General features: G+C 45.6%; 6 protein-coding genes across 14 annotated transcripts in view; 2 read left to right on the forward strand and 4 right to left on the reverse strand.

Moving 5' to 3' along the window:
• Positions 1–9,763, reverse strand: part of LOC146182234 (alpha-scruin-like) — a 138,851-nt gene extending 129,088 nt beyond the window's left edge. For both annotated transcript variants that reach the window (XM_084575983.1, XM_084575982.1), the window contains exon 1: positions 9,425–9,763. The gene's annotated coding sequence lies outside the window, so the exon portion shown is untranslated. The remainder of the gene's footprint in view (positions 1–9,424) is intronic.
• A 2,013-nt stretch (positions 9,764–11,776) lies between these two features.
• Positions 11,777–46,826, reverse strand: LOC146182236 (uncharacterized). The gene is made up of 4 exons (XM_084577286.1): positions 46,635–46,826; positions 31,665–32,153; positions 29,126–29,450; positions 11,777–21,089 (listed from the first exon to the last, which is right to left on the reverse strand). Exons 1-4 carry the CDS (start codon positions 46,711–46,713, stop codon positions 21,044–21,046), a joined length of 939 nt encoding a protein of 312 aa, XP_084433412.1. The 5' UTR covers positions 46,714–46,826; the 3' UTR covers positions 11,777–21,043.
• A 6,685-nt stretch (positions 46,827–53,511) lies between these two features.
• On the forward strand, positions 53,512–55,809 carry LOC146182237 (U3 small nucleolar RNA-associated protein 15 homolog). Its single transcript, XM_084577287.1, has one exon. The coding sequence runs from the start codon at positions 53,977–53,979 to the stop codon at positions 55,513–55,515; it is 1,539 nt and encodes a 512-aa protein (XP_084433413.1). The 5' UTR covers positions 53,512–53,976; the 3' UTR covers positions 55,516–55,809.
• A 2,467-nt stretch (positions 55,810–58,276) lies between these two features.
• On the forward strand, positions 58,277–60,648 carry ATPsyndelta (ATP synthase, delta subunit). Its single transcript, XM_084577288.1, has 4 exons — positions 58,277–58,497; positions 58,718–58,875; positions 59,668–59,752; positions 60,427–60,648. The coding sequence occupies exons 1-4, from the start codon at positions 58,363–58,365 to the stop codon at positions 60,547–60,549; spliced, it is 501 nt and encodes a 166-aa protein (XP_084433414.1). The 5' UTR covers positions 58,277–58,362; the 3' UTR covers positions 60,550–60,648.
• A 563-nt stretch (positions 60,649–61,211) lies between these two features.
• Positions 61,212–115,538, reverse strand: rictor (rapamycin-insensitive companion of Tor). Its single transcript, XM_084577289.1, has 27 exons — positions 115,383–115,538; positions 115,253–115,300; positions 114,553–114,709; positions 113,510–113,832; positions 111,954–112,123; positions 111,599–111,666; positions 109,797–109,864; positions 109,497–109,579; positions 108,613–108,700; positions 107,871–107,961; positions 106,000–106,066; positions 102,554–102,634; positions 102,057–102,157; positions 97,840–98,653; positions 97,313–97,477; positions 90,730–90,885; positions 85,402–85,511; positions 83,622–83,802; positions 79,005–79,111; positions 75,291–75,807; positions 73,834–74,468; positions 72,116–72,269; positions 68,825–69,011; positions 67,852–67,959; positions 66,892–67,015; positions 66,192–66,330; positions 61,212–63,094 (listed from the first exon to the last, which is right to left on the reverse strand). The coding sequence occupies exons 1-27, from the start codon at positions 115,435–115,437 to the stop codon at positions 63,014–63,016; spliced, it is 4,878 nt and encodes a 1,625-aa protein (XP_084433415.1). The 5' UTR covers positions 115,438–115,538; the 3' UTR covers positions 61,212–63,013.
• Positions 115,539–126,681: 11,143 nt separating this feature from the next.
• The window catches only part of dnc (phosphodiesterase dunce), a 526,810-nt gene continuing 509,312 nt past the window's right edge, over positions 126,682–144,179 (reverse strand). For all 8 annotated transcript variants that reach the window (XM_084577296.1, XM_084577295.1, XM_084577294.1 and 5 more), the window contains 9 exons: positions 136,528–136,629; positions 135,839–135,894; positions 135,626–135,738; positions 134,719–134,809; positions 132,998–133,341; positions 131,618–131,879; positions 129,977–130,254; positions 129,399–129,581; positions 126,682–127,787 (listed from right to left, as the gene is read on the reverse strand). In XM_084577296.1, coding sequence (XP_084433422.1) covers positions 127,470–127,787; positions 129,399–129,581; positions 129,977–130,254; positions 131,618–131,879; positions 132,998–133,341; positions 134,719–134,809; positions 135,626–135,738; positions 135,839–135,894; positions 136,528–136,629 — 1,747 coding nt within the window. In that variant the 3' untranslated portion in view covers positions 126,682–127,469. The remainder of the gene's footprint in view (positions 127,788–129,398; positions 129,582–129,976; positions 130,255–131,617; positions 131,880–132,997; positions 133,342–134,718; positions 134,810–135,625; positions 135,739–135,838; positions 135,895–136,527; positions 136,630–144,179) is intronic.

Below are 144,179 nucleotides of genomic sequence, written 5' to 3' on the forward strand. Positions count from 1 at the left end.
GAAGCGGGCAGTGGCACAGGCAGGAGCGCTCGCGCTAGGCCCGCGAACATTAATTAAACGTCATCTACCATCGTCATCGGTCATGTTCTGTCTCCTGTCTTCATCGGCTTGCCGCTTCGTAACATTTGGTTGGAGGTGCGGCGTATGGCATCCCCATCCTCGCCTTGGAGCATCGACGCCATCTTCAAGCAGGGACCATCACCGAGGGCCCAGGGACATCGCCGAGCAGCTTCGCCCCAGCCATTCAAGCCCAGACCTGAACAATACCACCGCCCAGCCCCCAGCCCGGACCTGAAGACAAGGAGACAGACATACCGATCAGAACCGAGATGAAGGACCCGAAAGACCCGACTGACCCGAAGGAACAGATGGACACGAACACGCAACCCCCGCCCAAGCTGCCCGACGTGACCTCGAGCCATCGGTCCCATGGACTCTGGTGACGGATGGTTGACAGCTCCAAGGGAGGCGGATCACCCACGCATCAGACATCGTACCGGCAAGCCGTTCTATTCTTCCTTCTTCCTCTTCTTCTTCAAGCATCCAAACACGCCCATCATCATGCCATAAAATGATTAACATCGCTAAACTTCCTCGTCCACGATCGGGACGATCGCTCGGTGGCCCCGGGTCATGTTACGGACTACAAGGAAGAAGAAGCGGGCAGTGGCGCGGGCAGGAGCGCTCGCGCTAGGCCCGCGAACATTCATTAAACGTCATCTACCATCGTCATCGGTCATGTTCTGTCTCCTGTCTTCATCGGCTTGCCGCTTCGTAACACTATACAGACGAACGACATGTGGGAGGAGGTGAATGGTGGCTGTTCCTGACCCTACGGGGCTGTGACGGTAGGTCAACGCCACTTGCGGCGGGGGCTAGCTAGCCACCGAATTTTTATCTGTTGTAGGCCGTCATTTCACCCGCCACCGCTTAGGTGGTCGACGACGGCTGTTGCGGCAAACGTCTTTATCTCCCTCTTCTTTTTCTTTTCTTCTCTACTTTCTCTCTTCTGTCCGCACAAGGCAGCGGAGGTGGCTCAGCTACAGAGCCAGTAGCAGGCCTGTGCGTTTTATCTTCCTTCTTCCTACAGCCACAACAACGACGACATGTGTAGGACTACTTGAAGTGACAGGGCCTCAATCGCGGATAGGTCTCGATGCATCCAAGTGATGCATCGTGGGTGAACGGCTTGCTGTATGCGTCATACAGCCACTTGTTGACGTCATCGAATTTTCTTGCTCCGTACCTTCCAATGAAAAATTTTCTATAGCCACCTGTCAGATACGAACGTCACTGTCCTTTCGCGCAATGGGAGAAGTAATGCTTTCGCAGGCCTGCATAATGTGTTGCGTCTGCGGTTGTCAGCACGCCCTCAAAGGCATAGCGACCGACATGTGCAAACACCGAAGAATCTGCCTACTCCCCGTTACTCCCATGCATGGCCATGAGCTTTCCTAGCCAATAAAGGACACTGAACTCAACTCTCCACCATTCGTTTACTGACCCCCCATACAGACACGATACGACGTCCTTAAATGCTGTTCCATACGGTTATTTCCTCTCTCCCAAAATGTGCTTCTTGAGCCCACTGTTATTCCATTATGTGTGGTAGAGTGAGATCAAGCCTCGCTACGACGGATAGGAAATGTGTACCATGTCACCACAATAGATCTTAACACATGTCCTAATATCCCACGGCCACCGCTGACATGTATGTCCGCCACCTGCTGTGAACGTGTCCTGGAACCGGGGCTTCAGTTAGAGGACGACTACGAGAAGTTCGAATAACGGTTACTTTTCCATCGCATTCAATACTTGGGTACAGTTTGCAATAAATCACGTGCCGTGTCCCCATTGTCTTTCCTCCACTTAATTTCCCATCCCACCTTGTGCAATACCTGCAATCACTGTTTTGAATACTGCAATATGTGGCCACTATACCCTTTGTTTATCCGACATTCGTTTGCGGATTCCGACTCTACCTGTACCGTGCGAACATTACTTGGAGACGTTTCAATTAACGATCGTGTACTCTTCTTCGACAACAACTGTGTAACAATCTTCAAGGAACCGCTAAAGAGATGAAGACGGCACTGTTAAGGCTCATAATCTACTTAGCTTTTAATGCCACCTCCACGGCCATGAATGATTGACTGCCAGCCTGAGCAGGTAATCTTACACTGTGGCTAACTTAGAAAAACTGATCCGTGCAGTCTTTTCAGAAAGTCGTGCAAAGCGCACATTGGATTAGGAGAATGCATGAAGAACGGCCTATGTACAGCGGGACGCGGACTTGCACTTCGGAATCGCGCAATTTTCCGGGTGCCAAATTGAGTAAAACGCAGAAGGAAATAAAGTACGAAACGTAACATGCTTCGAGGACGAGAAAAAAAATGGTATGAAAGAAAGTTGGGGAAAGCTTTTTCTGCTTTCATCGCGGAGGTAAGTTACCGAGCTCATCAAGCGAGCCAAACGCAATTAGGGCGGCGCCGGCGGCGCGTTCGACGCGCATCGCACGGTCCGCTAAGCTCGCGCTCAGGATGACCCCTCGCGGACAGGTTATTACGGGAAGTACGAACTGGGCCGCAGCGCTGCCCAGGTGTACCAGTAATAAAGCCCACCCCATCCGACACTGCTCGCGGGACCACGACGGAGAATATTCATCACGTCAAAAAACCTTCCGCTCAAAATCCAACTTGCAGCCCATCGCCGAGTATGGCGTTAAAAGCAAGAAATCATCCGCTGTTTTGCCTGTTTACTTTCTGCCCTTGTGTATAGTTTTGACGCCCCAAGCAGTGGGTCTCAGTTATGGGACAAAATGTGTTCTTACAACGGGAAAGTGTTATCATTAACAGCAACTTTCTGGCAGCTTTTATCGTGTCCTAAATTGGCCCCGACTAATTGGTGCACTGTTAATTTCGCTCGAGTGAATACTCAAAAAGAATTGCAAAACGTTTAGTGAACGTTTCGTAAACCAGTGGGATCAACCGCTGGCCGCTTTAAAAACATTAATGCTCTTATGAGATTTATCGTCGCAAAGCGACTCCAGCGATGAATAGCACGAACTTCCGGGCTAGTTGGTACCGTGGTGCGATCCATTTGTATCAGCAACGCGCACACAATCAGGACAGAAGAGAAGGAGGTTAGAGAGAAGGAGAGGAGCAGGAAAGGAGAAAGAGACGAGAGAGGAAGAGGAAGAAATAGCAGCACTCTGTCCTATCTCCTGCTATTCTTTCCAGATTGTGTACGCGCTGCTAATACAAATGGATCCGGAGATGAAGGACGTCTAGTGGACGTCTCCGGATAACTTCAACCACCTATGGTTATTGAATATCACTGGCATAGCACATCATTTGAGCAATTTTGTCTCGACCGAAAGCTTAAATGGAAGCTTAAGCTTCCGTTTAAAAAGGCATTTATGTTGGCTATTCTAAGCAAACGAGTTTACTTAGGGGATCCAGTAGTCTCGTACAAGCAATCAGTAGCAGGAACCAGCACACGGCTGAAAATGGCGGTAATCAAACAGATTAGGGGGCTGCCTGAAAGCCACTAATTCCACCTGATATTAACTTTAGTTGACAAGGCACCGCCATTACGAGTCTATGAGTGTTTCATTAAATAACTAAAACACGTGACACGTCTGCTCTAGTTAAGCTTTACTCAAGCCTCATTTAAAATTAGGAGGCTTAAGCTTCATTTAAGAGTAGACGTGATAGCGCCTTAAATCCTGATTTTTTTTTTTTCATTCCGCAACTTTTTTTTTTTTTTTTTTTTTGCATTGAGAAACTGGCACAGAGTTTGGCAATAAGCGTTAAACCTCTTTAGTTCGTTTGGTATTTAGGGGGAAACGAAGGCGCAGTATCTGTCTAACTTCACGGATCGGGATACTTACAATGGACGGCGTACAAATGAAGGCGCATATGTCATCGGTTCAAATCCCTCTCGCAAACTAGTTTCCGACGTGACTATCATGTGGATGCTAAATAGGATGTGAAATGGTACGACACCATCCTGGACGCTATGCAACAAACGGTTGCTTTCCAAGTTTCATCCAATTTCACGTGCGTATTTTGCAACCCGTTTTTTTTTTTTTTATTACTTAATTCTGAGTTACGACGACGATACCTTTTCGACCAAACAAGCTGTAAACGCTTCACATAGTAGTGTACGAAATGTCTGTATAAATATATCAAATAAGTTAGTTATGAAAGACATTTACTCTGACGAGTGCCGCAGATTGTGTTGACAGATGTAGCTCTGTATCTGAAAAGAAACGTCGCCTAGATGTGACCCATGTCCAGTACACCTAACATTTAGACCACTGCAAGATCAGGTAAACGTTGAGAGGGGGCGAGGGCGGGTCGAAATATTTCATTATGGAGCGACCCAATGACAAGGAATGGCAGCATGCGTGCAATGACAATAGATTCTTTAGACTTTTCTGCGTCGTACCGGATCTGCACTTTAGCTGGAACCAGTCGAGAGTTTCGTAACAACATAAAAATAAAAGGTTTTCAAAATGTCCACCCAACAGTCCAGCAGTGGCATGTGCTGGTTAAATTTTAAAGCTGCTCGTGTGCTAAGCAAGACGTCGTAGTGGAGGACTCGGGTTAAACTTTGATCGTCTCGAGCTCGTCAGGGTACACCAACATCGCACAGCACACATATTTTTCATGTCTCCATTTCAGCTGCTAAGGCCAGGAGCAATCACGCAACCTTTCGGGTCTGCAACCTAATGAATAGGCAATGATCCACCGTGGCTGGTACCAGAGCAAAATAGCATGCACCATTCCTTATAGACAGCAAAAAGCGCATGTTTCAGCTCTCCACCGTGCATGCTAAGTGTTCAATAATGAGCACAGGCACTCGTGACTTTTTTTGTTGTTGTTTTTTCAGGATTAGGGGGCCCAGTGACAACGCTGATATTACAAGACTCGCAACGTCATTTCGAACCGAACTTTACCCTGAATGACAGCATGAAGTACCCGGTCCGACAAGGGCGGTAAGCCGCCCTGGTCTCTCTATACTTTCGAAAGCAACGCTAAAAATTTTAATACATGGCAACGACCCCCATAAGCCGCTGCGTGCGACGCAGTTATTGCCCCTACGACGATCGCTGTGACAAAGTCACCAAATAAGGTTTCGATCACCGTGTGGGTTAGTATAAGCACATCGACAGCATTTCTTCAACAACAAAAAAATGTACTAGCGACACACCTTTCGCTATACTTCTTCTCCGGGGGTAAGCGGCGTTGACGTCGTAACCAAGACCTATCGCCTTCAGACAGGACCCCTTTTCTAGGGTCAATACTTCGAGGGATTGGTCTCTCGAAGCGCTTGCTGACTGGCTGGAGAAATGAAAGCGTATGTGACGTTCAGCTAGCTCGGTTGCAAAGCGGCTTTAGACCAACTGTGAAAAGAGGGAGGAAGGCGTTTCTACCTAAACGGGCTTGATTTGGCATTTATTTTTTCTGTTGTATAGCCTCTTCCACTGTCACTGAGCGAAGCTAGCAACAAAAAAAAAAAAAAGAAAAAAAAAAGCTCTATAGCGAGCCGCCGATCCTTTCCCTTTTTATCTGGGCGCACCAGTGTCAATCCGACGCGGAGGCCAAGACTCCGCTCCGGAAATAGGGCGTGACGTGAACCGTGTGACTTAATTGTTCATCGATATCGCTTACACAGGCATATTCTTGGGCATTCCCAGTGTGCAACGGCTGCATCACTGGAAGTGGGAATAATAAAAATAAAATCAATAATACCTTCGTTTCCCTTGTTATTTAAAAACCGGGGATCATGCCTAACAATGACGGAATGCAAAAGATAGAGCGCGCCTGGAGAACGGTAAAACAAGTTCGAACGTTTCCTTGCATTTGAAACGAGAGCACATTCATTAAACCACTTCAACTAAACAGATAAAAAACTCAGAGAGCATGGAAGGTTTGGTAGTTACGCCCAAACCTAGCCCGAACAAGCTGTGCCTTATTTTGCAGTGGCTGCGCGATGTTATAGTTAGACGAACCATATTCGCCAATGGCCGTGTTGAAGTATTTTATGAGTTGCACATAACGTGCCGGCTTTGTCAAACGTAGCCAGTAAACGGGATTCAGTCAAACAGCGAAACCTTTACGGCGTCCCTAAAGACCGAAAAGGTCTCGACAGAGCTTAAGGTCTTCTATAAGTGCACTCTACTATACAGCTAGTAAACAAACCCAGTTGCACCAACATTTTAGCGATATTCGGCGGTTGCTGCTTACTTCGCGGCTACGCGCGTCCGCACACACAGACAAATTTTGTGCTTTGAAGCCCATGGCTGCCAGCGCTTACGGACCGTAACTTGGTAGCCTGGTTGTAGGCCAGTTGTTCGGACATAATAATGAGCAGCACCACAGAAAGGACAGGTCAAAGGCAAGGAGACAACACAAGGCGGTACCGCCTTGTTTTGTCTCCTTGACTCTGTTCTGTCTTTTCCGCGCTGTTGTTCCTCACCTTACGGACCACGTAGACTTTGCAGCCACTAATGAGGGGCCGCTTCGATTTTATAACTTCACGGGACACAACGGGCGCGGCATACAATTTCGGTGCAAGCTCACAAAAGTCATCTTTCTGCGCTCAGTCACTTCTCTCATACAGCACATGAAATCGTACAAAACGTTCTTCACGCACTTCGACCCCTTAAGAGCGATAATGCGAAAGCCGTTGGGGCCGGTTCTACAGTACTGTTTATTTGACAGAACACCGCCGATCACACAGTGCAGGACAGCGGCTTCCGGATTCCAGGTGAGTAGCTCCACTCGGCGGTGATGGCGCGTGTGTTGTATTATATACAGTTGGTTTATGAGGTTTAACGTTCTAATGCACTGTAGTAGAAGACTACGGATACCATTAAGAAGATTCCTCTTACACCGCAAGGTATCAGGTTCTTGTCAGTTCACGACCATACGATGCCATATTCTTCTTGGGACCGCACGCTATGTGGCGCAATGCTGTAGATTATCGACATTGTGACACTGGAGCGAGATCTGCGTATGAATACTTTGTTGAGAGTACTGTAAAAATCCACGATGTTTTGAAAGATGCAGACTGTGGTGCTGAAACAGAGTTGGTGTTTAGGAAGCTAGCACAAATGAAAGAACTCCATTTTTCACGGCCGGCAAACGGCCTAGCGAACTTGTAAATATATATGTGATGCAAATTTTGTAATTATGTACATATAGCAATAAAAAAAAAATCATGGTGTTACGTAGTATAGGTTAACACGCTCGGCCGGTGATCGGAGGGGTAGGAGCTCAATTCCAGGAGGAGGATTTTTTTTTTAACCCTTCCGATATACCCCGGAATCTCGCGGACACATCTCGCGAACACATATTGCGGACAGATCTCGCCCACGCAAAATTTTTACGGGTCAAGTAAGGCCTTCAAAAAAAGGGGGAAAAAGGAAGAAAACAAAAAACAAAATAACATTGTTAACTGGCGCGTAAACAGGGGTTGGTAATTGATAAGAGCATCAGTGAGGTGGCGGCTGTCTATGCAAATCCTGCGCAGAGTTCGCTTGGTTCGTTCTGTGGGAATTCACAACCATGCCTAAGTATCATAAGCTGAGAAATGGAGTATGACTTTTTTTTACGCGGGTTCGGGGAAGCGGTGTAACAATTGACATTACAACGCGCAACTCCCGCTGATGGCCGAATACGCAGAGGCATAGCAGTACCACCCACGTGGTAAGCTACGCAGAAAGCGTAGCACGTCGCTTACGCAAGTTGCGCATACGGCGTGACACCCTCATCCATCGCGCTACGACGACTGTACCGACGTGGCGTTAATAGGTTGATTCTAACGGCCGCATGGCACACGGCCGTCCTTATCGCGGTACACCGTCTAGCTGTCTAGCTCCGTTTTCAAGCGGAGTGGAACTGCCCGTGACCTTTCCCTTTTCGTAGCCCGACTCCCGCCGCTACGTCATCACACGCTACTGAGATAAGCCGCAAAGTAAGCGCTTCGCTCCGCTCATAAGTAGACACGCACAAAAATAACCGCAAAGGAAAAGCATCCACCTGCATGCACCATGCGCCGAAAATTAGGGCGAGGCTTGTCAGGGACGTTTCGCCGAGAAAAAAAAAAAAAAAAAAGACGCATTTAACGAGCAGACAATCGCCGGTACGTGCCTCGGGGACGGATGCATGGCAGCCATGCTGGGCACGGAAGGGGGCCATTCTGGAAAATGGCGTAGGCACCTTAGCTCCAACAGTGGGGAGCCATGTGCGGGCCGTGAAAGCTGCTCTACGTCTGTTATCTGATTTTACTTTGCACAGTTCAGACGTGAAGAAAGATGTCACGGGAGAGCAGTTGCTCGTCCTGTTTTCCGCGAGAAGACTAAGGCTTATTGCCTGCTTATTAAGCTCCTAGGAGTTCTTTTCCTCCAAATGTACCGAGAAATATTAGCGCAAAGCGGATCGACCTTGTTCTAAAAAGCTTGCAGAAGTAGCATTGCCAGTAAAAATCTAAACGGCGTGCGCGTATCTTAAAAACAAACATTAAGAGATCGACAGCTTCTGAAAAGCGCGTATCGCTGGCGGCTCCCGCGAAAAGGGCTTAGCGTTTTCAATATTCTGAAGTGTGTTGTGGAGGAAGGTGTTGACGTATCGTTAGAAATAGGGCCAGCGAAGAAGAGAATAAATAGCGTCCCACTTTCTGGAGGCCCTAAACAATACTTAATTTCTTAGCCCACAACCTAAGATATATCGCATATGTCTATATATAGCCGAATAAAACTCGTCTGCCGTAACCGCCCCACACAATTCCTCCGTGGCAAAGGGTTCCGGTGTTAAAGCATTTTCGACAACTTAAATAAAAAGCTAAACACCAGACCAAATGATAAGCTCAACGATTTCGACGCCTGCAGCCTGTTTGGTATGGTAAAGTTTAAAACACTGATTTCGTAAACTGTTAAGTGGAGCACAATACACACGCTGCGTACCATGACCCATTGGTTGCTCACTTTCAAAACTAATTTCTTTCGCGGCTCATATGACGGCCGTTGTTTGCATTACGCGTTAAAATATTCAGCTTCAAAAAAGGCATCCTCTGGAAGTTTCTTCGTTACAAAAATCTAGCAAGTAAAATGTACCTTCTTACACCAAGAAATGCTTTCACAAACTGGCCTCCCAGTGCACCTCGTGTTCCAATGCGCCACTTTTGAAAAGCGCATGTTTATCAAACCACCAAGGCTGACAGGCATAAGCGCCATACGCCACCGCTTGTGGGAAGGGGGGGGGGGGGGGGGGGGGACATAATATTCAGTACGTTAAACTCGGCTATTTACGGTAACCTTTATCAATACTGTGGTATAGGCTCTGCGATTCCGTCGCGTGCGGCGATTCCCCTGTAGATGTGTCCTTATGACTAATAAGAATTTAGTGCCACTCACGGTTTCAGGTCCAGTCGCTGCGGTCGCCAACCAGGTGTTATTACTTCAACCATCCAAACTGCTGTTCCCTTTCACGTAGTCCATGCAACCTATTAGACCTTCCAGTGCATTCTCAGTAGCATTTTTCGGCACAGGCGCAGACGCGCGACCCGTCTGACGACGAAGCGAATACATCTGCGCATAGGCGAGCACCCCGGAAAATGCCACGGTGACGTCACGTGGGCCACAGAACGACCACCAATTTGATAAGACTTTCGACCCGCCGATGCGAATCATGCTGCGTGTCGCACATTTCTTCGTGCTTTTAGTTTTTGTTTTTCTTTCTTTCCTTTTTTTTTTTTTTTTTATTTTCTTTTTTTTTTTTTTTTTTTTGCACCTGTAGCGACGAAGCTGCGTGATATGAACTAGAAGTGAACAGCGAAGAATCCTAGAACATCCAACCGGATGCTTTAATCGGAGCTGCTCGAACAGATAAGCAAAGTGAGGTGGGAAAAACAAGTTGACGCATCCTTTCCCTATAGGCAACCTGCAATGAAGTTTGCTGTGTCGATAACCGCGCCGTAACACATATCCTAGCGAGAAGAGCAAATACTTCTGAGGCCGCTTTTTAGGACGTTTTCACGACACCTGCATGAGCTGATAGAAATCATATCGCACGCTCTGTCGAAGCTTCTCGTGGCGTGTGTCAAATGACTAGGCTACATCGAGCGCCTGGGCAAGGACGTTATCTGTCACACGCGTATCTATAGTGGTGCTGAAAATGCCCAGTCGTTTATCGCGAACCAAGCGGCTAACAGCAGCATTTTTGAGTCACGCTGCGGGACAATTTCAGGGCTACCTAAGCAGTTCCGGTTCCCTATGGTTGACGTGACAGGAATGCCAGCGGCACTTTTAAGGACCATAGAATTAAGTGACGTTGCCAGGAATGGGCGAAGCTGCATAGAGGTAGTCGCACGTTACCTTGGCAATTGCGACGTGTCTGGAACCGTTTCTGAATTGCGTATGCACGCACGCACGCACGTACTATTTCCAGAGCGAGGACCCCAAGCAGAAGGGTTGCGATGCCCCTTTTCACAACCTAATTGAGTGGGCAGAATTATACGTCAGGAGACCCTTTTGAGCATGGGGGGGAATAAGCTCAGCAAACGTGTCCGTCTAAAAACTTTTACTGTAAATCTAAAAACTGAAGCATGCCATTATTAGGTAGTTCAAAAGTAAAAGTTAGCCCACTCAAAGGTTGTGAAAAGGGGCGTCGCAACCCTCTGCTTGGGATCCTCGCTCCGAAAATCGTGCGTGCATGAGATACAAGCTAGCTTTAATAATCAATTGGACAGGATTGTTGAAGCCGGTTTTCCCGAGTCGGTCTTGCTCCCTGTGGCGGAAATGCTCCTGAAGAAGTTGAAGGCTGGCGCTTGCAGAAATGAACCGGCGGGAAATGAGAGGCCTGTAGTGGTACCTTACATCCACAAAGTTACTCACGGCGTGAAGTGGCAAACCGGTTTAAAGTAGCAGTTGTATTCTCAGCCGTTGTAGCAGTTGTAGCTCAGCCGTCGCATAACTAGCGAAAGCCAAAAGATCGGCTGCCAGAAGAGACATGGCCAGCATTTTGTGAAGCGTTCCCCAATCGCTGTCTACGAAATTCCGTTGTCCTGCGGAAAATCCTATATTAGACAGATGTGTGAATGACCGACTTAGGGAACACGCAAGAGATATTGAAAATATTCATGGTGAACGACTTGTTGAGCACTGTAGAGCTTGCACCAATTGTAAAAACCACAGTTCTGCGAAGTTGGGATTCTGGACAGTGGTAGACAACAGACGGGTCGTGAAATTCCGGTTTCTCAAAATAACGGCGCCACATTTCTAAATAGTAAATTCCGGTTTCATACCAAACTCAAGCTTTCATACCAAACATGCGGGCCCGAGCTGTGTTAGTGACACTTCTGTTTTTCTATATGAAGCTGAGCGAAAATTTCTGTGGTGCCTACTGTGATAAGATTGATGCATGGTGTATATTCTTGCCTTGTACGCGTGCGCATCAGCTGGGTGGGCTATATATTTCGTATGCTGTCTTAAACAAATGGAGTAAGCGCGTGTTGTCCTCTTTCTTGTGTTTTGTCCCCGTTGCGCTAAAAATCATTTATTATGTCTGAAAACCAATTAGCTCAACAGTTAACCCTCTTAAAATATATAACACACTTTTTTTTTATTTGTGCAATTTACAGGGCTAGTAATAAAAAAATCACGAAGTTCAGAACTTTTATCGTATCTTTCTCAATGTCTGTGAGCATTGCAAAATCTGACAAGTGCATGCGAACATTTCCTTGCGTAGTGACAGCATCAGAGTCGGAGTCTGTTCTGAATTCACTTTATTTGTACAAATTAGTGCATGCCCACGAAAACAGCGCAGACGTGAAAGCGGATACAAATTCTTCACCGCCATAAATCTTTGTGCGCTGCTGAAAGGCGCCACAGCGGTCACTCTTTTAAGCGGCTTTCAAAGCGCACTGCTCCGAGATCTCAAAATCGAACGGCTTCGAAAGCAACACTTTGTGCGACGCACTTTTTCACAGCGTAACTATAACGAGATGGGATAGCTAAAACTTTAAACTGCGATTAACAGTCACGTAGGTATTGCTGCATTGGTTATAAGGTATAAACAGGTTCTCTAGATTTTGAGATAAACACTCTTCGTCCCTAAATACACACAAGTCAAGCTGACGGCAACACACTTCCTGGTTTTAAAGCGAAATGACAAACCCTTCTGACGCTACGTGGACTGATCTACCCGCAGTGACTACAAACAAATGTAATACACTAAACGCGGGGTTAGACATTTTCCTTGTTTGGAAGGTAGTGCGTGCATAAATGTTCACAGTCCAACGAGTCCCACACATGCGGTCAGAAGAACGAAGTGCTATGGCTCACACACACACAGTTCATGATTAAGCATTACACTCAAAGAAAGTCGCAAATGATAAAACTCATTCTTTTTCCATATCTCGTTTTCGTGTCTTGCGCCTTTCCACCAGATATCAGAGTTAAAACAAAGCGCGATCCATTGCCGTGATCCGCCACAGCGCTTTCCACTGCGCATGCTCAGGTTGCCTTGAAGGCACCAGATGGCGCCACGTGCCTGACGTCGGCACGCAGGCCTGTCGCGTTGACATCAACTCGTAAGCACTGGCGGCGAGCGATAGTACGTAACGATGGCGAATCACTGATCGCGTTATGCTACAATTCTCTGTAAAACCAGGCCAGCGCGTGAAGTCTAATTGTATGGTTGACAACATCGAGATCGTAGCTAAAACGAGTAAAACACCATAGGTGCTGCTACGCTCGCTAACTTTATATGCATGAGTAAAGAAAAAAAAAACACGGCAGCAGGCAAGACAATGATGATCCTCGCTACAAAGAAACACGCATTACTACGCTAAACTAAAACTATTAGAAGATAATAAGAACTACTACACTACATGTTCTCGAGATATGTACCGTGTGCATAAAAGAACATCAGACTACGATCTGCAGTCATGGTTACAGGTCGTAAACGTCTCCTTGAAGGACATTAAAGCGGGAATGCGGCTAAGATATGCCGCTAACGGAACGCAGTCCTACGCGAGTTCCGGTAGTGCACATTCACGCAACGTCACGTGACGCATCGGTGCCATGCGAATTCACCTTTAACCTTGCGAAGAAGGAAACATGCGCTATATGCAATGCAGTTTGATAGGGTGCTTTCGTTACTTGAAAACATCGTGCACACCACAGACAGACGAGGCACAAGTGACGACACACAGTGACAGCCAGAACGAGGAGAATTGGGCGTCATACAAGTAGAGTACTGCAAAACGAATACAGACTTATGGTCCCCGGACACTCAGCATCGATCGAGGTAAACATTTAAGGATATCTAGCAAAGTGCATCATTAAACGATTAATTCAAGAAATCTACACGGCACGAGAAATGCGAGAAGTGGCGAGATGCAAGCGCACATTGACAAATGTCTCATCCTTGCTGTGGATGCAGCGCGCGACGTTTCCTCTGGGTTGTGTCTTTTCGTGCACGGTGAAATTCGGAGTGCTTTCTGTAGCCAAGATAAATCAACCGGTGCAAAGTAAAAATCTTATACACTTCGCAAAATGTTCTGAATATGGGCAGGTTCATCTTCTTCCGCGTTGCGGTGTCACTCTCTAAAGTATACCCGACCAACCAAAATCACGCCACTGACAAAGTCAGCTATCTTTACTTTCCTGCTATTATGAGGGCAATAAATTTTTATAAAGCGAATGCATAGAAATGCTTCCACCATAGTGGCACAAAATGGCACTGTGAATACTACGGTAAAAAAAAATCAGGTAGTGTTACGCATATACTGCTCTTTAGATCCGATACCAAGTCCATGTCTTCTCTACATCACTAACCCTATTTTTCGTTAAGCTTCGCGGTCTGAAGACTGCATGACACCAAGTGAAGTACTGGTAGTACTCTAGAAAAGTACCTGTGATTGTAAATGAAGAGGGTGCTAACGAACTGGAAACATTAACTGGCTAGAAATAATGGCTGACTCGAGAGAAGGGAGCAGGCTACCACACAATTTAAGACACTTAATTCAGTTGAAACTGCACACACTTCGACCACACTAACATTGTCATGCGCTGACTTTGAGAAAAGAAGGTGGCCAACGACAAAACAAAAGTCGTCGCGGGCACTAGAGCATGACTAAGAGAAGAATGTCCCGAGGTGACGAAAATAAATGAAAGTAAACATCTCGACGATATATTTTCACGGCACACCATAAGAAACGCATATTAAAGCTCAGACTGGCTGCAATGCAAGGCCATATAACTGTAAGAGTGTCTCGGCATCTTAGTTCCATATACTACCATTCTGTTACGGTCTATTGTAATCGTTTTGCACAGAGTACACAATTTTTTTTTTCTAAATTTTCCAGGGTACACTTCAAAACGTTTTGTGCGAAGGGGTCCCAGGAGATTAAAAACCAGTACTTTCATACGGATATACCTTGCCTTAATGCGGCTGTACCAGCGTACAGTCACAGGTGCTTTTAGCAACGAATTCGTGACCAGTTCACGGTCGCTAATGAAGCGGCCAGATGCAAGTTTCATCGATTACCTAATACGAAACTTTCTGGTAGTACTAACGCTATAGTAGTAGTTGTTTTTGTCGCCTGTGACCACCAAAGATCTTGCTGCCAATACGATGTCTAAGCCGACAAGCTGTAGCCAGTCCAGAAGCTTTTATAAGGCATGCAAAACTAACAGTGAAGACAAGTATAGAGATGAAAAGTCCTCTACACACAACGCAAGTGACGACACACATGATTATTCGTCAAATGCGAAACACCGGTGATGCATTCTTCCTTGCATATATTTGAATGTTGGACCACTTCGTACGAAAAGGTATACGAGGCATGCAATCACCGGAGAAGTGGCTCGCAACACGGTGCCAATTTCTTCGAGAACGAGGTGAAGGGGGTTACACACAAGCAGCGTATTTACAAAAAGTGGGCGGTAGAGCGCCTTATGACCGCAACGCCATCAATGATTAAAAGGAAGTCATGATCTAACGTTCTTACTAGCATTGCACAGCAGGGGTTCCTCCAAATGCCTGTTGCCAAAGCTGTTTATTCTGTTTAATCATTACAATATTTCCCAATAACTTATTAACTTATAATGCCTACAGGCTTCCACATAAGAGCATCGTGAGAGGCTTCGTGTACAGGAAAGAAATAAACATGACCAGCTCTTGCATGATCATACAGCAGCTCACTTTGAGGCCAGATAAGAAATGAGAAATTCTAATAAGCCAAAATAAGATAATGCTTATGACATCACTCGAGAAATATTTCTTAATATTTAATGTAGCAAATTTCGAAGTTCTCCACATGGGTGACCCCCATTCTAACGCGCGCGAGGTAGAAAGAGAAAAGCTGTTACTCAAAAGTAATTTTGTCAGCGGAATCTTTAGTGCAGGGTTTCACCCCCAAAGCTGCTCTTCAACCAGATCCCGAAAACATGCACTAATCTGCACATGTCTGAAAGTATGTCATTAATGCAACACGTTTTGTAAATTCGACAAAGGTTACCAAGAAGAAAATGTCATGGAAGAAGTGGGAAAAGTAAGGCTCAAACGCTTCGCAAAGCATGTATAGGTCGAAAAGAGACGGGACCAAAAGTGCGCTCCGAATGACGCGAAGGACGACGCGCAAAGAGACGACACAGTTGTGAGACGTCACGCAAAAACTACAAAGATGGACACGACACTGATGCGAGCACGGAACAGGCGCGCGAGGACTTCCCGGAAAGTATCCAGTACTGACCCGATATGTCAGTGGAGCACTGCGACCCCTCATACCACAGCAGCCAGTCTACAGTGTAAACGATATTCTTTCTAAGTACCCACTTCTGATGTTTCAGAAGTGGGTACTTAGAAGAACATCACACGCTTATCCCAGCAACGTTCGCAGTTCCAAAAATAATGCACGTCTTTCTGGAACCTCGATGAACACGGATGTCCTGGTGGACAGTAGATAACAGCGCTCAAAAGAAAAAAAAAAAAAGGACATCAGAAAAAACTTCAGCTGCGAAAACTAACGATTTATCATTAATTGTTACGAGCCATATCAACATTGTGGGCAATGATGCGCGTTCTAGTGAACGATCCGCTTGAAGGTTCTTTAAGTGAGCCGATATCGCACAGAGCACGGGCGTCTTTTGCGTTTCGTGCCATCATGATACGGCAGGTTCGAAACAGCTAACTCTCGCAGCCGAACAGATGAAGCAACTGCGGCGCGATGTTCTGCAGAGACGCCAAGCGTCACACGTAGAGAACATTGTGCTAACGCCAGGGGGCGCTGCGAACGCCACTTCTTGAATCCTTACTGGTAAACGCTTGTGCTGACGTCACTAGCAGGACTACCACTCTGAAGCATACACATGCGACTGCTCACGAGGCATGCGCATCGGGTTCCCTTTAATTGCTTGGCCGCCATGTTATATCAACGCTACGCGACCAGCGGTCGACATCTGTGAAATGTTCGGATAGTTTCCGAAGAGTAATACGATAGTCGGTCGAATCTCAACGCACTATGGTTCTCCCACTTCATGAGTGCCCGTACGCCACGCTCCTGTTACGAACTTCGATAATCAACTATGCGCTAAAAAACACACAAGCGAAGAGAATGTGAACAAAGTTTGCAGAGTCCACTCCACAGGCTGAAGATTTACTTTGAGCACGCGCATAGATAGCCGTGTTTAGAAACGTAAGCTCTGTATGCCCTTGATGAATTCCACTGTTAACGAGGAAGAGTAGATGAAGAGAAAAACTGTGCAATACTTTCTCCGCGACATTAAATATGACACCAGTTGACGTATCGGCGCGCGCATTCGTGGAATGTCACCACGCCGTGATATGTTTGGCAAGCTTATACACGTGAATGATAAATACGTGATCTAAGACGATACTGCGATATCGAAGGAGTTCTTTGTGGCGTCGCACACAGCCTTCATATCCATTGCGGTAACATAATATAACGTAGACGAGCATTAGGAAAGCGGAAAAAATGCTAGCGTTCCGTGTTGAATCGAGGGGCATGTCGCATAACCAATGTGACCTTCAATGGCGCCACCAGCAACAATGCTGCAGCCATTTTGTTGACGCTATGATGCATTCGGCAACAGGAATGATTTACTTTGCCGTGGTACTGCGAGTACTGCGTTTTATCGCCGACACGCGTGAGAGTGCAAGTGGTGAGAGTATACGGCGAAAAGCTACGGTGCGCGATTTTTTTTTTTTTTTCGTTACAATCGAATCGACTGCACCTATCAGTGGCAAACCTTAAAGTAACAAAAATGTATAAAGCATAAAAGGACCATTTCCTTTCAGACTTCTGACTTGACGCCAGAACGGCAGTTATTGAAACTATAAAGGAGCATTTCAAGGCCAGCAGCAGGCTACAGTGCCCCCTTACTGCCGTATGAGTCTCGTGCGACACAGAAGGGTTGGTTACGAATCTCACAGGACTAAATCCAGCAAGTCTAGGTCTCGCCAATCAAAGTCTAGCCAAAGTCCACGGGAGTTCATAAAACAACTCATGTGGGCCTCCTCTTGCTTTGATTTTACCGCCAACCTCGGAATCAGCGCGCGGTTTGTTGTGGCGTCAATTAAATTAAAATTACGAGAGGAAAGTCAAATTCGAAGTGGTGAAGAAAGTACGTCTTGTAAGACTTTCTAGACTATATTTCAAGCAATCCCTTCTTTGACTGTTACACTGACGTCAGGTTGCTTCGTTAGTGACATTTAAATTAGTAAACACGAGCTCCCCTGTCTCACGTCCACCCCCTATCTCGCTGTTGTGTAGCTAGCGCGGAGTTTAGCGAACAAAAAGAAAAGAGTTACGCTAGATTATACCGTTCACTCATAGGTTTGGTCCCTGAACAAGTGCGCGAAAGGATAAACTGAGAAGTTTAAGCATTCGTGGGCTACGAGTCCTTCGGCTTAGGGAGTTCAACGACGAGTGAGTCAAACAGCAACGAGTGAAGTGACAGCACAAAGTGCTGAAACGCTACAACGGGATGTCACGCGAGCACGTGACACTAACAACGAGATCATCTACATCATAGCTGCAGAAACAACAGAGTACGCTTCGAGAAGACCACAAATAGGCAGATATTAAGTAGACATATATGAGTACACTGAATTGGCAGAAGTTGTGTGTTAGATGTATAAAAACGAGGAAAGCAAAAAAAGACGCTTTCGAACACGATTATAAGCTCGATGAGAGTTGACAGATAAGAAAAGAAACTTTCAAAAACGAGATGAGGATTACGAAGTCCTTAAGAATATTCGCAGTGTATAAAGAGACACTGACGACTGTGTAACCCCTCTTCCTTGCTTTCTCTTCTGTGACAATATGACGTCACTATAGCTAGATGTGACCACTTTTAGAAACGCTTCCATACACCATGAGAGAACTATCGCAATTAAAATGCATGACTGCGCGACAATGAAGACTACATATAGTTCCTTACGCAGCGGCGGGCTTGGCAGCGTCTACGCACATTGGCTGGTCAACTATGCGAGTATATACCCTAGTTAATAAAGACTATTATAGAAACTTTGTAACGACTAGGTACTCAGTTGGATAAAGGTCTGATAAAGCAAGTTTTCCGTTTTTTTTTCTTTTTTGAGGAATTCCAGGTTTATAACGACATCACTTTTCGTGTTTCTTTGGCAAACGAATGGTTCATGCTTCTAGAGTACACTGACACATGATACAGCCAAAGATACAACAAAAATTACGAGGGATCACGTAAAACGAACTACCTTGATGTGCCAATTTATGATTACTGGTAGCCACCCTTCATCCCCCCACTCTATAATCACTGCTGACATAAAACACAAGTTCCGCTTAAATGCAAGTAATAACTGGCCGACGCGGAACGGTATTTAGAGCTCCGTTCAGCAGACAACAAAGCGACATATGTAAGGCAACCGTCTATACTCAACCCAAAGGTTAACAAGATGTGTCTTGCATATGTTCATAAATTCCAAAAGATTTTGTGTCTACCTCGCTGCTGGAGTCAAACTCGCGGCAACGCTCGGAAAGCGTAGGCTCTACTTTTAGGTGTGCTCTTTATTCCGTCCAAGTTATCCTCTGTTGTGCGCAGACGTGAGTTACGCATAGGAAACAATAAATCCCTCATCGACGCTAATATGGCACTGGCAATGCTCATTAAAATTAACTCTCAATGCAGGCTTATATAACGCGCGAGACCTAGGTATGAAGACGCAAAAACCTAAAGACGTAACGCGACATCAATAGCTAAGGTGCGGACACACACCAACGCGTTAAAAACAAAGAAAAAAAAATGCTGCCTTTCCAGCACAAACCTTGCTGTTTCACCTTATCGACCTACTTATCCTCTAAGCGCTACGAAACATTGATAGCATCCGACACGCAACTTCTCTTACACGTGTTTGCGTACCTGATGGCTACGCAAGCACCAGTTGTACTACACTATTACCCCCCCATCCCCCCCCCCCCCCCCCTCCGTTTTCTCTTACCAGTGTAAAGACACAAATCGATGACTTATCGTGCGCGCTTGCAAGCGGTGGCGAAAACAGCGCGGCGGGACTGCACAACCATGCATAACAGTCTCATTAAACTGTGATCTCAGCAACAAACTACTTCTGAAAACTAATCACAGTATTGGACAAGACGACAAGCGATCAGAAAGACTACGCGATGAGCGACGCAGCGAAGCCGCGCGCATTAACAGTCCTCCTGAATGCAGGCAAAGTAAACTAACCAGGTGAGGAGCGAAGACCTGCGAAACAGTCCCGCCTGAGAAATCTAAGAGCTGCACACGAAGTATTAAGAAGCACTGCAAATTTTCTCAAGGATTCTTCCTTCAAACATTATGCTAGGCCGGGAGAACAATGACTGTATTCTGAGTTTAAACAATATTTTTTTTTAGTTGTCACGTTTTCTCGCACTATGTACAAATGCGGTACGTCAGAAGAATCGGATCAATCAAATCAAAATAATCGTTCAGACAAGAAAGCAAATGAGACATCCCCCCAAAAGAAGTACCAAACTTTTGTAGCTGAAGAGAACGCTAGATTTATATTTTTAAGTTATCCCCCTACCTTAATTTTGCTCTACGTTACTAAATTCCCGTAAAAAAGATGGATTCAAGAACCCCAGCCACGGTATCAAACCTATTCATAAATCCGCAACGCTATTAAAGATTAGATGCGCAGCTTAAAAATTCTGAAGAGAACTTGTTTCAACATACCATCGGCTTACGGCATGTCGGAAGCGGTCGCTGGACTAATTCACACTTACCCCAAGTAAAAGCGGTCGGTACAGTCACTATAGAAAACCGAACACAAGTCGTACCTAGTCCAGGAAGCCAGCGCACGCAGTAAAAGCTTTGAACATAACTCATTCGCTACATAAATAAATAAAAAGAAAATTCTGAATGCCTAAACAACGTACCAGGCGGGTGACTTTTGCGGCCCCAGTCCTCTCGACCAAGCCATTTACAAAACTCAGTTTATCAAAGGCCATTTGCTGCGGACAGTTTTCTGAAGCCAGCACACGGGGTTGCCCCCTGAGTACTCCAGCACAACCTGTGGGATGCGCACCGTAATTACTCGCCGTCATGACAGTTCACTGTCAAACGGATGGCACAACAATCTGTTGGCGCACACATTTTGGACAAATCAGCAAACCAGAATTGAAAACACGGGATGAAATGAGGGAGCTTTGGAGCTGACATGACGATGTCGTACACCAGGAGGTGCTGTCTCTCCCTCTAAATCTGCCACAGGCAGCACATCACGACACAAAAAAAAATTACGCCGTCCGTACAAACAGCCAGAGACGAGGCGGTGCATAGGGCTTGTGTCAAGGAGACAAATGTGGGTAGCTAACGAGTTGCGGACGTCTCTGGGACGTCCTGGAGTTGTCGATATAGATGCTTGATTCTCATCCGTCGCCGAACACATGAGTCCCTCGAAGACGGTCGCCACTGAACACGGCTCGAAGACAGCGAAGACGGCCGAAGACTTTCACGCGTACACAAACCTTAGTCCAAAGGTCGAAGATACGGGAAGTCTTCATTGTCCCGGTCCCTGAAAGGATACAAGAAAGATGAAGGGAAAATTAAAACATTGTTCAGCCTCTCTACGAGCGTAGGTGTCTAGGCCCGATTAATTAATTTTAATTAATTAATCGGGCCTAGACACCTACGATTAATTATTTTTAATTACGCAACCTAAAGCCTCAACTTTCTTAAATATGCGAGTAGTAAAGGGCAGACCTTGGACAATTGAATCCTTTATTACTTTTGAAGTGGTCTTGCAGACGGCAGACTCTGAAACATACGCATGAAGAACCCAATCAGAAGTGCTAATGGGAGGAGGGTATACAGTATAAACCCCGTGATGTATGACGCCGTTTTTAAAGACATGCGCGCGGAGCGCTGCATATTTTTAACAACGCTTACCGCTACCCTTATCTCACGTCGTCAGTAGGCATTCGCAGATCACCTTGAGGGCGCCTGATGGGGCCACATGCTCATCATATGTCAACAAAGTAACCTCAGCTGATCCTCATTCGAGGCATGGAGAAGTTTGCATACGAAGGCCGCCTGCGGACTACGCCTGACAGCAGGTTGGCACGCCGAATGTTCCGATACCTGTTCCTCAAAAGAATCGGACAGCATGGACCTGTTCGCTTCAATATGTTGAGCTGCAATATTTGGCCTGCTGAAGTCATCAGTACGGGAGGGGAGTGGTCCTGAGTGCTACAGGAGCGCCCGCGGGACGCGGAGACGAATCAATGGTACGCAAGCAATGTGCTCAGAGTCAACCCTGCTTCTGTACAGCATCCCCAAGACCGCCCCAGCGTCAAAAACTCTGTACGACAATTACAGTGGGAGTGCGGTCGTCCCTGTGGCGCGTGCCAGAGCGCTGCGCACTCTGCTCTACGGACAGCGTTTCGACACTTCTACGGCGATTCAGGCAGCGCTCTACCCATAGTGCGGTGGAGAGCAGAAGAGTACTGAACATTTGTTTACTGTCCGCAGTTGGCGCAGCAACGCCCAGAGGGTACTACTCTACCTCAGGCATTGGGGTTCGCTAGGATTGCTGCCCCTGACAGAGCCGTACCGCATACGGCGGTGGCGACAAAGCTCGAATCCGCCACTGGTGATGGCTAACTCAGCAAACGTGGCTCGGCAAACCCCAGGACAGAGTGATTGATACGAACTGAAGGATAGTTCAGTCATTCACGCGCGCTCTCCATTTCTTTTCATTTATTTGATCTAAACAGCCAGTGCACACAGCGTGCGCCCCCAATGCAAAGAAACAGTCACACGGTTATCAACATTATCACCATCATGCCGGCGCGCGGGGCTCATTTTCTCCTTCCTCCATGCCGGGGCCAACCAGCACGTGCGCCGCTGACAATGCGCGGTGGCGAAAAACGGTATCGGTAAGCGGTAGCTCAATACTAAATTGCCTACTGAACTCGGCAGAACGGTACGAGAAACCACGGTCGAACTAGAGGCGGCAGTCGCTTCCATCGATTCCAGCCGTGGTTTCACATCGAAGGCGATAGTGACGCCACTCGCGTCGTCTCTAGACTTCGCAATTCTTAGGCTGCGACACCCAAGCAAAAAGTGTCGGCTGTGGAACTCCGGTAGCATTCTCGACAAGCCTCACGTGGCACGCCATGGGTCAACCGCAAAACTCCGCACTGAGCGAAGAACCGGAAGTAGCAGGCGACTTGGCAGACATAGCCTGAAGGAAGCCAAAGGAAAATCGGAATTTCCTCACCGCCTGAACTGACTGATTGATCTAGAAACCTTTATCGCTCTAAAGGAACGTGAAAGTTCTGGTAGTTTTGACAGTTGGTATTTAGCCCAGGCAGCAGCGGCTTCTGGTACCAGGCGAACCCGTGTAACCAGCTAGAGCTGCAACCTGGCTCTGACCGTTGCTGTTTACATGTCTTAAAGGAAAGTGCAAAGCCCGCCATGCAGTTAAGTGATTTCATGGTTTTAGTGTCCCGAAAACTTTTGTGGTCACCTGTGCAGTCTGCCTGTTTTTGAGTGTACATTACACCTTCACAAAAGTGTAGTTCAAGAAGACAACCATGCGACGTAAACAGGAGAAGGCGAAGAAAGCCAAGATTGGCTGCCCGCCGACATCATGCACTGTTCGAACTCGCTATCATACGCAAGTAGTGCGGCCTTGCGCAAACCTGCCTTGGTCGTGCACTTTTTCTATATCATTACTTCTTCATGCCCTCATTTTATCGCACCGAAAACTTGAAAAGACCTCGAACATTCACCGCTAGAGCCCCCCGAAGGAAAGGAACCAAAGCCTCTCCCCAATGAAGATCGAGGGATGCAGAAACAAATGACGATGGAAAAAAGAAAAAGCTAAAATAAACCTTTGGAGAATGCACAGAGCATTGCTCATAGTACAGAAAAAGAAGAAGAAAAAATCTCAACAAAGCAACGAGAGGCGCCAACCAGAACGCGGAAAACGAACCTGCGAAAATCCGAAGAAATCGAGGACCCAAGAAGCTAAAGATGCTCCCCGTCGGACCCGCACTGAAACGAAAGGCTGGAATAAGACAAACCGGAGGGTAAGACTCGTACCAGCCAAAAAACCCACCGGGACGTTGAGGAATCGTCCACCGCGCGGAATTCGGCGAAGAAACGATGTTACGAGGAAATGCAAATCGCCGGAAATAATCACCGCCATTTTTATTTTTTCACTTTTCGTCGCTTTCCCGCGGCAAAGCGAAAAGGTAGCTGAAGACGGTCATGGGAGACGAGTACGCGTCAATGAATGAATAGCACAAAAAATGAAAAAGCAAAAAAAAAAAAAAACACGCACTCGATCGACTACCGACGACAGACGGGAAGAAAATAAAGAGAGAAAGAGCATTCGCGAGAAATCACGGCGAAGCCGGACCTTCGCGCTTTCTGGGAAGATTTCGAAAGGACCCAGCAAGCAAGCGAAAGGAGTAGGCGAGAAGTGAAAACAACTCTGGAGATTGGTCGGAAACAAACACCTCTGACCATTTCCTTTCTTTCTTTTTTTTTTTATTTTTCATCCTATCGCTTTTCCGGGGCAAGATTTGTAGATTTCTCGTTTTGAGACAGTAAAAGCGCATGCAGGCCGAACAAAGTATCAAAAAAAAAACATAAATGTTACCATCTCTCACACACAAACGAAGAAGCCAATGAATAAACAGAACAACAACTATCGTACGCACTAAAAGGCAGTGGATTAACAAGACGAACAAAAAAATTGATTAGACTGATTAATCAATCATCGTACGTAGTTCAAACAAGTTCAGAAAAAAAAACGAACTTACGTAAATTTACGACTAAAACGGTGCTGGGGCTGACGTGAACGCGGCAAAAACGTCGCGTTAATTTTTCGCTCTTCGCAGTTCGTTTTCTAAATTTCATGTATGTCATTTTCTTTTTTTTTTTTGTCATAACGGTACGGCTTGGAACGGCGCAACTAGGAAACGGCAGAACGGTAGAAAGGCGCAGCTAGGTATAAGAAATGGTAGAATTGGAAACGATATAGAGAGGAACCGTAGAACACGAGGGGAGGGGAGGCGAAAATTCAGCAGGGCTGAGTACGGTATAGCAAGACACGGCGGAACTGCACGGTAAGGCTTGAATCTGTAACGTCAGAGGTGACCATGTTCGATAAAAGGACGGCAAAACTGTACAAGATAGGGCCAAGAAGTTAGAGCGGGAAATGAAGAGCTGGGAACGGCAGGACGGAGATGGCAGGGCGGGACCTCAGCGCAAGTAAGACATCAGCGGTAAACGCGGAGCAGTAAAAGCTGAGCAAAAAAGGCAGCGAGAGAATGGCGGAGCGGAAATGCAGAACGCAGAATGGTAATGCTAGAAAACGGTAGAGCAGTCAGAGGCCGAAATAACAAAACTGTCTCGAGCGAAAATAGTAATAGCGCCAATGATATGACATGCAAGGCGCGAATGTCAAAAATAGCCTTCATACGAGTGCAACAAGCTTCCCGAAAGTGCCTTTCATTCAATCGCAGCTACGGCAGGGTGCGTGTAGCTCCAACAATGATGTGCCGGGAGAAACTGCGCATTATCGCTACCTACGTCAAACGTGATCGCTACGCCGAATTTCGAATGATCAACAACAAGCTCACTGCCAAAATATAATGCGCACCTATCTCAGGCAAAAACGCTCACACACTTTCGAGCGAGATTCCTCGGATTCCCGGAGCTCGGAAGAATTTGAGCTGCCTTCAGTCAAAAAAAAAAAAAAAAAAAAAAAAAGGAAGAAAAGAATGAACTGGAACGAGGTTCACCTCGCTCGCTGCTCGCGAAGATCTTGAGACACGCGTACTGTTCCATCAGGACAACCGTGATGCACGGCCTCACCTTTTCCCATACCAGCGCGTCCCAAACAAGATTTCCCCGAACCGTGTTCGCGTTAAAAACCTCGGGGCGGTGGTGTTTTCCAAGACTCCTCACCGCAAGTGCACGTGACCAGTGTGATATATCTGCTAGAGGCAGCGCTTGATGGTCCTCCAGCAGCGACCGCGGGCAATTAATCATAAGTGCAAGCTGTCGCAACCAGCTTCTGGATGCGACAGGCTCGGTAATGGCGTCGCCTCGGGGCACGACGCCACAATTGCCCTAGAATTCCACGGAGCGCACCCACCTTCGTTTTTTAAACATGCCGCTTTTACAGCGACAGTTTGTACAAGACATTCTGCCGGATAAATTCAGCCTGGGTCGTAATATGTCGTAAGAGAAAACTATCCATGCCCAACCGGCGACCAATCAGAATGCGCCGTACATAATTATACAATCAAGGTCAGTATAACCACATCACTCTCCCTCCTCCTCGATGGGAGAGAAGGCAAGGGGGCAAATGGACGGCACCGAGTGCTATGGCCGGAATTTCTTTGTTGTTGTTGTTGTTTTTTTTTTCTTTATCTCCACACCCTGAGATCCGTTTTCTGTACGGGGAAAGGAAAACAACTCTGCTACGTGTTCCGCATAACTTCAGTCCAACATCGCCATCTTACAAGGTTTAGGAGAATCTCGATTCTAGTTACCAATGTTGCGAGGGTTCCACTGACTTGACGACCCGAAAGCTACACACTGCATGCTGTAGTAAGCTGTGATTAGGTCACCTTAGGGTCTTATTTTTTTTTTATTTATTTTTTTTAAGTGAGCGGAAATCAACGAAGGAGCAATTCAAAAACTGTCGTGTGCTGAGCACGTTGGTCACAGCCGATGGCAGTTGAAACCGGGAACACTGTGCTTCGAGCGCCAGGAAATTCGGAACTTCAAGCTCCCCTCTTGGCCGCCACCGGTAGGGAGGGCGCACCCTAGCACACGTGACTCACAATCAACAAGTACATTCATTCGTTCAGTTTAGCCTACAGACACCCACACACTTGATATGGATGACGGAAAGCGTGGCTTCTATACTGAATCGGACTGCCATCAGCGCCGTGAGGCGATAGTCATCGTGTGAAATACTCTCTCTGCGTTTACAGCAGTTTACGGCGCCTGACTATAGCTGGTGCGCAACTCGCTTTGACGGGCTTGGGTGAAGTAGCGAGGGGACTCCACGTGACTCGAGAAGATTTGCGCTCGCAGATTCATTTGCTGGCCCTTTATCGCCCACACTAACGCAGGTTTTCCTCTACGCCAGAAAGGGACGCACCCTTGACCACGAAAAAAAAAAAATGGCCGTGGATTAGCTCTGCTAGGCCTGGATATTGGTTTTGAAAGCATATAGGCCGGGCGCTGGGCTGGTACGCCTCTTCGTTTCGCCTCCACAGAAACGCAGCCGCCGAAGTCGAACCCGACCTCGGCGGCTGCGTTTCTATGGAGGCGAAACGAAGAGGCGTCCGTGTGCTGTGCGATGTCAGCGCACGTTAAAGATCCCCAGGTGGTCGAAATTACTCCGTAGCCCTCCGCTACGGATCCTCTTTCTCTCTTTTCATTTTCACTCCCACCTTCCTCTCTTCCCTTACGGCGCGGTTGAGGTGTCCGCAGAGAACAAGTGAGACAGTTACCGTGCCTTTCCCTTCCTATTAATCAATCATCCGTAGTCGTGATATAGGCTGCTGGAGTGCGCTGGCCTTGTTAAGATCTCGGTTGTGACGGCTAGGTAGAAAAAGTAGCCAAGCCGAGCTTTACACCAGCTAACGTCAGCAGCCGTAAACGCAACGCACCGAAAGCATTACCTCGAGCCCAACGACTATCGTTTCGCAGCGCTGGCAAGGTCAATGGCGCTGGCGCCACACTAAGCCACAATTTTCCTCATTCTTGTTGTCTGTGGGCAGATGTCGTCAGCAGCCGCAGGGATATGAGTGCGAATTTTCTTTAAAAGAGACGTAAGCGAAATTCCGCGCCAACCGCGGAAAAAAAAAGAAAAAGCAATACTTTGAGGGTTCTACGCCTAACCGCTAAGATCTTACAAAAGCGAACTAGGATCGTCAGACGGACGCCACACAGCAACGGACCCACGAGGCACCGAATATGTTCGCGTGTTCCTTGCTGTATGGTGTCCGTTTGTCGATTCTAATTATCTCGTATCATATCGTAACGAACTGTTCTCTCACACCAGTGATAACGAAGTTCTTGATTCTTCAACGAATATTCATGCCGGCTAAAGTCCTTATTTCATTAAAGAGCTCTCCCTCTCTCTCTACACCGCATAACCCCGTGTGATTGTCTGCATGCTCGTCGAACGCGCCGTGAGCCTTTCTTCCTTTTTTTTTTCTTTCTTTTTGTGCCATGTACTAAACTCTGCCCGCGTGCTCCAGGATTTTATACCGATTTCCGCATTGATGGAAGTTGACGAAGCCGACGACATCCGAGGCACAACTAGCGCGAAAGAAGCGCAGTGGTCCAGTGCAGAGGCCACCAAAACTGGTCTGTGCCTACCGGCCACCGAAACTGGGACGTAATACTTCCTTTTGTTACGTTCGTATGCAATACGGCTGTACAGCAGACCACAGGTTACACTCCGTTTTTCCTTGTTTACGGCCGTTCTCGCGCTAATCTTCTTGATGCCTCTTTCCTTTCTGCACATGCCAGTTCCTCATCATCTCTTCCTGACCAGTTATTTCCCGAGTGGCCAAATCTCGCCGACTTGCTCGCTTTAACACTGAAGCCAGCCAGGAAGGCCCCAAGTGCCGCTATGATGCGACCCACCACCAAGTTTCGTTCTGTTCCGGGGACGAGGTGTTACTTTGGACACCATTGCGCACTCCTGGCCTTTGTGACGAGTTCCAGCGTCGTTACATTGGTCCTTACTCAGTTCTTGTAAAAACCTTCCCGGTCAACTATCGCGTCTCTCCTGTTTACCCTCCCCCGGACAGTCGCTACCGTGGCACTGAAGTTGTCCACGTTTCACGCATGAAGCCTTTTATTCGGCGCAATGCTGCGGACTAATTGCGGCCAGGCTGGCCGCTTCAACTGCGCGGGCGAAATAGTGCGAGCACTGTATGGCGCTTCATCGTTCACACGGGATGAACGTGCAGCTTCATCTTCATCCCGCTCTCTCTTGTAGATGCCCATCGTCATCGCTGATACCCGTTTCCATTGGGCGAACAGGAGCAAGAGCAACGAGCAGCCAGAGCAGCGCACGAGAGCACGCGCATTCTCGTCTCACCAACAGAACATTCACGCTGCTCGGAGAGGGAGGGGGAGTGCGTGACGTCAGACGTCATGTGATCAAACTTTTTCCGCGGTCGCGTTGCCCGTATCCGCTGGCCGAACGCCACCGCTAAAGTGAGCTAGAATTCTAGCTTTCGGTGCTCCGCCGCTGGCGACCGAGCACCGAGGACTGCTCTCGGCTGCTCTAGGGACCCCAAAAGCACTCCTCCCCTGCCAATAGAACACAACGCTACTGCTCCTGTTCGACCACTGGTAGGTGCCGAAATTCGCGAGAGCACCTTTAGTGCAGCTGAAAGTGCTCCTGTTCGCCCAATGGAAACCGGTATGAGTGGTTCGCTACAGTGTGCGACCAGGGCTTCAGGTCTGCAATAAACATGCTGCTGCCTTAACAGCCACCGCAGACGTACATTCTAGTTCACTCTGCCAGGGGAGGAGCAGAAGGGAGCCGCTACTCACTCGAGCACGAGTATCCTCCGTCTGCGCATGCGCCTGTGCGAGCAGCGCCGGACGGCGATCACCACGGTGACGTTTATGATGAGGAAGCCGACAATGCCGGTGAGCGCGCCCAGCAGCACATTGAAAGAAGGCACGGCGCGGCTGCTGCTGTCTTCGTCGCGCAGGATGGTCTGCTTGTACACCGAATGGTACGAGCCCTGGTACGGGTCCCGCTGGCGCCACTCGCTGCCGCTGCTGCTGCGAGAGTCCGACGACTGGTCCTGCTGCTGCTGTGTGGACCAGGGGCGCTGGTACGTGGCAGAGTGGTGGTCGCCAACGTTGACACCTGAGAAAGCACAAAGCAAAAGTAGGCAGGAGGAGGTGATCAACTAGGTAAAGCTTGCTACAACTAACTCTTGGATCTTAGGTTAGTGGTTGAAGGAAACAGACACCCGCCAAAGAATTGCACTAACTCTAGGATCTTAGGTTAGTGGTTGAAGGAAACAGACACCCGCCAAAGAATTGCAATATTAGGGGTTCCGAAATGTCATGTCCAAACCATGACATTTTAAAATCGAAAGCTTTTACTACTCCCCTCCGTAGCTACTCCTTCGCGTGCGCAACGTTGACATTGAACCGAGGAGAAACCACGTGACAGCTTTGAAGTCGCCGCTACCGGACCAAGCGCTCGCCTCTGCCCAGTCACGTGACAGTCATAGCGTCACTCAACTGCAGCTACGCCGGAGCAGCGCGCTCGCTGTCTAGATAGCCCCCGCTGCCTCTCAGCCGGTGCTCACGCACTGCAACAGCTCTCGACAATTTAACGGCAGCAGCCATCCCGGATGATCCCGGCGAAACGCCTCGTGGATTGCCTGCGACTGAGAAGTGGAGAAAACGACAGGCTGAATCCGACCACCTAGTGGACGTAGCTCGCAGAGAGGCCGCTGCGTAGAGACGGAGAAAGGCGGGTCGAGCGAAACATCCGTTTTCGTTTTAGTTACTTAGTTTTAACTGGGTTAAACATCTGTCGAATTATTTCATTATTTTTTTAGTGTTCAACATTTTTCAACAAGCGTTTTCTTTTCCTTTTCATTCTTTGGCGAGTGCATGTTTTCTTAGACAGCTACGCTTCCCCAATCGTCGAACAGGATTCTGTCGAACCCTTGGTTATGAGATCCTAGGTCAAGGCATATCTGTAACGAAGGTGCAGGTTCAAGTAGGGAGACAAGCGGGGTACTGAAATGAGGACATTCTTGATCAGGTTCCGCGAAAGTTCCAGTTACAAATGGACATTTTTTTTAGAAATGTCTGCTTAATTCCATTTATACTTGAAACCAATGTGGAGCCAGATTAAGACAGTTCTAAACCTTCAATGAAAACATCAAGCGGATGTATGAATTCACCTTTATGCGCGTCCCGCCATTATGGCTCAGTGGTTAGGGAGATCGACTAGTGCGCTGGATTCGATCCCGACCGCGTTTCAATAAAGGAGAAACGCAAGGTTCCCGCGTACTGTGCGATGCGGACGATCGAAACTATCCGGAGCCCTACACTACTGAGTCTCTCATAGCCTGAGACACTTGGAATGTTAAACCGCACTAAGCCAACCGACTATGAATTTCGTGCGCACGTTCTTGGCCGCCTTCAACTGAAGCTTTATCGGTACGCAGCGGAAATAAGACACCCGCCACAGCTACTGCAACTACCTGCAGAACCGAAAACTGGGCGAGTTGGTGAACGCATCGCGTCCACTATATCAGATGGGCCACTCTTAAATACACCAAACCAACACTTTTTCCTTTGTCTGCACTTTCTAATTAAAATCATTATCTTTATTTTCTTCATGGATTTTTCTTTAAGTGTGAAGACATGAGAATACTGAAAAGTTATTTATGTGTAGACGCAAGTGGCTGCGCATAGGTTGGCGTTACTACAAATTTTTGAAGTGAAAGCTTCACTATACGGCAAGTAGTTCATGCCTTCAGCGTGGCGCCGGTTTTCGCCTTCAAGTGACCTTGACAGATACTGCGTCCTTTCTTTCTTATTAACCAATAAACAATGGAAGCGAAACCTTCACTGCCTAGGTATAGCAGGTATTCATGTGACAGTGAATTTGCCCTTCAAAAGACCTTGACCAACTTAAGTTTTGGTGTCCACGATTTCGTGTTCTCCCTCCAGACCCTAACCTAAACGGAGATGCCCGACTACTGTGCCGGAGTACCCGGGTTCGATCCCGACCGTCGGCGGCTACGTTTCGATGGAGGCAAAACAGAGGCGTTTTTGCACTACAATTACTGATGCACCGCCAAGTTTCTGCGGAGGTGACGTAACAGGAAGGACAGGCCAGCTGTCGTCAAGCAAAAGGGGTCTCTAGCCAATCTACGTGGACAGAAGTGTGCACGTCCACTTAGTCGTCACTTACAAGAATATAGGTTCAAGCAGGATTGGAAGTGCCCGAGTAAAAGCCGATATCCTTGAGTTTGGTGAATAAGTGTCTCCCTTGGAGTTGGCGCTGTGCCATCTACGTCCCTCAACTCCAACTACCACCACTATTACTGACCTGTTGTGAACTTGAGCACGTTCGAGGTCAGCTTGGACTCCGTGCCCGCAGTGCCATTATTCCCACCGGAGTCAGAAGAGGAGGATGAGGGAGACGCCGCGGCAGGCGGCAGGAGACAGCAGTAACAGACCATGTGGAAGTGGTACGTCGTGTTCTGTTTGAGGCCCCCCACGACGAAGGTGGGGCCACGGGGCATGAAGTTGGACATGACTTCCACCTGGTACGGGTCCTCTATCGGACCGTAGGCCAGCTCGCAGGCCGAAAGCCGAGACGCCAGGTCGTGGTCTTCCTCTTCCTCGTCCTTGGCACCGTTCTTGTTGTGCGGAAGGGGCGGCAGCTCGAGGCGCCAGGCGATCTCGGCGTAGCTCTCGCTGGCGCGGCTTAGGCCGACCACGAGGGATCCGCCCCTTAGGGCCGACGAGGAAGACGACGCTTGAGAACCGCCACTGGCCGCGGCCTGTTGGGCGGCCTCGCTTCCATTGGTTTTCACTGCGCGAGAATGAAAAACGGAGGAGGGAAAAATGAGGCAAAAGTCTGGATTCGTTAACACGGATGCGTAATTCTGTTCCCTCATGAACACAGCCCCCACCTTCTGATATCGCCTCCTGGCTACACTTGAATATTTAAAAAAGAAAACTGCAATTTTTGGCCCGAAAGCAGGAGCGACGCCAAATTTTCATTGTGCATTCCGCCTACGAAATGGTGCGCCGCACATTACCGAGCACGACTGTTCACGCGGTTAAAGCTGCATTTTTTTTCTCCCATGCATTCGGTTTCGGTTTCCAGTGCCAATGTTGATGTACATGCTACCACAAGCTCTTAGATAGATAGATGGATTTATTGAAAGGAAAAGGCAGAGAGGTTGGCCCGAATAATTCAAATCTGGCCTGCTACTCTGCACTGGGGAAGGGGAAGGAGAGAAGAAAGAAGGTCATGATGGGTGACGATGTGGGAGAAGGCATATGAAATATATATACAGACACAGCAGCTTGCTTTACAAGCGCGAATCAAGTCCGCTGGCGCTCAAATAACGGCAAAGAGCACGCACTGCCTGGACGCCCTTCCCCTTGTCTTGCCAAGCGCCCAGCAGCAGTACCTCCGACAGAGGCCTCTTGTCTAAACGCTTCAAGGAAGCAGCTAGCACATTTCTTTCGTTCGCATACTCTGGGCACACCAATAATACATGGTCCACAGTCTCTGGGATGCCACAAGTTGAACATTCCGGTGAGTCCATCTGTCCAATTAAATGTAAGTACTTGCGCGTGAAAGCCACGTTTAAACGAAGTCTATGTATCAAGCATGCCTGATGACGCGGAATATCACCACAAGCTCTTAATTCCTCTGTTAACAAGTCCAGCTAATCTATACAACAGTATATGTCCTCAAATCAAAATATTGTTAATACATGCAGTTCTGTACCATCCAATATTAGTCCTATCCTCTAAATGTACTTTGTAATACATAAAGCCATCGTTATGTTTATAATGGCTTTTTCTTTTTTTGTTGAGTTTTGTCCGCTGCTGTATTGCACTGTAAGCGGGGTGCTAGCCTTTGTCAAGCCATCGCAGGCTTTTTGCTAGCACCCTGCAGCATCACGAGTACTGTATAATCAGTGTTGATGCTAAATAAAATTATTTATATTTGTATTTGTATAATAGACTGCTGTGACGTCATAGACGCGATGAGGTCATGTGAAGCGTACAAAAACTGCAGTATTTATCGCTTTCTTCTTTTTAATGCGCATGAATGCGTGCGTAGGCTTGCCAAAAAATTGAGTACGTTTTATTTGAAAGGAAGAGACGGCTTCTGGCGGCTGTTTGGGGAATTAGGGAATTAGGAGGAATGGACGTTCTTCCCTCTTCTCGCTTCGCCCCATACACACAGACCTGCGCGTTGTGAGTCGACCTCTCCCCCACTATCCGAAGCAGGCCACGCTTACTGCTGTATGCCGCAATGGCGTGCTGTATTGCGGTCCTCACAAATCGATCCGTACACTACAGCGTATAAAATCATTAAAAAAAAAATGAACAAGCAACGATTATATCTCAGTTTTCATCACTCACAAGAACAAGGCGCGTTTATATGTCACAGCTGTCGCTCAGGGGCTGAAAGCAAAACTGCACAAGAAAAAAAAAATCAACCATAATTACTTAGCCGGAGTAAGCGAATGTAATCTTGCGCACTATTCCGAAGAAGTGTCGAAAATTGTGGCGTCTCTGCCCCTTTATATACTAGGCTACACACAAGGACGATAGTCACAATCACTGTCACAATATGTGAGACTGTGGAGAAAGGTGGAAATCTGGACCAGTTGGTACATTATGAATATGAGTGGACGAGAGGCAAGGACATATACACCACGACGACTGGCATACGTCTCTCCTGTGCCTCGGAAAAGAACGGATCCGTACAACAAGCACAGCTGCCGCAAATCCTGTCCCATGACACTTACCAGGAACAGAGCAAAATGCAAAGGCTGAATTGCTCTGTCCTTCTTCAATTACTATAGCTAGCCACGATACATCGTTTAACGATCCCCTGTCACTTGCAATGAATGACCAGGGACCTGGCCGCAGCTTAGAAGCGCTATAGTACAATCACCGCACAACAATGAAACGACACCACCGGAGAACCCAATGAGTGTTACACCCGGCCCGTGTCGTTAAAAAAGCCGCAGCCACAAACACGACCAGGCATCGGACGCTCTTAAGAGGCGGGTAAATTGAGTTATCCAAAGCCGTGGGTATTTAGGGACGCGAGTTGCCCTCCGTGAATATTTTACACCACGACTCTTCTCTGATCCGCCCTCGTTTTGCACACACACGACCCGAAGCACGCAGGCAACACCAGCCAGGTCTGACACGTACTCGCCTCCGTCTCCGGATGTTTTAGTATATATTGTATACACATTGTATTGTATTGTATTGTATTGTATTGTGTTGTATTGTATATTGTAGTATTGTATTGTATGCTTGGCAAGCCCTATCCGCCGTCATCGAACACAAAGTTTAGCGGAACCCAATGGTTCCGCTAATGGTTCCTCACCCTTCCTTTTCTATAATCAGCACTCAATAAATATACCATCTCTTATCACTCAAGACACGTTCGCTAACTATATATATATATATATATATATATATATACAACTTCTGATACACGGTTCGTATTTGTTTTTCGCTATTCCGTCCCGCATTTTCCCTTGGTAATTACCATTCTCGCATTTTACTCACTTGAATAAAAGTGAAACAATTGTTACGGTGGGTTCGACAGGAAATTAACAGTAAAGGCCATAATGCGCCAAACAATAAGTTCCTCTTGAAACATGGATAATATATTCTCGGAGCTTTAAAAGCTTTGTATAGCGAGCGCGAACAATCCCGCTCTTATAACTGAAAACACCCGAAACAAGCGAGTAATTTAAACGTGCACGATCTCCAACGCCGCAGAATGACTGGTTTTGTTCACAAAGACTTCGCATATTATTTTCCGTCAGCAACTGAAGGTTTGTTGTTGTTGTTGTTCTTCTTCTTCTCCAAAAGGGAGGTGAGGGTTAAAAGAAAACACGACGTTATGAGCAAAATGTGTGCGTGACGAATATGAATGTGGCGCCAAGTCTCCTGAACGACATAATGCAAACTGCGTAAAACGATTTCAGGATACAGACCTTTTCACTGTTCACAGCTTGATTGAGCGCGCGCGCGCTTTGAACTGTGCAATGCTTCTGCAGAAACAAATGCATCTTTGAAATCCGCCGATCAGAAAGCTGAAGAAACATGGCGGTGTCCAGGCGGGTAAATTGAAAAAGTCTACAGGTTCGGTAATATAGTCACGGAACATAAACGCGTAGTGCATCCGGTTAACTCTAACAATGAACTTCGCAGTAACTCGTAAACAATGTACAAGATATGCCGGTCCCACATTCGTACAAGCACTATAGAAATGGATTATATGCAGCACTAACTTGATGTTATGCAGCTTTGCGTACGTTCTTGAAGTAAAAAATTTTTAAGAGAGCTACCAGATTAGCTGTTAAATTTCTTGCAAGCACCCACGCTTCAAAAGTTATTTCGTGGGCCCAAGACGACTACCCACCTGGCGGCCCCACAGGACCGACCTGCCCTAATTCCCGACGCCTGTGCAAAATAAAGTCTCTCTCTCTCTCTCTCTCTCTCTCTCTCTCTCTCTCTCTCTCTCTCTCTCTCTCTCTCTCTCTCTCTCTCTCTCTCTCTCTCTCTCTCTCTCTCTCTCTCTCTCTCTCTCTCTCTCTCTCTCTCTCTCTCTCTCCCTCTTTCTAAAAATTTGATCGGCGAGCACAGCATCAGTTAAACGTAACAGCAAACGTAGGCGAGCACCCTGCATCGCGTTCGAGGAAATGCGAGAGCTATAGGGAAGGCAGGCATCATTTTCTTTGACAATCGCACGACAGGAGTCATACCATGACGAGAGCGCAGCTCTCAGTGCGCATGCTTCGACATACGCCTGACTAACTTTCACACAGGCTATCCTGTTCGCAAAAACGCTACGTCATGCTTCGCATATGCGCTGCTTGTCCGGCTCAAAATCGCTATTTGAATCGCGTTCGACTCGGCGCTTTAGTTACACTGGTTGTATTCGATTCGGTAGTGAAACTGCCCTATTTGCATTTGAGTTGATTTCCAAAGAATACTATTCACACTGCCCTAATCACGAGATGCGGCGTCCTCTGGAGGCGACGCTGGCGCGATTCGGTTCTACAAGGCGCCAACTAGATGGTTCTACATAACATCACCCAAAAGGCGGCCCGCAGTCCACTTCAATTTACTTAATACTTTTGTAATAACGGATTGATTACCCGCTGACATTTGCCCAAGCGCACCCATACGGGCAGTCGCTGGATAGCAATTGAACTATCCAGGGAGGCTAGCAGACAGGGCGAATTGATCAATAACTCGAAGCGGGAAATGTGCTAGTCCTATAAGTTTAGAGGAATCCCCCCAAGGTGGAGTAAAAAAGAAAACTGTATACCTTTCCCTAGTAGCCGTATGGGTGTGCTTTATGGCTACAAGGGAAAGGTACAGTTTTCCTTTTCGGACAGGGGCGAACCCCAGACCACGACTAATTTTACTTAGTGCGAGGTTTTAGAGCGGTGTATAGATTTCCCTTGTAACCGTGCGGTTGTGATTGTGTGGATTCCAATAAGTAGGCTAATCACTTCCTCATTACAAATGCTATTCTACCTCGGCGAATTCCCCTAAACTTCGGACTACACCATGTTTTTATATGCCGTTGAATGGTTTTTTAGCGCCCTTAAGTTTTCAGCTAGCACAAAACCGGGTTAATTGGAGAAATATGGGAGAGGCCTTCGCCCTGCAGTGGGTATAGTCAGGCTGATGATGATGATAGTGTTGTTATGATGAAATTAAAATATAGTAAAAATATGCACCTGATTGTTTTTTTTTTTTTTTGTTTTCTTTCAAAGGTTTAGATTTTGCAAAGGCTTTCAAGTTTTACCCAATGCGACATTATTCGCCACCTCCAAAAAGAAGCCAAACAGAGCTTTTATAGTTGTGCATTCTGTTTCTACACAAAACTTTGTATCAAACTGCTGAAGTTCAGTCGATGTGTATAGTGCAAACTTAACAAAACAAAAAAAAAAGAAAGAAAAACGTTTGATCAGACGATTAAAAACCTGTCTGATAGATTTTAAACTTTGTCCACACATTCTTCTGTATACCACGCGGCCGGATCGTAGAGACCATATTTCGAAATATGGAGGAGAGATAAAAACGTGTGTGACGTGCGATGATAATGCAAAACCCCGTAGCTTAAATTTATACAAAATTCATGAAAACAGCGTCCTGTCCAGCCCTTGCGTCACTTTGGGACCACACAAAATACAAGCAACGCTTCAACAACATCAACGTTCAGAAGCGACAATAACATGTTGGATCCCTTTGACGCCGTGGTAGTCACAGGCAAGGCCGATATGAGATCTTATAGCGCAAGGCTCGGCACGCCACATTTACCTGTGAGCAAAGCATGTTTTAAATGCGGACAAAATTTTTTTCTTGGTATGTATAATATGGTCCGTGGTGCACACGGGCTGTGGGAGCACAGTAGTGGTGCACTCCGGATTAAATCCCGAGGTTCCTTAACGTGCATTGACATCGCACAGCACACGAGCGTCTTTTGCATTGCGCCTCCACCAAAATGCGGTCAGGATTCCATTCCGCGAGTTTCATTATTCAAACGAAGATTAAAGCAAGGTAAACAAACAACAAATTCTAAATTCGAGGAGAATGGACTGATTGAAGAAAAAAAAAATCGTCGAAAACTGGTTCATTAGAAATTTTTCATTTTAGGGCTCCAAGAGTGCATTAGACTAACTTGACAACGCAGGTTACGTATACATTCCTTACCTTTAGTGTCCTGCATTCGGACCCGGCTGTGCGTACTACGTTGCTATTCGCAAGATGTGTTAGTGACATGGACAACTTACACGCATGCCAAAGTTGCACATCGTGGAATGCGCACGCTGTCATTTACTGCTCGTTTTGAATGCCGCGAAATTTACAACTTCATTGACTATTACGACACTCCTCCTTTCCGAGCCCGCTTAGATGGAACCTGTATTTGCAAATGTGTGTGTACATTTCAGTCCAAAAGCACTACTTTGCGGCCTAAATCGGAAAACCGCGAGGCATCTGGGAATACTCGACCTTAAACCTCCCCAGAAAAAAAAAAAAAAAAAAAAATGAAAAGGCCGTAAGAGCAGAACCAACCTGCATGTTTCACAACTCTCGCGCTGAGCATCCCAATAGCCGTCTTCGTCAACTTCCACACGTGCGCAATGGATTCAAACCCACGGCTATTCCTCATTTTCCGCAATGATAGTCCCGGCCCGAAAACAAAATGAAATTTTCGTGCTTTCGCACACACATCGCATATGGCTAACTTCGTTAAATCGACATGCAATATATTTAGTGCATTTGGCAAGCACTCGCAGATTATGACTAGCAGCTTACCGGTATCGCTCAAGAGGAAACTATACAACAGTTGCATTTTGCCTGTACTCACCTATGGGGCTGAAACGTGGAGGCTAACCAAGAGAGTTCTACTTAAGTTGAGGACAACCCAGAGGGCTATGGAACGAAAAATGGTAGGGGTAACATTAAGAGATAGAAAGCGTGCAGAGTGGGTCAGAGAAATAACTCACGTTACCGACATTCTAGTAGAAATTAAGAGGAAGAAATGGACATGGGCAGGACATGTAATGCGAAGAATAACCGATGGTCGCTGAGGGTAACAAACTGCATTCCAAGAGAAGGAAAGCGTAGCAGGGGGCGGCAGAAAGTTAGGTGGGCGGATGAGATTAAGAAGTTCGCAGGGGTCAAGTGGATGCAGCTAGCACAGGTTAATTGGAGAAATATGGGAGAGGCCTTCGCCCTGCAGTGGGTATAATCAGGCCGATGATGATGATGATGATATTTACGCCGTATCCATAGATGTGAACGTCATTGCTTTTTTCCGTGCCAGCGGTAGGCCTGATACTCGTCGCGAAGCGCTATATGTTTGGGTTTTTGCGAAGTCGAAGTGGAATACAGTGCCCGCGCGCTGTACGCGTTGCTCTTGCTCGTATAGAGTTATCCTGGTGTCTTCTCTGGACCCAGCCTACGAAGCTGGGATCTAGCGTTGCGCGTCGAAGAAGGAAGGAAGAATGGATGAAGGCCGAACCCATTAAATCAAGTGGCGGAGTCATGGATAGTTTTCTGTTGCCTTTATTTTAGCCACCAATCATCTAAACTCCGTACGGTTATTTCTACCCATTCAAAGCCTAGTTTTCCTCCCCTATCATTAAACTCCCCAAGGTTTGCCTAAATACGCCCCTTTGCCTCCTCCTTGTCGCATGTTGTGCTGAGCCGTGCGCAAAGGTTTCTTTAGACGGGGCTGTAAGAATTAACAGAGTCAGCATAAATGCAACACGTCTTCAAAGCTTCCGAAAGTGCATATACAGTCAGGTTCTTTATTTGCTTGTGCGTCTATGTATCCTTATCCCTTAATTAATGAATTATTTAGTTAAAAGCAGTCTAACAGATTTTATGCGTATAACACAATGTAGAATTATGGCAGCTCTGGCACGCTCATTTGTACATAGAAAAAAAGAGACCTGCATATCAGATAACAAAACGTTCCTCGGTCCTAATTTGATACAAAAAGAAACAACTTTTGAAACAGCTAGAAATAACAAGCCGCAAAACCTACACCATACTTAGTTTAAAAACATATTCTTATGTAATTTCATTTTATCGATAACCAAAGTTGGTCAAAATGGTCTACTAAAACGAATATACGAATATGCGCGCTGTCCAAAGTTTTTCTGTACTTTGCGAAACATATTTGAGGCGGGGGAGGGGGGCATAACCAATTGAAAATTCTTTATTTTAGTCATTAGACAATGACATACAAAAACGTATTCACCTTTTGATTCAGTTCACCTCGTGTGGAACAAAACCAAAATGCGACAGCGAAGTCGCGAGACATGAACTGCGCGTGCGCACGTCGTCGGCAGCTTGTCTTCAGCCAATGGAAATCAAGGACAGGCGCACATGCGCTGAGAAGTCGTCTAAGAAAGAAAGAAAGAAAGAAAGAAAGAAAGAAAGCAAAGAAAGAAAGAAAGAAAGAAAGAAAGAAAGAAAGAAAGAAAGAAAGAAAGAAAGAAAGAAAGAAAGAAAGAAAGAAAGAAAGAAAGAAAGAAAGAAAGAAAGAAAGAAAGAAAGAAAGAAAAAAACAGACTCCAGACTCTCAGATACAAATAAGCTTATCTCACCATCAGTCGCCACCATACTCTCCTCCATCACGCTGTCGTCGAAGCCGCCCTTAATGCGATCTCGAAAACGGGCACATTGATCACTCACATCAAGGTCCCTCCAATTATACGTGGTCGCCCCGGGCCGCTGCCTCGAAGCGTTATTTTTGTTCTCGTGTCCCTTTTACGAATTAGCAAAACAGGCTAGACGATAGGTCTGAGTGGGCAGGCATTGACTCCGACGAGGACTTCGGAGAAATTTTTGAGGCAACGTTGGAGGCAGATGCTCAGAAAAATAAAAAATAAACGTTTCAGGGCTAACGACAGCTGCGGAGCGGACAGAGCGCTGTTACCCTGCTTAACAGGAGGTTGCGGGTTCGTTACCCAGTGGCCCAAAAATCCTGCGAACAACGATGCGGGCTGTATATAAAGCCTTGTTTCTCAAGAAAAAAAAAAGAGCAAAATGGTCTGTAGGAAAGGAAGTGCGCAGTACCTGTCACACTTCTCGGTGGATACCTGAACCAGACCGTAAGGGAATGGAGGAAGGTGAAAGTGAAAGAAAGAGATGGCCGTAGTGTATAGGGCTCCAGAATAATTTTGACCGGGGAATCTTTAACGTGCACTGAAATCGCACAAAACACGGATGCTTTTGCGTTTCGCCTCTATCGAAACGCGGTTGCCGCGGTCGGGTTCGAATCCGGATACTCCGAGAGAGCATCTTAACAGCCACCTAGACGGGTATAACGCCTTGTCTATAGCACCATTTCGGGGAGCGCTTCACAGGACACCAAGTGGTAACGACGAGTATGTATGCTTCCACATACCGACGTCACTGGGAAGCGACCGTTCATGTTGTGGCGTCATCATGAGAAGCATTGTGCGCGCCCGTCCTTTGCCTTTCCTCTCCCTCACCCAGCTCTCCCGGAAGTCATGTGACCGTTATGGCTGTATATATATGTATGATGGCTAATGGTACGTGCCTTAGAACCCTGCTCTCCCCTGACGGGGCTGGCACAGGTGGGTTACCGCCGCTTGCGGCGGGGGCTAGCATGGCACCGAATTTTTTATCTGTTGTAGGCCGTCATTGCACACGCCACCGCTGGTGGCGGACGACGGCTGTTGTTGCGGCGCGCGTCTTTCTCTCCCTCTCTCTTTCTTTCTTCTATATTTTCTTTTCTGTCTGCACAAGGTAGCGGAGGTGGCTCGGCTACAGAGCCAGTAGCAGGCCCGTGCATTTTCTTTTCCTTCTTCCTACAGCCACAACAACAACAACATTAAAGAGAGTCATTCTTGGTCAGGATACAACGAGCGTCTGTCTGCTTATCTGACACATGCAAGCCGAAACGCTGATGGTTGGAATCTCTACATACGGCTACATAGATGTGGTTCTACCTGAAATACGGGCACCGGAAGAATGCTGCAATAATTTAGAACGTACATCGAATGCAGTCGACTTTCGAGAGACTCAAAGGTAACCTCAGATCGTTCTCGATTTTTGCGGAATCGATTTGGCGCTGGTTCTATTAAACCGGACATTCGCATTAAGCGAATTTCAGATCAGCGACATTCGTTTTTTTTTTGTTTGTTTGTTTTTGAATAAAACGTTCGAAAGCGCGCTTTCGTGTCTTGTGTTCTGTCCTCGTCCGTTTCCTACTTGTTTCGCGCTAAAAGTATTCCTTTTCAGTATATTTGTACGAGGCGAAAAAATGCACGATTTCAGACAATTTAACCCGGACGACGGGAAGTACGTGCATCGTCGCTTCGCCGTCAAATTAACGAACCCGCACAAATAGTTTACAAGTAGTAGTAGTAGTAGTAGTAGTAGTAGCCGCGGTGGGTTTTTATAAAGGCACAGCACCTAATATATCGATGGCCCGCTAGAAGAGCAGGCGTGTTGTTCTTCCTCACCCTCAGCTTGGACAAGTACACATACCATTACTAGGAAATTCTTCTGTGGTAAAACGTGCGAAAACAGAAGAGATGCTCGGCATAAATAAATTACCATTGCAGCGTCGTTTTCCTCCATGTGGTACGTCTTGTGCTTTCAGCCGACCTAATCCAAGCAGAAATGTCTTTACTTTCCTTGAATGGATTTTGGCTGTCTTCGTACACACCTCATAACGGGCCACTCATTTCCTTATATTCGTTCACGTCCAGGTATATATATATATATATATATATATATATATATATATATATATATATATATATATATATATATATATATATATATATATATATATTCCTCAGCCCGTCTCGTGCCAGAAGCACAGCTTAGAAACGCACGTCTGCATCGCAAATTGCGTAACCTAACGAGATTAAAAGAGAGAGTGAAAAAAAAAAAAAAAGAGCTGAAATGACGTCTTAACGTCAGCGCCAACACAGCATACGAAGGTCTTTCTAAGCCGCGCGACTCATAACAAGTTCTTAACATAACGCGGTCAAGCAGTTCTCGCAAGCATTTTGCAGGCACTGGTTGCGGACGTCTGCGGCCCTGCTGACTTAAATTTTTTTTGTTGGTTTTGTTGATTATGGTTGGTTTGTTTCTGGGGTTTAACGTCCCAAAGCAACTCAGGCTATGAGAGACGCCGTAGTGGAGGACTCCGGAAATTTCGACCACCTGGGGTTCTTTAACGTGCACTTCATCACACAGCACACGGGCGCCTTGCTTTTCGCCTCCATCGAAAAGCTGTCCTTTTTTCTTCTTTTTTTTTTATACTCCGCGCCTGCACGTGCAATACGTCGGCGGATGCTTTCGATCATGAGTTCTAGACGAGCGAGGAATTCTCATTCTGCATACCAGTCAGAACGCTCACACCTAGACAGGAGCGTATGCGTTAAACTGGGGTGTAAGATTTCTTTCTGATCCTGCATTCCTGAAAGCACCTATTTTTCTATTCACTTTTCTATTCCTTTCCCTTCATACACATGCCACAAATACGCTCATTTGATTCCTTTTACCAAGTCTTTTTTTTTTTTCTGTTTCTTTGCGCATACGATCCAACCATTCGCAAATCCGTCCATCGCTGAGCTGAAGCGCGTGGATTCTGGCGGAAGTAATTACATACCGCCCGCACAATAAAACTTTATTGCGCCGGAAACCGCAAAATAGTTCCGGAACCTTGATCGTCGAATAACGGGAACAATTTGTTATACATGCTTTTTGTTCACGCCGCGATCTTTGATGGCCAAACGCTCTGTGGCTACCACCCAGATAAGAATCAAACGCCTCTCAGGCTCCCGCGACTGACTGATTGATTTGCTTATTTCAGAGCTAAAGCTGTTATGACGGAGCTCCGGCTGGTTCACAGCTCGCAGAGCGTCAACATCCGGTCATGTGACCAGCACCAGCAAGAAGTAGATTGCCAAGAAGGCGGAGCTAAAACTGTCCGAATGTGCAGATAAAGAAGAAAAAAAAAGCGCTTGTTTGAAGCGTTCCTTGACGACCTTTTTTTCTTTGCATAATGACTTCGACATAGCGCGCATCCCCCTTCAGAGCTGGGACAGATGGCGTGGTAAAGCACTTTCCTAGTGTATTTACCCACTGTGGTCTTTACTACAGGCACTAGATGTGCGCCATAAACTGCTTGCTGCTCTTGCTAGGCTGTGTTACAACGCTGCAATCGACATCATTATAGGGTGCCTCGATGCCTCATCATTAGCAAAAAAATCAGCCGCAGCACAGCGATAGCTTTTGCCGACTTTAGCGTGCAACGCATCAGAGCGCAAATACTTGGCCATTGTGTATTCATTCATTTATTTTCAACCGCCAGCACAAACACTGCCAGCTATCAAGCACGGGAGCCGCCACGATAATGTCGATCACCGGCGGTTCTTCAAAGTGCACTTAAATGTAATCCGAAGTTATTGCATTTAGTTCCAGAGAAATGCGGCCGGCGTTCGAAGCTTCTTTCACTCAGGAGCGGAATGCGTTGAGTTTGGCACATCTGACAGCGCAACCCAACAAGGCTTGAAAAGTGGTTAGTATCGTGGACGACTGACTATAAGGACGAAAAAAAAAAAAGGGTGTTCGTGAGCGTGTTACTTTTCTTTTTTCCCAGGTCCAGGTAATTGAACAAAGGTGAGAAAGCATGGACGACAAAAGAACGACATACATGACACACGTTTTTTTAGTGGATACAATGAAAAACGCATCACAAGTGAATTCTGCCCATGAAATAGTTTAGCAATCAGTATCTCCCGACTAACAGATGCGGTTAACAGATGGTTTGGTGACGCCGTAGTGGAGGATTCCGGAAATTTAGACCACCCTGGGGTTCTTTAACGCGCACTGACATTGCAATGCACAAGGACGCCACTTCGTTTCGCCTCCATCGAAAGCCGCCGGTGGTCGGGATTGAACCCGGGTACTCCGGCACACTAGTCGAGCACCACTGCACCACCGCAGCAGGGCAGAGCCCTCCATGGTCGACAAAAGAAAAACATAAATGAAACTTGACTGCGTACACAGGCTATCTTTTCCCAGTTCTTTTGTCTTTGTTTTCTTCTTATTCCATCAATCAATCAGTTTATTTCCAGTTTTCTTTACAAAAAAGAACTGAGGGCGGCAAGATAAAAGCAGTCGTTACGACCGCTTGACAAGCCTCGCCACCCCTACACCCTTATCATACATTCCCCGAAAAACAACTCGCAAACTACTTCGACAGCAAGCTTTCACGAAAATGCACTACCGAACAAGGTTACACAAAAAGTTAATGGGCAGCAGCTCTGAAGCTGGCTTCAAGACGAACAGGCACAACGTCCGTTGTTTCAAACACGTTAAGCGCTATGATAATCTTTATAAAATAGAGAGCAAGCGCCCGCCTCTTCCACTCCATAGTCTATCCCATCCAATTTTTTATAATATATAAATACGATACCATACAACAGAAAGCGCGGGCCCTAGGAAAGTCAAGGTGTAAGTACTCACACCCTGGCAGAAATTTAAGATCCCTGCCTGGCATTGAAGCGGGGAGGAAAAAGAGCAACAAATAATAGCCGGGGTGAGGAAATCAAGCAACAACCGAGCTCCAATCGCGGCGACACGTCGTTCACGGTACGTTTCCTCCATCTCTGAAAACAGCAAGACTCAATATTGGCTTTACTTGTTGATGGCACAACGGTTGCTAGGGTGACAGTAAAGCAGCACACAAGGGTCCCGAGAGCCGCATGTGCGCCAAGATCGAAGACGACACCGAAAATGAAACAAAACGTTTGTTATAGACATCGCCTCCACTCTTCCAGCGATGCAATAGTTTGTTTTTCTTTTTAAACCTTCAGTTTACGGCCAAAAGAGAAATCAAGATGCGAAATCGAACAAGAAGTATCTTGTGACGACGGCAGAGGATCACCTCACCCGTCAATCTACACAGGCGATCGAGTTCACAGTTCAGCGTTTGCAATTCCCTTATCAAAGTTCAGCGCCTTCACTATGACATAAACTTCTGGTTGGGAACACTGACACGGCTCGGGCAGTGAAGTGCGACAGATGGAATTCGCCAAACACGCACCCCTCCCCCTTAAACTTCCACTCGTAGCATAAAACAAAAAAAGTAACGAAGTTCTCAGCCACAAATGCTTGAGTCTTGTAGCTCCACCCGTGTTGGCTGACAGCACGAACATTTACGACTTTTGGGGTGACAAGCTACGAAAATATATCTCTAGCTATATGTATATTCCACAGTCCTTACGATTCTCTTTATAGGTTGTTTTCGAAAAGTTCATGCACATTCAGTACGGCAGACTGTCAAGCCGCACGGTGCGCATCACGGCAAGGCCAACGAAGTAAGTCACCGCAGTGCCCAGGCGATGAATAAAGCTTATCTGATCAGAAAACAAGTTTGCAATAAAACGAAATTTGATAACGCGAGCGCGCCCGTCACGTGTCGACGCGTGCGACCCAACCTCTGGCCATCCGTAAATAAAGGAGCACCCCGCGCGCAGCTGACAGGCGAGAGCTGACGCGCCGTGTTCTCCCCTTGGCGAACTTCATAATTTGTATAAGGGACGAATGACATGCGATCAAGATCGCCAATACATTTTCTGTCCAAAATTCAAGGCTGATGACTCGTGGAACTGGCGCCGACGCGCCGCCGGCACGGAGGTCAGCTGCCCACGCAGCCGAGGTTAAAGAAAAGAAAAAGCGAGAAAGTTTAACGGGACGGGACGGGCTCCCCGATACTCACCAAGTGCGTTTGTCCAAGTTGAGAAGCAAAGAAGAAGGAGTAATCCCGCCGACCGCCTAAACTCCGAAACGCGAGCCATGCCGATAGTTGAACCCAAGTTCCGACCGATCGCATTTCGGTTTCCCCGGCGATGCGACGCGGATATTCTTCGAGCCCGTTCTGGGAGGTTGCGAGCAGACTTGTATCACCTCGTTGCCATGTTGGTTTCGCGACTGCCAGCCAGCGCTTGCGAGCGCGCAGTTTAGTATCTGCGCGGGTTGCCAACTTTCTGAGAGTTGCCTCTGGATTTTGGTTTTGTTTTTAGGCGCTCGCGACTGCGCCTGCGCGCTAGCCGCCCGCTGTTCGATTTTTTTTTTTCTCGCTCCGCGCGAAACGGTGCTGTTATTGGTTCCTAGAACCCACCTTCAATTCTCTTTCGGCGATGGCGCGTTCCTCGAACTGCTGTTTGATAACTTTGATCACGAAATGCATTCCCTTCTTGGTTCCTACAGTTAGAAGGCCCGGGATATAGTATGTGCCTACGATTAGTTCCATCACCCATCTATCTCCATCTCTGCGCTCATGCGTTCAGCTACAGCGAGACACTTGCCGCGCTTGCCTGCTCTTTACCCAAAGACTCCTTCAATTCTCTCGCTTCTAGGAAGTTTTCATTACCAAGATCGAGCTGCGCATATATATGTTCTGACCTAAAAACTAATTCGCTTTGATAATTCAGCTTCAACTATCACACAACCGCTGTGTATGACCAGATTTATTTATTTATTTATTTATTTATTTATTTATTTATTTATTTATTTATTTATTTATTTATTTATTTATTTATTTATTTATTTATTTATTTATTTATTTATTTATACCTTCAGGGCCGAAGCATTATAGAGGGGAGTGGGTGAATAGAATACAATACAATATATCAGGACAAATGATTAATTATACAATAAGCTACATATTACTGTCTAAATTGAATAAGCTAAATGTATAGATGTCTATTAGAAAACATGCGTAAGTGTTAGAGCAAGAAAATATTACAGAATGCAAAAATGTCAGATAGTCAGATGCTCTGGCCGGTCACTCATATCCTTCCTTGCTAGCGTATACAGCAATTGTATACAGTGACCATTCAGAAGAATATATTCTAGTTCCAACTGAGCTGATCTCTTCCAAGCTCACAGCCAACTTTTCGGGTTAAATTCGACACTTCTTTGCTGCTTGGAAATTTCTTTTTCCCGGCACCATCAAGGTGCTATCACTCTTTACAAATGCAAGGAAGTCAACCAATATATGTTTACTATCACAAACTAGAAGTGCACTTCATAATATTCACAAATATCTAAACTAAACAACAAAGATACATTTCTGCTCATAAGAACTTGCATCACAGCTGGTGAATGGTTTGACAAAAGGATATTAGCATAGAAAGAACAAGTGTATACAGACCGTTGGTCAGCCCTTGCCCTCTTTTCTGTTTTCTACATCCGTCTTATCCTCTGTGTCATCTCACAGATGTAAGATACTGCGCTCAGTTTATACTAAGCAATCGTGAAGAAAATCAGTACACAAAACCCACAAGGTCCGTCAACAATTGCCATTGTTTATAAGCAATGTAAGCTCAATAAACCAGACTCAAAGGTCTAAGAGCTGAAAAGAGAGATGAAAACACTAAGACGTGCAACTGTGTATCAAAACTTGGTAATCCATCTAAAAAGTTGCTTCAAACATTGGAGGTACAAAGAGTCACGATACAAATTCTGCCCAAAATAAATGCATTCAAAAAATTTTGCTAGTTAGGTGAATACAATGAGTGCAACTCTATAAGACTGAAATAATTCTAGACTTGATTCATCAACGTGCCTGCCGTCCGCAACAAACAAATTTTTCTTCTTCTTTATTGTTCATGTTAATTACATTTGCAGTCACCTTTTGTCAGTACACCACAAAACTGTATTTTTAATTTCTTACAACTCGTGAGTGGATCAGATTTCTGAAAAATTGTGCCTAGTACTGATAACCAAACTCGGAGCAATTCTTTAACTAGCTCAATCTGTGCAAGGAACAGAAGCTACCTGTAAAAATTTTTGCTGCGCTTTTGTTATATGCCATAATGACTACCTCCAAAAAAGGTTTTGGCCACAAATTAAGGTATATGAACAAAATCAAGATGCAAAGTACAAATATGAATCTCTGAAGCATTCGGCGAAAGCTCTGCAGGACTATAAATAAAGTTGTTACCAACCAACTAAGTTACAAGCTCTTGTGCTTTATATAACTGTAAAGTACAAAGACATATGCACATTACTTGTTTTTTTTTAGTACAACCTCAGTCGAATTGGCATTAAACAAATAAAAATAAAGTACAAATAGATATACAAAATGGTTATGCAAATTCAACCAATTAACAGGAATCAAAGGTGTACAAGATAAATCACAGGCCAAACTGAATTCGAATGTGTACTGATTACTGAACAGTATAGTAGTACTGTATGTATAGCAGCCCCATTCAACAAACAGTGGCTACTGTACACAAAGGATGACAAGTTGCCACTGTGGCTTGATGATGATGATTGCTTTTCGAAGTATGATCATTACTTTATTATCCCTACTGCAGGTTTGCAAATACCTGCTGTTGTTATTTTAATGTGGCTAGAGGCACCCCCCAAGGTCATAGATTTCATGAACAATTGCTCGAGAGAGTAATTATTCAATCTCCCTTTAAGAATTAGTCATATGATTATATACTAATGTTGATCCTAATTAGTAGTAAATCATTTCAGTGAACCCAAAAGCATGCTTGCCTTTTCCTTCTGTGTACTGACAAATGCAGTGCATTATAAAATTATTGAGGTTTTATAATGATAGCTGAAATAGTCAACTCAATAATAGATCTACCAACCCCCTATCCCTTACTTTATTTAGATTAACAGTTAATTACAACCTTAGATTACCAATTTATTTAATTTACCACCTTGTTATATGTTTGGCCAGAGACTCCTACAATGTAACGGAACCCATGGGTGGAGTTCAGTTCAGTTCAGGCGTTCAGTCGTGTCCGACTCTTCGTGACCCCATGGACCATGTCACGCCACGCTTTCCGGTCTCTCACTATCTTCTTAACATCACATAGCTTCATCTGCAATGCCTCGAGAATGCCATCTAACCATCGCGTTCGCTGCCTACCCCTTCTCCGGCGACCCTCAACCTTTCCCAACATCAAATCTTTCTCCAGCGACTCCTCTCTTCTCATCAGATGACCAAAGTAGCTGAGCTTTAACTTTAGAATTTGACCCTCCAATGAGCAGTCAGGGTTTATGGTCGACAATATCGACTGATTTGATCTTCTGGCAGTCCAAGGAACTCTTAAGAGTCTTCGCCAGCACCACAATTCAAACGCGTCAATTCTTCGGCGGTCAGCCTTTTTCACAGTCCAACTCTCGCATCCATACATCACAACTGGAAAGACCATAGCACGGGTTATACGGATCTTGGTTGGCAGACTAATGTCTCTGCTCTTTACTAGGCGGTCAAGGCTAACCATTGCTCTCTTTCCCAGAAGCAGGCGTCTCCTAATTTCATGGCTGCAGTCTCCTTCCGAGGTAATCTTGGCGCCCAAGAACAGAAAATCTGTCACAGCTTCCACTTCTTGTCCATTGATGCTCCAGGACTTGATAGGGCAAGACGCCATGATCTTCGTCTTTTTAATGTTCAGTTTAAGCCCAAACTTCTCACTCTCTTCTTGTACGCGCATCAGAAGTCTCTTGAGTTCCACTTCACTTTCTGCCATTAAAGTGGTATCATCCGCATATCTAAGGTTGTTGATACGTTTTCCAGCAATCTTCACTCCAGCTGAAGACTCGTCCAGACCGGCCTTCCTCATGATGCACTCTGCATATAGGTTAAATAGGCAGGGCGATAGTATGCAGCCTTGCCTCACCCCTTTCTCAATCGGAAACCAATCAGTAAGACCATGCCCAGTTCTGACTGTGGCCTCTTGCCCTTCATACAGGTTCCTGAGGAGACAGATGAGGTGAATTGGAACTCCCATCTCTCGGAGAGCTTGCCACAATCTGCTGTGATCTACGCAGTCAAACGCTTTCGCATAATCAATAAAGCAGAAGTAAATGGGTTTCTGGAACTCTCTTCCAGTCCCAAATGAAGTAAGATAAAAAAATAATTTTTGGCATCTTTAAAATGTGTTCTACTAATTTCTATGAAAATATGGGAATGAAAAGGTTTGTGAGAGCTAATTTAGAGTTTTTTTCTTAGGACTCATTGTGTTGTGATCAAACCAAACATGCCCCATGGATGTATAGTTCAGCTTTCCTCCCTCTTCTGTGCATTAGTGAAGTGTGCTGTGATTATGTGTTGTCATGATACAGTCTGCCATTATTATTGTGCTTGTTTAGCACTTGGACCCATCAAAGGCTATGGGTCCAACCATCTGTGCATGTACTGTATCTTTGAATTAAATTAAGAAATGTGAAAAAGTACAAATGAGATAAAATCTGGCACACAATTCAATAAGAAAACAACGGCCTCCATCTTTTTTTACATCCTTTTGATTTGTGTGTTTGTGATATTTTTTGTTTATATAAAAATAGAGAAATATATATTTTTCTTTAGTGTGATTAAAGTAATTCAAGAAAGAATCTGAATTACTTGAATTTCTGTGGCAGTGATTTTTCTGATCAGAACTTGCAAACCTCCGTGCACCTGTACTAAACCACTCTTGCTCTATTTCAGAATAGAGGTGGTTTAGTACATCTAGATGCAATAAATCAAGATAATAATATGGTTGTTTATGATTTATGGGGTTTAATGTCTCAAAGTGACTCAGGCTATGAGAGATGCTGAAGTGAAGGGCTCCAGAAATTCCGACCACCTGGGGTTCTTTAACACGCAATGCTGTCGCACACCACATGGGTGCCTTGCTTTTCGCCGCTATCAAAAAGCAACCGCCACAGCGGGGATTCAATCCCATGCTCTCAGGTTCAGCAGTCAAGCACCATAAAAACTGAGCCACCTCAACGGTACCAGAACCAAAATGAATACGAAGAATGTCACACTTGAATGCATGAATGGGTATTCTTTTAACCAGCAGACAATACAGACAATTCTTTGCAATCCAATTTTTCCATCATACTATTCCTATAAGCATGCAATTTAAATGCAGGAACTTTTCAAATTTTATTTTGTTCACCAAGGGCTCACAGGTGCTACTAAGCGAACTGGTACAAGTGACCAGTACAAGCACTCAGATTTTTTTCTTCAAGAAAAATGTTTGGCGTGTATGCGTCTATGTACAAATTCCCACACTGAGTTTTTTTTTTTTGCAGAATGCAATAAAAGACTTTTGATGTGATATTCAATGCTGATTCTGTAGGAGTGTTAATGAAAGATATGAGAAGTATAAAAGATAGGGAGCGTGCAGATAGGGTCACTGATATTCTAGTGGAAAGTGAGAATAAATGGGAATGGGCAGTGCGAGAGATGATAACCAATGGTCGCTGCGGGTAACAGATTGGATTCCAAGGGGAGGAAAGCATAGCAGGGAGCAGCAGAAAGTTAGGTGGGCGGATGAGATTTCAAAAGTTTGCAGGGGTGAAGTAGATGCAATTTTCACAGGACCGGGTTAATTGGATGAATATGGGAGAGGCATTTGATTATGAGAAGTAATCAGAAAGCTTTATGAAACAAGAGGTGCGTGCTATTCTAAAAAAATCCACAAGTTCAGTCAGAACACTAAAGTTTTTATTTATTTTTTTCATCAAATCTCTTTGGTGAACCTTTTCTACACGTCACACTACCTGCAATGCAGGACTCTACCAACTCACATACCCTATTTTGGGGAGCTAATCCTCCCGCTGCACTCTGTTGATTACTGTGACCACTGATGTCGTCCATGTGTCCATATCGTCCATGTGATACAGGCCTCAACTAATCAACTTGAGATGCTGACAAAGACCAAGGTCAATTAAGCACACTAACACGTAACTGAAGCCTGCATCCTATAGTGGCTCCAATTGCATAACTACATTTACCTCCCAACCTTCAGTAATTTACCTTTCTTCATTCAATCCAAGCTCACAAGGTGTTTCTACTCTAGGGCTTTGCAAACTCAGCAACAGAATACAGATATTTGATGACGTTGCAACAGACATGTTGACCAGGTTGTCAAGGCCAACAATATTTTGACCATTTCTCAAACACACTCAACGTACAATGACACAAACAGCAAAAACTAATGATATGCCAGTATTAGCGACACGGTTTCATATGCGGAGTTGAGATAGAAATGAAGTTAATGTGGCTGTATTCCACGTTCTGCAAAAATATGTGAAGGAGTTTTATACCCAAAGTTTCATCCATATATATTATAAACAAACCGGAGCTTGTGTCAAAAAACTGTTCAAGTATTTTCTCAGTGCAAAAGTAAATGTCAGTCTAGCAATTATTGTTGACTTTTTAATCTACCACTGCACACACAAAATAAGATTGGTGGAGGCAGATGGAACAGAACTCACGACAAAGCGCTGCCGCCTATATTATTTTTTCTTTCTTTTTGGTTTGTGCACCATGTTGAAGTTGGACGTGTGCAACTATAACTAGCCGAGCAGTTCATCATTCACTCCACTGCAGTGAACTATACGTAAGTGTACAGCACTGAATAGTGAACGTAAGTGCACAGCAGACATGGCAGTAGTTGAACTGCGGTAATGAAATTACTGTAATTTAATTACTTTTATCGGTAATTTGTGATGCAATGAATTACTTTTTGACAGTAATTTCGCAGCAAAAGTAATTAATTCCTTTTGAAACTACTTTTACTTAAATGCACCAAGAGTGTAAGCAGGAACGACGTGCGGCAAGCCGAAGCCATCGTAACGGATCGGCGAAAGGAGACAGAGTTGAGTAGAACAGTGCTATCCCATGGCAACCTTTCTCCAAGCAGCAGGAAACAAGGCGTCAAGGGAATGCCGAAGGGACGACAGATGGTGCAAGAAGGCCGCAGTTGAAAACTAGTTGGAAGCGCGGCGAAGTGGCACTCCCTGAAAGAAAATACAAGGCAGCAGTGACAGTGAATGCACTCTAGAACATGAACCACCAAACGCTAACAGAAACTGCTGGCATCGCTTAGCCTGGGTGCGAAATAAGCAGCAAAAGCTAAAGCTAAAGGGCTAAAGTGCGACGGGCCTTGGCTGCACTGTACCTTGGCTGAAGCAGCAAAAGCGGAACCAGTGGATTAAATTGACAGGATTGACAGTGCGAGAACGGATGGCCATTATTTGATACTAGTGATACCGCACGACCGAAATCCAAATCCAGACAAATCCAAATTGCATTCAAAATGGCGGATTTCAAAGCGGTGCGTGTGTATTCGTACCCACGTGCGGGCGTTAAAGTAACTGAAGATACTGTTTACTGGAAACGACTGTCTCTGCCAGTGACTATCAAGGACATAGCAGCCATCAACAATGTTGACATAGCGCCCGAAGAGCCGCATTCGTTCGCGATCACCTGCTCGTCGAGAGTGCAAGTGTTCAACCCGGTCAGCCGAGAGATCACCAGCCGCTTCGCCAAGTTCTCCAAGGCGGCATGCGGCGGAATATTTCGCGCCGACGGCAAGCTGATCGCCGCCGGGGGTGAGGACGGTGCAGTGAAGCTCTTCGACGTCAAGACAAGGTCCCTGCTAAGGCAGTTCACCGGTCACAGGGGCCCCACACAGCGTGTCGCCTTCGCCCGCGGCGGCACGCAGCTTCTGAGTTTCTCCGACGACTCTACCGTTGCGCTGTGGGATATCCCTGGCCAGGCGAAATTATTCTCAATCGACGCTCACGACGACTATGTGCGCTCTGGCTCTGTCTGTAAGGCAAATCCGGACATCGTCCTCTCCGGTTCGTATGACCATCACGCGAAAGTGTTCGACCTGAGGACCGCCGACAGGGTCGTCGACGTTAATCACGGCGCTCCCGTTGAGTCTGTGCTCATGTTCCCCACAGGCGGCGTCTTCCTCACAGCCGGAGGGCCCTACATTCGGGTGTGGGACGTGGTGGCGGGTCGAATGCTCGCCCAGATGACGCAGCATCACAAGACCGTGACATGCCTGAAGCTCACCAGCGATGGACAGCGGTTGCTTTCGGGCTCACTCGACCGACACGTCAAGGTGTTCGACGTGGCCACGTACCAGGTGGTTCACACGCTCGACTACCCTTCCCCCATCCTTTCCATGGACATCTCGCCCCAGGACAAGATCCTCGTGGTCGGAATGACGTCAGGTCTCATATCAGTGCAAAGGAGGAAAAGCGAAATTGCCAAAGAAGCCGCCCCGAAACGCAGGCGCGTGTCTTCTTTCTTTCAGGCGGCTCACAGCGACCCGGGCTTCGTGCCGCGCGATGGCGACGCCGTCGTTCCCGAGAGAACGATGCAAAAAATGGCCAAGTACAACACCTATCTGAGGAAGTTCGAGGTCTCGAAGGCGCTCACCTGTGCCCTACGAGACGCTAAGTTTACAAGGGAGCCGCAGATCGCCGTTGCTGTGATGCAGGAGCTGATCCGGAGGCGAGCCCTTAAGTCGGCCATGGCGGGAAGGTCAGGAAAAGAGTTGGACGACCTCATGCTCTTCGTCACGAAGAACCTTACAGACCCCCGTTTCGCCAGGATACTGTTGGACGTTGCCACGTTGATGGTTGAAGTGTACTATCCAGAGGTAACGATGTGTGAAGCAACACATCGTAGATTTAAGATATTGCAGAAAGTAATGGAGCAAGAAGCAAAACACATGCAAGCAATGATGGAACTGAAAGGAACTATTGAAATGCTTTTGGCCAACTCCAGCAGTAACATGCAGAGTGAAGCAGTGACCAGCCAAAAGGAATTGAAGTTGTGAAAGAGCACTTTTGTGATTTAAATCCTCATCCTCATGTATATATAAATGCATATGAGTTCCAGTCAATGCATTTTGAGCATCTGTGTGTTTTTAATATAAAATATTCACTTGGGGGGGAAGTTGCAAAGCTAGCACGGTGACTGGTGAACTAGAAAACCTGCAATATTCAGAAAAATTGTGTGTGCATAGAGAAAGCAGGGCACTGTTTAAGGACACCATTAAAAAGTTATCCAAGTCAAGGAAAGACAAAATGTTATTATCATGACAATCTGCATTAAATCATTTATGACAGTACTAAGAGTGCCCAGCATGCAGTTTATTTGCACGCTCATAAGGCGTGAATTATCAGCCATCTAGCTCTATTTTATGTTTTTCTCAGCACTGCATATGCTGGTTGTTAGCTGCATTTTCTGCTAAGTTTGGGCAGCTGCTGATCAAAAAATAAGGCTGCACTGCCAAGTGCTTAATACGAAAGAAGCAGGAACCAGTAGTGAGAAGAACTGTGTATTATATCCTCAATGCAAATGGTAAGCAGAAAAATAATGTTGCTTGCTGTTAAGGAGGCGTTTAAATTTTTGTTTTGAGTTACACATGTATTTAACTTGTTACCAAGTTTGGCTGTTATCTGCATAGTAAAAAATTTTGAATTAAATTTTTTTTTTAGAGGTGGGGTGCACTCATCACCGAAAGCGCCTATAAATGCTGGTTTCAAGAGGCTACTGCATAGCGGGCAAAAAACAACGCAGAGTGTATCCCCGAGTTGGAATGCTTGTCTTTTTGTGCTCTCTAGCCAAAAAAAAAAACCAGATTGAGAGCATAGGAGATAGCTAAACAAAAAAAAAAGCAAAGACAAGGCAAATTTCAGGCCATGGAAACAGCGGATTGGCTTGCAAGCTTGGGTTGACTAAAATGCAGCATGTAACATTCGAACACTGTTCTTGCACCACTTGGAGCCTGGTTAACTAAAGTGCTCGAGAAGCTGGACACAGAATATGGAGCCTAACGAAGGGCATGCCCAGTAAGCAACGAAGGAAAGCATTTCACGAGCGCAGATAAGGGCGCTGGACAGCTGTAAAGCTGAAAAAAAGCATCTCGATGCAATCACCACAAAGTAGTCTCATGTTGAGAAGGACAGCTCAATGCATGCATCAATCCACTTTGATTTATTAATTTAGGCCCTAAACTTGAATAGCATGTTCTGAAATCTTTGAACTAATTTTTCTCACCTTGCACTCTTTGCAGGAGCATCACCATTAGGAAAACTACCAGTTCCAAACTTTATTGATAAAGGCTGCTTTCAAGGTGGTTTCTAGACTAAAATTTTGGTTGTAACAAGATAAGGTACTTTTTAGATTCCCGAAGAAAAGAAAGTATCAAATATGTGGCATATAATGACTAAAGAAAGAATGAGGTTTGTTTTTAATGTGCTCAAATGTTTGTAAAAATGCCATAAAGAACCCGAAATTGGCCTTATCCTGCACAATGAACTACTTAGCTGTTATCATAGCACAAACAGTTAGTATCCATGATTTTTGAAATGATGGTTTTCCTAAGCTGACACACTTAATTGCTCATTATGAGAGCTATAGCATTTTCTATTTGTGCCAAAGAGATGAAACTTAGAATATATTGTACTGAGAAGATGGTAAGCAATTACTAAAAATTGTATCGAAATTGGTGCAAGTTGAATGTTTAGCCCCGCATCCCCCTCAACAAAAGAAAACTGAGACTAACTCCATCCAGTTCTTGCTCTTGTAAAATTCTTTCTGGCTATATGATGGTTTCCAGTAGCAAAAGGGTTGTTTGCTGCCAACAAATTTCGATTTAGGGGGAATGTTTTTCAACCCCATTTGATTAAAACGTGTGACTTCTGTCCTAAAAGGACACCACAGTAGCCATTTGAAAGTAATTGCCAGTGTAGTTCACTTGGTTCTATCTCAAGGAGCTATGTGCTAAAAACTGTCTTGACAGGGACCATAATCGTAGGTCGCTTGCAAAAATGCCCACTGGTGCCAATACCTGTGCTTCATTTTTAGCTTTGTTTTCAGTGTAAGTAGTGCTTCTTTGTCAATAGCATAATATTGTTACGCGAAGACAATATATACACCGATATAAGTTAAATTAAATTTGTCACAATGTGCCTTTAAAATGCTGGAAGAGAAACTCCTGTTGCTTTATGAGCTGCACTTAGAAGATAGGCAATTGTTTTTAATGCGGCGTTTACTGTTTCAGTCAGTATTTTTTTTTTTTTGCCGTAAATGGTTCTTTTATGCCGTCCTGTACAATATGGGACATTAAAGAGGATAACTTGCTAGACACTGCTAACTTTAACACTGCGGTTAAGTGGTTGCGGATTGTGGTGTACCACCCATGGGCACCTAAACATAATCCTCCTTAATCTTGTTAAAATGTTTTGTTAGCAAAATCATTTTAATTTTTCATGCCTGTGAAGGCTCCGCTGCATTCTGTATTTCGAAGGATATTGCTCGCACGCAAAATTCGGCAAATCATCAAAATATTTACGCGCTGTATCCATGCATGACAACCATTGATACTTCAGTACATGTTATCTCGATTCCTAATGCAACGTCTAGTTTTCTTTACCTTGGATCGCTTCTTTAAACATTGACAAGTAATGTTCGTGAATGGCTACCTGTGAAAGCAATGAAAGTGAATTGGTTGTATTAACTCAATGGCACCGATACCGCGGCTTATACAAAGAGCATTTTATAAAACTGCGGAACCTCTTGAGAACAGCACAAACAGAAATCTCAGGGGGCGCTCCGGTCGGGTCACCATTCCGGCACGAAGGTTATTGGAGTGAGCAAGTCACATTAAACAACCAAAATGTCCCTCTTTAGAGCAACATTAGGAGCTTGCCGTTATGTTATGCCAAGGACCAGGCTACTGGCATCGCAGACAGTGCTGTCAAGAACGTACGCCGACGGTCAGATGCCACTCACGTTCGCATCGCCGGTAGAGGTGAGTGCAGCCACATTGCTCCAGCGTACTACAGAACGCGTTTGTTATTTGCAAATATTTGCTAATGAAAGTGTAAGCATTAATACGCAAAAATTATAAACGCTAGTTCTGAACTCCACGCATGCCTTTGGAAATTAAAACTGTCCGCATTCTACTAGACAGGCAGAAAGCGGCCTATGCCGCTGCAATGTGCGGTGCCTTCGTACTTGCCTCGTTCCAGACTTTCTACGACAAAGTGGACGTAAAACAAGTGGACGTGCCGTCGTACAGCGGGAGCTTTGGTATACTGCCGAACCATGTGCCTGCATTGGCCGTGATCAAGCCCGGGGTGGTCACAGTGTTTCACAAGGAAGGAGAGGCCAAGAAGTATTTCGGCAAGTAGCTCGCCACACTGTTGAGTGAAGTAGTGATTTGAGCACAGAAGGAGAGGGAAATAGAGACAGCGGCTAGTGGCCTGCTTTATACGACGTCATTTTATGCAAAGAGGATCGATTATCTTTCACGTCTCGTGCTTTAAAAAAATATGTTTATTCTTTTTAAAACTCACTGTGAAATTGTCGAAACGATAGATAATGCATGTTCTGACAACCTGACAGGACTGACATTACCTACTTCGTATTCATGCAGTCCTTATACATTCGGACACGGGAGGTGTCAGACCCCTCCAATAGTAAGACAGGGGGAGGGGAGCGGGGGTGGAGGAGGACCGAGACCCCCCGTGACCCTGGCCACACGCGTTTCGCCCTGGGGCGGTCGCTCAGCCGCAGTGCGCCCTATTCCGGCAACTTTTTCTGCTCCACTTGTTCAGTATAGTTTTAAGCTTTAAAAAACTGCTGCACGCAGAACAAACTCTTTGTGGGCAGTCAAACGCTTGTTGATGAATAAAGTTCACATGCAAGTGAGCCCACTGTACGGGTTCAATGATTTAAGGACAAGTTGCCTCTGTCTAGCCCTGTATATACAGTAGGTATAGTTAAATACATAACGAGGTCCAAGCTCATTAAACATTAACTTATTTTCTTTTTTCAAAGAAAGCAGCACTATACGCAATTTTTAAAGTCTGTAAAATGGCTCTTTCAATGCTGAGAAACTACTGTAACCTCAGTAGACATCAGCGTGGAATATGTGTACTGAAAATAGGCTCTGAGTGCTATGTTATTTTGCAGTGAGTAGTGGGACGATCTCCATCAATGAGGACTCCTCTGTGCAAGTGCTGGCAGAGGCGGCTGTTCCAGTAGACCGCCTTGATCCCCAGGTAAGCTGTGCTTATTTGAATTCAGTTAAATGCACGTTTCCGCAGCTGGATAGCAAAATTTGCACGCACTCACGGCAGATTTTTGCTGTGTATGCCACGTCAGACAAAACGACACTAGTGTTCAGGTATATGGTCAGAACAGGATGAAAAACTACTCAGTATTACACGCACCAATCTCTCCAACATATTACTCAAACCAAAATGTCAGCCACCTCTGAGAGGTTCAGAAATCCTGATTGGAATGCCAATCACTGAATAAAATCTCAAAGGCCGTTTTGGTGCATCAGCTGATGATGGGGTGATTTTGTTGTAGAGCATCGCAGAAATTGGCATCATTTTGAAACTCCATTTATACAGTAATCATATTTTTGTCAATAAATCCAGCAGCATTCTAGATTTGTGCCATTTTGGGGCCGTGAATCTTGAAGTGCTAGAACTGCCGTTGTCATTCCTGAGCGACTCATTGAGATGACCTTGACTTGAGACTGCCGTTGTCATTCCCGAGCTATGAGATGACCTTGAGATGAGTGCGAGTACAACCACGGCATTCATTTTTGTCAACCTTGTTCTTAAATGCAGTTCTGCCTTTATAATGTAACACTTACTAGGCCTAGAAAGCACGCTTCTGGAATTGTCTACCATTCAAAATGTGGTTTGCGTGTTTTCCTTCACAGTCTTGCAGAGATGGCCTTGCCAAGGCACAGCAGGCTCTCAATTCGGCATCCAGCGACATCGCTCGGGCAGAGGCACAAATTGAAGTTGAGGTGCACGAGGCATTGGTAAAGGCTTTGGAGTAATGTTCTGCCATATGTATGCCACTGTAGCAACTACACCAGCTGAAAGTTTACAGATATACCAATAAACTGAATTGTTCCATCTTGTGAATAATTATTTCATTTCAGTGTATTGTGTGGATGCAATCTCCTTAGTGGAAAAGGTTTCGGTCAAGAATGCAGTTATTCAGTATCCACCCAAGCACAGCAGTATGAGTAATCAAGGAAAGCTGTGCAGCTAGAAACTGAAAAGGGCTTAGGGCTTAGTAAAATTATCTGTGCAAGCCATCCTGGTTAGCGTGGTTTGTGGAGTGACTGCCCCAAACAGTCAGTGATCCCTGTGTTGACTACCAAACTTCACCAGCAAGAATATAGTATCTGGCCAGCCTACTATGTTTTGGCATTCAGTGTATGACATCAGAAAGCTCAGTGTACTTCACAGTATCCACTGATGTCATTTGTCATGCAAGCGGTAAATGAAGCTGTCAAATTAAAGGGCCCCTCAAACAACACTTGCATAGTATTCTGATGTAAGAAATCCTAGAGGTATTGCAAGTAGGATATTGCAACCAAAATCTAATACTGCAAGTAGGATATTGCAACCAAAATCTCATTTCATTCATTACTTACGGATCTGAACACCATGAAACTGTTTTGGAGCACCTCTGATCACACAGTACAAAAGCTTTGTTCACTAAAATGAAGGTTTTAATATTTACACTGTGGCTTTACAAACAAGACTACTGTTTTGATATGTTTTGGCAAAACCATAAATCTGTACTTCTCCACAAAGGGAAAGCTACCTATGTGCAAGTATCCGTCCACATAGGAAAATAGAAGAATTATGTACAGCTTTTTGTCCTGGAAGTCGGACAGCAGGGAAGGCACATTTCCGTTTGGGAACAGGATTAAATATACATAGTACAGTGTCCCAGTTTGCTACACAAGCATATCACATTGAGAGATAAAGCGCAAAAAATTTGGTTACCTACAAGGATAAATGTTCTATGAACTAAACAGCAGCAAATGGGAATATATTTTTAGTACCTGTATTAAATTAAGTATTTCGTTCAATTTCATTTTTCTCCACTCCAAAAGTTGCAAAAAGCGATCTTACACTTTCCTCTTCCCACTCAAGTTATGGTGAGTTCAAAACATTTCATACTTATTTGTCGAAGCGCATGATCAATTGATTCACTCGATTGGGAAAACGCTAAAATGTGGGGTAGTTGGCATAGTTAAGGAGAATGCATCCGTTCCACTGTGTGCAGGCAACAAGTCAGTCACACTGAAGCAACCAGAAATTTACAAATCTATAAACAGTAAGCTCTCTCACAAGCCTTGCATAATACTGTATCCTCACACTTACCCTGATGTGTATAGTACTGGACAGAAAATGACATGCCATGGTTAACAAATCCAATGCACAGATCCGGAAGCAACTTCCAAGGGCTGCTTTCTTTTTGGCAATGTGTAAACCATAAGCATGCACATTTTTATGCCACAGAAATTATTTGTGCACAATTGTAAATGACTGCTCTCAATGCAGTTAAAATACTGCTCATTCTTTTGATTTCATTTTCCACAGTTGTTCAGGCTCTCCTCAAGCTAATTAAACGTTATTCCATTTGACACAATAGATGTCTCTGCAAGGCAACGTCGAAACATACAAAAAGTTCGTTTGTAGGCATAAGTAGAAATATGCAACAAAATAGCCTCTGAAACGCAATGATTAAAACGGTACCAAAACAATATTGTCATACAAGGGAAACAAATTATAAATACACGAAAGCTCAATCACACTTGCCAATGTACCAGTAAAAGGCACGCCTAGCTATGTACACACATGTACACAGCAAAACCTTGTACATATTTACAAGCATCGTACTTAGAAAACAAAACATGAAAGAGCTGGAAGTGGAGTGATAAACCTGAGAAGAATTCACAAAGCTACTTGGCACATCGATTCTGGATTCTTGCTTATGCTACGACAAAAAGCAAATGCGGAAAGCCACAATTATACATTATTTCTCTTTTTTTCAGCATTTGTGCGTTCCTGCTACTCTCACACGTTAATAGTTTACGTGCATACAGCGAAGCAAAAAAGTTAAGTTCATCGCCTCCCCAGCACTCAAAGCAAGATTGCGACTCGAGTGCGGGGCTCTGTATAAAGTCTTCAAGAAAGAAAAGCAAACAATGTTCCAGGTCAACATCCACATAGGCCATCACATAATACTCGACCTTCACAAAACAAAACCACGCACAAACTTCTGAACACCGTTTTCCTTGCTGCACCACAATCGACAATCAAGTGACAGCAGCACGGACTTTGAAACACAATCCTTTGGCTTGTGCCAGCATAGCCTCGGCTGCAACTTTTGCCGATACACTGCAGGACAAAGTGGAACGAGTGGTGGCCATCTTGAGAGGGCACGCTGGCGCAAAGTGCCACGAACTGCACCTCGATTTCTTTGGCCAGCAAGCACACCTAGGCCTCCGATTCTTCTTTAGGGGGCATCACCATCACGCGTGGTATCCTCAAGATGCACTCAGCCTCCTCGAAAAATTGCTGCAAAGAGAAAACAATGGAGGCGAAAGGATTGTACAAATTCAAAACACATCCTGCACCAGATCCGAATTTCGAACCTCTGAACTCTTGAACAGATGCACAATGCCACATGGTGAGGCACTACCTTCACACCACCTAACTGCAGCCAACACGCAGTAATACTCTCCAGGTGACAGAGAAGGAGGTCATGATCACCAGTGCTCTATACAGGTTTTTTCACCTAACTTGAGCCAAGGATTAGAAGCAAGTGGTTAATCGCAGCTAGGTGGACTCAACGACATATGGTCTGCCATCCCATGGGACTCCTCAGAATATTTTTTACATCCAACTTAAATACATAAGATCAATTATTCAAAATTTTTAATATTCAATTTAAGGCAAAGTGCGCTTCATTATGTAGTAGATGGTGTCTGGAAATGACGGAACAAGTTTTCTGTGGCAACATACATGCTGCGTGATGATTTTTTTCAGTGTTTAAGAAAGGCCTGCAAAATATGAAATAAAATGTGACTGCGCTCATGCATTATCATACTGCAGTGCTCATAACCATTCTTCGGGCGAATGAACCGTGCGTGCAGACCACGGCAAAGTGAGTGGCCGCGGCTATAGGCGTCAGCTTCACAGCACATCGGTGCCTTTTCACAGTACCAGAGTCGTCGTTCAACATGCAGAGCAGGATTAAAAAAAAAAAAACTTGCGGAATCAGCACAGTGGGGCTCCTGCTTACTACAGAGCTGCAGCCAAGCAAGAACACGGCTTGGTCTTTCCATTCTGGACTGATGAACTGGTCACCACAGGCCTGCTCTATCCCATAACTAGGCTCCTTTGCATTTTTTTTCTTATGGGGTACATCAAGGATAATGCGTAATGTTATATGCCCTGGAGACGAAGATCACGCAAGTTAAATTCCCAAAAGCGTGCTGAGGGCTACATGCACATAAGTGAGCTACATAGCTGTTGATGGGTTCAGGTGCACAGTTTGTTCGCTTGAAACACGGCTGAGAGAAGCGTAATTTTATGTCATATTTTGTGGGCAAAATCACCGTACAGCATGTATATCGTCACAAAGAAACTGCATCGGTCATTTAAAATTTGGCATAGTTGACTTTACTAATTATTGTATTTACACAATTGTAAGTCGATTAGAATGTAAGTCGACAAATCGCATGTCACAAAAAACACCGATGGATGCTTTCAACAGCGAAAATTTATTGCCTGGCTGTACTATTCGTCTCCACTTCAAATCACATATTTTGGAGATAAAATCGAACCTGGATATATCGAACTTGAAGGGGATTGCGAAATAATTCGATATATAGAAATCGCCTTGTGACGGCACTTACGATGCGAAAAAACGATACCGTATTTGTTGCGTAATCAACCCACTCCCATAATGAACTCACCTTCCACTTTTGTACCCGAGAATTTGAAAAAAAAAAAAAAGCATTAAGGCCAGCTCGCTCACATGCAAGCGTTTGAGCGATCTCGGTGACGAGTGGCAGCAACAGAGCGAAAAATTTCTAACTTGTTGGAACTTCGTCCCTCACTCTCGCCGCTCGAGCCACCGCGACAGCTCAAAACAAGGCTTCCGTGTCGCAGCCAGCGGCAGAAGTCGCGAGCGTTCTCGCTTGCATGTCGATGGTGCGCGCCACTCAATTTCTGTTGTCTCATCCACAGCTCATTTCTTGGCAGCGTGCCAAGATGCTGTGCAGCGATAACGTCCCAGCGTGTTTATCTTTTGATAGCTCCTGCTGGTGGGGGGGAGCGAACTTGGCAGAGTGCACGTGATGGCTTGATTGCACAAACCTGGTTCGATTTATCATGCCGCAGTCCACTGCCACAAAATCATTGGAAAGCGTGATAGCTGCAAATGCCGTTTGAAGCGAACAATACTAACAGCCGGTGTCATGATCACAGCTGACCGCATGCTTTCGTTGATTCATACATGCAAGGATAAACAACTCCCGCAAAAAAAAAAAAAAAAAAAAGAACCTGCTGCTTCTTAGCGTCCGCAGTCGCCATATCTTACGCTACGCCGCGGGTACAGAACAATAAAAATGGACTGTCGAAAAAAAAAAAAAAAAAGAAGGGACAGAGAGAGAGAGATCTGCCGCTTCTTACGTCCGCAGGCGCCCGCGCCATAGCCACGTCAGCCGCCGCGCGCAGAGGGTTTGCAGCACACGCTGGAGAAAGAGTCCGACGTTCTGTCTGAAAACGGGCTGAGCTGGCTTGGCGCATGCTATTGCGAGCGAAGGCCAGGAGAGAGGAAGGAGAGAATGGGCACACCCTTGGCAAAAAAATGGGCACACCCTAGCGCTTCACTCTATCGCGTTTTTCCCTCTCGTTTCCACCGGTTCTCTTTGGTTCATACACGCACATGGCTTGCAAACGTCACGTGCTGGCACGCGGGAAACAATAACCGCAGATGTGCGCGCCTTTGGGGAATGGGCGCGGCGCTGCCCTAGACCAGCCGTCGCCGAACTGTCCCCTCTCATTCCTTCTGCGCGTGGCTTGAAAACGTCACGCGGCAAACGGCCGAGGATGATGCGATCGTCTTTGGGGAAGGCACACTTTCCAGTGCGTGGTGCGCAGTTCGATATATCGAACGACCGGGGAAATTGAGTTCGATATATAAAGCGGCTTTCCTATGCTTTTACATTGGTCATGGTTTGATTTCAATTATAATTAGACCCCCCCTCCTCCCCCTCCCACTTTGAATAAAGGGGTTGACTTACAATCGTGTAAATGCAGAACATAAGAAAAGTATTCTGAGGAGTGCTACATGACAGCAAACCACATGCGCATGGTTTAAACCAGGTGCAGTTAAATCACCTTTTAAAATCATCAGTCCAAGTTACGTGTAACACCTTATATTCTGAAGGTCTTAATGGGTTACCACTGGGAAACTACACAAGAACCTTCAGTACGTACGGCCAACTAGCCTGAACTGCCTCCTTGAGTGTGCTTTATGTCTTAAAGCTACAGACCGCAAGAACATAAGATAAGCTGTTTGTTGCAAGAGCCACAGATTACCTTTCTCCTTGTCATGAGATCCACAATGTAAATCTAACACTGGTTGGCATTTCACATGACCGACCTTTTCGAGGCTGAGATCAATGAAGAGCTCCTGGAGCAGGGTTCGAGCCCCTAGCCTGTACCGGTACCGTGACATGAGAAGGCAGACCTCGGAGTAAAGGCATACATCCTGAAAGGCGCTGGGGTACTTCTGCTTCAGCCTGGGAGAGAAAGAAAAGAAGAAAATAACCCATTCAAAACCCAAACTCTCACCACCACCACCACAAATGATGCAACGAAGCATTAAGCTAGGTCGAACACTAGTAGTGTCCCGAAAAAAAGTTTTTAAATGAGTCGCTTTCACCGAGGACAGAGCAAAACACTGCCCACTCATGCACATACATTCAAGATTGCTGCTCAGTCTATATCACTTCCACCATAAAATAAAAAAGACTCGTCACAACTTCTAAAAAGCTAGCATGGCGGACTTGCACACTACTGACAACGACGAAGTCGAGAGATCTAGTGAAAGCCATGCTGGCTTTGCATTCTGCCGACCACCCTCTGCCTGTTTCCATAGCAACCACTTTTCTTTGTTATGCATACATCCACTCTCACCATCCCCCCATACATACACACATCCATATATACATACATTCATTCCTCCTCTTTCCAATGTAATGCGCTGCTGCAGCTGCTGCTGCTATCACTGTGATGCTAAATTCCAGAAATGAGCCTTTAACAGTTTTTGTTGCAAAAAAAAAAAAAGACCTAATGCTCACATAAGTAGAGCCTGTTCAGAGCCCTTCATGATGACTGAGCTGTTGAGGTTCGTGATGTACTTGAGCATCTCACGCCGGACGGCGATTGGGTCGTAGTCATTGTCACTGGACCTCCTGTTCTTCCCTGCATGGAGGTGCCCAAGATAAGGAAAGGCACGATGAAAGCTGACAGCAAAAACAAAGAAAAGGCAATGCACCCTAACACACATTAGCAGCACTTGTGATCAATGTAGTAATTCACAAGTTGCAATACCTCCGATAAGAAAATATGTCACTGTACGCAACAAACTAAGAGGCATTTCAGTTAGATAAGTCTTGATGTATGTATATTAGTGAGCCAATTTACGGGTTACCAAAACCCGTATTCCGAGTTTGCGCCGTTGTCGAAGTGTCGCTATCTCACGTGACTTCGAGTCATTTGATTGGTCGAAACGCCGGGACCGGGTGTTGCCGCTTCGCAGCTGGATGAGGTGACAACATGATGTTCAGGCATTTCCACTAATCAGGTGACTCGACGTCACGCGAGATGGCGGCACTTCCATAACGCGAATACTTGAATTCTCCAGCTGTTTCGGATGCAGCAAAACTGAAACAACCAAGTCATAGCATAAAAGGGAGGAGTTTTCTACACTGAAATTTCCACACGAAGTACACTTAGCTGCTGACCTACAAGCAAGGCGCGACGAGCAGCCAGCCAGCACCTGATCACAAACAGCAATAAAGATGCAATGGATAAGATGCCACGAGCACAGTTCACATTTCTTTTTTAGTTACCATGAGTAGGAAGCGCTCTCTGGCTTCTCTTTCACTGGCTTCCTGAAGCATAAGCACAACCCCAAATTTCAGCTTCTAATAGAGCCTGTTTGCTGGACACGAATGCTTGGACAAGACAACAGCACAGCGCCTGCCAACATGTTCAGCGAACAGCCCTCGAGCTGTTACTTGGCAAACAATACTCACTGGTTTGACTAGAACGAGAGAACGGGAAGGCTTCGACAACGGCATCAGTGTTCTCCCCACCGCTGCCATTTTCGTCTATTGTCGGACTGACTGCGCTAACCGGACTCACTGAAAAGGAGAAGGCCAACGCAAGGTGGTTAGCTATACCTCTTTTCAGCCAAACAATGGCTAAATCCAAGAGCTCTAAGTTGTACAAGGTCAAAAACAACCCTACATCATCATATTTTTTAAACAATACCCAAGTAGAGAATTACTCATCATTCTACCTCACAGCAGCATTAGTATGTCATTGAGGTGATTGTGTGAATATAAAAAAAATAACCTAGTTAAGATTTTCCCCAAGAAATTCTAGAGCAATGCTCAATTGCTTTTACATACTGTAGGCTTGGCTATAATGGGATAGCTATGCTGGACTATTGCTAAACAAAGCAAAATCTCGTTGATACATATATTTTCAAATGTGCAGAAAAGAGAACCTGTGATCCAAAAACACCTACGTAATTTTAAAAAGTTTATTTATTGAGCGTCGTTCACTTTTGAACTGACAATTTTACTTTGTGAAAATGTTCACTAGCATTTTTTGATGCAAAGTATAGTCAAGCCTCTGCTGATATTACACTTTTAACGCATTCGATAAGAAAGTTAAGAATCGCACTTGGCACTTTGCTCACATTCTGAAACACAACCAGCTAAACCACTTGAATCAAAATAAATGCAACCTGCTGCCTGATGAGACTAAAGAAATCCTTCAGTTTAGCAAGCCCACTGTGTCTTGAGTGTATGAGTCAAGGTGGGTGAGACCGAACGGGCGAGCCCAGATGAGCTGAGTCGAAATGAGTGGCCCCAGAGGAGCCGGCATTCGAAACGAATTGCAAGTTCCAAAGAGCAGTTGACTCCGGCTCAGTAAAATCTCTTTGGAGGCACTTAGGTAACTCAAACAGCCTGATCAATGAGCAGTGTCCAAATATCAAACCTGAATTGCTGCTGCTGTCCGCATGCTTCTCCTTCATCTTGGCAACTCGGTTGACACTGCAGCACAGCAAACAGTCCTGCGGGGTGTGCAGCTCAAAGCCATCGTCCCGCTTTGCAACATTCTCAACAAGGCTCGCTCCCTCGTCTTCTCCGTTGGTACTCGAGGGCATTTGCGCCGGGTCTTGGACCTACAGAGAAAGCAATGTCTAAGGGGGTGCTCATGTAACGTGACACAAGTCTCAGCACTGTTGTCCAGCACGTCTGAGGGGGCTCGAAGCAATAGTGAACAAAAAATTTGCCTCGGGGATTTCTGGTTCAAACGATAGCTGCAGAACTAGCAACAACCAAAACAAAGCTCATCAAAAATGAAATAAACAAAAAGTAATTATTTTGGGAGGATATTCTTGAGGCCCCGCACCTAGCAGCCACCAGTGAAATCTCCGGCAATCCAGCATGCGATATCAACCCTACCCATCACAAGCCATCACCCGCATGGATTGCATGGAGGGATGCATGTCACATGCTGTAGCTTCATCACACAGATTGCTTCATGCGGCTTCCTCATGTACAGCCTTTCGAAATTCTCTTGCTGCCTCTCGTGGTAATATACATTGGATGGGATATTTGTTTGACTCGCTCACAGTTAATCAGGAATCCCTATCACCTGCGGTGAGGATGAACAAAAACAACATAAGTTCACAAAGGTGGTACCGGTAGCACTATCATGTGGCGCCCACCAGAAGAAAAACTGGTCTTATTCTAGGTAGAAGTGAACCTGTAATTCTTCTGCAAGTTTTGCAATGGTGGTTTCACATACGATACCGCGGCAGAGTACTGTTTGATCTCTAGAGAGTCACCAAGTATTCATGACCAGTTCAGTATAAAACCATACTACTGGTTCCAGCTCATTCCTCCAGCACAATGCATGGGGACCGCAGCAGTGAACGCATGCTGTTGCTATGGCGCAGATGAATGACTACGTAAATCTTTCCCTACCGTGGCCACTTAGCATAGTTAGCCTTCTTACGATGACTTGGCGTGCCTCATTTTGAAACCTTCCACACTGCTTAAGTACATGCGTCATCTGGCATATAATTCAACAACTGAAGTTTCGTTTTCAGTGTACTTTTCTTTCTTCTTTCAATAATAATAATAACAATAGTTCATAGGAAAGGAAAGCCACAGTATCTGTCATACTTGCTCTGTGGACACCTGAACCCTGCCATAGGGGAAGGGAGGAAGGTAGGAGTGGAAGAGTAAAGAGAGAAAGGGGTGCCATAGTGGAGGGCTCCGGAGCAATTTCGACCACCTGGGGATCTTTAACATGCACCGACATCGCACTGCACACGGACGCCTCTTCATTTCGCCTCCATCGAAACGCAGCCTCGAGCGTTCGGGATCGAACCCGGGAACTTCGGCATATTTCTTCTTTCAATATGTCATTTTTTTGAACTCATCCCAGGAAACGGTACATTGTTAGCCCATTGACGATGACTTCACACCATTTTGGAGCCTTCTTTGTTTCTAATAGACATGTTGCACCATCTGGCTTATAGAGTAGAACGAGAGAAAGGAGATGGCTACACAGTATATAAGAGCATTTCGTCTGGGCGAAGACAAGTCCACCAGTCGAAACGTTGGCTCTACTTGCGAACAGAGGCCCTCCCCCCTCTGCCCTTGTCCAGTGCTCTTTCATCTGGCTTATAATTAGGCAACTGAAGTTTCATTTTCATTGCACTTTTCTCTTCTTTCTTCTCTGGAGGTGCCTTTTTTTTTTTTTACGCGCTCTGAAGACTCTGTATCATAAAAGTAAAAAAAAAAAAAAAAAAAAAGAATGTCCCACTCATAAACTTAGCACAACTTGTGACTCTGCTTTGTCTGCGGTTGATTTCATCAGCAACCTAGGCAGCAGCGCATCTGGACTTAGTTCTAACAGCGACGACGGCAGAAACTAGCTTGGAAGACCTGCGTCCGCACGCCAGTTAGTTCCGTATTTGTCATTGGCCTCATTTTATATGTCCAGTTATTATTTTGTACCTAGAAAACTATTCAAGCCAGAACGTCCTTTCTTCATGGACAGAACCCGATAAAAGGCCACACCCTTTTATATTCCAGGAAAATTAACGTTTTTTTCGCTCTTCACGCAGGAGTGCATTTCTACAAGTTCTCGCTCATTTTTTCTAAAATCTTGTTTTTGGCAATTAAAGCTTCATTTTGCATTGGCAATGCAAATTTTTTTCTCAAACTTACATGCCTAAGAAGTAAATATATTTAGCTTTCTTCTCGCATTTCACATAAAATTTAAAATCTAGAAGCCTGTGCACAAAAAATAAATAAAAGCCCGTTACCTCCCTCGATAGGGAAAAAGTTAAACCTGTATCGTGACGCCTGCTCGGTTAGATGGTCACTCATCAGAGCTGTAAACCTTTGTTCTCCCTTATTTTGCTCAAAAGCATGGCCAAACACTGAGACTCTCTAAAAGTTCACTGTCCTTCTAAAAGTATACGTCCCTTCTGTGAACAGCCATGGCGTCATTCACACTGGTTCATAGCCTCGAGCATGCTGGATGTGGCCTGGTGGCCGCTCACAAAACCTTATGGATACAGCCACCCGCTAAAATACAACTCAAATGATGAGAGTATGCTTGGGTAACTGTAGCTTAAGAATGCAATTGTGATGCTTTGTTAATATTTTTATACTTTTATTCAGCATCCATTTAATGCATTGTGATCAGACCCATGGCCATGAATACGATAATAAGTCAAAAGGTCATGCAACCAGACAATATTGGGAAGGGAGTTCTCAGGCTGCATCAGCAAAGGCCATAAAAAAAAGAAAAAAAAGAAAAGAAGCAAATCTGCTGCCTAGAAAATTACCATAGTCTTCCACTTACTCCCCAACAAAAACTGGTTTGTTTTGGTTTATAGGGTATATAGAGGTTTATAGGGATTTTATAGGGTTTATAGGGGACTCAGGCTAGGAGGAATGCCTCAATGAAGGATATTCCAGAAAATTCGGCCGGCTGGGTTTCTTTAACCTGCTTTCACTATTCTCTCAAGACACGGCAGCTTCAATGTTTCGGAAGATTGGGTCTTCAATTCATTATTGCAAAAATATTGCATCTCTATTCAAGAACCTGACAAATGAACATAGTACAACCAGCAGTTAGCCAAAAATAACACAACCTAAAGAACAGCAGAAGTCCAAGACATAGTCATGGAAAAAAATTAAAATAAAAAAATGCTCGCAGCAATCACTAGGTCACAAAAGCGTTCTTGCCAAATCAACTCACTGAAAAAATGAGTGCAGTGTCGACAGGTAGACAGAGCCCCATGAACCGCTCCTCAGACCTCTTCGCCGAGGATCTTGCTGTAGCTGCAGAAGCAGTGCTCGACATGGACATTGTACGAACGCTGGTCGCATCATCAGGATATGGTTCTTCACCTCTGTAAGCACAGACAACAGAAATCACTAGCTATTCTTCAAGTCGCTACGACTGATAAGATGACCACCTTTATCTGCATAAACAGACCTACACAATGATGAATTTATCTCAGCAAAGTCTCCAGTCCTTCGTCAAGCGTAAGGTAGCCTACTTCAAAACCTAACAGAGCGCTGAATGAAGGTGAAGTACCATACTTACTCAATTTTAATACTATGCTCCTTTTTCTGGAAAAAAGTAACCTCAAAATAGCATGCACGTTTGAATCGACTACAAAATGAAACTACGCTAACAACACCTACTGTCAGGACTCCAGAAATTTCTACCACCTGGGGTTATTTAACGTGCATTGACATCGCACAGCACACGGGCGGCTGGCTTTTCGTCTGCATCGAAAAGTAGCTGCCGCAGCCAAGGTTCAGTCCTACCGTGGCGGATGTACCAAAAGTAATAATTAGTTCAGACTAGTTAGATATTTTAATTATTTTAATTAAGAAAGGCCAGTTTTAAGAACCAGAAGAAGAGCTTGCCAACTTCATGCAATAACAGTGAGCTGATCACAGGCCTGTGACTACGAAGGTCTTGGAAGTTAGGGCTATCCAGTTGGTGAGGCAGAAAGCTCTAATGTGGAAAAAGTTCATAGCCAGCAGCTGCTGATTATGAAACTTTATGAAAAGCCAATTTCCACTTCAGACACGAGCAAGCATTGGCCAGAGTAGTGACTGAGGTAGTAGCGCAGTTTGCATCGTCATGACATTACAGCAAATAAGGGCTGATTGTTCCAAGCGAGAAGGAGATTAATTTCGCTAAAGTATGAAATGTTATGCAAGTTACAATCGAGGGCACGCCAAGATAAAGTAAATACGGTACCTGTGAGTGAAGAAAGCATTGCCGACCTATACCAGTACAATGAAAGAAAAAGACAGCAAAAGCAGCAAACTTGACTGCCGAGCTTCTAGCTTAATCTGCACTTGACTACATTCTTGCAACATAGTGGGAAACATTCTTCAATATTAAGCAATGTTGCTGCACTGTTTGCACACAACACTACAAGCAACATTGTCGATATAAGTTGTTTTAATGTCGAATGAAAAGCACTGTAACATTTTAACAGTGTCTCTCCAATGCTGTGGCCATACTCTAGCAATAAAATGTGCTACAAGGATTGGTTGGTTAGTTTGTTGGGTTTAACGTCCCAAAGCAACTCAGGCTATGAGAGACGCCGTAGTGAAGGACTCCGGAAATTTCGACTACCTGGGGTTCTTTAACATGCACTGACAACGCCTCCATCGAAAAGTGACCGCCGAGGCCTGGATTCGATCCCGCTTCTTTGGGAACAGTAGTCGAACGACTAGACCTCAAATGTGACAAAGGCTTGGAACACCTCACAACAAACAAACATGCATACAGGCTTTTAAGTGTTGGAGTGTCAATGACACATGGAGCGGTTATCAATGCTCTGCATACTTCTGTATCGGTTACGACGAACCAAACTTGAAAAAAAATCACGTCTTTAAAAGCTGATTTCACAGATATGCAACATACACATATCACAAGGCACCACTCACATGTAGAAGCCGCTGCGGTCTAGACTCCAGCTGGCAAAGGAAGATGGAAAGAGGTCACCGTGCTGCTCCGCTCCATCACAGCCCACCGAGCAGATGCGCTTCCGCCGCCGCCGCATCGACGACGCCTCACGCACTGCTCGCAGGGTCGCATACCCTGCCACGTCACGCGCACTTGTGTACATGAACACCGGGGAGTCGGGAGACATGGGACTCGTTGACGTGCTGCTCCGAGAGAGTGTCCGCACGCCACCAACGAACCCCCGAGGCCTTCGGGGCATCACCACACCATCGCGCTGGTGATTTCCACCCAAAGTGCTCAGGGAAGTGGAGCTCGCGATTGGGCTCAGCGTCTGCACTGTCCTCGTCGCTGGTGCATTCTCGTCGCATGAACTCACACCACTTGTTGTCGAATCGGTGCAGCTGTCTGACCTGCTCTTACTGGTGCCGGCGGTGACGGCACTTTCGTTGCTGTCGCTCCTTTCTCCCTTTACCTCAGGGTTACTCGAGCTCTTTTCCGTGAACGAGGTCTCGGTGCCGGAGTCGCGGCTGCCACTGAACGAACCGGAACGATCCTTCGAGGAGTCGGGTACAGACAGGAGGCGGCACTCAGTGATGGACGGGTGGACGGCACTTTTCTGAAATAAAAATTTGCTCCTATGTTACCAGATTTTTCCCTCAGAGAACAGAGCAATAACATGCCTTCAACAATACAGTGGGATTCCTGCAATCCAAACACCTACTTTACTTGAACTGAGAATAGTGCTGCCTCATCAACATCAGCCATTTTAATTCGAACAAACTTTGAAGGCAACAGCCATTAATTTGAGTCCACCGTGATCCATCACGTAGTTCAATTCTTTGCAGTTCCCGCAGAAGTCTGCAAGCCAAGGCAAGCCCAGCCAAGAAAGTAGAAAAGAGAAAGAAGAACCCAAGCCAAGAGAAAAGAAGACAGAAAGAGTAATAAATAAAAGAAGAGAAACTCAAGGGACACGACGACTCTCACTGAATGTTTAAACTAAAGTGCAGAGTAGTTTAGCCAGTAATTTTTTATTCCTTGTTGTGAATTATGGTGAGTAGTCAATATGTGAATAAGTTACAGTCAGTGGCAATCCGCTGATGGCTACAGACGATGCCGGTATGCACAAAATGGTTGTTGGCTCTTCGGCACCTACAGAAATATATTTCCCGCACAAGCGCGTATACCGCACAACTCAGAATCGAGAGGATACCACACAACCAATCAAGCACGTGGGAGGGCCGATAGGCCTTAGCTCCAAGAGCTTTTTGTTTAGACCCATGCAGTTCACATTTCTCACAGCACAATGAATGCAGTAGCTCTCTCTCATAACATGACGATCTGAGAACATGAATCTGCAATGTGGGAGCCGTAAAATGCACCCCACAATAAAACAATGCACATTATTAGCAGCAAGAAAACTCTAAAGCAACCAACGCACCTGCGGCGTCTGGTATGCCTGCACCTGTGGTGCCTCCACTTCCGCATCGTGCCTAGCATCGCCCGGCCTGCAGTCCGACGATGACCGGGGTCTCCGAGACGAGGTGACCAGAGCGTCGTGCCGTGGGGACAGCGTCACATTCCGTGGCAATGTCTGCGATTGGCGCATGCCATTGTTTTCTGGCTGAGATTTCACCTGCTCCGACACAAAATTGAGCGTCCTCCTCAGCGGCGTCTCACTGGCGTCGACGCAACTCAGGGACGACGCGGCTGAACCGTAGAAGCGACGGTGAAGTGCGCTGGCAGTAAGCATCTCGCTCTGCTGGCTTCCTGTGCTGCTGATGGACCATGCGTGTGCCCGCAGTGGTGCTGGCGATGTCTGCACTGCCTGAAGGGCATCCAAGGCCACGGGCCAGACCTCGTTGAGCTTGTGCTGGACGCAGTCCCAGCCAAGACCACTCAGGTACTCGACCGACTCCGAAGTGCTGGCCAGTAGGCACAGCACATAGAAGCATACCCTGGACGAGAGAGGACAGCACTGAGAGGAACACTCTTTCTTTTTTCACATTCTCAGTGGCAAGGGGGGGAGGGGTGTTCACTGTGTGAGGGGGTCGTTACGCGAGCAAATTCGCCGTAATACAAACGATTCTTGTCAGTTTTTTCGACGCCGTTCGATAATTCGCACTTTTTTCCCATCCCGTGAAGTTCGTATTAACGAGCTTTTACTGCAAATGCAAGCAGTGCCATCTCGGTATCTACGGAGTGTGCGGCACTTGGTACGATGTGATGTTGCCTCTTAAAACTGCAGTTCCACACTTAACTTTCAAAGCTTGAGAGATTTGGAACCAATTTTCTCTGTCCAAAAACAATTCAATTAAGTTGAGAAAGAACATATACAGTCGTGCCTCATTAATATGGACACTTTGGTTTCCGACCAAAACTGTCCATAAAGCGAGTCATCCATAATAACGAGTCATGAATAAAAACAAAAAGGATTTTATTAACAGAGAAAAGAGAATTGTAATTAACGACTGCTTTTGTACATAACGGTGTGCACTGGACTCAAAATTTCACAGAACACCGGCAATTTTGAGTGCATTATCCTTGTCATTGTTGTCTTCGAAAAATTGTAGTGCAGTCTGAAGCGACTCGCTTACCATAACACCTGTGATGTTGGGCTTTGTGTTGGTCGAACTTTCGAGCACGAACTCCTCACTGGCCGATGAATCAGCGTCTGATTCTCTACTCACCGCCACTTCCAAAATGGCCTCTTCACTGAGCAAAGTAGCCGCTAAGTAGCTGCTTGACTCCTGAGGCGAGGAAACAGCTGAGCTGTCTATACTAGTCCCTCGCAGCTTGGATTGACTGAGATGGCTTTTGCCGCTTGTATTCACAGATTTCTTCGCGTCTACGTTCAGCTCTGTTCTTTTGCGTTTAACTCCCGCCTTGCCAAAAGCCAGACTCGAGTTGGGGGCTACTGTGCTGTGCACTTTTTGCCTAGTTAACCTTTCTGCCTTTCCGTTCCGATTCTCTTTTTTTGCTTTGTACTGTTTCTGTAAGGAAGCAAGGGAGTCAAGTTGGCGAGCTGCTATGCAGAGGGCTATCGAACATCCCATCTTCTTGGTGCCGTTTTTATGTGTTCCCATAAAACAAACACTGCAAGCTGAAGTACAGTTTAGAACGATGGCTAGCCAACTACGACGGGCTCAGACCTTGTCAAGGCCGCATCGTTGACTCAAAGCGAAGCCGACATACGGACCGCCTAGTGTGCAAAGTTTGTCATTTCGGCAGCGCAACAGGGACGAAAACCAGGAGCATGAGAGGGAAGCGCGTCCAGCACGGGACGCCCGGTCCCGGTTGCGTGTTCGTACGTCGCCTTTCTTTTGTCGCTCTACTTTGTGAGTGTGTCTTAACTCTCACCGAAAAGCGTTAACGGCTTCATGGAACACGCATTGCGCTTTGGGAAAGAAAACTTCAGTTCCCACCGCCACTGTAGGCACTTGTCTTTCTTCCTGTCATTTCTTTCTTACACTTTTACCGGCCTCTCTGTTCACGTTCAGCAGAATTTATTGCAACCACATGTTGCTGTTTTCCAGACTGCGGCGGCACTTCCGCTGCACCCAGAAATCTCCTGGTTCCCCCCTTTCGGGGTCTTTCTTACGCTAACCCTCGGTTTTCTGTGTACGTTCCGCTCCGCTCTTGCGCTCCCCTCCCCCTCCCCCTCCCCCCTCCCTTAGTACGGCGACACGCAGGCTTTGGTTCTTTCCAACCCCACAGGACTCGTTCAGGCATCCCGCCGTATCGGCTGTCGCGTAGGTTCGCGGGCGGCGCGCCCTTCTTTAACTTGCGTTCGGACTACTCTGCTTTTTTTCAAGCACTGTACATATTAACGAGACAAAAATACATGGGCCCAAGTGGGGCGCGTGCATTCTTCCCCTGTCCATTGTCCGAACAGCGAGTTTCCATATTAACGAGGCATAAATACATTGAAAAGGTTTCGTCCCCAGAAAAACTGTCCATAATTCGGGTCGTCCATATTAACGGGGGTCATATTAACGGAGCACGACTGTAGATATATGACTGATTGCGGCAAGTTTGTGATTTGTTATGGCTCAGCTTAGTTTCATTTCTGAAAGAGCCAAATCACTGAGATGCCTAACATAGAAGCAGTGTCCAAGTGAGCCTGTCAGATGGCCAACTAGTCACCATATGTGGCACTCTGATGGGCCAACTGCACCATGCAGTTGATCATGTAGCACATGAGGTGCACCACAGGCTACAAGGGGCTTTGTCTGAAAAGATTTCTGTAAAAGCTTCCAGCCTTTTTGCTTTCCTCAGCTGCCTGGATACAATGCTTTTCTCCAAAATAAAGCAAGTGAGCGCTTTAGTTCTTAGATGCTAGATATAAATTGCCTACTCATTCCAATCACTCACTCACTCACTCACTCACAAAGATACCTACTGCATCCATCACTGGGGAATTTTGTAGGAGGGATGCAGGGGGACATTGCAATAACCAAACAAAAGCAGGTTACATTAAATCAGGAATACACAATGCAAGCCACTCATAACAATGCCAGATACAACAATATATGGCCTATAACGATCCAATTCTTTGAATTTATCAATTTTCCCACTGCCCCTATTAAAGTAAGCAATATATAATGATCGATTATCAGCGGCACATCGGATACGATAGCTTTTTGTGTGCACGTAAAAAGGACCTGCGGCAGCATGCACGCTACAGGAAGCCACAGAGGTTGTCAAGCTCCAGCTGCCGCTCACGCAAGCACAAATTTCCAAATATTTTAAGCATGCTTAAATTATTTCAGGCTATTTATGTACCCTCTAATAAAGTGTTTAGCGCTGTTCAGCCCGATTCACTCATCGCTTGTAATTAGGCAAGCCTACGTGCATGGGAAGATATGTGGCTATGTTCTTTGTTTTTATCTGCCAATCCAGATATAACAACAATCAGTTACAACAATCGAATTTTCAGGTTTTCTCAATATCGTTATGAGTGGACTGCACTGTATTATAAAGCAATGCAGCTATTACACATAGCGTTCAGAAAAAAAAAGAAAAGCCAATGCATTCTGCACGATCAAGAATGGGGCCGAAACCAGGAAGTTAAGCAACCAGTGCAAAGACTCAACGAAACTGCAAAATGTTCTTCTTAGACTGTTTCATGACATCAATCCTTGGCCATGCTCACCCTCGGATTGAATATATTGGAGACTCCTGAGCCATCCTGACAATGGCCGGCAGTACATCGGTGTCGGCCACAAGTGAGAAGCCCTCTGGGGATGTTCCGACGTGGCCCTGTGGCATCAAAAAACTCATTTTATTGTTTTCAGACATGTACAGGGTAGGCTAATGTTCATCCTGAACTAAGACTCAATGTTTCACTTGCAGGCACGAAATTTTCTTTCCAATAAAACACTTTCGAAAGCAGGGTACAGACTAACCATACCCAATTTTACAACTAAATGTGCACCCTGCAGCTCTTTTGTGTTGAAATAAATTAAAAAAGAAACGTGCACTTCCAAGCCACAAATTATCAGGAAATTATTAAAAAACTCGATTAAGGCCCTCACAGCAGCTATAAGAGATGCCCCAACTCATTGCCAAGTGTGTAAGGCATCAAACAGTGATGTCCGCGATCTGGCTCGTGCAAGTCGCTTTTTTTTTTTTTTTTTTTTTTTTTATCCCCAGGGCTAGCTTCATTGCTTCACACACCCAGGAAGTATAATAAAATAAATTTTCACATCCCCAACAGAGAGCTCCCATTGGACCCTTATAAGTAGAATCTCGATGATACGATTACGGCTGGTACGAATTTCGGGATAATACGAATTTTAAGAATGCTTTAAACGGACTATATTGTATAGAATACGTTAAGATTCGGGGTGATACGAAGAGTTTCTGAACCCGCCGCGGTTGATACGAACGTGCAAACCAGTCGCGCATGCGAGCGGGCCGGCGCGACTGACCTCAAGAGGGTAACATAACCGACGCGGCCACCGCTAACTCCTCTCCACCTTCCCGCCGCAAATGATACGAACGAACATTGTACAAACGCACAAAGCCACCGAGCAGCTCAGCGTAAGAGCTCACAGGAGGACAGGGTACCCACCGCGGCAGCTGCCTCTCCTCTCCAACCCCCCTCACCCCACTAGCACCCTACCCCCACCTCCATTTCGTAGCAAACCGACGAGCACTAGACAAGGACGGCCCAGGCGAGGCACGTGCCCAGTCGTGTACGTCACTCATTCGCTAGCAGCTCATTGGTCTATCGAAAAGTTGTCTCGCCGGCTGTTCCCACGAGGCCTGTGACGCTGGCTGCCGCTGCAGTAGTTCTCCGTTCGCCGCTTCTTTCTGTCATTCATTGTGACATGAACTGCCAATTAGAAAGACGCATGCGTTCGCTGCTGCCGAAATGTCGCGGAAGCGTAAAGCCCTTTTTTCTTTAAGGAAAAGCTTGAAGTGCTAAAGAGGGTTGACGAAAACCCTGACGAAAACCGTGCCGACTTAGCAAAAGAGCTAGGGTTAGCACCGTCGACGCTCTGCACCATTGTCGGGCAGCGAGATGTTATCTTGAAGAATGTGCAGCACTTCGGTGCGAACGTGAAGCAGGCTAAAACAGCGACCCATGTCAAGCTGGACGAGGTTCTGCTGACTTGGTTCCGCGAAGTGACAGCGGCCGGCGTCAACGTAGACGGCAAGGTGCTACGTGAAAAAGCCGACACCATCGCGTTTTCGCTTGGAATTGAAAATTTCCAAGCGTCTGGGGGATGCCTGCACCGGTTTAAGGAGCGGCACGGACTTGTCTACCGGGTCGTCTCAGGTGAAGGCAAGAAAGTGGACAAGTCGGCTTAGACGAGTGGCTGAACACGCTGCCAGCGCTGGTTTCGAAGTACGCGCCACGTGACATATTTAAAGCCGACGAGGCGGGCCTCTTTTTCAACCTTCAAACGAAAAGAAGTTTGTGCGTAAAAGGCCAGGCATGCCAGGGCGGCCAGAAAAGCAAGGAGAGAGTAACAGTACTCTTTTGCTGCAACTCGGATAGATCCGAGAAACTCCAGCTTACCGTCATCGGTAAGTCGAAGAAATCGAGGTGTTTCCGATTGGCGGAGCGTTTGCTGTCTGTTACAAAGGTAACCGAAAGGTGTGGATGACTGGAGATTTTTTCCACGAGTTCTTGACAAGCCTTGATCGGAAAATGCTGTCAAGAAACCGGAAAATTTTGCTTTTCGTGGACCAGTGCTTTGCCCACCCAAAGGAAATGACATTCAATAACGTGAAAGTCAGGTTCCTGCCAGCGAACACTACCAGCCATCTTCAGCCACTGGACGCTGGGATAATTAGAAATGTGAAACATCATTTCAAAGGACTTCTAGTGAGGCATCTGCTGGCAAAAATTGACCGTAAAGAAGCAAACTTGCAGATCAGTCTCTTAGATGTTTTGCACTTTCTAGCCATGTCGTGAGATAGTGTATTCAGACACAATCTCGAACTGTTTTAGAAAGTGCGGATTTGCCATCGGACCTGATGCGGCTTCAGCAGGAGATTGTCAAGAGCCAGATGAAGACCTCACGATTGATGGCTGGGACAATCTGGAAACTGAAGCTTCGGCTCAAGACTTCATTACCGCAGACAACAACGTCGCGACCTGTGGGCTGAGGTCTATTGAAGACTTGGTCAACGAAGCGAATGAATGCAAAAATGAGCCTGACAGCAATAGTGACGCTGACGACGAGTGTGATCAGCCGCCGTCAATGGCAGATACTCTTCACACTTTGAACGTTCTGCGCCGCACCGTGAGTGCCGGCAGCGTGAGCGACGAAACTGCGGCACGGTTTTATGCCTTTCAGGAGGAGCTTGTCCGCGACATCAACAGCAAAAAAGTGCAGACAAGTATTACGGACTTTTTCAGCCGCAAGTAGTTCGCCATAATAAAGTTTGGTTCATTTTCAATTCATTCCCATGTGGAAGTTGACTTGTTTTCGATCATACGAATTCGGGATAATACGAATATTTTGCATGCTCCCTTGGAATTCGTATCATCGAGATTCTACTGTACAACTTTAAACTATGCTTTTTCTTAACTTCTAATTCTGGGCCAAACGTGGCTTTCGTCCAAATTTCACGCACTATTAAAGTCCCATCAAGACGATATTTGGCATGTACGATTTTCTTGGGGTGTAGAAAGCAGATGTTTAGGCTTTAATGAAACTGGTAATATTTTTGCCACTGAAAACGTTTCAATATTCAGGCACCAGCCATTGAAAAAACATGCACCTGATGCAAAAATTGTCGCAAAAAGACTCATGCTGAGGGAATAACATTATTTTGCCGATTTGCACTCAAGAGAGAAAGAAAACCATTGTTCACTGCTCTGTCACACTTACTGCTATGTCTAGCAGCTGCACAAACATTCTCTGTTTTTTACGTATTTGTGGAAAGCATCAAACTATCTCTGAAGCAAAACTAGATTTGAAGGGAGGAATCAAGCTCTACAAGTGGCATGAATTTCATTCACATAGCATTAGTATTATGAAGGAAAAAAAGCTTTATCGTAAGGAACACACATGGTGATGTCAAGGAAAAAACAAAAAAAAACCAAAATGCTATTACACGCGAGAACGGACCACCGCAAAACAGCTTTCGCACATCGTTGCGCAATAATCTAGGGAAGCCGCCTTATTTATTTATTTAAATACTGCAGGCCTTTACGGCCCAAGCAGGAGGGGCATACAAATAACATCAGTGTACAGAACGAAGGTAGCAAATAATAATTTCAAAACACTTGCTCTTTAGGCAATAGAATATGAGCAAAACAAGGACTAAACGAAATGCAAACCGAGCTCTTCATATGGGAAAGTCATGAACATAAACAGAAGTAAGCCAATTAATGAAATGTCCAAAAATGAAATGTCAAACATGCAGCAAGAAAAAAAAAAAGCAGTTACACAACAGTTTGGGCAACCAAAAAGCAAACAAGAAAAACATTTGAGATCAGCAATTCAAGGTTTCAATTGAATCAATGTTGGTAGAAGAAGCAGAGGTAAGTCATTCCGATCTGTTATTGTGTGAGGAAAAAAGAATATTTAAATACATTAGATCTGGTGCTCAAAGTTGATCTGCGCAAAGTGGATCTGCTCGTTGATTTGGGGTTTAAAATGTCTGGGACCACATTTTCGATTGACATAGTGTCACAACATGAATTAAATAGTATATGTTACATTTGCAATCACCCACTCTGTTAAGATGAACTTCTCATTAACAAAATTTCTAGTCCATTCGAGTTCTGCTCATGGCAGTCTGCCACAGTATCATCCTGAAATCGCATCAACTGCATTCATATCATCGAAAACCTACTCAACATCAAGAACCTAGGAATTCAAGAGCTCCAAAACACAGCCTAAAAGTGCGCGCCGCATGCGCTCTTCATCCAATTAGGCTTACCGCCGCACAGTTGAGATGAGCTCACACCACTGTGCTAATTAACTCAAGCTCGAATTACAATCATACCGGAGAACCCGGGTTCGATCCCGACTGCCAGCGGCTGCATTTCGATGGAGGCGAAACGAAGTAGTGTCCATGTGCTGTGCGATGTCAGCACAAGTTAAAGATCCCCAGGTGGTCAAAATTTCTCCAGAGCCCTCCACTACGGCACCCCTTTCTTTCCATCCACTTTCACTCCCACCTTCCTCCCTTCCCTTCAGCACGGTTCAGGTGTCCACAAAGCAAGTGTCACAGATACTGTGCCTTTCCTTTTCTGTAAACCAATTCATTATTTATTTAGTTACAATTCAGTAGGAGTGCTCACCACTGTCCAGAGAGAAGCCTTGAGCCGTAGCAGCGACTCCTCCGTCGACATGTCCCCGGTCAGGACGGTCTCCCAGTGATGCTCGAGGCAGCCGTGTTTCTGCAGGTAGTCAAGGCCTTCTTTGTGCTGCACGAGCTGACCGTAGAGGTGTGCCGGAGCAAACACGTCCTTCACCCTGAGCCTGCGCAAGCCAAATGTGATCAGTCGTCTCACAGTGGAGAACACCGGGAAGGAGTAAAAAGGGAAGGTCCATGGTGTCAAACAACACCACGAATCAGGCGTGGGTCTTTCTCTCCTCGTGAAAAATTCTTTCTAGTTGTGTTCTACACTCTGCCCACATGCAAACACTAATTCACTCCATCCAGGTGGTGGTCGCAGTGGCCGTCGTTTGAGGCAGATTGTGGTCGAACTAAGCGCTACGGTTCATTTTTGTCTGCCAAACTAGAAACAAAAGCTTCACTGCTGAAAAAGACCGACTTCAATCTCAACATTTTGAGTATGAATGAAAAGCGCCTTACTGTAAAAGCCCATGTGCAATACCAACCTGCACATAATACGAGATTTCATTTGAAGATGGCGAAAACAGAAAAATTTTTATTAACGTATAAGCGAGAAAAGTTCATTTTAAATGAAATTCACGCCTTGGAGAACACTGTTGGATGAACTGTCTCTCTTTGAGAGTCCTTTGTTTTGTCAGAGACACTGTTCCATAGAAACTAGACTTCAGTACTGCTGAGTGCAATCAACATCCCACGACCTCACCGAGTGTGTGATATAAGCATGGTCGTGCAAAACATTTCTCCATGCTTACGGACGACGAGGATTTGCTGTGAACATTTTGAAGTGATTTCATTTGCATTTTTTACTTTAGTTTCTATTTTACACCATCCTTTCGAGCCTTCAAGTGAAAACTTATGAAAACCCGATTTTAACAAAAAATTATGGACATTTTTATATTTTTTTTATATTCAGGTTTAACTGTACGGCTTTTGTGAATCCGACACTGCGAGGTGCAATCATCACGCTTCCAATAATGTGGGCATCAAGAAGGCAGCGTGATGAAATTGCATCAAAAACATAATGCCCACAGATGACAATGCTAGAAAGTGTGCCTCCTCTGTCAAGAAGCCTGTGGGCAATAGAACTGAATATTAGCAAAACACTAACCATGAATCTGGGCTGACAATTACTTGGATGTGTATGCAAGATAGAAATTTGACATACCATAAAAACCAAAATATAATATCAACCAGCTTATAATATGAGGTGTAATCTAGGGATAACAAAAACGGGGGAAAAAAAAATTTCATGCACCGATAATACGAGCAAGAAAACTCGCCAAAAGCATTCATTTGCACTGAATTTTGCGGTCGCCCTGCTTCCAACATTGTGTGAGGTGCGTCCTTCCTCCAGTTGCGTGCGAGTCACGAGCACCGTGGCCGCGATGGTCACAAACCAAAACCATCGAAATAGTCAAATGAATCCATTTCTAGATAGCCCCCCGTCTCGCTGGAAGCCTAGTGCTGATGATGCTGATTAACAACGAGACAGGAACTGCAAAATTCGGTGAAAACAGTTCGTATCTGCATATTAAGCGAAAATGTAACATAACGAAATTAAAAAAAAAAAGCTTGCATTATACGAGCGTTTTTACAGTACCAAAATCTAGATAAAAAAATTCAGATCTTCTAGTACATTTTACTCAAAAGGCAGCTGCGAAATTATCTGGCTACACAGGGACAGCATACATTTCTTCAGGTGAAAAGAACGAGACCCGGACCTGGTGTTGCTGCTCCGTCTCCCGTAAGTTCCATCTTCGCCCCGCTGGTGCCATGTGACAGCCTGGCTGATAGCATCCTCGACGATTTTCACATAGCGAAGATTATCCACCTGCACATAAATCACACATTTCCAATAAGGAACAATCTGAGATGCAAAAAAAAAAAGGACACGTAATTAAACTGTAAAGCAACGGTCAAAACGATTTCGTTATTCCCAGCTCGTATTCACTAGCTGAGCCAAGAAAAGCTGAACAATAATACATCATTAGCTCATTCTTCATCTCATACCCTACTCATGCCCTGAGGCAATAAACATCGTAAAAAAGCTGCTAGACTGCTAGACGAGGTTGCTGAACCCAGCGCCGAGGACGCAGTCTCAAAAGTTCCGTCTCATATACCTCGTTACCTGGCTCCCGATTCCGGGAGACAGTGGTTCCTGCAATGAAAGTGCCTGTGAGGCCAGCCGGCAGCTCAGGGGGCAAGACGTTTCATCGGAGAAGTTTACATTTCACTGCAGCCGCTGATTTGTCCGTCCAGGGCCCCGGGCTGCCTGGAGACGGCAGAGTGCACGCACGTACACGCTAGAGGCATATGGTGCAATGCGTCTGGTCGGACTTCATTTAAGATATAGGATTTGGGAGCAGCCATGGTGCGTTCGCTAACCTCGCGTGTAGGTAGTGTGTCAGAAAAGAGGAGTCAGCTTGTCGCAAGTTGTCTGGCCCAAGGAGGAATCAGTCAGACAAGCAGACATTGACGGCCCAATGCCAGCCTCGAACCCTACCACCCCGAAAAGCCAAGCACCCGCTACATGCAAGTCTTCTGAGCTCTTTCCTTGATTCCTCCATTCCCAAGGTGTGGTCGCTAACAGTACGTGCGGGTAGTGTGTCAGCCAGGAGGCATTGGCTCATCGCAAATTGTCCGGCCTAGGGAGGAATCACTCAGGCGAGCAGACATAGACAGCCCAACGCTCACCTAGGATCGAACCCTACCGCCCCGAACAGCTAAGCACCCGTCCCACTCGTCTTCTTGCGCTCGGTAACTGCGCTTGCGTGTAGTATGACAGCCAGGGAGGATCTGCCTAAGAGGGAGGTCTCGTGTTTGCGTGTATGGTTTTGTTGGCTCGCTTGTGGAAGTCAGGATTTAGTGTGCTGTCTTAGATATCTTGCCCCGCTGAAAATTTCTGCATGTGGATTGAAAATCCGACAGTATCGACAGACTCTCCCCCATTTCTCTTCCGTGCCTAATGGCCAGTGCAGTAGCCACTTCTACCTCGGTGATCATACAGTTTTGGATCCAGGCGCTAACTACCTCGCAGCCCTCGCAGTACCGTGGCTTTGCATTGGTTTCATATAAAGCTGCGTTGGTGAAGCTTGACGTGACTTGTTGGCCAAATGTTTTCTCATAATACTGTGCCTTCGCCTGCCTCCTTTCTGGGTGTAGGTGGGGGTCCATGTTTCTTGGTATGGGGTGAACTCGGTACCAATTTCTGACTTCCCGCTGTACCTCTGTTGTCCTGTTATAAGCCTGTAGGTGTGTGCTGTACCGCAGCCTTTCCAGCACCTGTCTTCCTGTCCTCGTTTGCAGAAGTCTGTTCAGCGACTTGAAAAAAAAAACACTATTTGTCCTACGCTGGCTGCTCCGCCAGATCAAGCTAAAATATATAGAGTACAGAGAGCTATGTGTGCGTGTTTATTTGTGATCGCGAGAGAGACCGTCCGTTATGCTACCGTTTTCGGCAGCTGCACAAGTATAAAAACTGCATGTACGTCAAGCAATAAAAGGTGAGGACGGCAACTAGAGCTAACTTAAAACGTTTACTATCTCAATGAAAACAGCCATTCACTTTTAAGAGGAAACAGCAATAGATGGCATTCGACTCATACTAATAATTACAAAGAAGCTGACAACAGCATTTTGATCACTATGCAACATGCGTTCCTGAGCTGATAGTGCGCCTCAAATGTGCGATGTCCCCACTGCCCCAACAGGCAAAAGCTCTGGCTCAAGAGCTGCAAGCATATAAGTTAAAGGAGATTAGCAATTGAGCAGTGGAACCCAAGGTCAGCGTGCCTTCACTGATATCTGTACCTAACGACAAACATCGAAACTCCTGCCGCAGCAAAATTCTAACGTTTCTGCAGACCCAGCTTCAGCTTTCTATGTGACTTTCCAGTATATGGACTCTGTATTTCTATACATTACGAGCGCGGCATATAAGCTAAATGGGGAGCAAAGAGCAAAAATTATAGAGCACTGCAGAATCTGCATTGGAGTATAATGAAAAAGCTCGGGTGCTGCTGTTGGTTGCTTCTGGTTGCTTCTATTTGCTTAATTCACTTCTTGTTTACCCATTTTAGTCTTTGGTACTTTCAAATTGCACGCCAATCCCTTCCTATGACCTTTTCCGGCTCTACTTCCGGTTGCGTGACGTCACATCCTTTACATTACATTAATTCACTTCTTGCTTATCCATTTTAGCGTTTGATACTTTCAAATTGCAGGCTAATCCGTTTCTATGCCCTTTTTCGGCTCTACTTCTGATTGCGTGACGTCACACCTGTCACACCGACAGTAGCGCCACTGGTGAGCGGGGCGCGTGTCCACCGCCGTGTTCTCCGAAGAGCCGAGCTGGGGCCCCTTTTCTCTGCACCTGGTATGACGTCACTTCACCAAACGTGTCCACAGCCGTGTTACACGAAGGGCTTGAAAATGTATGTAGTATTACTTTCGGAATAAAAACCAGCGCAAGGTCAACTTACAAGTTCAGGGACAAACATGCATTGAACGCAATCCTCAGCGGCCCATGCACGGCCCGCGCAAGGCGCCTATCGGAAAGACTGTGCCTCAGAAGGGTTATTTACTCTGCCTGTCCCTGTTACTGTTTCGTGTATTCACATGCTTAAGCTTAGTTGCATGTAAAGCTTTCGAAGACTGCCATGAATTCGAGCGACATCCGCCGGGCTATATCGACTGGCAGCGTGCCGAGTCTTCATCTCCGATTTCTGCACGTCGTATAATGCCCGACATTGGTTTATTTATTGCCCTTTTCACATCATGACAACCATGAAAACATTTTCAGCGCCTTAAATTCTTTGTAATTTGTACATCACAGAAATTAATGCGGTGGATCTATACCGAATGCATGCATTCGGATGCAGACGCCTAAAGAGCACATTTTACCACCGTTTTCGTGGCGCCCCCTGGGCAGCGCAAGTCTCCCATGGCAGCTGCGGATGTTAACGAAAGATTTGTTTTTTCTTTTTTTTTTTTTCCTTTTTGCCAGAGTCGTCGTGCTGAACGTGCGGCGTAGCATAAACATTTTACTACCGTTTTGGTGGCACCCCCTGGGCAGCGCAAGTCTCCCATGACAGCTGCGGATGTTAACGAAAGATTTGTTTTTTCTTTTTTTTTCCTTTCTGCCAGAGTCGTCATCCTTGTCGTCGTGCTGAACGTGCGGCGTAGCATAAGCTACAGCGGCTGCGGACGTTAAGAAATGGCAAATTTTTTTATTTTCTGAGAGTCATCCATCCTTGCATCTATGAATCAACCTCTTTCCCAATCTTCGTTCGCAGCAGCACGCACTACGCATTTGTTTGCGGTCAGCTGCAATCATGACACCGACCTTTAGCATTGCTCACTTCAAATGGCATTTGCTGCTATCATGCTTTCCAATCATTTTGTGGCAATGGACTCTGCCCGCCCCAAGCGCAACGCGATAAATCGAGCCAGGCTTGGGCAGTCAAGCCATCACATGCACTCTGCCAGTTTGCTTCCCGCCACCACAGGAGCTAACATCAAAAATATGTATACCGTATTTACTCGCACAATGCTCGCACTTTTTTTCGCGGGAAATTGCTGCTAAGTTGGGAGGTGCGATAATTATGCGGGGAAAAGTTTCGAGCAAATGTTTTAGAGCGCTAAAAGCAAATTTAAATAAGTGTGAATTGGGATTCTTAGGTCAGCTTTTGTAAATATAACCAACACATTACTTTCAAGCAGAGCTTACCCTTGTTATAAAAGTACAGGGTCACCAAAAGCACTTTATTTACCGCACGAAGCCTCATCATCACTCCCCGCGTTCCGTGGTATAATGTTCACAGCAGACCATATATTTCTACTCTTGATCAGAGACTTGATCAGAGTTCGTGTCGACACTGCAATCACTTTCTCCAGTAGAGTACTACACAGAACTCGTTGACGCCGAAGTGCCTGCTGGCAGCGCGGTTGCCATGCTGTAGCCCATACTCGAAAGTTTTCAGCATAAAAGCAGCTGTATAACTTGCATACCGCCCCACCGCGATGCGGCACTAAAAACACGGTAGACGGTGGAACAAAGCAAGCAACACGGACGGAACAAAGGAACAACGAGACGCGGAGACATTTCGCAAAATGGAGACGACTGCAAGCATAATGGAGGTAAAAAGATAAAAGAGGAGGAGGAGCATAACCGATGATGATCTACCCAAGGACACTATCGCCGCCTAGTAGCGTGTGCACACAACGAAGCCAGCTAGGTTTAGTAGCACTCCAAAGATGGCGCTTCTTACTACTAGCAGATGACTCTCGCGGTGGTAATATTGGTGGTGCGATGATTATACGAGGAAAAAAAAATTCCAATTTTTGAAGCCCAATGTTAGGGGTGCGAGCATTATGTGAGTAAATACGGTAGTCAAAGGTAAACACTTCGTAACGCTATCGCTGTGCAGCATCTTGGCGCGCTGCCATTAAATAAGCTGTGGATGCGACGGCTGAAACGGAGAGATGCGCCACTGACGCCGATTTCCATATATCGAATTATCAATATACCGAACTATTTCACGATTCCCTTCAAGTTCGATATATCCAGGTTTGACTGTATATGATTGAAGTTTTTATTCATAATCTTACTGCAGAACTTTGCCAGAGCTCCATAGACACATTTAATATTACGAGCATCTCCAACCTTGACAGGAGCAGTGAAATGCTTCAACTTGATCAAAGTAAAAATGGAGACATGTAGCTGGCATAAGAACTTCTCCATTTGGTCTACAACAGGAGCAACTACGCTGATTTCATCGGAATTAGAGCACTGGAAATACAGACTGAAGCAAGATTTCACTCTTTAGCATCCCCTAACCATTTGAACTCTTCCAGCAAATGCATCAGGCCTGCGCCACGTTGCAACCACTTCCAAAGAACAAGTTGTATTTGTAGTGAATATACTAAGAATCAGTCTTTCCCAGGGCCAACCACATTGCAGGAACATGTATGCACGATGAGGAGGAAAGTCTTTCCACAACACCTTTGCAAAGAGAAAAGAGGGGAGGGGAGAGGAGAGGAAAGCATACCTCGTCCCACTTCCGAAGCTGGCTCTCCAGCAGCTCGGCCTCCAGCAAGTACTTGAAGCCGCTGGGCAGGGAGAGGAAGCGCACGTGCAGCAGCAGGCCCCAGTCACCAAAGGACAGCAACACGGGACGCAGCGCAATCAGTGCCTCCAGGTTCTCCTGGGTAGAAAAGAAGGAGAGGACAGAGAGACATTCCCCACATCACGCTACAAGAACACGGCGGCTTGCCAGGGGTACCTCACAGGGCCACCAACAAGGTCTTCAAAAGGAGACGTGATGGGACCACGGAAAAACCATGTCGAGAGATTACGCCGAAAATCAAAAGACCTTGCCTTATTTTGATAGGTCTTGCATTCTAACCTCGATGAACTAAGAGCTAATACAGTCAAACCCCGCAATAACGAAACCGCGGGGAAAGGAAAACTTTTTCATTCTCGCGAGAATTTCGCAAAATGGACAAGTAGGTGCACACACTACTTTCCAGAACGAAAATTTAATGAAAAAAGTCGCTTATTTTGCTCTGCTTCACACTGCTATGAAGGATCTTCACAACTCGGGCTTCACAGTTAGATAAGCTATGCATAGCTTCGTTGCCGTCGTGGTTGTCGAGGAAAGTGCAGATAGCATCAAAAGCATCAAGCACATCACACAAACTTCCTTGCTTTCCTTGTGCTTCGTTTTCACCATCCTCGTCGTCACTCTCCTCATTTCGTTTGCGCACACTGTCGATAATAGCGAGGCCGCGCTTTGAATCTGCTTATCCATCCGGTGCTCGCCTTAAAGTTGTCGTGCCCCGGAATTCATGCGAAGTCGATCTCCTTCTGCTGGAGAAGGCTTCCAGGCAAAGGCATCTTGTTCGCTCTCTTGTCAAGGAACCAATAATATACAGTTTTGTCGACGTCTTCGTAGAATGGCGTTGCCACAGTCTTGTTCTGTGCACGCGCGCCATTCTGAAGTGCCGCCATGATGCTGTTCTTAGCTTTCAGAATCATAGAAAGTGGGCTGCACAGGATACTGAATTCCTCCGCAATGTCTGACTTCTATCTGCCTTTTGCAACTTCGGCGATGATTGCAGACATTTCTTGCAAAAACTTTCGCTTTTAGACAGGAGGCGTATGTTATCGCCAAGCAAGAAAATTAAACAAAAAAAAAAAAAAAACACTGGACACACGCAAGTCACGGGCGAAATGATATGCATGAGGCAGACAGCACGATAACGTGGTCGGCGTGGCAGTGAAAAGAAAAAGAAGGCCTCGTTGCTCTGGTGGCGGTGTCGTAAAAAAGGTTACGTGCATGCATAGTTACCAAGACGGGCTAGCAAAATCCCGCTTTCACTGCACACACACACACACACACACACACACACACACACACACACACACACACACACACACACACACACACACACACACACACACACACACACACACACACACACACACACAAATCTCGTTGCTATCATCATCATCATTTCTGACCTGACAGAAAGTAAACAGCAATGGCCGCGCCGGTGGTTGTTGACAGAAATGAACAGGCCTGACTTGTCAGATAAGTGTGCTGCTGCAGTTTTGCCACTTTACTGTTTCCAACTGGCTAACGTGCCGAAAAAATGTTGCAGATCACTACCTCAAACTTTCATTAATGCGGGACTGCTTTTAAAAAACTGCTGTTATGAGGGGGAAAATGTATTGAACTCTATGGAAGCTCGCCGGGGCCTCAAGAATTGTTTGTTGCCGCGAGAATTTCGTTTTTGAGAGCTTTTATTATTGAGGGATTCGACTGTACCTTTTATTTCACCCTGAAATTCATGCAAAACCAGAAGCAGCAGTGACATCATCAAATCTATCACATGACCACATCATGCACTGGGTGATATGTTCCTACAATTGTTTGTTATATGCCTTATTATGGATTCTGGTTTCCTCAATGCATTTTAAGGGGGGACACCCCTCTTAAAACTTTTTTCCTTATTTATGGGTGGATCTGACTGAAACTCGCACCATTAATGTACCTTTGCATGCTGATTTCAAATATCTGATTAGTTTTCTTGTAGATGAAATAGCTTTCAAAATAATCCCTAATTCATGTTCTTCGTTTGGAGGTGAGTTAATTACTAAACACTTTATGGCATGAGGAGAATAGCCCTGCCAGAGTGATCTAGAAGGATCATAGAGTGCCGCTAGTCATGAATTAACGTGGTAGAAGAATTTGAACCCAAGTTACAATAAGTCAAACTTTTATGAATAAAAGCCCAGGTTGGCACCTAAGATTGATAATTAATTCTGTAAATGTTGCCGCATAATAACTGTACATATTTATGTCCTACGGCACTGTCGAAGGTTTTCTCTTTCTAACAAGACAAGAATGAGAGCTATAGCACAAATAGACTAAGAGATATCTCTCCTCCAAAATTGCAGCACCCTCAAAATTGCAGTTTTGAGAAAACGAGGAAAAACACTTCACAGCATGTAGGTGTAAATTATGTCAATGATTGATATGTCAACAAGATCAGAAACAGGTGGAAAGTGATCTGAAGCGAAAATTAATGGCCTATGCCAATTTGAGCCAAAGTTACGCAATAGGAAACGCTTGAAAGGAAAATTCCATTTGGGTACCGAAGACAACATAACCTTCTCAGCAAATTTTCTTTTGTCGTCACTGCATTTACCTTGGTTTCATGAGACTCGCAGGATTCCCTTTCTAGAAAAAAATTTTTTAAAGCAATAGCAAGAACAGGACCAGAGATATTGATCTTTAAAAAATGCAACACTACCAAAATTGGGGGATTGTCGGAAGCACTCAAGCCTCACGGCATTTAATCAGGAAGGGCAACCCCAAAGACCTCATGCTATTAAAATGCACCAGGAGCATAGTCGGGGTGCATGCTGTCGCGGTGTTTTCTTTTTTCTGTTTTAGCAACGCCAAGCGAAGCCGCCCGCTTCTTTGCAGAATGTATGCTACGGTGCAAGTCCTTTTCTTCAGCTCTCCTGGACCCAGTTGCTGTCACATTTGTACTGCATTCTTGCAGAATTGCTGCTGCTGTATGCTTGCAGCCGGCATTGAAGCGCAGCACAGCTTCTGCTGTGGCTGCTTCCACAGCAAACAGTGATGAGTGCCGCTCTTTGTGGATCAAGGTCCAGATGACCGAGTGGAAGCTTTCGTTCTAGTTCTGGGTCTTCCCCCGAGTGCACCTCTGCAGCAGGCTCTTCTCTGATAAACGACTATAAACAGGCAAAAGAGCATCAGCCACATCTCTTGGCAGACTGTAATTGTGCTTTGGTGCAGGCTCCTCTTTTGCCTTTGCAGCGTTGTGGCGGCACCATGACTTCTCACCGGTAGGACACAAACTGTGTTTGGGGCAGTCATCAGTAGATGTGGTGTGGTAATATGTCGCCATCACAGCTCGCTGCATGGCATCCACATCACCTACATTTGATCGAAGCGCTCGGCCATAATATATTGCCAGCTTGTCAACTAGATCAGCTGTCAGCCTTCCTCTGCCGCCAAGACTTTGCTTCCCTGCACCCTTGTGTCTCTGCAAGAGGTTGCGCAAAGCTGCTCCCATACGCTTGTGCACGTGATTTATGCAGTCCTCTTTGACTATTTCAATGTAGCCATAGATTGCAGCATCTTTAAGAGCACTGAACGTGCGACTGTCCCCATCGCATAGCATGGTTGTGTAGCGCATGTTGTGGCGCTGCAGAGATCTTTCAAACAGAATTTTGCCAGCCTCTACTTCCATTTGACCAGCCTTGGAGTTGGTGTTTTTTTGGCACTGGTGGCGTGATTTCCAAAGTTCGTAGCCGTCAGTGTTTGGCTTGGGACCAATTTCGCAGCCCAGACAAAAGTTTGACAACACCACATAATCAAGCACGTAACCAGTGAAGAGTTCCACCACGGCACCGACGCCTATATGTGATGAGTGTCCGCGCGTCATCCATGTGCCGTCGTAGCACACGGCAATGTTCCCCCTATGCCCAAAACACAAGTCATCGTAGACCTTTGCCACTGCCTGCGCGGCTTGTGCCATAGCGGTCGTGGCGGCTCGGGTAGCAGCGGGTTGCAGTGTGTTCTTCAGATGCCGTTGAAACGTCTTGTTGTGCATCCCGCGCCGCGACAACCCCATCGCCGAAAAGATATCGTTCATTGCTGTCTGGCCGTTACCGGTCGACAGCATTGCTCGACTAGCCAGAATATTCAGCTCAAAAGGATTGCACCTTTTCTCGCCGTCAACCCTCCGCGAGTTCCACTCGGCCGCAATCTCACCGCAGTTGTCGCACAGCACGATCAGTTTTACGGCGAGGCCATAGCTCCGGTCGCTGGTAATTAAACGCACGCATCCACGACACGTTTTGCACCGCACGGCATCCAGAAGGATATTCACAATGCTGAGGTCAATTACCGCATAGGAGGCTGTTCCGTCCGCATCTGACTCTGCGGACGCACCACTTGCATCGGCGAACAGCGCGGTCTTTCCTGCCGTCGCCGGCGTCGATACCAGTCTATCAAGCGTAGCCTGCTCACGGGCACTCACTTGAGTTATGTCACTGTTAGTGACAGGCGCGGTATCAATACGTACACGACTGCAGTCGGCACGAAGAACGGCGCCGTTGTCCAGCGGAATCGGAGAAGCGTCGCCGCCCGCAACGTGATCGTCACACAATCCCGCAGCACTGGCACTTGCTTCTTGCACAGTATGCAACGAAGTCGCATTCTTAACGCGTTTCTTTGGTTGCTTTCGCCCGAACTTGTGCAAAGAGCGGTACTTCTTCACGCCTGGCATGACTCTCGCGTTGCACTAGCGTGGTCGGCAGAAAGACAAAATGGCGTCACTGGGAGTCCGCATTTCAGGGCTAGCTTGCTGGAACCAACCAAACGACGCCATTTTGATCACGTGCCTTAACCGGCCAATAGTAGCGTGCGCTGCATGCTATCTTTTTGCTTGTTTTTTATGGGGAAGGCGGAGCGCACAGGGTTGCTTTCCGAAAGAAAAAATAAGCCGAAAGCGCGCGCTTTCGAACGAGACCAAAATCGCCGCGGTGGAGCGCGTAGTTCTCATGCGCCGGGCGATCGAAATTGGGTGTCGTTTGTCCACAATTTAAAGGGCAGTGGGTGTGGTACTGCATTTTTTAATCGCTATAACTTCATAAATAAGCGGGGTATAAGGATGAAAATTTGCGTGCAGATGCGGAATGGTGCGAGGAATACGAAAATGAAAAAATTGAAAATCCGATTTTCAAGCCGATTTTCGGTGCCAAAGAGCCGTGTCCCCCCTTAAGAGGGGGGATGGGCAAGGCAAGCAGTCTCAAAAGCACAGCTCCCTTTGTATCACAGAGTTAAGTGTTTTGAGTTGCTCTTAAATAGATGGTGCTACGGTGTTCTGCGTTTACAGTAGAACCTTGTTGATATGATCCCGGTTCATGTACTCAAAATCGCAGGCAGTAAAACGTCCCCCATAGGGTTATACTATTTTTCTCCTGGTAAATACATTCCCAGATAGCATGATTTCCTGATTACTTCGACAAATTGTGTTCGTATCATACGTTTTGAGATCAACTGAACGAGCGGTCGCGACATGAACTCATAAGCGGCGCTCACGAGCCACAGTTGCTTTCCTGCAGTGCCTCGGTGCGAAGGGGTGAAGCATCAAAGAGAGCAAACGAGTAGCCATACGAGGTGTACATTCCCCCGGAAACACGGCTCCGTAAGGGAAAACGCGCTGGCTTCTTTGCGGTGCCTTGGGGTCATAGGAGTGACCCATTAGATAAAGACAACTATATTCACTTCTATATGAGCGGGCCGGATCTGGGGGTCACAGCATGGGCAAAAAATGCGACTGGAAGCCATTGCGATGATTTTTAAGGCGAAAGCCTTTAAGCTCTCATCGTTGTCAGCAGGAGCTGTTGACAGAGGGTGTCACACTTTCCAGTTAACAGGTAGGCTGTACCAAGCAACACACCTTCACTAGTACTAAAGACTAATGGCTAACTAGTTACTAACCAGTACATACTGAGGCAGTCAGCAGAAGGTGTCACACTTTCTAGTTAACAGGTAAGCTGTACCAAGCACCACGATTGTCACACCTTCACTAGTACTAATGACTAATGGCTAACTAGTCACTAACCCGTACTAAATAATGGCTAACTAGTCATCAACCAGTACTAATGATTAACTAGTCACTAACTGGTTCTAATTAGTCGTGACTAAATAGCCATGAGTAATCCGGCTCATCATTACCTTCTAGTAACTGGATTTCTTACTAAATCTCTTCCGTGCTTAGAAAAATGAAAATACAACTGAATTCTGCAAGAGATAAAAAAGGAGTTGTGTATACTGGATGCCTACAAATGCCAATCTAAACTTTCATGCAGTTAAAGTCAATTCTCATTGCCTTTGTACCTCATTCAGCAGTCAAATGATTCAAAATCAGGCAGTTTGAATCCTATGTTTTCCCAGACAATACGATTTTTTCCTCCACATGTATTCCATCAGCAAAGTGCTAGAAGTGGTACAATAAAACTGTCGTCTTAAGAGGTGCACATCAGCGTGCCATATACTGGCTTGGCACCAGGATAGAAATGAGCACCTTGACATCGCAGGCCTCATCCAAGATGGAGGCAGCTGTCAGCATCACTGCACGGTTGGGGTCACACAACTGTGTCACAAGAAGTTCCATGACCCACTTCCTGAAGTCCAGAAGCTCCAGGCGTAGCAGGACTCTCAGGAATTTTGTCGCATAGAGCCTAGACTCCTGCACAGAGCACCACAGAGATGGGACATTTACTACAGCTGTCGCAGAATACCTGGCTGCACTCGACTTTGTTAGCACTTATTCCAGTAGAGCACCTAAATCGCTACCTGCCACAAAATTTTTCTAAAGGTTGTCGCTGAAACGCACGCACAGCTCTGCAAGTTAACAAAGAAACAAGAAGAAACACATTAGGGTTAGATTTGGAGCAGGCTTCTATTTTAACTCCTGAGCACACTTTGACGAAGAAGTATCACCAGAAAGCTAGTAACCTGACTCTAGATTCTAGGCATGCAATTGCTTCATTAACATTAAACGTTGGCAGTACCCCGTTTTGGCCACACGTGTTCCTGAACCTAACCCACCTCACACTTTGCTGTCAGGGCTGTGGTCAGGAGCGACCTGGCAAAACCCGGCTTCGTGTAGTCAAGCGACGCCAGCGCCAGCTTCAGGTAGACGTCGTGGCCCTCCAGCATGACCAGGCGGACGACGTGCTGGTACACCCCTAGCCTCTCGAGGAGCCGTGAGCCCCGGCTCGAACTGGCAAGCCGGCCAACAAACAGAAAGTAGCTGTGCGAGACCATAGCCAGCATCCGTGACGGGCCGAGCAACGCCGACATGGCCGCCCCCGGCAGCTGTGCCTCGTGCAGGCAGTTACACAGGTCAATAAGGAAGTCCTCAATGAACTCCGTGGCACGGCCTTCGTCCGCCTCGAGCAGGAACTCAAACAGCTGGCAGCCAACAGTGACAATCTGGCGCGCGCCTTCCCGCTTGGCCTCCATGAGGGAGAACTGGCGGCTGCTGGGTTTGAAGAAAAAGACCAGCCGGCGCACGAACGAGCGGTTGGTGCTGTCCCCGAGAGCCCGCAGCGAGTCGCTCGGCCACTTGAGCAGGGAGCTGACCAGGTACCAGTCCCAAGAGTTATACTCCTTGACGAGCACCAGGGAGTCCTGCATGGTGCGCTGGGAGCTCTCATCCGTCTCCCGGCGCAGGCAAGCGTTGAGCCGGGCCTTGCCCGCTGCCTCGCAAAAGTCCTCGGAACCGGCCCGCCCGTGCCGGTGCTTGCTCGTGGGGCCACAGAACTGCAGCAGTTGGTCAAGGAACAGGCTGTGGGGCACGACGCCCTTCCGCCGTAGCGCGTGGAGGCGCGACAAGCGGGCCACAGCCGTGCTGGCGCGGCTGCGGAGATGCGTGGTTTTTGTTAAAACACGATCAGGCCTAGCTGAATGGGCTAAAACAGGCACAAAATCAGACAGCTGAACAAACAAACCAGGGGCGGTGCCAAACAGGCAAAAACACACCGTGGCTTAAGTGTTGTCTTTCTGAGCAGTTCCTCACGTCCACTTATCCTGACCAGCTCACCTTAATAGGATTAACTTCAAATCTTCTGCCGTATTTTTTATCTACTAGTTTCCTTTCACAATGTGCATGCAATGTTGTTTCAATGCTGTTATCTGACTTCATTTCATCCTGACTCACATGCTCAACCTAAGAGTGAACGACCCTGTACTTGGCATGGCTCTTGGCTGCGAGTATAATTATGTGACAGGGATAAAGACTGGAACTACCTTGTGCTCCATATTATGAATGGTAGGCAAAACACTTCTAGAAAAAGAAAGAGAAAACAAAAAAAAAAAAATTCATCACAATATTAAAAAAAAAAAAAAAAAAAAAAAAAAGAGCGCCTAACTAAACTGCACTGAGGCAAGGAGAGAGAGATGGAAATAAATTTTGACAACAACCTTCTCTTGCAACCTAGGAGCACAATTTTTATCATGACACTTCGTGTGAGTGCATGTCAAAGCAACGCACACAAAATGCACACGCATACGGAGGCCTCTAAATCTGCATGTGAAATGTGCAAGTCTTTAGTAGAAGTAGGTGCTTTTCTTTAAAATAAAAACAGTCTGAGCTAATCATTTGCTCAGATTCTGTCAAAGCATCAGCATACACAAATCTCATGAGCTCCGAATGTGCCTGTACAGTGCTAATACACAGAACACAAATACTATTCTGCTAGGTAAAAATGTCCCATGTAGCCATACTCCAGCCTTCGCAAAGGAATCAACATCTGAGGTGTTTCAATAAAACAGGCTGATGTAACCACCCTTGACAATTATGAGCAACAAACTTTAGGCAAGGGTAGAACGAGAAAAAGAAGATGGCTACACAGTACAAAAGAGCACTGAACAAAGGTTGAAGGGGTGCTTCAGTTTGACAAGGGGATTAGTCTTCGTCTGGGCAGCGCCGTCATCACTAGTGGGGGCTTAAATACACTTTTCCTTCCGAAGAAGAGAAGCCAGAGAGGGGGGAGAAAAAAGCAGTGTTTCCTTGCGTATGAACTTTTAAGCCAAAAATCGGTGATCCCATGGCCTGAAAAAAAAAAGAAAAAAAAATGCGGCAGCAGCAGAAAAAACCTAGGATGCTGGCTGGATGATGAGTCAGCGCCTAAAGCAGGCTCGATGCTGACATGCCTTTTTTGAAATGGGACAGGCATTCCAAAGGGTCCTGATAAGAAATGTAGTTATCAAGAGAGCTTCCCGCAAGGAGGAGGACAGGACAAAGAAACAGAATAGCAAATCAAAGTAAATCACACACGTAAAGCATGACATGATATGAAGAAAAGGATTCAAGGAGAAACTAAAGGTGGGATTAGAAGTGATAAGAAGGGAACTTGCTTAAAAAAACGCATGCAGCTTATGCTGCGGCGTGGATCAGGGGTGGGATAGTATACACATGCACTGAACTGTACAGTTAACACCATATAGGATTGTTTTCCCAACTAGTTATGGCGCAGAGGGAATACATTTAAGGGATTCTGATGTTCCTTTCGAGACATTTATTCCTGTTGGCTCCAATGTTCTAAATTTATGGATTAGATATGCTTCCCTATATTTCCTGTCTCTAGAAGATTCGAAGCCTGAATGGAGAATAAATACCGTATTTACACGATTCTAAGCCAACCCCTTTTTTTTTTAGAAATCGAAAATCAGAAGTGAGGGTAGACTTAAAATCGAAACCAAAGCATGGCACACTTAATAAAAGCAAGATAAAAGCCATATCAGGGAGGATACAGCAAATTTATTTGCTCTACAGCTTCAAGTGCAAAGTTAAGTTAGTGTTTGTACTTCTCAGGGAGAATTTTTCTTTTCTAACTTTTAGTGCGCAGCACAAACTGCACCTGCGGGAGTGTCTATTGTTTACGAAAGAGCCACTTTTCAAATCACGGCTACGCTCGCTTTTTGCCCGTCAGTCGCGTTGGGTCACGTGACGCGGCGGCATTTCCAGGAAGTGCTGATGATCGATGGAAGAGCCAACACCGATCGTTCGCTGGGTTCGTGAGAGGTTCACGTGCTTGCAATTTTGACTTTACGACCGGTCACATGCTTTGTCATGAGCTCTTCAGTCCAAAAAGCATTCTCCACTTGTTCCGCGCAGCGTTCAAGGAGGCGGCTATCATTTATGCCGAAGAAAGAACTGCGCTGTGGGCCACAAGTTCAAAGGTTCTAAACAGGTTATGCGGGAATTGCGGTGGCAGTGAGACAATTTTTAACGCCAAGTGAACAGGCTTCCGAGGAATACACTTGGTATGCTATCCAGAGCTTGCAGCGTATATCACCGAAATACGTGAAGTGGAGGTGAGCAGTATAGCCAGGCAATATATTTTTCCGGAGTGGCATGTTGGGCGAGTTGAATATATGTTAAAACAGTGCTAGAACAAAGACAAATTAAAAAAAATTGTTTTTCTCTTTATATCTGTCCTTGTTCTAGCGCTGTTTTCGAGACATGCGATTTGGGGGGTGGTGGGATGAGGGGGTCGACTTACATTTGAGTCGACTTACAATCGTGTAAATACGGTATATATTTAATTTCATCAAACAGTCTTTCTGACTGAAATGCTGAGCAATTGCTTTCAGGAGGGTCTTGCTTGTGTATGCCCAATGACCATTTAGCCAGGTATGTTGCTGGGCGAGCTGGTTAATCATTGTCAGAGGAAGAGCGCTATGTGTGTATAAGAGTGGATGTGTGTGTCCGCCTCTTCCTTGTCCGTCATCTGCTAGCGCTCTTCCTCTGAAGATGACCATTTAGCCTTATGTTTATTGATTCCACTGTCTCTCCAATGTACAGGAAATATAGGGAGGCATATCCAATCCATAAATTTAGAACATTCAAACCAATAGGAATAAATATCTCGAAAGGAACATTACAATCCCTTAAATATATTCCCTCTGTACCATAACTAGTCAGGAAAACAACATCATATATTGTTAATTGTACAGTTTGTTCAGTGTATTTGTATGCTCCCCTACCCTTCTCCCTCCTGTCTTCCTGGATTTTCTTCTTCAGAAGCAAAAGAAGCAGAAGCACCCTTGCCAGTGATGATGCCAAATGCTTATTCACATTATGAACATGTCCTACAACCATTTCGTGAGTTAGCAGAGAGAAAAGAGCTTGACGAATGAGACACAGGGGCTCTGCTCCTTTTGCCCACATACTATATACAGAGGGGGCTCGATATAAGCATAATCCACACTCAAATACTTGACACTTAAGTGAAAAGGAAAGAACCTCTATGGCTTACATGCGCTTTTCCTGAGGTGAGCCAAAGGCTGCCGCCTGTGACATGAGCGTTGGCAGCCAATGACAATGTCGACTAGACTCCGAGGGAAGATGCACACTGGCCTGCCAGGATGGAAACAAAAAAAAAAAAGAAACAAGGAATCAAGCGCGTCACCATGAAAAATTCATTCATATTTCACTTCGCTCACGTAACATATATGCCCATATTTTCATGCTTAACGTAGACATTTTGGCAAACTTATACTACCTCCTATACTGCAAATGGCTTACAAATAGTACAATGATTTCTTCAACGGTTGCAGTCAAACGAGACACAGATCACCCAAGCTTAATGTGTTAGGTATGCAGTAATATTACGAGTGCTATCTGAGACCACCGAAAAATCATTGACGACACTTCATTTCGACCAGGTGTTCTCTTTTTAAGAGACCTTGGGGAATCCCGGCAGTTATTGAAGGGTGCTCGCAAGGGTGAAAGGAAAGAAAAAGTGAAACACACCATGTACAGCAGTTCCGCCAGCAGTATTGTTGCTTGGATGGCCAGGGCATCCTCGCTGGACACAATCACTTCAACTAGTGCCTATGGGCCACGAAAAAAAAGCGCAAGTGCAAATGAGGATCACAAGAAGAAAAGTAACGCTGTATCGCATAATACCTAAAGAAATCCTGGAAGAAACTTAATATGCACTTGTTCTAGATATATAAAGATGACGAAAACTAAGACACATGTTGCAAACAGTAAACAGAGCATGCAAAAATAGGCAAAAGAGTTTAATATTAATTTATTGCAATGACCACAGCGCCACAAGCGGCATTACAGTGGTGGGGGGGGACAGAAAATTTATAACAAAACATGTAGCAAACAAAAAACAAACAAGCAATACAAACGTGACAAGCCAGTACATAATATCAAGAATAGAATATTTAAAAAGTAGCCGTAAAAGATTCTCTGACGTAACTGTTCACTACCTCTTCGAGCAGCCTATTTCAGTCTCTAATCGATCTTGGAAGAAATGAGAACTTTTAGGTGTCGGATTTACAGTTGATTTCCTTCATATTTAATGGATGGTCAAACCGTAATGAAACATAGTTAGGAGCATGAATATACAAGTCACGGTTTACGTCACCCTTCCTGTGACAAATACGACAAAAAAATTTTAGGAGTTAGTGAAAACATTTCGGAGATTAACGCGAACACATTTTTTAATATATAACCACATCAGAGTTCAAAAGAGTTCTATGTAAAAGTGAGTTTATATATAGTACAATCTTTTTCTGACAATGTCAGTCACATCAGCAAAAATATTCACTGCATCAGCATGCTTACTTTGTCAACTGTCTGGGATGGTATGGGCCTGAGGATGCTGTCAGGTAATCACCTGGCTCGTTATTAAACATAAGTAATGTTTGATTATAGAAGAACCTCTCAAAAACACTTTCCACCCTGCTCTTATCATTCCTTTATCTGATAATTATTAAACCACATCTATGTGTTATCACATTTTCAATTCCATCTACATCTTGTAAAAGAACCGCATTTACAGAAACAAAAACACAATGCGGCTAAGTATATAATGCAAGTCCGATTCCGTGTGAAAGACGAAGGCTTGCGTGAACACGATATTTTCTTTGGTAACCTCGTTGTTATTTAGGGGACAATAATTAAGTGTTGCGACAAAACTGAGCCCAACAAAACAGCCAAACATTCGCCCTTTTCTTTCCCTCCCTACTCCTCACTGCACTTTTACTGTTTGTACTTTCACAATGGCCCGCACCACCTTCTTTTCGTATTTGTGTTTGCGGCCAATTTTATATTTATGCACACTGCGCGCTCTGCCGCTTAGCCCCAATGCTTCTGAGAAATTGGCTTCTCCTCGCAGCCGTCGAGGTTGACGGTGAAGCCATCCCCTAGAAAGCTACGTTTTAATGTCTGCCATTTTTCTGCCTTAAAATATTGGCCTCGCAATTACAGCATTACATGTGCAAGTCTCTGAGATGTCCTAGAATGCATGCATTTTGCGATGTCATCATATGACTAAAACAGTTAGTTTAGTTTATTTGGTTTAATATCCCAAAGCGACTGAGGCTATGAGAGATGCCATATTGGAGGACTCCATTCCAGGAATTTCGATGACCTGGGGTTCTTTAAAGTGCACTGAAATCGCACAGCACAGACGCGCCCAGCATTTCGCTTCCATCGAAAAGCGGCTGCAGAGGCCGGGATTCGATCCCGCATTCTTGGGAAAAGTAGTCGAGTGCACTAACAACTGCGCCTCATGGCAGGTATTTGACTAAAATATGTTGTCGAAGTAAAAAGAATGTGTGCCTATCGAAGACAAAGGCCACAGTCTAGCTTGATTATATTGGAGTTTTCACTACACCTTAGCTTTCTTTAGCGGGGTTACTACTGCACATAATGATCTGAGTAACAACCCAGTTGACCCCGAGCTACAAAACTGACTGCCACGAAACAGCAGCAGCAATACAAGCAACTTCACCTTAATGTGATGTTTTGAGACCATACATACAAAGCCAAGCTATGGTTTAATATTCAGCCTGAAAGGCATGTTAAGTTACCGAAGCACCAAGTGGAATTACGAGAACTATTTAACTGCTAACCTGCCACGTCGGGACCGATTAGCACATGCAAAATGATAATGCAAAAAACCAAATCACGGTATCGGGTAGTGGATCACACTACACTAGTCTCTTAAAGAATGTGGGGAGCAGATAAGTTGCTATTTTTAAAGCTAATTTTGTGGCCTAAATTGTTTTCTTTAGTTCAGGGACTTTTTGATCTGTTCAATTATTGAGACTATTGTATTTACTCGAACGTAATGCGACCACGAATGTAACACGTGGGGCGACTTCCATACTGCCCAGTGAAAAAAATAAAACCAAGAATGTAACGCGAGATAAGAGCTTGAAAAAGCACCTTTAATAGACATTATGGCCATTGCAGTCTAATCAAAAACGCTCATTATCATCAGAGACCGAATTCTCGGAAACCCAGTCTTCCTTTTCACTCTCGCCCTCCCAGACTCATTGAAAGCCTTTGCGGCCAGGCCTACATTTAAAACACCTCCCGCTACACCCGCCACCCACGTAAGGTAGATTAGTAATGTCTAGCCATCGAGCTGCCACAGGATTTTCGATTCCTTCTGCTATCTTAATAGCCTTTTTGAGGTGAGCGTCATACCGTGCACAGTGCGTTGCCATCGTGTGAAATGCAATTCAACAGAAGTAACCACGCTAATCTACTGCGAAAGACGTAACAACCGTGTGATCAAGGGGACTACATGAATTGAGCCCACGAGAAAAAGCGCAAAGTTTTAATTTTGGATGGATTGGGATTTGGCTGATTTGGCTTCCCTGGTACCCATGTTGCCAACATAACATCGTAAAACCGCAGAAACCGAAACCGAGTGGTGGCAGATTCAATATACAACTGAATCGCAGTATTCGATTATAATGCGAGGGTGGACTTTAAGTGCCAAAAATCATGAAAAAAAATGCGTTATATTCGAGAAAATACAGTATTTTCTAGGTCCCGTGCAGTCTGAAAAATCATAGGGCAAACGAAACAGTCACCATGAAGCAATAAAACACAATGAACCACGCTCCAATTTTCCAGGCATTAAAAAAAAAAAAGCTAACCTACCAACAATGAACACCTGGATAGACAACCCTTTGCAAACTCATACCTTAATCATTGAAATTTTGAGCAATGATACATACCTTAAGTGTTTATATATCTTTAATTGGGTCACTTTCACTACTGGTAAAAAGTACTTGGTGAGCAATCAGTAACAGGCCCTGAAGGGTAAAGCATTTGATCTAGCTAAAGAATGGTTTACAAATGGGCAACATCATGACACTCTCTAGCAGCGAGAAAAATATATATATACATGACAAGATCCAATACAAAGAATGCCCTGTGCTCACCTCTAGAATTCCAGCTTGTACAAAGGCTAGTAAAAGAAGAGCCAAGTAGTTTGATACTAAATTTGACCTGGAAGCGGACAGAGAAAGACAGTTAGGGGAGACCGCCGATTAACTTCGCCCTTTCGAGTCGAGGATACATAGTGGCAGAAAAAATAGTTAAAAGGAAAAACCATAAACAACAGAAAGATGTGTGGAAAAGAAAAACTGCACAGTCGTAAACCTAACCACTGAAGAAATCTCATCTGACCGATTCCACAGTTACGAAGAGTTGCACAATGCATTTGTTACCTTCTAAACGACAAAAAATTTTGTCTATGTCTCACTCCGAAGTCGCATATTCAGAGACAAGTTCTTAGTACTTCTGTCTCTCAAGGAACAAACATCATCAAGACAGTTAATATTAAAAATGTAGGAAGCTAGTGAAACGAACACAACCTTGTTCATCCCCGTTCTGCTTCAAGTCTAATACCTCTGTCACACGGTCACTTTCTATCCTCATTGAACTCGATCTGCACTAAGGTTTTCAAGAAGGATTGAAGCGTTTCGTGCTACACGGGCATTTTCAATGAGCATTGAGAAATTTTCATCGTGTGCGCTTTAGAGCTCGCCGATGACAAGGGTATCGACGACCGCTTTCAAGTCTGCTCGAAATCTCAAGAGCACTTGAGGAAGCAGCTTGAAGTCACGCAGGATCGAGCTCGATTGCACTTGAAAGTTGCCGTGTGACAATCTCGATCTGCATTGAGTTGAATTCAGATCGAGTTCAATGATGATCGAAACTGACCGTGTGACAAGGGTATAATACTAGACCACATAAGTAGGTTTGTGCAAATAGTGGTTTGTGGTCCAAACACAGTTGAGACCATTTACAAAATAACCGCTTGTAGTGCGGGACCGGTTATAATTCAGTCTTCGCAGGCCACCGGTCTGCCTCCCATAGGACTCAATGTAAAGTCACCTCGCTTAAAATGCGGTTGCGGGAAGCGTAATACCGGTTAGCTTTTCAAATCTGCTCGGCGACAGTGCGGTGGCACGGGGCTTCTCTGCATCGCACAGCCCATCTCGCCACTTGTTTAGGGCGCGACACAAGTGCATGGTCTGCGCGCACCACTCATTTTTCTCTCCTTCAGTCTGCAAGCGTTGCTCGTGATTGCCCGAAATGTCGGTGCACCGCTGAAACAGATGCTAGACTAGACGTCTATGACGTGTGTCGAACAATTGCACGAGGCGGTATTTTCGTGATGACAGAACAGTCCCGCCGAAGCAAAGCCGAGGTACGATGTCACGGGCTGCCACAACTGAGCACAACACTAAATGAAGATTGCTCTGTCAACCTCACTGTAAGACTGGTTTTCCAACCAAAATGTCTCGTTACGAGATGCCTCACATTCTTTGTGGGAACGAAAAGCAACAAGTCATGCTTTAGCATACCACGTACAGAACGACTGCAAAGGTCAGCGTGCCCGCCTTCACAGGACTGGGCATGCACTGATAACAAACGCATACGCATTTCTGCGGCAGTAGTCGCAGTAACCTGATCTAAGCGTGCAGCTACTTAGTGGGTTGCTTTTTGTTCACTGATTAATAAGGCATTTTTGAAAAGAAAGCTACCCATCTGAAAAAAAAAAAAAATAAAAAATCATGTTTTGGCTATAAGGTAGTACCGCTTATATAGTGCGGAGTTATGCAGCGTCCCCGACCTATGTTACAAACTGTCTACACTGTAGTAATTTTCTATCAACAATTTCAAGGCGAATAGTCTGAATACTTTTCGGGCATATAACAAGAAGAATCTTTAACACCATCTGATTTCCCCACACCAAAGGCCATCACATGAAGAAATTCATGAAAAGAATAAACGCAATAATCACCTAAGTTTACAAGGCGGTGGTAAAAGATCACAAGCTTCAGCGACAATGAAGCCCTCATACAGCTTCCATGACTCTCGCATGGCTGTGCGATCTGCGAGAAGAGAACACAAATCAAGTGATGCCGTCACTGTATGTCACAATGAGCTCATTGTATTCGATAGCAGTCACACGCAACACTTACTGCTGAGTACTTACAGTGCTTAATGACCGTTAAAATTCTGCACACCGCAATCAATACTTATCACCTGGGCCTTATTATTCAAGACTTATCAATGACGTCAAACGCTTGCAGACAAGGTTTGTCTGTAATACTATAACACAGGGCCCTCAGGAGCTATTTGAATAAGCAAATAAGACCAGACAACATTCCACAACTGCAGTGAGCCAAAAAAAAAAGGGTTTTAAAAGAAAAAGCCCAAGCCATTTTTTTTTTCATTCTAATTATCAGAACAAAGGAATTAAACTAGGCTGCAGCTTAGTCAAAACATCCAATAGAAGTAATCTGCCTTTTCTCCCTTTTCTCTCTTTCATTCGGCTCGGGGCTTGCTTTGGTTCAGTGTTGATCTGTTTTGGTGCCAAGGTAAGGCAAGCCAAACCAAAGGAAGAACTCAAGGTGAGCTACAATTAGCGACTCACGGTGTAAATGCATTAGAGCTGCAGTTTACTCACTGGTAGAAATGCAGAGTAAAATGTGAGAGCAGCAAAGGGCGTGTGGAAGAGTAGCAGTACAAGAGAGACTCACCAGCCGACCTCATTGCCGATTCAAAATCACTCGTCCACTCCGGAGCGTGCAGGCAGAAGACGTCGAACAGCAGCTCGAGAATATTTTTCTGCACGGGTCACGAAACAGATCTGCGTTCAGCTCATCTGCTCAATAATCCAAGCACGCCTGTACAGCAAATTGTTTGAGAGTGAATTTCCTTCGCTTTCAAACAATATTTACATCAGTGTTTGCACGAAAGGAGTCAACAGCCGAAGACACAAAGGAAAGCATCAGGGATTTGTTTCTGAATGTGAAGTAATAACTAAATCATGGAGAAACCTAGTTACAAAGTAGAAGAAACGACATACCGCTGGTGGGGATTTGCATACCTCATTATCCCTGCACATGTTTGCTGATTATCTTAACGAGGGCTTCGAATCTGGGGGCGTCAGCATCATATGGGTAGCGTAAGAGGGTTATCAATAAGCTCCTTCTCTCTCCATTCAATCACATTCTATGTGGCACTCATGATTTCGCACGACGTTTCTGACCAATCACCTCCACAATTAGTTATTACATCACATTCATAAAAAAAAAAGTCCTTGTGCTTTCTTTTGTGTCACACAGCCCGTTGACTCCTTTTGTATCTCATAACGAATCTCATTTTCTCCGCATTTTTGTGCTAATCAGGGTTTGTGGACCCTCAAAATGCATTTTTTATCCCTTTATTTTTTATCATGCACCGGACAAGTGGATATGGAACAACCAGGCGACATTCAATTTGTCCTGATTTCCCCGTTTTATGACAAAAGCAGTCTAGAGGATTGGCTTTATGACATCAAAGCCAATCCTCTAGACTGCCTTCAAGACTGGCTCTTCAATTTTCTGCTGTGCACACCGTTGCAAAGCCTGAGAAATCTCACCCTTGTGTCGGGAAGTGGCAGACACAGCACCTCAACCAAAGACTGAAGACCGGACGGTGGAGGTCTGCAAAAGTACACCATCCCTGGGAGGAAGTAAAAAAAAGCCTCGCAGTTAGGTTACATCTGGCAGACTGGAAATATGTGCACTCATCAAACACTGGTAACAGCTGGTAATGCCTTACAAAGCAACTGGCACTCCTGGAAAACAATTTGCAAATTGATTAACAAAATAAACCTACATTAAAACGGTGTGTTTGAAGAGTAAGCTTGTGGCCTGTGGTGAACAAACGAGAGACTTACCAGGCCAGGACCTGAGGACCGAGGTCATGGCTATCCGGCTGGACTGAAACCTGAGCATCTTGTCATAACTGCAAAGCAGAGAAAGAATGACGAATCAGAGAGGGCATACACATATTACACGCATAGGAAGGAAGATGCAAGGCATTCAAGCAAGGTTATATCACACTTTTCTATACACAGCTAGAATATGACATTACATAAGTAGTTCACTGTTTCGGCAACCATGGACACTTCTAGACACAGATAAACAGAATGGTTTTTGTGTGTGGAAGTAACCAAAGTGGAAGCAGTGTACTTAACTGAAGTAGTCAGTGTCACTATATAGTTTTTTTTTTTTTTTTTTTTTTTTTTTTTTTTTTTTTTTTTTTTTTTTACTTTCAAGTTGTTTGAGCTGGTTGACTTTATGTAGCACTGCTTGTAGGTGCTGGTTCCTTTTTAGCTTTCTGAATGCTCGCACACAGCTTTCAGGAACTACTTCTCCAGTGAGCTGCAGCAGCGGTAGATCAGGCCTCTTTTGTACTGCTGTCTCCACTGTATCTACCTTAACAGGCTTTTTTCTAGCCTCAGCTTGCTGCTCTTCTATCCACAGCTCGTGCACAGCTTGCACAGAGAATCTCCATGCTTTAACCGAAGGATAAGCGACACATGGGACAGTCGAAGTTTGCATTCTCAAAGTATGTTTAAGCAGATAATTCTCGCAATGCTGCTAATTACACAGGAACATTATTTATCATGTTACGATTATCATGCAGACTGCAGGAGCTGGTCAAACCACTGGTTCATAAGCATGGTGAATGTATGTCCCAGGATTCTTTTCACCGATGTCAGTGCAAGCGATGAGTAGGTCAACATTCTCAAATGCAAATTGCAAATTGAAGTTTAATGTCTATCAGGGATGCCACTGTGGACGGAGAGGGGGTAATTTGGCCAACCATAGTCCTGACACCATTTTTTAAGTTTAATGTTTATCAGGGATGCCACAGTGGAGGGAGAGGGGGTAATTTGGCCAACCATAGTCCTGACACCATTTCTGTATTTCGCCTCTACTGATGTAAGGCTGCCACAAGAGGGTTCAAGCACACAGCCTAGGGTACATTCACGAAGTTTCCCATTTGCTCACACGCACATCTGTAAGTAATAAACAAATGCAAGAGAGCTTTGCCTGGACAGTGTTGAGGGAAAGCAGATTGAAGGCATGATGCAGTGACACACACAGCAGGTTCCTTGTACTGAGATCTTGTCACTAAACCATACTTTTTTTTTAAATGCTAAATGTTTAGAATCGAGCCTACTTGCAACGGCCGCAGTGGAGGTGCCATCGATATATGTAATAAGACTGCAGCTAATAAGTAATCATAAAAAAACATCTTCTCAAAACAAGTACAACACTACCAAACCTCAAGATATCTAGCACAATTTAAGCAAATACAAGACAGTCATACAGATTAGGTTTGTTCAGCTAACTGCCTAAGCTTAAAAAAAAGATAAGCTTTCGGCTTCTCCAATAAGTAGTTAGTTCAAGCACACAACATTAGGATTTGTAAGGAAAGGCAACACCAGTCCATTTTATCGTTATCTTGAGCAATCACAGATAAACCCTGTGCTGCAAAAAAGCACTTTGTGCGTGAAACTGAAAAGATGAAGTTTTTTTTCCAACATCTCCCTGTGCCGTGAACAGCATGGATTCAACTCCAAGTTGCAGCAGTACAGCTACTACCTTTATCTTTAAAAGAGTCAAGTGGAGCTGGCAATATAACACAGTGTGAAGACAAAAGCAATAGAAAAAAATGAATTATGCTCACCCCAAGTTGTTTTCAGGAGAGTCCGGTGCATATCTGAAGTGGCTGTCAGTGAATGGAGCCACAAGGTACTGGGAAGAAAAAAAAAAGGGGGTGGGGGCATGAAAATGAGTCTATGCAGTGCAGAAGATAAGACGATTCAGGTACAACAAGAGACGGACATTAGGAAAGCTTATCCCTTCCAAGACCCAAAAGTGCATGAAAGTCTGTTCAAAACAAGTAGACACCTACAACTTGCTACGACAAAAGACACAGCAAGCACTGCCTCAGTTGGAATGGAGCAGTTATTATCAGTCGTCAATGACCTCTCCACCAACCTGCGGCATAACCAGAGCTCAACCAGAGCTCAGCAGCTCACCTCAAGGTCAATATCACGGTCGAGCAGCTTCCGAGTGGCCGGGTTGTTGATTGAGTGGAAGATTATGCCCAGAATTGCTTCCACCAGGGGCGGGTGGTGGCAGTCGAGAACACTCTGAAGCAGCGTCCGGAAGCCGCCAGTCTCCACACACAGCTTTGGGTTCAATAATGCTGCATCGTGGGCAACAATACAAACATGATGAAGAAAGACAAGCCAAGGTGCCATGTTGCTATTAGCAGTAGGCTGTACTGCTACTGACCAATGAGAAAAAAGTACTAGCACTTTCTATACTTTCAATATGAACAGAATACGAAGTCAGTGACAAAAAAAATGAACATTTCGAGCGATGCTTTCATGAAAGTTGAATCCATATCCATATGATGGCTATACAATAGTGGAAAGGAGTCTTTTTTCATGTGCCGGCAAGCATATATGTCATTTGTCACATGGTTTCACCTCTCCACGTTGTTTCCCATCCAAGTTTTAATCATATGTGCCAAAAGCAAGTCATGCAGTGCAAGTTGGTTTACGCTACAACTTCTGAACATCAGCAATGCGTGCGTTGAAATATGAATGCGCTCAATATTAGACTACATAAAAAAATGAGAAATACATAAGAGACGACTGAGTGTCTTCTATGTGTTCCCTTTTCTGTGTAAGCTAACTTTAACTCTGGTCCCAGTCTGAAGAACATGTTTTAATTCCCACGAAACTTTGCAGGACTCAAACTTGTAAATAGAAAGACACGCCTCAAATGCTGATCAACAAAAAAGAACCGACTTGACTAACCCCTGAATTTGGTTGGTTTGTGGTGTGCAGGACTCAAATTTGTAAATAGAAAGACATGCCTCAAATGATCAACAAAAAAGAACCGACTTGACTAACCCTTGAATTTGGTTGGTTTGTGGTGTTTAATGTCCCAAAGTGACTCAGGCTATGAGAGACGCTAACTGGTGAATTTGTGCCAACATTTTCTCACATTATGTGAAAACCATTGGATACAGATGTAAACCCCACTTTAAGTAAGCAACACAAATATGCTTTTGTGTGGACTAGGGTTAGCACACCTGGATCTGAACACAAAGGTCCGAGAATCTCACTCTCCCATCTCGAAAGAGATGCCCAAGTCAGCAGCTTCTACCAACTTGGCCATGTCATGTGGTCTCATGATGTCACATAGCTCAACATCATTGCCTAGCCATGTCACTTGCCAACTACCACAAGAGGCAGTAGTTGACATTTTTTACCTACAACGGCAACTTCAGATTTTCTGGAGACTGAGACATTGAGTGCTATCACGTTAAAAGCTAAGGAACAAGTAATCTGTCTTAAAGAGGAGGAGGGGGTAGATAGAGACAACAATGTACGAAAGATTGTCCTCTTGCAATGAGTAAAGGGCAGCTTCAGAACTGATAGCATGGCTTCAGAAACGTCAACTTCAATAGCACGCATCTTCTCTGGCTTGTCACCTCAGCCCCGAGGCAATTAAGACAAAAACTAGACAGCCTGTCACACTGTAATCGCTTAACACATTGCTGCACGCACTGGAAACATACCCAGCTCACAAATGGTGGCCAGACAGGCACGGACAAGGTCGTCCGTTTCCTTTGCTCCATCCGCCGCAACGGCAACAAGGCTGCGGGCCAGCTGAGGAGGCAGCTCATGGGGCGCCACAGCAACTAGGCGTCGCACTAGCCGCAGAGCTTGAAGCCGCTCTGTGCGACTCTCCAGCGCGGCGTCAAGCGCCCGCGCCACCAGAAGCGGGATGTGCGATGCCACAAGCGCTCGAGCTGCCTCAATGTCGCGGACAAGATGGCGGAGTGCACGGAGACATCCTGCTCGCACCTCGCTGGCTTCATGAACCAGTAGCACTCGGAGGCTGCACAAGTACACACGTGAGTGGCACTCAGCTCAGAACGTAACTTCCATGATCCTTATGGCAATTAAACACTTCCATGCTTGGCAGGTGCCAATGAAATACAACTACAACTCTGAGAAACTAAACATCATATAGCAGAAGTAAACAAGATAACAAGAAATGATAAAAGCTAAACAATACACCTTAGCCAAAAAACAGTCATTGGTTAGCATAGGAGGGTCCTCTTCAAAAGATGTGAAACAAATGTGTTATCATTAAATGCTTGCAATCATGATCAGTACAAACAAATTGGCGATAAGGTTTGGGCAAATCTGCAATGCAGGCAGCAAAACAAGGAACATCGAGAATATATCATAGGCTGTATGCTTTCCCTTCTGGAAAAAGATGCAATTAACAACTCATCCTTCTGGCTCCACCACAACTTGACCATGTAACCACAGTTTCCATCTGACCATACATGAATGCATTAGTTGCAGTGGATAAAAATAAAACGAATGCTAAGTAAGTTCGATTAGAGAACCATTAAAGGTGTTTAAAGCAAATTAAAAAGCAGGCACATAACATATCAAAAAGCATAACACATTTTTCTTACAAAAAGAAATCGTTTACAAGTGTTACTTTTCAGCGGTAAACGCCGCAATATGCTTTTACATCCAAAACCGCCCCTACAAGGCAGGCCTGACAGAGAAACTAAAAGGTGAAGGTAGACATCAAACTCACCAACAGAACACATCTTCTAGAGTAAGTCCAAGTTCTGTTTCTTCCGTGATCCGCGGACTTAATTTGACGAGACAATTGAGATATGCGATTTTTCTCTGCTTGCTAGCATCTCTGCGTACGAGACAGACGAGGATCTCCCTCAAATTGTCCGCCACACCTGCACAATTTCGATCGAAATCGGCACAGTGAGAAATCGGCAGGAAAACAGAGACAAAATGCGGCAACAAAAAATATTTCTGTTGTTCGTCACCGCGAAGGTAACGGGCGCAAGCACTCCGAACGACATCAGCACTGTCCAAATGCGATGAAACAGACGAAACTTTCGCAAGCTCCGCTGCGAAGCTTTTTCTCATTTTGTTCCTAGGTAGCTACTGGCTTTGCACGAATAGGATAGGTAATGCACTGCGATGTCTCCCAAATATTTAATTAGTTCAAACGTTACTGACCGACAGAATGTCGAAAAACAACACAAGATAATTGAGCAACATAACGGTACACTACACACGAACATAAACAAACGCTCGACATGCAACAAGTTGTGTTTACGATGCACTAACAGCTGACTTGTCCTTGTGAGCCAGTTTTGAAGTCGTAAGACACTCGTGCCTAAGATATCAGCGTGCAAACATGCCAAGCGTCCCACCACAAAAATAAATCCATAAATGTTCGGGCAACTTATTCAGAAACTGATAAGCCTAACCTTTGGTTAAATCAAGGTGAACGGTCTCTTCCTCGCTGTCATGGCGCCCTGGAATTAAAAGACGGATATGTGACTTTTTTTAAGGGGCTGAAGACATCAAGAGCCGTCAATAAGAGAACCATTGGCTTACTTCTTAACGAACGGCCGCCTCTCGAGCTCCGCTGGCGGAACATGACATGCGCCATGTTTTCTTGAGAGGCGTTCCGGTTTAGGCCATTGCTGCGCCAAATGCGGCCAAACAAGAAACTTCTAAAGAGAAGGAATGTATATTTTTACGCTCATAAAGGCAATTAAGCTAGAAAGAACTATAATATACCCCAAAAAACTGTTACAGTGTCTCATTTGTTCATTTGAGCGTCGCAATTTTGAGGAACTTAGCGTAAGCACCGGTAGCAGACGGTAACATGTCAACAGCTGATAAACTTCTTTCTCAACGAAACTTCTTCCTCCGAAAAAGCTTCTTCCTCCATGAAACCAAGTAGTCACACGTACGGCACGTAATGTCAGTGTGCGCATTTTTCTATATAAATTGCGCTGCGTTGACATGACGCTGAGGCGGTGCCACTAAAAGCCTCTCAGAACCTGCCGTGGCGTAAAAGCGTTCAGTTCAGCGAAAGTGCTTCTAACCAATCACAGAGTGTTCCGAAACTGAACGCAAACCTTTCAAAGACGTCGTCAGCCATTTGAAACTTTCGCAGTAGTCAGCTCGAAACCTTCGCGACATGCAGCAAACCACGCACATTCAAACTGCGCTGTTCCGGCTGTTTGTTCACTGTTTTGTTTTGATAACATAGCACTGTTAAAGAGTCGGCTTGATTGTTCAGTGTAGATTTTGAATACCCCCCCCCCCCCCCCCCCAAAAAAAAAAAAAAAAGAAAGAAAAAAGAACGGACAGGTGCAGAGTGGCGCAGCAGGATACGACGTCGCCTACCCACGATAAAGACGGCACGTCACACATTAGGGGGCTGGGACAGGTAGGTCACCGCCGCTTGCGGCGGAGGCTAGCTGTCCGAATTTTTTTATCTGTTGGCCGTCATTGTACCCGCCACCGCTTCGGTGGTGGAGGACGGCTGTCGTTGTGGCGCGCGTCTTTCTCTCCCTCTTCCTTTTCTTTTTTCTCTATTTTTTTCTTCTGTCTGCACGAGGCAGCGGAGGTGGCTCAGCTACAGAGCCAGTAGCAGGTCCGTGCATTTTCTGCCATAACAACAACACGTCACACATTGTTCTCCTCAAAGCGTATGCATGTTACGAGCTAGGTTCGCGACGAGGAGCTGCAAAAAAAAATTGTGGGAAGCGAATTAGCTCCGGCCAAACGATAATGTCTTGCCGCGCAGCTGCTAACGTTTTTCTTCCCACGACAGTTGACCCTACCTTGACATTTGGTGGGAATATAGCTACCAAAAGTAGTTGTGACTTAAGTTCCAACTTGATCTCGAAGCTATTAATTTGAAGGTCGTCGGAAGTATACCATGGCCTTGGCTTTACCGCGCGTATTAAAGCTATCGCTTCAAAAGAAATGCACCCACTCTTACATATGTTACATCTCTGCACCTCTGCAAATTCTGACGCGCCCAATAATGCAGATGATGTTAGCGCAGAAATGGCGAAGACAAGATGACACGTACAAGGAAAGACAGGCTCTGTGCATGCAGAACCAACTAGCCCGGCAACACGCACTTCAGAAACACCCCTCAATCCCGATCCCCTATTCGCACCAATAAACGGGAAATTTCACATAAGAAAACAAATACGCTGAACCACATTTTTCTTTTCTTTCCACTTTTTGAGCAAGTCCAGTCTTCGGTGGGTGTGCGCGTCGGCTAACTAGCTCTGCTGCCTTATTGAGCTTTATATCTTCAAGTCTATCGCAGCCATGCAGACCCTGACATCTTCGATGCAGTCACAGAATTGTTGCTGCTACACGTTCTACGGAATTGGTCTCGATCGCCATAAACTTCTTCGTCCTTAAAGCGTTTAATTAGGTCAGCTTTCAGACAAAACGCGAAGTCAACATGTGACTCCTTTCTGCATGCCGTAACTTTTGCCGGAAACCCACGGGTGACCACTTATTACTTTCTCAATAGAGCCACAAAAGCCTCCTTGATATTGTCAAAACTCTTAAATGCCTCTTTCGACGAGCACATTATCCCGTCTGATGCTTCCCTGGGGAGCAGATAGAGCTAAAATGTTATGTGGCCAAACAGATCGCTGAATTTCATTTATTTTGCAAGCGTGCCCGAATGTACTATTTCGCCATCAGTTCTTGCCGATTGCGAACAGTAGAAGTTGGTCCCGGTAGCAGTTGGTTCATTGGTATTTTAGAATGAATTCATTCTAAACGCTAAATAACTTATCTTCCACGTTACATTATTATCGGTTCGGTTCGTGGGGTTTAACGTCCCAAAGCGACTCAGGCTATGAGAGACGCCGTAGTGGAGGGCTCCGAAAATTCCTCACCTGGGGTTCACTGCCAAAAACGCAAAGTACTTCAACAACTTCTTCATTGCACAACCGGCCCTGATCGACGTCCTGGCTCTGCAGCAATCCTATAACCCTCCCAGGTTATGTCCTATTACTTCCTCAATCAGCAACGCTATCCAAAGTTGCCTTTCTAATTAGATGCTCACTCCCTACTATAACTCATACGTTAGCCATACCAGACCTCGACCATCTCCTCTTGGAATTGGTCCCTCAGCATTCACAGGCCAAGAGCCTTTTCATTTTTAATGTATATATAGTCACCCAAAACATCTACATACCAACTTCGAGCGTCTCGTCACGGGCCAAAAAAAAAACTGCCAACAAGTGTCCTCTTCTGATTGTGGATGATTTTAATGCACCGCATACAGCATGGGGATAACTCAAGTGATTCTCCAAAAGGCCGCAGAGTATGGCTCGCTGCGCAACAGGCAGGGCTCTCTATCACTGATCCGGCTTACCGCACACGTATCAGCAATAGTGTGTGTATAAAGACACCACACCATATCTTACCTTCACTTACCGGCTCCCAGCAGCTACTTGGTGCAACACCAAAGAGTGCTTAGGCAGTGATCACTACATCCTTGAAATCCTTCTTAACACTCACCTTCCTCACCACCCACCTAGGGGATCCACTCTCCCTAAGTGGGATTCATTTCGGAAATGCAGATCTACCAGGACAGCTGCTCCAATCGTCGACATCGCTGCTTGGACTACACAATTACAGAAGGATGTCCAGGCAGTCACACAAAAACCCAGTGACACTGTTGATGCCGATCACCTCCTACATATCTGGGAAGCTAGAGCCAGAAAGATGCTGGCAATGTCAAAGATGGAACGTTACCCCCCCGGATTGGGCCGACTAAACAAAGACAGAAGCACACACAGCTACGCTTTCGAGGCAAAACTGGGAATCCTATGCAATCGTCTTGATGGTAACATATATGGGCCTGCCTCAAACATGGAAGCTCTTCCGACATCTCATAGACCCCCCTCAATCTATGACACCCCAGAGACATAACCTCACAAAACTGATTCACACTTCCCCCACACCGCCATCACAGCTACTTGAGGACCTGAAGGATACATACTTTAAACCTTACCAACCAATGTCCCATCCGGAATATAAAGGGCTCCCTAATGACCTTAAGTCTGCCTATCACTGAAGCAGAAGTAATGGCAGAACTTCAGAACCTAAATACCTCCTCATCTCCCGGGTTTGACGGTATAACCAATAAAACTCTGCGCAGCTTAGACACCCCCTCCATAACCGCCTTAACCAATTACTTTTTCATTTCATTTCATTTTATTACCTTAAAGACCCCTCACGGGGTATTTAATGAATGCTGGCAACAAGGAACTTTGCCGGCCGAGTGGAAGGAGGCAAAAGTGGTATTTATACCAAAACCAGGCAAACCGCTTCTCCCCACCAATCTTTGACCTATTTCCCTCACTTCTTGTGTCGGAAAATTAATGGAGCATGTCATTCACACACGACTAAGCAACTTAAGCAACACGACTAAGCAACGACTAAGCAACGACTAAGCAACGACTAAGCAACGACTAAGCATTTGATAATGTAACACACTCTGCCATTCTTAATAATCTACAAACACTACAAGTAGGCAGCCTCATGTATAACTATATAAGGGCCTCCTCAGCAACCGAACAGCGACTCTCACACTGGGCCCTCATACGCTTCCAAACATCAAGCTCGGTGCTCAGGGAACACCTCAAGGAGCGGTCCTTTCACCGACACTCTTTAACATTGCCCTTATATCATCTCCCAAAAACACTTTCTGAGAGTTCCAGACATACATTTTGCCCTTTATGCGAATGACATTACTGTCTGGGCATGTCGAGGCAGTGACGCCACCGACTCACCTCCAAACAGCCCTTAATACTACTGACAACTACTTGAAGGAGAGAGGCCTATCATGCTTACCATTTAAATCTCAACTCTTCCTTTACCGACCCAAACCCACGCAATTAGTAGCAGGCTTCGTGAACAATACGCTTGGACATATGTGCGGTGTATGGGAAGGACTGTAGAATCGTGTGACTACACTCATCACCAGGCCGTTTTTGCATGAAATAAAAAATGATGTGTGACGACCATGTCTATAATGAGCTCGGCAACATGCCAAAACCAGAGGAAAGTAGCTTTTGCTATCTGTATCCTGGCGTAGCCGAGCTAAGCCACTGCCAGTTTTTAAAAAAGCTATAGAGGTTATCCATTTGCTAGCCGAGTTACTCAACGATCGTGTAGAGCAGGGGTTCTCAGCCATATATAGCACCCTACAGCCATGGACGTGTCGGGGTACCCCTTGTGGACCAGTGGAAGAGCTGGGGACCCTTGAAATCGGAGGGGGGATCTTGTGTCAGTTTCGGGAGCAGGTCACGGAATTGCAATTGAGTCAAAGCTAAACTGGCCTCTAAAGTGCGCGCACTTGATAAGCCAGCGCGCCACTGCCTGTAGAGGACGTGGGGAAGAGGCGACGCGTCGGCGCCGGTATGCATACCGCTAGAAGGGATTCGACTCCTACCAACACCGCGCCGCTCGCTCGTCGGACACCAAAAGACGCAGCTCCGTCCAGCAGTGCAGCCAGAGCTCGAGTTCGATCTAAGCCGACAAACGAAGCTCTCTCTTCTCTCTCTCCCTCGCGCGCGCTACATTCCTCCAATCCTTTCGCTTCGCATATATATATTTCTCTTCGAGAAACTAAAGTCGGCTCTGAACATCCGTGCAAAACTGTGGCTAGCCAGGCCATACGCAGCCTTTCTTTTCTTGTGTAGGCGTGAATTTCACGGACGCCGAAAACGGACCCGAGACACCCGAGAGGCCTGGTCCGCGGATCTCCATTTGAGAAACATGAGCAAGAGGACCCGTTGTTTCCTTAGATACTCGAAAGAACTGATTAAGTCTCGTTTTTCTTATAAGTGCGAGGGCACTAATCTAGAAGTTCAGCGCCTAACAAAATCGCCCAACGCTTCTATGTCTGCAGTGCTTTTACAGCTAAAACAGAAAAACCGTTGTAACGGCTAGTCAGTAAACTGGTGGCGAAGGCTGGGCCCGAAAGCGGTTTAGCTCTACTGCAGCACAGCTGCAGGTCGGGGGGTCAAGTGGGTCAAGCATTCAAATAAAGGAATTGTAAAACTACAAAAGTCTCTCAATAAATAACTGGCCTAGCAGAAGCTAAAACGGCAACTTATGGGAAACGGTAATAGGGCAGAGACACACAGTCAAGACAGGGGTTCACAGGAAAATGTAACACAGAGACACAGACTCAGAGTCCACAGTCTATAGCTTGCCGAAGCGCACGAGTCTACAACTTCTTCGTCTTTCAAGCGCTACCTCAAACTGCCAGGTGGCAATATGTGGGGTAGTAATTCAGATAATGCGAGGGTAATTCTGTTCGCTAAGGAGTATGCTTGAGAAGCACAAATAAAGATTTTAGTTCATCATCATCATCATCATCATCATCGTCATCATCAGCCTGACTATACCCACTGCAGGGCGAAGGCCTCTACCATATTTCTCCACTTAAACCGGTTCTGTGCTAGCTGCATCCACTTGACCCCTGCGAACTTCTTAATCTCACCCGCCCACCTAACTTTCTGCCGCCCCTTGCTACGCTTTCCTTCCCTTGGAATCCAGTTTGTTACCGCGGTTATCCTCTCTTCGCACTACATGTCCTGCCCATGTCCATTTCTTCTTCTTAATTTCCACTAGAATGTCGGTAACTTCAGTTATTTCTCTGACCCATTCTGCACGCTTCCTATCTCTTAAAGGGCCACTGTCCAGGGAAGGCCCTTTTGAGCCTAGTGTTTCGATAAGGTACCGGAGATAGTCTGTGCAAAATGCTACAGTGACACGCGCGCCGCAAAGCATCGAAAATACAATTCAAAGCTCTCTCATGCTCTCCTCCAGGAAGCCAGCTTCGCCGTTTCCTGCGCTGGCCCGACGGGCCACAGCAATGACGTACGTACCGGGAACGATGTCCATTGGTCCGTCTCGCTGACTGACGGGAAAAGGATGGGTGTCTACCGCTCGCAGCGCGCTTTTCCCTCGTCACGACCAGACAATCAGCGGCGCGCGCTCCCTCGACCGTTTTTTTTTTTTTTTTTTTTTTTTCGCGCTCTCGGAGAGCCACGCCCCACCTCCCGCCAAACGCGGAGGAGGAAGGGGAATTTGTATTGCGGAGGCTAGACGACCTCGGGCAGGAGAGTGAAAAACCTTTGCGAGGGAACGGAAGGAGAGAGGCATGATAGAATCGGGTGATTGCGGTGGCTGTAACTGCGTTATTAGTTACTCTTTTCAAAAACATTTTGCGGCCTTGCGTTCTAGGGGCGAAGTCTCACAGTCACCGGGGAAGAAAATATTTTCGACCGGAGGGTGGACAGTGGGCCTTTAATGTTACCCCTACCATTTTTCGTTCCATAGCCATCTGGGTTGTCTTCAACTTAAGTAGAACTCTCTTGATTAGCCTCCACGTTTCAGCGCCATAGGTGAGTACAGGTAAGATGCAACTGTTACTTTCCTCTTTAGCGATACCGGTAAGCTGCTAGACATAATCTGCGAGTGCTTGCCAAATGCGCTCCATCCCAATCTTATTCTTCTTATTTCCTTTTCATGGTCCGGATCTGCCGTTACTACCTGTCCTAAGTAGGCATATTCGCCTACTACTTCCAGTACTTCGCTACCTAATGTAAACTGCTGTTCCTTCACGAGGCTGTTGAACATTACCTTAGTCTTCTGCATATTGATTTTCAAGCCTACCTTTCTACTTTTCCTGTCTAGGTCATCAATCATTATTTGCAGTTCATCTCCCGAGTTGCTTAGCAAGGCAATGTCATCAGCAAATCGCAGATTACTGAGGTATTCTCCATCTACCCTTATCCCTAACTGCTCCCATTCCAAGTCTCTGAATACTTCCTCTAAGCAAGCTGTGAATAGTACTGTACTGCGAGTAGTACTGTGAACAGAAAGATTTTAGTTAACGAGTAGCAAAGCACGCGAATGAGGCTGCACATGCAGGCACGCAACGGTAGCCATTACGCCTTTATAGATCGAAACAACTTGGAAGCAAACACTTTTATAATAAAGTTGGTGAGATTGCTCACCAAGCATTAGTAATATCAGTTAATTTTGGTGAGGTTAAGTTTGGTGAGTGTTGGGCCTTGAGCCGGTGGAGGTGCGACTCGCTACGGAGAGGCGCAGCTGCGCGCGCCTCCGGGCTCTGTCGTAGTGAACGTAACTAGTGGTGGGTAAACAGTTCCGCCGCTGTAATACCGTGCGACTAGGAGAAGGTATCCAGGGTAGAATGAGAGAAAGGAGATGGCTACAAGGTGTGAAAGAGCACTGAACAAGGGTAGAGTGGTTCCATCGCTGGTAGTTTCTCCTCCAGCTTCGTTTGCCGGCTGAAGTGCGCGCCGGGCCGAGTACGTCAACTCTCCGGCGACATCGTGAGGTCATGTTCGATAATATCAAGCCGATATAGCTCCCCTTGTGGAATTGCTGCAGAAGAGGTGCGCTAAACAAGACGCTGAAACAGACGAAGAACGAGAAGCTCGCGACAGAACCAACGAGTGTGTGCCCGTGAAATACAATGGTAGAAAGCGACAGCGGATGTTGCGGTTGCTTCTACATCATCCTCAGCGATGGCTTCACTCGCTGCTGCACAATAACTACGTTTAGAAGTGTTAAACCACATCATTCTTTTTTTTCGCTTCTGCAAGAAGACCTCAAAAGCAGCTATCAACTGATTTACGAGTCTTCAATTTGAATGCAGAAGTTAATTTTTCTGTTGAACGCAAAAAAAATGTCTGACCCCTTTCAAGGTGACTGCATGCATGGAACAGTCGGTTTGCACAAAAAAGCAAATTCTGATGTTATTTTAACAATAGATTTAGTTTTTAGTAGACACCTCCTCTAAGGAGATACTCAGAATTAAGGCATCTATTGGTTATTCAAGCACATCGAGGAATCGTTGATTGGATGAAAGTCATATGGCCTGCTTTATAATGTCAGTAACCATGCATTTACACCACAAACAAAAGTCGGTGGAATGCGAAATCAGCGCCAAGATTTGTATAAAGCCTCGTAAGGACGCCTGCAGCTTATATTTACCCATTTGCAAATTATGAGATGCACATTAAAGAACCGTCCTCTCGGTGCAAATGGTGTTTTGCCAGTGTCATGTTCCATAGAATTTTGACGGAGAGTGTACCCCTATGGGTGTGCAGCAGCTGGTTGGGGAGAATGCAAGAAGAAATAGCAGTACAACGCTTTTTTTTTCTTTTCGTTTGTTTTTATTAAGACAGTGTGATCGTATGCTAACTCTAGGAACTCATCTGGAAAGGCAACATTCATCAGGTGTACAGGGCAAGGCTTTAGAACAGGTTAACGGAGGTCCAAATGCGTGCTGGGCATGAGAACTTGAAAATACTGTTTTATCATCCCATTATGTATTCATTTATTTTTGGAAACACTCGCAGAAGACTAGCTCAGGCACAACAAGGAGTTGAAAAAGAAATGAGGGTGAGAGGGGGGCATTACTGTTAGTACATGTGAAATACTAACGCACACTGAAAAAAGAGAGAGAAAAAGAAGCCAAAAAACAAAAAACACGATGATGGCATTGTGAGAATAGATCGCAAGGCCAAACGAGACCAGCATAGCGGTCATTTCGCTACCGGAAATAAGGAAGCGAATGCTGCAACCTTAGAGGAGTGACGAACGCTACCGAAGGGTGCAATGTTTTGCACCAGATACAAGCTGTTGCAGGTGCTTTATACTGAATGGTGCACATTTTAGACCAGATAGAGTTTGGGATTGCTCCAGAGCAATCTTAGAAGGCTGTTGCCTTTCCTTAGGACTGAAAGTTACCGAACTATTGAGGCAAGTGTCATGTCGTGCCAGTTTAACATCATGTGCACCTCACAGGGAATAAGTAATGTGCTTGATGAAATGTGCTTATCACATCGGTGCGGGTAATACACTTAGTAAACCTGAATAACAACAGGATTACTAGTACACATGAACGATAAACACCGTTTTATCATCATGGTGCAAAAATTACTCCCTTCGGTGCAAGCGTCACACCTTAAAAGTAGTGAAATACACATTTTACAGAGCCTTTGTCTGCAAGAGTATAATCTTTGATACCAGCGATTTTATTCACATGTTCTTTTTACGTTCTTTGCATTCATCCTGCTAACAGGGAAAGGTCAGGAGATCTAAATGAAGGGTGTTCTTTTTCTGGAGGCTAATGCGCATTTCTGAATGTTTCACAGTTCAAAGCTCACATCAAAAGCAAAGAGTCACTTCGTCTCAAAAACGAAGAGGAAAAAGAAAATGAATCCAGCAGGAAACAGAGTAAAACAAACTCGTAAACACAAGCACAGCTTCATTTTGTTTACTAAAGACGTCGTATAATGCTTTCCTATACAACATGTGCACATGTATCCTGAGGCTCCAACTCGCGCTGCCTTTAACACTCAGCAAAGTAATAAACAAAGCAGTTTCCTACAATTCCTAAAAGAGTCTAACCACAACCTTTGGGGGAAAGTGCATCAATAATGTATACACTCTCATTCTTTATCATCTTCCTTTCTTTTCTTTTTCCCTCCCACTTCCTTCGAAAAGCCATGTTTATTTTCTGCAGTGCAGACCACTTATATACACAAGGACATTGGTTATGACTGAATATTCAGTTAACCTGTTAAGTTAATAGACACCACATTGCATGTGCTTCCCAGTAAGGACACATGCTAGTGAAAGAAAAAGGAAATGTCAGCAGTTAAAGTCATTCCAGATAAAGAATTATGCCCGGTTACAATGAGTTAAAATTTCCCTTGCCCACTTGTCAACAGTTATAAGTGTCCTGCAATGCATTCTTTTCTATACCTGGCACATACCGATCATCGATGTCTCCGCATACAAGCAACAATGAGGAGAACTTGCCTAAAGAGTGAAAACTTCACACAACGAGTGTTTCACGAGTGGGTAAGGAAGAATAAAGTATGTTATTCTTTTTTTTCCATCCTAACGCATCATCATATTTTTGCACACTTTCTCCTGTCTCGCATTCTCTTCAAAATGCAACAACAACAACCAAGTGTGTCTGTCCGTTCTCTTCTATAACATGAAGACGAAAATGTCCTGCACCGTGTTCTGCATGTGTGGTGTATTGCTTGTACTCGTAGAATACAACAGCAGCATGCAGCAATACACACACATATCTCTTCTCGTACTACACGGGCGGACTCCGCGTATGTATCTTCTTCCAGCTGCCCTATTCCAGAAGGGCAGCCACGAGTATTAAGTATATGTAACCGCTGAACGACCTGACTAACATCAGCACCCTTCCCCTGTCCCTTCAAAATAAGAGGGAAAGGAGGAAAGAGCGAGACAGAGACACACGTTCAATGGCCGAGTCTTGAAACCCCTGTGTGCGTCCATTATGCATGACATAGGTCCCTTCCTGGTTTATCACCATCACGAATTACGGCTTCGCTTGTCAACAAGCGCAACCTTGGAGCACAAGCAAGAAATCTTGGAGAGGGCACTAAGAGCACAGGCAGGTTGAGAGATAGAGAGCGTCTTCACCTCCCTGTGTGCCCGCATGTAACTGAGGTGGACGAGGAGGCGGAAGAGGTCACAGATGAGGGACATGTGCAAAGATCGGCGCGGCAAAGAACCACGTGTGTGACGTGCCAGGTCCGCGGGGCGCGCTGCTGCTGATGCTGTTGTTGACTAGATGCACTGCTCTTCGCACTTTCGCGACGGCGCTCACACGCACGCCGAATGATGTGTGTGCGTGGAGGGCGAAGGATTCAAAAGGTCCAAGAAGAAGTGGGCGCAAGGAGAAGCCTTTAAGGTTGTCATGATGCTGCTTGGTAAGACGAAGGCCGGCGCCACAGAAGAAGAGGCAGAGTTTGGACGGCAACTGCGGGCACGCCCGGCTGGCTTTTCTTTTTTTTGTGATGAGCAGCCAGCACGGTTACTGTTCCAAACCCGCCTTGTGTGTGTTTTGACTTGCACTCCGTCAAAAATGCAACGTCGTGTGCATGCTTGCTTGTTCGCACCCTTGTGCCAGTGGCGGAGAGACGACGAAATGAAATGCAAGCGAAGGAAGAGACAGAGGCTGGCGGCGAAAATCAATAATACACAGTGACGGCTACACAGCGTCCACGACGGTATGCACACACACACGCACACGCACACACGTCACGGCGCAGCCGTAGAAAGTCACTCGCCAGCAGCTGTCTGTTTCCAGACGCACGTAACGCGAAAAAACAGACGTGAACGTTCCATGTCGCCGCTGCAGATTAGAGCACTATGGCGGAGGCGTGGGAGGACTTCCTCCGAGTACAATGGGATGGGCAAGAAGGGGTGGCGAGAATGCGTCTCTTCTTCCTCTCTTCTCTAAGAGTCAGGACCGCAGTTAAGCAGCAGAGATGAGGTGGCGTCGCGGTCAGCGGCACCCTCAGGGGTCGAAGTCCCGCGCCTTCGGGCACCGCCACACCATCGACTAAATAAGTTAAGAGTGGCGAGGCAACAGGCCCTGAACCGGCCTAGGAAGCCCGCTGCGGCTCGCCCGCGCGGCTTGTGTGGTGGCGTCGCCGACGCGTTCTTCGCCGGCGCCGCTAGCGATGGCGGCGGGAGGAAGTGGAGTTCGGAGTGGCACGCCGGCGTCCCCGACTGGGCGTCCTGAGCGGGAGGAGGAGCCGGCTGCTAGCCGTCCGAGGATGTGGGACTCTCCTCGCGGATGCAGTTGTCGTCGTCTTCAGGCTCCTCAATGGTGATCTGAAACTTAATCTTGTCGGCACTCTTTCCACTTCCCTCGTCGCCGTCCTCTTCGCCATCGCCTCCGCCACCGCCACTGCCATCTGGGGCGATGTCCGGCACGCTGGACGTCGGGCTGATGGGGATCATGTTCTGGTACCAGTCGCGGTTTTCTTCCAGCCGGTCCAAGATCTCCTGGGCGTCTGGGTGCACCAGATCGGCCCATGTCTCCCACAGCGGGTGAGCAATGTAGTCGATGAAGCCAACCTGTGCGAATAAAGATGGCATGTGATAAATAATTGCTCCATTAGGCAGTTATGTCACCTTACATGTGAGTGGGAGCCTCGCCTAGCCAATCAATCACTGCTAAATCTTGGATACTGCAACAGCCTTGAAAAGTGTCATGTCTTTATAGAACTACAGCATACAATAAATCCCCAAAAGAAGGTCATAACAGCCAAATAACACTAGAAGTGCTATCACAAGATAAAGGGAACAAAGCTTTGTTAACTCTTATGAATTGGTCAAAACCCAAATATGGATCATCATCGCCATGTGCAACAACATCTCGACGACTGCTGCACATTTCCCCCATATTCAATTACAGCCGTTTGCCCACCATCTAAAAAGGTTCGGAAAACCTCAGGTTGAGAACATGAGAAATGACATCTACATAAGCGCTGACATTCAACTTAAAAGCAAATTAAGATGGCTATCTAAAACATTTGTACTTGATGAAATGCCAATGGCCACTGTCGCCCTGCTTGTGTTCCCTACGTGGAATACATGGTGAAATTGATGACAAAAGCAAGAGACAGGCTTGAGTGGAGAAAAACATAGGAGACCCTTTACTCCATGGAAAATCATTGCTCTATGAACATAATTAATTTTTACTAAGTATAATGACCTTAACTACTTGCTAGTTGTAGTGCTCACTATAGAAGTAGTAAGTAATAAGGTTAAGTAGAAAATTTTAACCTGGATATTTCGAATTTTGGTTATATCGAACTCACACATTATCCCCTTGAAAATTCCATGTAAAAATATAGGAAAGTTGTGTCTTATATATTCGAACTCCAATTTCACCGGCCGATCGATATATCGAACATTGCACCGCGCACAAGGAAGGTGTGCCTTTCTAAAACACAATTGCATCACCTCGGTCATTTTCCGTGTGACACTGTGTGACGTTTGCAAGCTAAAAGCATGAAGGAATGAGAGGAAACTCGTTTGGCAACAGCCAGTTTAGAGTAGAAGCAGCCAATGCAGCTGTGGTGTCGGGGAGAGGGGAAACAACATGAAAGAAATAGGCGCAAGGGTGTGCGCATTCTCCTCCTTCCTCCATAGGTGTGCGGGAGCATGGCGAAATAAAAATTCTGCCTCTTCTTTCCTCTCCCCTTCCTCCCACTTTTCCTGTCTATTATTGTCAGATGGGAAGCGGGTCTTGACACCCAAAAGTGCCGTGCCTAAGAGTCTCACATAACTCATCAGCCCATCATCATCCATTCAACACCTCTGACAGCCCCCTGCCAAGGCATTTGCCTACTTGGCCATGTCACACCGTCTTGTGACATCGCAAAACCTTGGCTGATTGGTCTGTGATGCATATGGCATCACGAGGTCATGCGACCTCTCTCAATCTAACGGTGATTTTTATGACAGCTCTCTCACCAATCGAATTTTCATGACAGACATTGGAAGCCACTTGGTTTTTTCTCGGAAATTGGACACTAATGCTATTGCATTAAAATAGTGTGAGTAAAGCTGCGCTGTTCTACCCTAACCCTACACCAAACCCATCTACATAGATTAATGGCCACACTGCTATTTTTCCACAGGGGAAATTTTCAGGCGATCATTCCGAGTCCACTTACACACCTGAGTCTTTTCGATGGTGGCCGTATGCCTGTCGCACATGGGACTGATGTCGAGATTTTCTGCCCGCTCCTTGTCTCCTTGCATGAAAAACTCGGACATGACCAAGTCCACCCACGTTCTGTACAGCTCCAGTGGCTTTGTTGGGTTGCTCAAATCGGCACAGTGGATCATGTTCTGCAAAACCTGGGAAAAACATCAAAAACTTCAATCATCGCCTCCTACACGTGTTCAAGCCCGCCAAAACACTGCTGTAATACAGCATGAGTGAATTTGTGGAATTCGACGAAGCATACTTAATGCAAACATGAGACTGATGGTTTGTTAGGGTGATAGTGTGGGAAAAGAAACATAGTAGGGGACAAACAAGGTCAAGTGGGGAAATAACATAGCCGTGACAGGCAGTTTTAAAGGGCTTTGTCCAGGATGAGGCTTTATTGGGCTGCTGCTCTTGATCATGGAACGGTGGGGGAAATACTGGTATTGTGCATACTTTGTGTCCAAAATGTGTAGGCACTGATGCAGGCATGCAACAGGAGTAAGTAAAAAGCAACGCAATAAAACAAAGCAGATTAATTCACCTGTATCCTCTCAGTGTAGTTGTCGAGGAGGAGAACGCCGGAGCCAGCGACCTTCTTGGTTTCAACCATAGTCTTGAGGTCTGCAAGCAGGCTCATGTGTTTAGACATGTCTGTAGCCAGGACCATGTCGATGACCATCTTGCGCATCGTGAGCCTCTGCTTCTTGGTCAAGTTCTCAAAGATGTTGCACGTCTCGTCCTGGAGCAGCTTGAACGCCACGGCCAGCGAGTGGTTCTCCAGCACTGATTCGTCATTGTACATGATGGCTAGCTCCGAACCTTATGTATTCATAGGAGAGGAAAGAAAATGAACAGCGAAAAATCGTTAGACATAACACAGAAGTCAAAAACATATGGAGACCTTAAACGCTTGTTTCTATGTTATTTCGCCTGTATGTGGAGTTCAACCTCTGCATTTCTGTCTGTAATTGAAATCCTGTGTGATAATGCACGACAACTTATGCAAAAGGAATGCTATATCAGGAAGCACTTTTCAGACCTTAAGGCTAGTATTCCAACTTCAAATATGACTTTTTCCCTAAAATATGAAATCTAATTTGCTCTGTGGCTTGCTCTATCACCATTGTTTGGAAGCATATAAAGTTCTGAAACTGATCTGTTGGTTTTATGCAAAATGGTTGACAATTGTTCTTGCTGCAATTTTACTAAGGCTTTAATGTGGTAGTCCTAAAGGTGCCGTTTTCCAGAAAATCCAGCATCAGTGTCGGCACACGACACAAAAAATTACAAAAATGCCTCTGGCAGGCAGTAGTTGGCAGGTGAGATGGCTGCAGGCATTGAGTGGTAAGTGTGCTGTGTAACATCACAAAACCACGTGACATAGGTGAGTTGGCAGAAGCTCGAGTGCTACTCGTAGGCCATGCAGGCAAGTTGGTATGGCTTTGTTAGTGTGAAGCTTGATATCTCTGTCGGGTCGTCTTTTGCATAGTGTGGTAGCTTACTGCATGCGGATGAGCATATGTGATATAATGGAGGCACAAATTATGGCATTAGTGATTAAACAAGCAGCAAAGCCTATACATGTGAACATGGACCCACAAGGGGGTAATGAGGGAAGCCATATACACTATCATGCCCTTAACAGTGGAGCTCAAGTGTGTCCACCTACTTTTATTATTACTAATACATTACAGAATAGACTATGAGATGCAGGTTAAATTTTGATCTCGACGATTAGTGTGAATTTTCATGTTGCAAAGGCATCTGAGGCATAAGAGATAATTGTTCTTCATGCTGCATGGCTGAATACAGGACAATGGATATAATGGACCGGAAACGTCATCGCTAGTGTTAACAGCGATGACATCAGCTAGATCAATATCTTAGGATTGCCTAGTCTGTTATTCATCATGAAAAGTAGCAGCACAGAAGAAATGAGGAAGCGAGTGAAGAAACATGGACGACAAGACAGGTGGTGAACTACCAACTCAATTTTTACTGACGAACAAGCCACCTCTTATTATAATGTGTAGCATACTTTTGATTCAAATGTACAAGAAATTGTCTGTTTTTCAATGAAATTCAGTTGGTAGTTCAGCGCTTTTTCTGTTGTTCATGTTTCTTGACTTTCATTCCAGTTTTTTTTGCGCTTTCCATGGCATCAGCTAGGGCAAACACTCACTTGTGTTGATGAGGTACTGGTTGGTGACACCCGGATGGTCGACATCGTGTATGGCAGCAGCGAATAGTGCTGCCAGTATCTCGAGGTCTGTGAAGACAGTGTCGAGTGCTGGTGAAAGGAGCAGTACGTGGATGGACTGCGTCACGTCGGCCGCGTGGCTGCTGTTGTGGTAGGGGACCTTCAGGTAGTGGTCTTCCAGCGTCATCAGGAACGTCAGAAACTTTTTGGATGAAATGTCAAACGTCTTTAGGAGGTCACGGTCCTGCAAAAAAAGGGACAGAAAGAAAGGTAAGCTACTTCCAACGGGAACAACTAGCGAAGAACATTAAAGCTGTCAGTGGGAAATACAAGTTGCCACACATAAATTCACTCTGTTCAAGTAGACTCTATGCACTGGTTAACAATCAAGTGCAAATGACTCACAATTTATATTCTACGCATTTGTGCTCAGCCACATATTACCTGTGTAGAGTGCTACCCAAACAGGTACCTGCCTGTTTACTGACATGGAGTTCAGTGAAGTCGAAGTAGCTGTAATATAAAAAACGCTTCCTATCCTGCAGTCCTTGTAGTGAATGCTGCATTGCTATCAGTTGTGAGGCAATTGGGCCAGTATTGTAGCAGCAGTGCTAGCTAGTAGAAAGATTGTCAGGGCAATCAATGGAACGATATTATTATAGGGCAAGCACTGCCTAACTTATGAGTAGCAATATTGATTGCGAAGTGGTGAGATGATACGTAAAAAAAGAACCACACATATAGGACACGAAAGAAGTGGTAGTCACAAACTGCAAGGCATCGACTATAAGCTCATCTTCCCTTAAGACCCTGACCCCTAAAGTGCTACTTGAGGCAACAGTCTAATGCAAGAAATCCATAGAAGTGTTCCTTATGAGTATTCAAGTATTTGAGTCAAATTTGAAAGCTTTGCATAGAGTGTATAACTTACAAATAACTTTTAAAATGTGCTCTTGGCGACCGCTCGCGACCGATCGGGGCGACACATCTCCGTGTGCGCCGCACAAACCTTCCATGTGACATCACATGGACTGGCTGGACGCGCCCACTCATTGGACGCTCTAAAGTTAAGCGGGCAGGATGGGGCGTGGATGGGGCGCCATTGCGAATTGTTTACTTCTTTTTCCTCTTGTCCACCAGCGTGGGCTAAGTTGAGGAGAGGGAGGAGGAGCATCATCACTTTCGATCGCCCATATCTTCAGAATGAAAAGGTACCTTAAAAATTGTTGCGTTGACAGTTGATGGGATACCTATTGCTCGTGCGCATTTTCTAGTTTTCGTAAATAGCTTTTCTTAGGCCCTAATTAAGACACTATATAGTGAGTCACATACTGATGCCATATGTGCTACAGCAGCACATACCTTGAAAATGGTGTAGGTGATGGCGGTGAGTGGCTTCCCGCCCGAGTACTCAGCCACCTTGAAGATGTTACAGCCCCAGCGGTCAAGATCCTGGAGCGCGAGTCCAAGTTCCTGCTCCCGGGGCGTCTCCACGCCATACTTGGGAAGCGTGGTCAGACTGTTGGTGTGGTGCAGGGAGCGCCGAATGCCCGAGATCTGAGACATGGCGTCGGACGGCCGGTGCTGGCGTGTCTTGCCCCCGCTGCCGGGGACCGCGGGAACGGGCGCTCCTGTCACACCACTGACAGGCACAGCTACACACTCCTCGGGCCGAAGGACCTGGAGGTCCAAGTCCTGTACCTTGTCTGTGAAAGACAACAACAAGCAGAGGGTGTCTGGCTAAGGGCTTGCAAAGAATCTGGACTACATGCGACCTCAAAGCAACGTCTACTTCCAGCAGCGCGGAGACAAGGTCGAAACTGCCACCGCTGGACCTGACTACTCCGGTCTAGAATGGGCCATGAACACAGCTATTTTAAGCATGAAATGCTAGCTCTCGTTGTTTGCGACCTTGAGGTGATGTCGAGCCGAAATCGTGCCATCATCCAGCTGCCGAAATGGGGGCATACGGGCACCGAACGAGACTTCCCGAGATTTAGGCATATTTGCGCCCTCGTACGTGGCATTTAACGCTGTGGCATCAAAACTAAGCTGTCACATCGATGCTCCTCTAACATTCTCATGCGGTGCGCCAAGCGGAGGGGATTTTTTATTGTTATAGCGTTGAAGGACCCGTTCAAAGGCCCCGAAAAATCTCGAGCATGGTGCAGGCAGGCGGTAGCTGTCAGCTAGCATGACCGATCGGCCAGTGTAGTGCTCGAGCACTACACTGAATGTAGGGCTGCCTGACAATATGAGTTTGGCAGGATCTGCCAACTGCCAACTCGAGCGGCTCCTTTCACGAGGGAAGGTAATAACAGGATCAGCCTGCCAGGACCCTTTGCACTCTGTTTTTGAAAAATCGCCTCCGAGCGAAATATCCCAGGCATGCCTCTGGCAGGTAGTACAGCTGGTAGCTGGTATGGCCGATCACTGATCGGTCGTGAGGTAATGTGTCGCAAGGAAATCTAGATCATGACATGGCAGGAGCTGCCAACACGGGCTTCTTCTTTCAGGTGGGAATGTGGGTTGACTCGAACCTACAGGGAACTTTTGAGGAGGGAGAGGCCGGCATAAGGATTCTTGAGCAAATAATGAAAACAAGTAAGAATGATTCGGTAAAAATGAATCAAGGAAGAGATTGCGAATAGAAATAGAATCCCAATGGGAATAGATATTAGCTAATTACTTAATATTACTTAATAACCAAAGATATAATTAGGGGCCAAAATATGTTTGCTTTTATATCTCCCTCACATCAATCTAATAATATTTTTTTGTCCCATAAGCCGTTTCATACGATGTCAAATTCTGGTGAAAGACATGATCTTCAGCGTCTAACTTTCCACCCCCCCCCCCCCCCCCCAAAAAAAAAAGAAAAGAACAAACAAAAAAACAAAAAAGGTGACATTTTTTTCTGCATCATATCTACTCCTGATGTCAACTCCTGAAATCGCTCCGTCGCCTTCAATACCACTTTTAATGTTCCCCTTAATACACTGGAGAACTGACTAGGTCGACCTAGCGGTAAGTGATATGGTAAAGGCCGCTTGAAAAGCGCGATAACGGCTGACGTCACTCACCCAAGAATGTGTTGCAGATGTATTCCGATATCTGGCTCCCAGACTTGGACTCTGAGAAGTGGCTCAGTTCTTTGTTGAGCATGCGCTTGAACTGCGGGTGGGAAGATTACAGAGAAGCATTTGGTTACATTCTCCACTCAGAATAGGGAAAGAAATGAAGAAGAGAAAGACATGTAGTAGAGTTAGAAAGGAAGAAAAATGGAGATAATTTTAGCTGAAATTCAATCTATTGCGAAAGTGGTGTTGCATAGTTTTTCGTCTCTTGTTAGGGTGCCTCGATGCGCACGGGGAGCGGGTGCGCATCGAGGCACCCTATCTCCCATTTTATCTGGATGGAAGATGGATGGAATATAGGAGTGTCCCCTTTGAAACGGGGTGGTAGCAGCTGCTATATATCATGCTCATTTTTTCCCCCTTTATCTTAATTATATTGCTTTAGATTGGTTAACTATACCATATCATTCTATTTATTGAATTTTTGTTTCTACATTACTACCATTGTCACTTTTCTGCTTTTAACACCACCAATCTTCCAATCCATTTTTGTTAGCTTCCACCGCAGGTTCATTCACCCGGCCACTGGTGAACCCCAGAGCTTCAGGAAGAGTGACGGAGTTAGCCACCCTAACGGAGTGACTGCGCTGCATCGACTTCCGGATCGATATCTATACATTCGAGTATAATATGGGTAATTGTGCAGTGTTGCTAGGCAGCTGGTGACCAATTACAGCTGATCCACATGCGACAAGTTTTTTTTTTTTTTCTTTTCTTTTTCTTGGGAGTATCCTCCGGATTATAGTGCTTTCGCACTAAAAGAAAGACGAGATAAATTGATAAAAAAAAGATAAAAGGGAAAAGTGAACATCACTGCCAATGCGCGCAGCTATGTCACTTCGTGGAAACTCACTTTGCTTGAGGCCATGTCACCGACGGATCTGTGCGACTGAATCGTCTCCAGCTGTTCGAGGCACCACTCCAGCTCTTTTACCGTGTTCGAGGCCATCTGACTGTACTCCTCCTCTGCAAGCGGACGCGAAGAGACATGTGACGTCAGGTGAGACCGGCCGCGAGGAGGAAGGAGCACGCGCAAAACTTGAACGTGCTCAATAAGGCTAGTCACCTGTTAGAGACGAGCCGCTCGTGTTTGTCCCTGGTGATCCGGACGGCAGCTTCATTCTGCAGATAATTACGGCACGTTAAATATATTATTCTAGAAGCCCCTAAAGCAATCGTTAACTTAGCTGTTGGTCTGCAGCAAAGTACCAGAACCAACATCGTCAAAGAAATAAAAATAAAATAATAATAATAAAATAAATAAATAAATAAATAAATAAATAAATAAATAAATAAATAAATAAATAAAATAAACTCCCTAGCTTCTTTAAAGAAGTTCTGACTTTTTTTTTTCTTTTTAATAAAGGTGTTAGTACGCTTCAGTTGACATTTCAATGGGGTGTGCTATCAGATAAGAGGTATTAGAAAAAAAAAAAAAGTGAGCCCCCTTGAAAGCCGCCTACCGAAAGCAGTACTCTTTTCTACTTCTCGCTTAATGGTCTTATAACGACAGTATTGCACAATTCTACCGATGTTGAAAGGAACAGGGAATTAAGTCACGAAAGTTCAGGATTGAGCGACATAACTTATATGGACATACTTATTTGGGAATGCCCGCAATTTTGTTAAAAGCAATGCAGTCGATACAAAAGCCTCGCAATAGTTTACGAGCAGCAAAAAGAAGAAAAAAAAACAAATAAATAAAAAAATAAAAAAGCGCAGCACTTAAGCAAGCACCGAGAGAAGGAGACTCACGTGGGTGGTACGTCCTTGGTGAGATGCTTAATGTTGTTCAGCACGCTACGTAGTGAGGCCAAGATTTGAGCAAACGGGGTCACGATCTGGTCTTCGCCATGCCTGCGTAAAAGCAAACAAACAAAAGTTCCCTTAGTCATTTCACGATCCTGAGGATGTATACTCATCTCCAACGGGCAAGAGGCTGATCAAATCAAAGCAGCGACTGTTGACATTCGAGTTTCAGGGCGACTGCCCGAAGAACCGGGCAGACATATAAAACGAAGTTACGCCACCCTGAAGCCTTTGTGGCACTCATGAAACGCATGGACATAGGCACGGTTATACTGTGCCTTCCCAAGGCATTCCTATTGCATTTTATTCTGCATTCCTTCAAACGTCATGGCATTGCAGTAAGACAGAATAAAACAAAAGTTAAAATGAAATGACAAAAAACTGAGGATAGAAAAAAAAAAAAAAAGCTGCTACACTTAGTAGCTTGCTCAAACACACACATTCAGAGACATATGTGTCCATGCAGGCACTCAGGATTACTCAGAGGTAAATAATGCTCTGTCTGCCAGTACAGAGAAAATCGCAAATGACAGTGGTCCCCCAGTATAGCGTTGAAAAGATGTATGAAGAATGAAGAAAAAAAAAAAGCCTGTCCAACAAAACCTGCACCGCTGATCGTCGATGCCGGTAGCGAAATATGCATATGATGGCGTTCGTTTTGTGCTTCTGTATAGTTCATTTCCTTTATTTTCCGCACCACTCTCCTGCCATTTGCCTCTCAGCAATCCCCTTTCGTATTTCCTACGCAGAGTATATAGCATGTCAGCAGCGCCGGATAGGCTCTCTGTTTTTTCTTAAAGGTCTCTTTCTTTGTGCTCCTTACCGCAACCTTTTCATCATCATCATCATCATCATCATCATCATCATCATCATCATCGTCGTCGTCGTCGTCGTCGTCATCATCATCATCAGCCTGATTATACCCACTGCAGGGCGAAGGCCTCTCCCATATTTCTCCACTTAACCCGGTTCTGTGCTAGCTGCATCCACGCAACCTTTTACTTTTACCTTTAAACAGCAGCTCATAAATGACTGTTGTTATCTTAAAGCATTCATCCTAACCTGCCAGTCGTTCAAAACTTGGTTGAAAGCGATAAAAGTACATTACGGTTTTCGCTGTTTCGCGAACACCAGTGAAATCTGAACAAGTATCCTCATTACTGCAATGGAGAAAGCGTTCAACGCGCGAGGCGTGCCTCATCAATATAGTTTCCAGACCACACGAAAATGTGCTTCGGGGCATTGCTTAGGCCCAAACGTGCAGCCCCACCCGATTTGTCATTCACAGCAGCTCCCGATAAGTTCAAAGTTTGTTGCACGATTTCGAGAACGCTGATACGTTTTAATTTGAATGCTTCACTACCTTCTCTTTGCCACGCAATCAATAAGAAAACCTGAAAGCGATCGCGCGAATGATCTGTTGAACGAGCGAAGAACGAATAGGCCAGCGGTGTGGACAGGAACAAAGTTAAAGGGAAGCAATCAATAACGGCCCCAGGGTGACTAGGCTCTCAGTAGCTCCTTGTCTGAGCCAGCAACTTCAGCTAAAACCCGCCTGTGCAGAGGGAGCTGAAACTGCAGGGAAGGAGCCAGGAAGGGAGGTAAGATAGAAAAAGTAGGCACGACCTTCACATTAACCCTGAAAGCGCGGAAGGGAGCGTTTTAGCAGAATTTCCCAAAGGGGGTCGTACTCCTTTATGTATACGCGGCTGCCGGCGGGGGCCCCCTCGCTGTATCAGCCCGATGAACGGAGCGGTTCTGTGCCTTGTTTCGGCAAACGCAGTGTGAGCCGCCTTTTTCAGGTACAAAAATAACAAGCAGATCTATAAGAAAACACAGACAAATTATTGAGCTATTGCTCTTCTTTTCTAGAAGATTGCAGCTGCAGCATGGTGTGGCCAGCTGCTCTGCAGGAAGCAAGCTCTCGCACCTGCTGCTGCTCAGGCTAGCAAGGTCGAGGGGTTGGAGCCGAAGGACTTGAGTTATACCCACCCCCGCCACGTGCTGCTTTGCCACAACACTTATTTTTGTCTCTCGAAGGTCTTCTTCAGAATTAATGAACCGGCCAGCGCTTGGGCGACGAGGCTTAAGCCTCCCTGCACGCGTCGCTAAGCGAAATGGCGAAATGCTGCATGCCCGAGCGCCGAGCTCGCGAGTACTTGACGACATCGCCCGCCGCAACGTTAAGAGACGACCCTTTTTCGCCTCATACCTCTCCGTACTTGTTGTGTACTTTCTTATTTTTTTTTTAAATACAGAGTATACGGCTCTGCGCCTTATTAGCACACTTTCCGGATGATTATGCAAAGATTATACGATAATAATACGGTTAGGGCCCGTTTATATAACCCTCTGCTCCGCATTATGTACGCACCGTCAGTATACGGGGTAACGAACGATCGATCGTGAACTTGGTCCGATGGAAACGTCGGTGCTAGTGCATGCTTAATAATGATAATGACTAAAAAGAGTGAATGGTTGGAGTGAGGAAGTGTTCAGTGTGCCATATCCATAGAAAAATACAGACACGACTTTTGCCTCTCAATAGAGAAAAAGAGGTAGAGTATTCCCGGCGTTCTTGATAAGCTTCAAGCCTGCTGTATTAAACGAGTTAATTGGAGACCCGTTGTAAACGCAAAATGAACTAAAACGACATACGCACGGTGCACCAAATCAGCAGAGGTAACATTAACTCGTTTCACGTTAGAAACACACTTGCTTGGGTAAAGTTATCGCAATCATAGCGTAAGAAAATATTTGGCGACGTCTATGCGAAATATTAAAAATCGAAAGGGTGGGACGACGGTAGAGAGCAAAAGTTAAGTGGAACTCTATGTCAATTATCTCTGCCTTTACGAAGTCACAGATACAACTGTAGTGCAAGTTTTTATGTTATCACTGCCTCAGCGCCACACATTTCAATCAAGACTCTCTCGAAAAATAGAGACAGAGACATTTCTAATAATGTTCCGCGCAGGTCCACTGCCTCCGCGTTTGATATACGACCCCGAGGGCAACGGCGTCGGGTATAATTTTCCAGCGACCAAAATGTAAGAGCTCACTCGACCAGCTTCGAAAAACGTCGTTACAAACCGAAACACCGAGCTCCTTCTCCGCCGACCTCCGTGTAAACCACCTCCTCTTCCCATACCTATGGCTTCCAAGAAAACGAAATGAAGTTTCCAAGCCGAGGAAAAAAAGAGAACACAATCACAAATAGCAAATGATTCGTAGTCGGGGTCTCGCAAAGCCCTTTAAGCGATGGCGACAGGACGACGAAAGAGACGACATATACTAACGCGGCGGATTGCACTTGAAATCTAGCGCTTAGCAGAGTTACGTTAAGGATCGTTTGTATCACGTGCCTCTTGCGTGCATCTCACGACTTACTGCGAAATAAGGAAATCGCGCGGAAAGGTAGGAAGGAAGTTAAATCATGCCGAAAGGTGGAAGGTATAAACAAATGGACGAAGAGTGTGTTAAGGAATCGCCATTATGTAAACCCGGGCTACGCACATTTCAGCGGGAAGTGGAAAATACAATCATTTTTTCGCTGCACCTCGAGTTTCTCAAAAAGCGCGCGAAGGTAAACAAATAAATCACGAAACGTGGCGAAATATGTGACCACGCGCATGTATACCCAGCAGATGACCGAGGAAACGTGTTCTAAAAGCGCAAAGCAAGCGTCAACATTCGAAGCTAAAGATATACACTCACGAGACGGTTGTAACTCAGATAGTTGTTTAGCGTTAGTTTATTTTGTTGTTTTATTGCTTTCCGCTCTATCCAACTGGCGCGTGTAGCGATGTGCAAATATAACTCTGGGTAGTGACGCGAGCACGACGACGCCTCTCTTATTTACGCGCCCCGATTTGTTTGTGGAAAGAGTGCGTGGGGAAGGGGTGAAGGCGAGAGCATATATCTATCGGCTGCTCTTAAATATCAACTAGTAGAAGACGGTGCGTAAGATGCGACAAGCGCGTCTGTGTTTGTCTCTTCTCTTGCCATGCTTTGTGCGGCTGTTTTTCTAGTTGTCGGCGTCGCGAAACAACTGTCTCAAATCAGCCACTTCTCCTGCCACGACACGACAGCGGGGGACGACTCCACGCGTTCGCGTATGTGCCAACTGGAATCACAGGGTAAATGAAGTGCCACGGTGGATACTTACACGCACCTTCTTGCACGCAAAAGCGTGGGTGAACGGGAAAAACCACCATGAACTATAAACCACTAAGAACTTGAAACATCTTCATTTCAATAATTTCTTTACGAAGTGTGATATTTTACTTCCAATATATTAGCGGTGCGGCGATACAACGGACAGAAAATGGGCAACTCGTCGGCGCGCTCTTGACGCAAGTATTCACAGATAGAGATATGAAGTGCGATTCAAATCAGGTTTCTTCAAGTTCACAAAAGACTGGTCCAATGAGGGACGGACAGCACCGACGTACCTATACAGCTCTAGTATACAAGGGACGAAAAGCACCGACGTACCTATACAGCTCTAGTATACAAAGGACGAAAAGCACCGACTTATACAGCTCTAGTATACAAGGGGCGAAAAGCACCGACGTACCTATACAGCTCACTATACAAGGGACGAAAAGCACCGACACACCTATACAGCTCTAGTATACAAGGGACGAAAAGCACCGACGTACCTATACAGCTCTATAGTATGCACAAAAACAGCGCTACAGTAGCATCGGGAAGGTTTAGTTCAACGATATCATACTAATAGAGAGAGAGGAAAAAAAGAATAGTAAGGGAAGTGCATTCGAAGCAATTAATCCATTAATGTAATGGTGTTATGGACACAGTGTCAAGACGACGGACGGTGTGGGTGGTGCCTGGAATAGGGCACATACGCTTCGCTGAGCGGCCATTCGGGAATGGCAGGATCCTGAAGCTATATATGGAGCCGGGATAACGATTCCAGAACAGCGACCATTTTTAGCCCGTCTCTGGAGTTAGAAAACCACGCCCTTCAGTGCATGCATATTACGCACCGACGACGACCCGAGTTTCATTTGTATTATATCTGTACGTATCCCATTTCCTTCACCCGAAGCCGCGTTCAAGAATAGATCTGAATTTCCTGGTTCGGTCTCTTCTGCGGAGCCGCGCCCGGAAAACGTATTCAATGCCTGGCCAAGACAAATCGATCTGCCAAGTTGGTGAGAGCTATTGCCCGCTCGTAAGTCCCGTACATTATACGTATCGATTTTTCTTTTTCAAACAGATCTACGCGCCTTGAAGCGAGCTCGTCCGATATCTGCCCAAGTGTTGTTTGCATGGGTCCTGGGCTGACTGATCACCCTCGGCACGCGTCATGTGCAAAGTTCTCAAGTTGTTTTACTAGTCTGTGCTGCGTGCGCAGCGTACATCATCACGTGAGTGCTGTATTCCTTCCGGTGTGTCCGGTGCACTTAAATAGCGAGAGTTGTGGCACACATTGTTCGCCGTACTTCTATGTAGCCCCAGTGATGTGGATAATGCTTTTTGTGTGTGTGCTTAATTTATGCTTGCCTTAAATAGCGGGAGTTGTACAGACATTTTTCGGTCTCTAAGTTTATAAATAGCACTAGCAGTAATGTGGGTGTTGTTTGTTCAGCATGTTTAATTTATACACTGCGAGTAGTGTACATATATCGCTTCATTAACAATACTGCGAATACGGTGCTTATCTTCTTTTGTTCCTGTTCAATTTCCCAACTGTCCTTACCTTTATTTTTTCACTGCCTTTCTTCTTATCATCAGCAGCCAAGTCAGCGATACGGCCGGGTTTCTGAGGGTAATTTGTTTGTTCTTATTTATATATAAAACATACACGCTTCTCATATGCACAGTGTAGGAGAGTAAGTGGAAACTGAAATCTTCCAGAGCAGCTAGCACTGCAAGACGTATGCCACGCGAAGACACTCTAGTCCCAAGACCACGTAAAAATGTCGACGCACGACCGCTGCCTGACGCACGCGGTAACATTCTGGGCCAGGCCGAAATGCAACATCGCTGACACCGAACACTCCGGCCCTTTCAGAAGGCCGCGCAGGCACCTGTGACGCGCGTTAGGACTCGGTAGTTTGGAAGGGCGCCCTGTAATACATTGCCGCATAGAAGAAAACGACGGCATGGACCTGGAAGAGGAGGAAGTTGTAATCGCCCATTAAAGCCTATTGTTTTTAGACCCACCTTGAGGTCTGTCGAGATGGGACAATATTAAGGAGACCAGCATGGGCCGACAATTGAAATCACGGGTCACGCTTGACATGTACTGGCCAGGTCGTCCAGAAAACTTGATAGCGAAAGGAAAAAATCGATATGTGTATGCACAGGTATGAAATAGTAATTTAATTCGATGCGAGGGAAACTGTGACGCACATTTTATTCAAAAATGTTGAAGCTTGCGAATGTCTCTCTCCCGTGGCAGTCGGCTCTATCTGAAGACTCACTCTTCCAACGAGACGATGATGCAAAAAAAAAAAAAAAGTACTTTTCTTTTACGAAACATGCTTCATGTGAGTAAGCATAAATACAAAAATTCGGAAACATTTTTATTTTATTTTCCAAGCAAGACTAGCCGCATATGACGATTTAAAGGCAGGGATGGGTATACATGCAGCTTTCCTGCTTTCCGCAAAGGCAGCGTGAGTGCATTCGGACTCAACTTCGCGGCAGATTAGGCATCTGAGTCTAATTTAAGCCGAATTCTCTCAACATATAACCGAGCTCGCCTAGCATTGGGATGAATGAAATGACAGCCCGCCACGCTCGGCGCGCAACCAATATGGAGTCCCTAACTCTGTACGAAAAACAAAAGAAATACTAAGTGCGGGAAACTCTTGCACAGCACGCACACACCATGGCTCTAGTAGGAAGAGTAGGCAGCAGTAATAATGACAAATTATCTGACACTCACCTATGGGGCTGAAACGTGGAGGCTAACCAAGAGAGTTCTACTTAAGTTGAGGACAATCCAGTGGGCTATGGAACGAAAAATGGTAGGGGTAACATTAAGAAATAGGAAGCGTGCAGAATGGGTCAGAGAAATAACTCAAGTTACCGACATTCTAGTGGAAATTAAGAAGAAATGGGCATGGGCAGGACATGTAGTGCGAAGAGAGGATAACCGATGGTCGCTTAGGGTAACAAACTGGATTCCAAGAGAAGGAAAGCGTAGCAGGGGGCGGCAGAAAGTTAGGTGGGCGGATGAGGTTAAGAAGTTCGCAGGGGTCAAGTGGGTGCAGCTAGCACAGAATCGGGTTAAGTGGAGAAATATGGGAGAGGCCTTCGCCCTGCAGTGGGTATAGTCAGGCTGATGATGATGATGATGACAGTTAGTATACGCACGTTATATAGCAGGTTATCCTCTATGGATTCCATTAGCAAGCAGCAAAGCCACATCGATGAAGAATAATAATAAATTCACAGGAAGGGAAAGGAGCAGTATCTGTCATTCAGAGTATGATGATGATGACCTGACACTTCCTGCGCGAAGCTTATGTAATCGATACGCCCCTTTAGAGCGCTTGCGGCATTTACCAGTGTACTACTCTTGTGACCGCGACTTCAAATTCGGTAATCCACGGCAGCTT

The sequence above is a fragment of the Amblyomma maculatum genome, chromosome 8 (genome assembly GCF_055883805.1).
Source record: "Amblyomma maculatum isolate TAMU_Amacu chromosome 8, ASM5588380v1, whole genome shotgun sequence".
NCBI lineage: Eukaryota > Metazoa > Arthropoda > Arachnida > Ixodida > Ixodidae > Amblyomma > Amblyomma maculatum.

Bases quoted from the DNA above. Each gene is read 5' to 3' on its own strand.
- rictor (XM_084577289.1), bottom strand. From the start codon at position 115,437: ATGGCGCATGTCATGTTCCGCCAGCGGAGCTCGAGAGGCGGCCGTTCG. The intron at 90,886-97,312 runs GTGCTCATTTCT...TTTTCTACCCAG, and splicing joins ATGAGGCCTGCGATGTCAAG to GAGAACCTGGAGGCACTGAT. The intron at 69,012-72,115 runs GTGAGTTGATTT...CTTTCTCTGTAG, and splicing joins ACACTGCACTCATTTTTTCA to GTCCAAGACCCGGCGCAAAT.
- LOC146182236 (XM_084577286.1), bottom strand. From the start codon at position 46,713: ATGGCTCGCGTTTCGGAGTTTAGGCGGTCGGCGGGATTACTCCTTCTT. The intron at 32,154-46,634 runs GTGAGTATCGGG...ATTCTCGCGCAG, and splicing joins AACTTGGACAAACGCACTTG to TGAAAACCAATGGAAGCGAG. The intron at 29,451-31,664 runs GTCAGTAATAGT...GTGCTTTCTCAG, and splicing joins CGTGCTCAAGTTCACAACAG to GTGTCAACGTTGGCGACCAC.
- LOC146182237 (XM_084577287.1), top strand. From the start codon at position 53,977: ATGGCGGATTTCAAAGCGGTGCGTGTGTATTCGTACCCACGTGCGGGC.
- ATPsyndelta (XM_084577288.1), top strand. From the start codon at position 58,363: ATGTCCCTCTTTAGAGCAACATTAGGAGCTTGCCGTTATGTTATGCCA. The intron at 58,498-58,717 runs GTGAGTGCAGCC...GCCTCGTTCCAG, and splicing joins CGTTCGCATCGCCGGTAGAG to ACTTTCTACGACAAAGTGGA. The intron at 58,876-59,667 runs GTAGCTCGCCAC...TTTTGCAGTGAG, and splicing joins GCCAAGAAGTATTTCGGCAA to TAGTGGGACGATCTCCATCA.